Source organism: Alnus glutinosa, chromosome 7 (assembly GCF_958979055.1).
Source record: "Alnus glutinosa chromosome 7, dhAlnGlut1.1, whole genome shotgun sequence".
NCBI classification, from domain to species: Eukaryota; Viridiplantae; Streptophyta; class Magnoliopsida; order Fagales; family Betulaceae; genus Alnus; species Alnus glutinosa.
The window spans coordinates 24,002,648-24,136,775 of record NC_084892.1 but is presented as its reverse complement, the minus strand read 5'-3'; the positions used below and the strand labels follow the sequence as shown (position 1 = coordinate 24,136,775).

General features: G+C 36.1%; 9 protein-coding genes, 1 long non-coding RNA gene and 1 pseudogene across 17 annotated transcripts; 7 read left to right on the top strand and 4 right to left on the bottom strand.

Moving 5' to 3' along the window:
- Window positions 1-13,995: 13,995 nt before the first annotated feature.
- LOC133873351 (uncharacterized) lies at window positions 13,996-31,832 on the top strand. Its single transcript, XM_062311068.1, has 3 exons — window positions 13,996-14,550; window positions 29,818-29,985; window positions 30,092-31,832. The coding sequence occupies exons 1-3, from the start codon at window positions 13,996-13,998 to the stop codon at window positions 31,808-31,810; spliced, it is 2,442 nt and encodes an 813-aa protein (XP_062167052.1). The 3' UTR covers window positions 31,811-31,832.
- A 708-nt stretch (window positions 31,833-32,540) lies between these two features.
- On the bottom strand, window positions 32,541-33,498 carry LOC133873751 (dolichyl-diphosphooligosaccharide--protein glycosyltransferase subunit 4A). The gene is made up of 2 exons (XM_062311505.1): window positions 33,383-33,498; window positions 32,541-32,876 (listed from the first exon to the last, which is right to left on the bottom strand). Exon 2 carries the CDS (start codon window positions 32,874-32,876, stop codon window positions 32,763-32,765), a length of 114 nt encoding a protein of 37 aa, XP_062167489.1. The 5' UTR covers window positions 33,383-33,498; the 3' UTR covers window positions 32,541-32,762.
- Window positions 33,499-38,991: 5,493 nt separating this feature from the next.
- Window positions 38,992-42,337, top strand: LOC133874240 (uncharacterized). 2 transcript variants are annotated; one of them, XM_062312112.1, is made up of 6 exons: window positions 38,992-39,445; window positions 39,892-40,057; window positions 40,178-40,389; window positions 40,516-40,695; window positions 41,330-41,399; window positions 41,919-42,337. In XM_062312112.1, exons 1-5 carry the CDS (start codon window positions 39,266-39,268, stop codon window positions 41,396-41,398), a joined length of 807 nt encoding a protein of 268 aa, XP_062168096.1. In that variant the 5' UTR covers window positions 38,992-39,265; the 3' UTR covers window position 41,399; window positions 41,919-42,337. The 2 variants fall into 2 exon arrangements, with proteins under 2 accessions (XP_062168096.1, XP_062168097.1); XM_062312113.1 differs by having other exon boundaries at window positions 38,996-39,445; window positions 40,519-40,695.
- Window positions 42,338-44,565: 2,228 nt separating this feature from the next.
- On the bottom strand, window positions 44,566-51,611 carry LOC133872761 (organelle RRM domain-containing protein 2, mitochondrial-like). 3 transcript variants are annotated; one of them, XM_062310359.1, is made up of 5 exons: window positions 51,473-51,611; window positions 47,033-47,202; window positions 46,224-46,292; window positions 45,043-45,149; window positions 44,566-44,838 (listed from the first exon to the last, which is right to left on the bottom strand). In XM_062310359.1, the coding sequence occupies exons 2-5, from the start codon at window positions 47,178-47,180 to the stop codon at window positions 44,761-44,763; spliced, it is 402 nt and encodes a 133-aa protein (XP_062166343.1). In that variant the 5' UTR covers window positions 47,181-47,202; window positions 51,473-51,611; the 3' UTR covers window positions 44,566-44,760. The 3 variants fall into 3 exon arrangements, with proteins under 3 accessions (XP_062166343.1, XP_062166344.1, XP_062166345.1); XM_062310360.1 differs by lacking the exon at window positions 51,473-51,611 and having other exon boundaries at window positions 45,053-45,149; window positions 47,033-47,323; XM_062310361.1 differs by lacking the exons at window positions 46,224-46,292; window positions 51,473-51,611 and having other exon boundaries at window positions 47,033-47,324.
- Window positions 51,612-51,671: 60 nt separating this feature from the next.
- LOC133872760 (kinetochore-associated protein KNL-2 homolog) lies at window positions 51,672-58,211 on the top strand. Of its 5 annotated transcripts, XR_009901072.1 has the most exons (10): window positions 51,672-51,811; window positions 52,308-52,536; window positions 52,639-52,724; window positions 53,106-53,250; window positions 53,852-53,987; window positions 54,126-54,920; window positions 55,144-55,202; window positions 56,329-56,383; window positions 56,772-56,866; window positions 57,876-58,098. XR_009901072.1 is itself a non-coding variant. In XM_062310358.1 (9 exons), exons 2-9 carry the CDS (start codon window positions 52,462-52,464, stop codon window positions 58,022-58,024), a joined length of 1,500 nt encoding a protein of 499 aa, XP_062166342.1. In that variant the 5' UTR covers window positions 51,672-51,811; window positions 52,317-52,461; the 3' UTR covers window positions 58,025-58,211. The 5 variants fall into 5 exon arrangements, 2 of the variants coding, with proteins under 2 accessions (XP_062166342.1, XP_062166341.1); XR_009901074.1 differs by lacking the exon at window positions 56,772-56,866 and having other exon boundaries at window positions 54,126-54,915; window positions 57,876-57,958; XR_009901073.1 differs by lacking the exon at window positions 57,876-58,098 and having other exon boundaries at window positions 54,126-54,915; window positions 56,772-56,855.
- Window positions 58,212-58,579: 368 nt separating this feature from the next.
- LOC133874177 (uncharacterized) lies at window positions 58,580-59,672 on the bottom strand. The gene is made up of 2 exons (XR_009901217.1): window positions 59,509-59,672; window positions 58,580-59,362 (listed from the first exon to the last, which is right to left on the bottom strand). It is a non-coding gene; the product is annotated as an uncharacterized LOC133874177 (long non-coding RNA).
- A 5,129-nt stretch (window positions 59,673-64,801) lies between these two features.
- On the top strand, window positions 64,802-65,388 carry LOC133872763 (histone H4). The gene has a single exon (XM_062310362.1). It carries the CDS (start codon window positions 64,879-64,881, stop codon window positions 65,188-65,190), a length of 312 nt encoding a protein of 103 aa, XP_062166346.1. The 5' UTR covers window positions 64,802-64,878; the 3' UTR covers window positions 65,191-65,388.
- A 1,771-nt stretch (window positions 65,389-67,159) lies between these two features.
- Window positions 67,160-67,862, top strand: LOC133872764 (histone H4-like; annotated as a pseudogene).
- A 16,060-nt stretch (window positions 67,863-83,922) lies between these two features.
- On the top strand, window positions 83,923-90,557 carry LOC133873699 (cation/H(+) antiporter 20). The gene is made up of 4 exons (XM_062311442.1): window positions 83,923-84,232; window positions 84,351-85,373; window positions 87,986-88,903; window positions 89,893-90,557. The coding sequence occupies exons 1-4, from the start codon at window positions 84,053-84,055 to the stop codon at window positions 90,289-90,291; spliced, it is 2,520 nt and encodes an 839-aa protein (XP_062167426.1). The 5' UTR covers window positions 83,923-84,052; the 3' UTR covers window positions 90,292-90,557.
- A 4,787-nt stretch (window positions 90,558-95,344) lies between these two features.
- Window positions 95,345-100,063, top strand: LOC133873700 (probable ADP-ribosylation factor GTPase-activating protein AGD6). The gene is made up of 5 exons (XM_062311444.1): window positions 95,345-95,500; window positions 95,675-96,492; window positions 96,573-96,662; window positions 98,825-99,326; window positions 99,626-100,063. The coding sequence occupies exons 2-4, from the start codon at window positions 95,707-95,709 to the stop codon at window positions 99,323-99,325; spliced, it is 1,377 nt and encodes a 458-aa protein (XP_062167428.1). The 5' UTR covers window positions 95,345-95,500; window positions 95,675-95,706; the 3' UTR covers window position 99,326; window positions 99,626-100,063.
- A 7,214-nt stretch (window positions 100,064-107,277) lies between these two features.
- LOC133872747 (cation/H(+) antiporter 20-like) lies at window positions 107,278-115,454 on the bottom strand. Its single transcript, XM_062310338.1, has 4 exons — window positions 115,128-115,454; window positions 113,952-114,965; window positions 108,614-109,516; window positions 107,278-108,050 (listed from the first exon to the last, which is right to left on the bottom strand). The coding sequence occupies exons 1-4, from the start codon at window positions 115,329-115,331 to the stop codon at window positions 107,670-107,672; spliced, it is 2,502 nt and encodes an 833-aa protein (XP_062166322.1). The 5' UTR covers window positions 115,332-115,454; the 3' UTR covers window positions 107,278-107,669.
- Window positions 115,455-134,128: the final 18,674 nt, after the last annotated feature.

Below are 134,128 nucleotides of genomic sequence, written 5' to 3'. Positions count from 1 at the left end.
AATCAAACTTAACGGTAAAAAATGGTATATTCCATCCAAGTTAACGGGATTCCCTGACGGAAGGGGGCAAAGCAGTAAAGATGGTAGTTTGATGCTCTTTTTTTGTCGAAGTGGTAGTTCGTGGGGGCAAAATGACATAGGCCGGTAGTTCATGGGGGGAAAATGTAATTACTCCAAAAATAAACGATCAAAACATCAAATGACATAAAATACCATAAAGCTTAATCATGTCCAATGGTCAAAATCGTTAAACTAGTTAAAGCTAATTTCTCTTTTTAAAGCCCATGATCATTTCAATTTGGTAAAGATAATTAAAAACCGTATGAGAACAAAATTTCATAAAAAAATCCTTTGATCATAAAAATATTAATGACCAAATGGTCATAATTGATTTTTTTTCATTCTTAAAACTAAGTAATGAAAAATGGTAATAAACATATGAATCAATGGTTGAGGAAGAAAAAATTGTTTGTAACATTACAACACATATGACTTTCCCAATAATTAGAAGCTTAAAGTAGAATGACTCCAAAATCCAACAAAAAATCATCGATAATATAAATAAAAGCTTGTAAGATAATATTCACAAGGTAACTCCATAATTTAATCAGTAGTCCTCAATAACAAAAATCAGACCCTAAAATTTCTAAATAAGGGGCATAAGAGCCTAAAGATCCTCAATAATAAAGACATGATAAAAAATAAAATAAAAACCATTTATAAAAGGGGAGCATATAGAGTACACCTTATATAGTACAACAATTTTGGTTTAAATCAAACTCATGAATTATCATTACCTTTCAATCTCTCTCTCTTTCTCTCTCTCTCTCTCTCTCTCTCTCTCTCTCTCTCTCTCTCTCTCTCTCTCTCTCTCTCTCTCTCTCTCTCTCTCTCTCTCTCTATATATATATATATATATATATATATATTGTTTTTCAACGACAGAGAGCAGCAGTAATTCTATGTAAGTACCAAGTTCACCGAGAGCTTGCAAATGGAGGCGAACGAGGGTGGCCGATTGACTCTACTAAAATGCACAATATTAGAGGTGAAAACCCGGTTATGATTATTAGTTATTGACTAAAATCGGTAACGGTAACCGGGGTAGCCGGTTGGCCAAAATTGCCAACCAGCTTAGGTAACCGGGTATGTAATAACCGACGATTACCAGTTAATTGGTATCCGATTATCCGGATCAGGCACTGAAATTTTAAAAAATTGGGTTTTTGGGCATTTAATTCCTTCGTCATGACTGACCCAAGAAGACAACAGACCCTTATAGTCTTCTTCAAGGCCCTGTTTGAATTTGCAGAGTGCTTATCTTTCTTCCTCAATGCATCTGACTTCAGAATTACGCAAATTTAAAGCGAAACCAATTGTAGCTACGGTACATAGGAGGAGCCCAAATAGTGAAAAGGAATTGAAAATATGGAATTCTAGCTTGCTTTTCATTGAACATATCACACAATATATGTACTGTTTTACATGATCAACTATAAGGAAAATAAAATTACATTTAGTAAATAATAATTCATGTTAGGAAAGATTAGCTGTAATTGGAATGGCCTTTGAATGTGTGCGGAGCACGGCTGCATGCAAGGATTCTTGGAGAGACTGGCACGTGTAGACTTGCTGTATTGGACCTTGGGAAGTTGCCTTGGATGTTCTGCACGATTTTAGGAGTGTTGCCTTTTGTTTCACTCTTGATTGAGTGATATGCGTGAGAGGATGTTGTGCAAAAATCTCCAAGGTGTTGGCTTGATTTATTTCCTTCAATAGCCTTGTTGATGGCATGAGTTGTGGCTGTCTTGGCTTGATGTGTGGCTGCAGTAGGCTGTATGTTGTCATCCAAATTTGCAGTGTCTCCAACGGCTAGTAGCCGTTGCGGTTGGGCAGCAGAATTTGCAACAGATATAGTTGCCACAGCAACAGTATCACTAGGCTTAACATCCCCCTGTAAGGTGACAGGGGCAGGCAGCACTGTCAGCTTGGTTTGAAGAAATTGAAATTAGACAATGGACAGCCCTTTGGTAAAAATATCGGCGATTTGATCACCTGTAGAGATGAAGGAGATAGCAATGTCTCTGTTAAGAACCTTCCCACGCACAAAGTGGTAGTCCACCTCAATGTGCTTAGTACGGGCATGGTAGACTGGATTGGAGGCGAGTGCAAGGGAACTGATGTTATCACACCACACAATAGGATCTCGAGGTAAAGGTATGCGGAGCTCACAGAGGAGCATGTAGAGCCATAAAAGTTTTGTAGTAATGATGGCTAGTGTTCGGTATTCTGCCTCAGTGCTGGATCGAGACACAACCGGCTGCTTCTTGGCACTCCAAGAGATGAGACAATCGCCAAGGAAAACAACAAAGCCAAAGGTCGACCTGCGATCATCCGGGCTGCCAACCCAATCGGAATCACAGAAGGCATTAAGTTGCAAAGGGGTCTTTGAGTAAGTGAGACCACGATCAGTGGAACCTTTGAGAAATCGAAGCACTTGCTTAACTGCAGTCCAATGAGTAGAGGTAGGGTGATGAAGATGCTGGCATAACTAGTTCACAAAATAGGTAATATCCGAACGTGTAAAAGTGCAATACTGCAAGGCCCCAACTACACTGCGATATTCTGTACCATCAGGGAGAGCTTCACCATCATATCAAGAGCTTGGAGCTAAGGGCACATGGGGAAGAGGCAGGCTTAGCTTCAGCCATGTATGTGTGCAAGAGAAGGTCTGTCACATACTTGGACTGACACAAGTGAAGACCTGCAGGAGTGCGAGTAACCTGAATTCCAAGAAAGTAACTAAGGGGCCCGAGGTCCTTAACTGGGAATTCCTGCTGGAGTCGACTAATGAGTTCACAGGTGAGATGCAAATGAGTGTCGGTGACAATAATGTCGTCAACACCCAAGGTCCAAGAGAAAATTGGACAAATAGGCGTACCAAGCTTGAGGAGCTTGTTTCAGGCCATAGATGGCCTTGTTGAGCTTGCATACAAAGGTAGGATGATGAGAGGAAACAAAGCCACGCGGTTGTTCCATGTAGACTTCCTCATTGAGAGATCCATGGAGAAAGGCATTGGCCATGGATATGTTAAGTTGTCAGATTGGCCAGTCAAAGCACATAACCAGTGCTAGAATGAGCCTAATAGTTGCAGGCTTAATAACAGGACTAAAAGTCTCTGTGTAGTCCACCCCAGATTGTTGTTCAAAGTCCTTGGCCACCAACCGGGCTTTAAACCTATCAACGGATCCATCTGCATGCCTTTTGATCTTGTACACCCATTTGTTATGGATGACATGGCAGTGTGGAGGCCGGGGATAAAGAGCCCAGGTCCTATTGGATAGGAGAGCCTCAAATTCTACACTCATAGCAGCTTTCCATTAGGGATCAAGGGCTGCCTTGCTGTAGTTGGTGGGTTCAGACTCGAGAAGTACAGAGTGGAAGCTAAGGAGGGGGTATTTTGAGTGGAAGAGTTTGAAACCATGAAATTGTTTAGGATTGAGGGATCCTGTGTGCGATTGACTGGTCATAGTGGGTAAGGGAATGGCAGGTAAGGGATGGTCAGTAGGTGGGATAGGTGCAAAATCGAAGATGGGTTCTGAAGGCATAGAAGCTGGTGCATTAATTAAGGAAGGAAATGGGTCAGCAAGGAAGGCAGTTGGGAAGGGTGCAGTAGCATAGTGAGGTGGCATGATCCATGGCTGGGAAAGAGGTCTCATCAAAGACCACATGGCGAGAAAGATAGGCTTTGTTGGTGACAGGGTCGAGACACTTGTATTTTGCATATTGGTAGCCTAGAAAAATGCATGGCTTGGACCTACACTCAAGCTTATGGAGGCCATAGGGACGAAGTAGTGGGTAACACAAACAGCCAAAGACTCTAAGGCATTGGTAATCAGGTGATTTGTAGTATAGCTTCTCATAGGGAGAGACATTGTGAAGAGTGGCTGTAGGTAGTCTATTAATGGTGTAGACGGCAGTAAGGAATGAATCAACCCAATACTTGTTAGACAAATGGGCATGTGCTAAAAGGGTTAACCCGGTTTCTAGGATATGTCTCAGTTTATGTTCTGCAAGACCATTCTGTGGAGAGGAATAAGGGCATGATTTTCTAAATACAATACCATGGTGGAGAAGGAAGGCTTGAAATTGGTTTGACATATATTCCATCAGATTGCAACTGTTTAATTTTGGTGGAGAATTGATTCTCAACAAGGGCTTTGAATTTGACAAAAGCATCAAAGGTTTCAACCTTAGAGTAGAAAGGATAAAACCGAGAATATAGTGAGTAATCATCCACAAAGAGGGCATAGTATTTATAACCGCTCATTGATGGGACTAGAGAGGTCCATAAATCACTATAAATCAATTGTAGTGGGGATTCAGATATGTGAGTAGAATGATGAAATGGAAGTTTCTTAGATTTTCCCAATTGACAAGAAGAGCAAAGAGCATGTTTATTAAAATTCAAAGGAGAAACAAGTAGCTTATTTTTCTGCACTACCCGATTTACAACTTCAGAAGAGGGGTGTCCTAGTCTAAAGTGCCAAACTAAGGGTGTAGTTTTTATTCCAAACATTGTTGTAAAGGCCTTGCTACCTTTGTAGGACTTCTTGCCAAGCCGGATGGGGTACATGCCATTCTCACTCTTCCCTTCCAACAGGAGTGCTCGAGTCTGCAAATCAAATATGTAAAAATGAGTTGATGTTAAGAGGAAAAAAGTAGTCATTATTAGTACAGAAACATTGGATGGAAATGAGGTTGGTTGCTGCCTTAGGACAATGTAAGACATTTTTAAGAGAAAAGTTGGAATAAGGAGAGTGAAGAGTGGCAAAACCGGAGTTAGCTATAGCAAGGGTGGAGCAATTTCCGACTCCAATGGAGTCAGTGCCCTGAAAAGGTTGCTGAAGATGGAGGTTGTCCAGATCATTGGTAATGTGTGCATTTGTTGCACTGTCAGCATACCATTCCTGCTCTTCAAGTGCATTGGTGTTCTGAGCAACCAAGGCATGGAGTTGATGTGGTGGATGTTTGCCTTGGAAGGCATAGTCCATCCGGTGGTACCAGTCTAGTGCTCGATGACTAAGTTTGCCATAGATTTGGCAGGGAGTTCGGGGCCTTGAGTGGCTGAGAATCGACTATCTGCAGAAAACCTGATGTGTGAAGGATACTTGGAGGTGCAAGATGCTTGGGTGGTGCTAGATACCTGGGTGATGCAGAGTATCTAGCAAGAGGTGGTACTTCATTGTACCTCTAACTAGATGCTTGTGCTGTTGCCTTGGATCGGGAACCAGAGTTTCTAGAGGGAAACTTGGGGAAGGGTGGTCCACAATGCTTGGGAGAGAAAGGACAAGTGTTGGGTTTGTGATTAAAGAGAGCAAAGGTGGAGGTGTATACTGCCATGGATTGCTAATGGCTGATGAGAGTCTCATGATTTAGAAGTTCTTCTTGGAAGTCTTCTAGGCTCAGATTTTTGTCTCGGGTCATAATGGAAATAGAGGTGATGATACTGTTGAAGGTTGGATTTAATCCATTCATGAGGTAGGTGATTAAGTCTTCATTGGGAATGGGCTTGCCAACGGCAGTCAGTTGATCCGAGCACTCCTTTGCAGCCTGGATATAATCAGAGCAGGTGTTGAGACCTTGGTGAAGGCTCTATAGTTGTTTATTTAGATTGGAGATGCGAGATTTGGACTAATTGGCAAACTGGTTGGCCAAGGCTGACCATACCTGCCAGGAGGTATCAAGTCCATAAATGGTAGACGACACCTTTTTAGATAAGGTGATGATAATCCATCTTAATATAGTCTGGTCTTTTCTTTACCAGATAGTAAACTCTTGGTTGAGAGTTTGTTTGTTGCTGTCATCAGATAGAAACTTTGGTGGACAAGGTTCTAATCCATCGATGAAGCCCATGGAATCAGTGCTGCGTAGGATTTGAAGGAACTGGGTAAGCCAACTCAGGTAGTTGGGTCCTTCAAGCTTTTCATGAAAGATATGGTTAGGTGCTAACATGGTGGGTATGGTTGTGGGAATTGCAGTGGTGGGTATGGCGATAGTGGGGATAGCAGTGGAGGATGAGGCTGCCATGAAAGTGCGGATACTAAAAAGCGGGTTTGGGTGTTTGCCTACAATGGCTCTCATACCGTGAAAAGGAATTAAAAATATGGAATTCTAGCTTACTTTTCATTGAACATATTATATATATATATACTGTTTTACATGACCAACTATAAGGAAATTAAAATTAGATTTAGTACAAAATAATTCATGTTATGAAAGATTGGTTGTAATTAGAATGGCCTTTGAATGTGTGCGGTGCATGGCTGCATGCAAGGATTCTTGGAGAGATTGGCGCGTGTAGACTTGCTGTGTTGGACCTTGGGAAGTTGCCTTGGATGTTCTGCATGATTTTAAGAGTGTTGCCTTTTGTGTCACTCTTGATTGAATGATATGCGTGAGAGAATGTTGTGCGAGAATCTTCAAGGTGCTGGCTTGATTTATTTCCTTCAATAGCCTTGTTGATGGCATGAGTTGTGGCTGTCTTGGCTTGATGTGTGGCTACAATAAGTTGTATATTGTCATCCGAATTTGGAGTATCTCCAACGGCCAGTAGCCATTGGGTAGATGTGTGGTCTCCAACAGCTAGTAGTCGATGGGGTTGGGCAACAGAATTTGCAGCAGATACATCAGCTGTGGTAACTGTATCACTAGGCTTAACAAATAGAAGTGGGAATTCAACATAAGGGTGGTGCCTCTCATTATTTGTCCTTCTCGATCTTTGGGAGGGTGGTAGGGTACGTAAGAGGTGAATTAGCTGAAATATTGTTAGGTTTTGATGTCCCAAAGTGAACCACATGGATTCTATATATATTGATAATAAATAAAATAATCATAGTGGAGGACTTCTTGCATGTCTTCTTTCATATATATATATGAAAGAAGACCATTATAGTAGACCATTATAGTCTTCTTTAAGGCCTTGTTTGAATTTGATGAGTGATTGTCTTTATTCCTCAATGCATCTGACCTTAGAATTACGCAAATTCAAAGTGAAACCAATTGTAGTTGCGGTACATAGGAGGAGCCCAAATAGAAGCGAGAATTCAGCATAAGGGTGGCGCCTCTCATTATTTGACTTTCTCGATCTTTGGGAGGGTGGTGGGGTACGTAAGAGGTGAATTAGCTAAAGTACTATTGGTTTTGATGTCCCAAAGTGAACCACATGGATTCTATTTTTATTAGTAATAAATAAAATAATCGTAATGGAGGACTTCTAGCATGTCTTCTTTCATATATATATATATATATCATTTTGCTTCAAATTCTCCTTTGGCGCACTTTCTTTTATCTTTCAATAAAGGAAAACGGGATCTCCATTTCCTAGTGTCGTAGTGGAGGACTTCTTTTGTCAACGTCATGTCCGATAATAATCATCACCTTTTAAATATGTTCATAATAAGTGATGCACGCTAAACTTTATTTCATCCACGCAAACTCTACGCCAAGGATCAAATTTTATTTTTATTATTTTGAATATATATATACACACAAACTCGGTTATTGGTTATAATCGAGTATATATAATTGTTAAAATCGATAACCGTTCCGGTAGAGCCGGTTACCAGTTATTTCTAATCGGGTACCAAACCGGTTTGCCGGTTACCTGTTGGTACCCAATTATCGGTTACCAGATATAACCCCTACACAGTATGGTCTCTTTTCTCTTTTGTAATCTTACATTTAATAATATTATCATATACATTATTTTAGTATCTGAGAATATTATCTTATACATTATTTTGGGGTGTGGGAATATTCTCCCATCAATATTATCCTTACATCTGCTATTGATTCCTATTAATCTTTAATTAAATATTCTTAGAGCTTGTGACCATAAGAATGACATTGTAATTGGCAATACCGACGGCATCTTATATATAGCCTTGCTAACTTTTATGTATAATATAAATGGTCCAGACGGTTTTTTCTGGAAGGTTTGAAACCGTCCAGGACAATGGGTCGCTAATCCGGATTATGGACGATTTGGGTCAAACCGTCCGCAATTCCAAACGGTTTGAACCAGACTGTCTAGAATTTGTCTCTTTTTTTTCTTTAAAAAAAAAATTATAATAACTATTTTTTTTAATATAATTATTATTCTTATTTTTTATGTCCAGTGGTCAGATCGAGCTCCGTCTACAAGCGTAAATCAGCTCCGGAAATCCATCGGATAATTGGGTCTTCTTGGGTTCGACAGGTCACTACCGGTCTCCTTCGGGTTCCACTGGAAATCAACGATAGATCTAGTCATTGGGATTTAAAAAATCCTTCACAAATCAAAACCCCATCTTTCAAACCCAATAATTTTCACAAATCAAACCTAAAACAAACACAAAATGTAAATCAAACATAAGAATTTCACTTACCCAAAAAGAAAATCACAGATCCGTCTAGTGGTTTGGAAGAGAGTGGTGTCGAGTAGGCCGGAGGGGGGGAGAGAAAGAGAGAGGAAGAGAGAACCGGCCGGAAATCCACGTATTCTGACCGGATCTATCTCAATATCCGGCCGGGCGTGGGTTTCATCCGGATCCAGCAGGAGATATCCGACCTTCCGCTTTAGATCCTACCTCGATCAGCAATGTCACCGACTCCGTGTCCAGATCTTGACGTCGTCCCATTCCCGTCGCCCGTCTCAGTCGCCGGCCAGAGAGAGAAGAAGGAGAACGAGAGGGAGAGGGAGAGGGAGAGATGAGGTCGAGACTCTGAGAGAGAGATTTTTTTTTTGAAGGGAGATAGATCAATCTAGGTCCTTTTAAAAAGAAAATTGAAAAATAAATAAAATAAAAGACAGGCGATTTCATTAATTTACATATGGTTTTAGGAAAATCGTTCGGAAAATTTTCAGACGGTTTTAGGAAAACCATCTGGAAAAAAAATAAGGAAAAAAAACTAGACCTTTTTTTTTTTTTTTTTTTTTTTTAAACCGTCTGTAAATTTTTAGACGGTTTTAATAAAACCGTTTGTAAATTTACAGACAATTTAAATTAAACCGTCTTAATTTATTATTTTATGGACGGTTTTCAAAAAAAAATTCAGTAATTTTTTTTTCTAGACGGTTTTAAAAACCGTCAATAGATGACAGCTTTTTTTGTAGTGTAGAGATTATGGGTTATGCTGCAGATCTCTATGTGTAGTTTGCGAGAAGTCTGCAGGTGAAGACAAAAACTTCTATTGACCTTTGCTTGACGATCGCTCGAGCGAGCAGAAGACAAAAATTGCCAAAAATTTTAAAATATTTATGTTTTTTTTTAAAAAAAAAAAAATTATAAATTTTTTAAAGATTTAGGTATGGGTATTTTTGCAAATTTCGTTAAATTCTAACCAACACCTAAATCTTAGCATTTTTTTTCTTAAAAAAAACGAGGGGTATTTTGGGTACTCAATTAGGATTTAACAGCAAATAAGTGAGATGTTTAAAAATGTGGACACTCCAATTTGAGATGTTTGCTAGTTCAATACCCTTATTTCAAAACGGAGTATAATTTAATACCATTTTGTGAAGTTATCAATTTTTTTTTTTTTTTTTTAACATTTATGTAATTTTTTGGTTTCCATAATCATATATAAATGTGCAATTAGACTATATTACGTACCTTTTTTTTTTCTTTCTTCCTATTCAACTAGGAGAAAGAGGAAAATGAATTACAAAGATCTTTGTCATTATTGATCTTTAAAGAATAAATAAAAGAAGAAAAAGTAAAAAATGCGCGACCCATTTAACAACTAAGTTAGCAATTTTCAAAGCAGTCCATTTTGAGAGAAAATTAAGGAATTAGTCGTTGTTGATGGATATCGGAAACAATAGGAGCACACCCCCATCATTGAACAAATGACCTTTATTGATGGCCGGCCAAAACAGTGAGCAAGTCTCCCCAGCTGGATTTTTGGGGTAGCTCTAGCAAATGGCAAGACGAATGGCCAACAGACCTGCATGGACTTCTCCTACTAAAATTTCCATTGGAGGCAATCTTTTGGTACAAGCAACCAAAATATTACCAGTACAGCCACTAAGGGCGGCTACGACCAGCCAGAAAGAAGCCGCGCAGCAACATCAAAATTACCTTTGTAGCAACCAAATTGAGGGAAGAAGGGAAGAGGTGTTATTACCGTGCAAAATAATGATGAATAATATGAAATCAAAAAAAAAAATAGCAAGAAAAAATCAAGATACAGATTTACGTAGTTCGACAATATTATGTTTTCGTCCAGAGGAGTGCGACTATATTCAATAATGATTTAGGATTACATCATAACATATTTATAACAAAACCTTACTAAACTAATAGATATAAAAAACTTCAAAATACTCTGTATCTTGGCTTCGTTCTGCTTCGCCAACTGACCACTTTACTGGTACTCTCATATTATTTTCTATGCCCAAAAATAATATGAACCATTTGTCCCGGAGGAGGCATTACAAAAATTTATGTGATTTGCCACTTGCATTTCGCCACGTGTACGGACACTGTACACGTGGCGAACAGTTAGACACGTGTAAATGGTCACGTGTTCGGTGCGTGTTAGATCCGGGTGTAGCTAATTGTACAATTAGCCACGTGTACAGTAAAACACGTAGCCACAAAGTCACGTGTATAGTAAAACACGTGGCTAACAGTTAGCCACGTGTATTTATATACACGTGGCTGATAGAAATTTAATTTTTTTTAAAAAATTAATTAATTAATTTTTTTTTTGTTAATTTCTTTTTCATTTAATTAATTTTTTTCGTTAAATTCCTTTTTAATTTATTTTTTGTTTCTTGTTTCTTATTTTTGTTACATTCTTTTTTTAGTTGGACGTATGGACATGGCCGGCCGGAGTTTGGAGAGAGAGAGAGAGAGAGAGAGAGAGAGAGAGAGAGAGCGAGGGAGAGAGAGAGCGAGGGAGAGAGAACACATAGAGAGAGAGAGAGAGAGAGAGAGAGAAAGAGCGAGGGAGAGAGAGAGCGAGAGAACACTGAGCGAGAGAAAGAGCGAGGGAGAGAGAGAGAGAACACTGACGGAGGATGCATGCATGTCTTTCTAAACTAATAAACCAAGTATAATTTATATACATATATATATATATATTATGTATTTCAAAGTAATGGGCAGGTGGGTGCGCGGGAATTGTCCCACGCGCCTACCTGCACAAATTGGCCACGTTGCTTAAGGCAATGTAGCCAAATTCCTGATGGTATAATTTATATATATATATATATATATATATATATATATATATATATATATATATATATATATATATATATAATTTATAGTGTACAAATTTCAAAAACAGTTAGTCACGTGTATAAAATACACGTGGCCACTTGGACGCGTGTTTAAAGTACACGTGGCCACTTGGACGCGTGTATTAATACACATGGCCAAATGGCCACTTGTATTTTATACACGCGTCCATTTGGCCACGTGTATTTTATACACGTGGCCACTCAGACACGTGTAATAAATACACGTGGTCACTCGTTTTTTATGTAAAAATAGCCATTTGTCATGAAGACTCGTGGCAACAGTAACAACTACTGTAGACACGTGGCAAATTATAAGATTTTTTGTAGTGAGACGCGAATCGTATGGAAAAGGGCAAGAGTACTCCCTAGTCCCTCCAACAGCAGTACGTAGTACGTACTACATGCAATGTGCCCTTATCGTGACGAAAGAGCGTCAAGGGACATTGCGTCATTGCCTATTTCCCAATACGTGCCGACCAGGAGAGAAGAGGACAGGTTAGCATCTTTCGGGTATTTTAATTCCTTCACCTTTTAATGTTCCTCTAATCATTTCTGTTATCCAAGCATATGTGCCATTTGCATTTTGCAAAGAAAGAGGTTAGGACGGTTGGTTCCTCGTAAAGGTTCTTTGGAATTCCTAGCATCTAACATAATAATAGACCATGCATTCTTATTAATTCATTGATGATATATATTAGGATTATTCAAAATTTAATTATTATTTGATCGATCCTATCAACGGTGCTGATCATTTCCCTTTTAGTATCTTATACTCGCTTTAGCCCAACATTTTTGAAACGCGGAACCTATCTGCTTGAACCCCCCCCCCCCCCCCCCCCCCCCCCCCATATTAACCTATTGCTTCATTTGTACGTTGTCCTAGAATTTCCAAAGCAAAAGCATAAATGACTTTGAAGCTAAAACACTCAAAATTATGATGACTCATTATGTCATACCATGTACGTAATACTCTTGATGTCATATTAAGGAGACGAGTAATTCACATAAAGAATATGTGGTTTACAAGAGATGTTAATATATGGGTGTTAAGTCTCCCGTTACTTATTTACTAAGTAATATCAGACTTTATTCGGAATTCTTTTTTTTTTCTTTATTTTTTTTGGATTACTTTATTAATGATTCTAGTAAAGTTTCAAATTTATTAGTTCTTTTAAGGTGATAGCGCAGATGTGATTAATATTTTTTCCTGAGTCGTTTCACAACGATCAACTCTTTTTTAACATAAAAATCAAGAAAAAAAATAAAAATAGACACCCTATAAAAAATATTATTATCAAACGAATCTCAACACCGTCCCTTTTGAATGACTTTCAAGGCTTTGGTCCTATTTTTAGTCGTTGTTATTCCAAAATAGTAAAAAGTAAAAGTGATATCTAACCTTGTCGGCCTCCATTCTTTTGCCATAACGATGCTTTCATACCAGCTTTAATACGCAACGCAACGCATAACGGCTATTTCATTAAGCAAAAAATAATAATAATAATAATAATAACCTTATTAAGAATGGAATGTAAAAAAATGGTAGCCTTATTAACACTTGACTTTCTTTCATTCTCCATAGAAGTTATTTCTTTTTTATTTATTTATTAATATAATAGTCATTTCGCATACTAAATATAACCTAATTATTTGTTAAAGTATCGATAAATAATTTAATTTATTTTTTCCTGTTTGCTTAAGTTTTTAAGAAAAAAATAATGATTTAACATGGTATTAGAAACAAAGGTGTATTGAGTTTGAACCTTGACTCCGTTATTCATCCAATTTTAATTAAATATTACACGTGTTAAGCCTCACCTATTAAAAATTGAGTTTAAACTTAAAAATGAGAAAAGATGTTAAAATATAATTATATTTACCTATTTCTATTCGCCAAAAAAAAAAAACCATATAAAAAATATTATCATACGAATTGTCAGCACCATCAATTGTGAATGACTTTCAAGGCTTTGGTCCAATAATTTTACTGTTAGTTATTCTAATATACTAAAAAGTAAAAATGCTTTCTAACCTCCATTCTTTTACCATAATGATGCCTTCATACTAGCCTTATAATGTAATATCCAATCGCTAATTAATCCCACAACCCTGAAATCTGATACAATGAAAAACAATTGATACCCAGGGACGTACCACACTAAACCTTCTTAACATCGTTAATTAGTCCCTAATCAATGTTTGTGCACCTGGCATATAATGGCTACGATTAATACGCAACATATAATGACTATTCCATTAAAAAAAAAATTTTTATTAAGAATAGAATGTATAATAAAATAGCATTATTAACATTTTACTTTCTTTCATTCTTTATATAGAAGTTATTCTTTATTATTATTATTAATATAATAATCATTTCGTATGCCAAACATAACTTAATTATTTGTTAAAGTATGAATAAATAATTTAATTTACATTTTCCTATCAGTTTAATCTTTTACACTTATAAAAAATAAAAAAGCGTTAAAATTTGATTAAATTTACATATTCTTTAAAAAAAAAAAAATGTGTTGATTTAACATTATTCTCCAGGACGGAAGCTGGTTCTCTGCCATAAAAGACCATGCCAAGACGTCTTTTCTCTCCTTATAAATCCTTTTCCCAGCTCTTCGTTTGATGATTGCAACACAAAAAAAATACAAAAAAAACCCCATTAAACGGTTCCCTTTGTTGCCAATAAATGCAGAGAGTAACAACAAACACAAAGAACCCAACCCTTTTACTGTGGCGCGTGCGGCTAGGCTCGGCTTTAAGGACCTTTCTCGCCTGCTCCATAGTGGGCTGCACCACCCTCTACGGTCCGGCTACTCTCCGACGGTTACTACGATATCCAGCTTTCTCTTACTTAACAACTGTCCTGATCGTGTCGGACGCGACACTTGGGGAAACCCTAAGAGGTTTCTGGCGTGCTCTCTACGCTATAGCTGAGGTTATGATCCTCTCGGCGCTGAGCTTGTGGCTGGTCGGGCCTGCCCGGTTTGCGAACAGTAACAGCCTATCCGCGGCGGCTGCGGCTGTCAGTGCTTTTGTGGTGGCATTGCCGGAGTCGACAAGCTTGATGTCTAAAAGAATAGCGTTTGGGCAGATTGTGATCGTGTACGTGGGGTTAGTAAACCATGGTGCACAAACTGGAGTGATTGAGCACCTCATTCATGTGGCAGCAAGTACGGCCCTCGGAGCCTTGGCTTCTGTGCTAGCTATGTTATTTCCATACCCTCGGCTAGCCTACAGTGAGGTAACTAATTAATTAGTATTATGCCTTTTATTTTCTCTTGAGTATTGCTAATTAAGGATCCGTTTGTTGCACAATTCAAATGTACAATTCTTAAATAACTCTTGAGTTGTATAAGAGTTGTGCAAAAATGATTTTCCTGCTAATTAATTAAGCTACAATATAAGTTGGTTGGACAATTTTCGATACGGTAGTGAACTACACATTCTTTAATGTTCTTAATGCTCCTACGATCACTGCAAAACAACTAAAATTAAGAGGCATTTCTGAAGGTTTTACTCCGATGTCAAAATTAGCTTCTAAGAGAAAAGTATGTTTAATATATAAAATAATCGTTCTTTCTTTTATACTTGGAGTATGGGCCTATTTATAGACTGAATGATGAGAACTCTTACTGTGTTAGGGTTTTGCGTTCTTTAGCCTAGGAGCACCGTCAAAGTCTAGACTAGACTCAAAATCCTCTACCTTTCAAATCGAGATTTTTTCCTTAACAATCTCAAAACTAGATTTCTGGCAACAAATACAAGATTAGTTTTAATCCCGGATTTCTAGGAACTGGGTACGATCCCAAGATATTTGGATTGTTACTCCTACCTTAATTTAACTTGAAGTAGGATTCTAATCCGAATTTCCTAAGATGAGGTTGATACATGAGTCCTCGGGACATACTTTTCCGAAGCCTTGACTGACTAAGTTGACTCTCGGTCTCAGAATGTCTGCATATCCGGGACTCAATCAAGATATACCTCCTATCGCGTATTATCGGGAATAGCTTTTACATAGATGACTACTTGGTGTTTCTCTCTCGGGATAGGACTACCCAGGATTCCTACTGCCTCAATTTTACGGCTGCCAATTCTCCTTAGGCCGATACAGACCTAAAGGTCCATAATTCTTTAGATAGGCCGATCTTAGTGGAATTATTTCCAACATAAGTAATTCAAAAACACCAACTATGTCTGACTGGTTGAATAGTAGGGATCAATGTACAAGTAGTTGTGATTAGTGGTCATAGCCAGTTAGCAGTTATTGGCCATAACTGCTTACTGCAACCACTTAATACGGTTATTAAATTTTAAGAATCGCAACCGCTCCGCTTAGGCGATTAACAGTTTATAACCGGCCGTTGATAACCGTTTTTTATATGTGAACTTTTGGGCCGGTTTTTGGGCTTATTTAAAATAAATAAATAAAAAAAAAAATTTATCAAATTAGTAATCGAAAGAGTCATTGTCGGATTCAAATACCCATTTGGCCAATGATATTTCCATCAAACCCCCTTAATTCTTTACCTTAAAGATGAATTGTAGGACCTTGGAAAAAATTGAATTAGGAACCGAAATCTTTGATTTAGAGGCTTAAAGGTAGTAATTTGAACATTTTGCAAATTTTAAGATATTGATTAGAAATTGTAATATCAAGTATAATCTTTGCTTGCTATCAAAGAGAATAAAAATTTTAGAGCGGTTAGAGGTTATTAACCGCTTACTTCTATCCCTAAAACTTCTAATTGCTTCGCTCTAATTGATTAGCAATTATTTATAACTGCTTTAAAAAATAATTACGTAGTTAAGAAACAATTATAATTACTCCATTTGTACTTCCATTTGTACTAGCATATTGAATCGGATGAGAAAAGCCTACTTAATTGTGCTTGTACGGCTGTAGGCTTTTTAGGAAGGGAAAAGGGGCGGTGAGGAATGGGTCAACTGACAGAACAATTAATTAAACAAAAGGAGATAGCACTATGATCTTCATGCTTGTGCCACCTTCGATCAATTAGGCACTCACTTTATGTATACGCATTTCGACTGAGATCTCAAATTTTGATTAAAATCTATTATCTATCAAACTTTATTTTTTATTTTTTATTATAATATTTGTCAGATTTGTACTCCATAGAAGAAACAATTTTCATCTCTATCTTATTTTCAAACATTTTTATTTTCATTTTTTATCTCTCTCATTTTCTCACTCTTTCTCGATTTGTGGGGTAATTTTGAGAATAAAAAGAATAAAGGTAGAATAAAAATTATATTTAAATAGGATAGCGTGAGATTAAGAGAGTTTATTGTGTAATACTTTTGTAAAGTTGTAAATTAAACTAAAAAAAATATGAATCTTTTAACCAAAATTTAATTAAAGGAATAAAGAATTAATTCACTAGCTAGGGATGCTCAAGATAGAAATTCCAACCTTCGTACGTCTGCCACTCCGACCAATGAGGGAGAGAGTTTTCTTGAGTTGTTACATGAGTCTTTTAGGGGATCTGAACATCATGCGATTCTTGAATAATGGTTCAAAGCTAGATAAGCATCCGGCTGCTTGCATCAAGTGGAGGGTAATTAAACGGGAAATCTCAACTAATTCTAAATGGACGGCGTTAATTGAAACCACAAAGCGACGCCGTCCTTTTCTAACGGAACTAACGGAGAGAATTAACAAAGCGCGCGTTATGTGCTCTGCCAGTGGGCCCCACCCTCTCCACCAAAATCCCATCTCTCCCGCCAACTCTACCACGAATTGAACACCTTTTCCAGTACTGCAACCGTTTTAATGATACGTTCACTACGAGAAATTATCCCTACACTCATTTATTACAACAGTCTCACAATAAGCTGACGTGGTTAGTAATATTTTATTATTTTTTTATAAAAACAAAACAAAAAAAATAATAAAATATTACCAGCCACGTCAATTTGTTGTAGAACTGTTGTGAGAAATGAGTGTAGAGATCATTTCTCATCTACAAAAGCTTAGAAAAGAAAGAAAGGTCTAGTGAGCCAATAGGAAATACTTCTAATATTTAAGCCATTAAAAACTCAAAGAAATCTGATATATGAGAGACTTACCTCCTTGTTTATATTGATACCTCCCCTTCCGAGTGGGCGTGTAGTCCTCGTATAGTTTAGCCCAAGTGTCGTCCCCTGGCTTGATGGTATATTACGGATTTTTGGTGGTAGCTCACCGACTCTGATAGGGATGTCCCGATCACCTTCTCTTGTTGCAGGTCATCCATCATTTAATGCCAACTTGTTCCTCCAACAAGAAGATAAGGAAAACATTTAATGCCCAAATTGCTTCTTCCATGAAGGGAATACTTGAAGTGGAGAGGATCCGTTTCCTCCATGAAGGAGATGAGAAGAACATTTAATGCAATTGGGCCTTCCTAAAAGTACACAAACACAGTATCCCCTTCCTTTTTTCAGGTAATAGAACTCGCGTGTCATGTGCCTCACTGTCTCACTGTTGTACTGTTCGTTTGGTGCAGCCATTGAGATGGGTTGAGCCCGTGTAGGCTTGGACTAATCATCCTTCAGGACGAGCTTTCTAAAGAGGCCCAAGGACATAACTTGGGTCCATCATTTGTAATAAGCTATCCTCTACAATTTCATACAGTAAGTCCCATCCACATTCACTTAAAAAAAGCCCCAATAGATGGAGTGTCATACAAAACTCTCCAACTTTGAAAAACTTTATGCTACTCAATAGCATCTCACTCGTAACTTCCTAATTAGACATTATCTTTACAGGTATACCCCAATTACAACAAAAAGGCCAAGTTCTCATTATTCTTCTTGAATATCTCTTTCACCAAGACCTTGTTCTTACTTCCCATACAATGTTTTGAAGTATTTTTTTTTCCTCTGTTCTTGGCTGGTTCCAATGCTTTATGTCGTTCCTCTGCCTCCATATACTGTAGACTGCTACACTACAAACCAAATCACACACATTTGCTCTTAAGCTCTTCTTTTTCCACTCTCGTAACCCATTCTGTAGGTGGATCATTCCTTCCATACTGCACAACTAACAACTTGCTCATATCCCCATTTCAGTATCCTTTCTCCCATAGTTAAGCTGTTCTTCATAGCCGGCCACAAAACAAATGCTTGCTTAGGAATTGCAAGTGAAAACCAAATTAATTCCCACCAATTAACTTCTGGTTGCTTGGAATGAATTGCAGCCGTTCGTTTTTTTGTCGAAATCAACCCATTAGGCTTATCCCTTTCTCCAATTTTCCCCATTGGCAGATTGTTTTGGATGCTGACCAAGTCTTATGATCTAGATGGTTCCCAATCCCAATCTTTTCCTTTTAATACGCTCGATAACTTGGCATCTACCTTACTTCGAGCATCATACACTACCATATGCCCATATTATTCATATAGAATACCATCAGGGTGCCACCAATCCAGCCATAAATGAATGGTCTTGCCATCTCCCATCGCAAATTTAATAAACTTAATTCCTTGTAATATCTTGCAGTTTTAACTAAAATCTTCCTCCAGATCCTTGTTTAGTTCTGAGAAATTTTTACTTGCCAAAAGCATCTCCCCTTAGTAAATTCTCTTTCACCCAAGCCACTCAAAGAGATCCAGCTCTAGTGCACAGACTCCAAATGTGCCTCATGATAGCTGCCTCATTCCAATCTTCAACTCTTTTAAGCCCCAACCATCCTTCCTTTTTAGGTACACAAATCATTTCCCAAACCACTTTTGCTTTTGTTAAGTAATCTTCCCTTCCATATAAGAACCGATTGAACTTCTGTTTTATTAATCTAATCATTTTCTTTAATGAATATACTAGACCAATAAACTTGTATGCTATGAAGAACAAATGAGATCAGAAGCTGCAATCTACCGGCAAATTAAAGATTTCTTTGAAATCCAAAAATCTATCATTCCTATGATTCTATCCAAGGGCAGTGAACAATTTGCAGCAGACTACTTCTTCAAAATCAAAGGAACTCCTAGATTTAACTAGTGGCTTCCTTTCTTTCATTTTTAGACAATTAGTTAACTGCTTTTTCATCAACTGAGACACTCCTGAGCAGTAAAAGTTACTCCTGAGCAAACTCATAAAGCACTTTTTTAATGATTTGTACCAAAAAAAAAAAAAAAATTTACCGCACAGAATAACAACTAGAGTGTACAATCAGTTGTAGTTGCAATTATTTGGTCATAACCGTAACCACAACTAGAATATCCAATTATTCCCATTTCAATAACCGCAATCGCAACCGGTTAATCTCTTTGCCTTAATCCCATTCCCCCTTCAAAATATCCATTAAGAGTAGGCTTGGAAATTCGGGTAAACGAGTTAAATTCGGGTCAACCCGACTGACCCGATTTCATAAACAGGTATACACGAACCCGACCCAAATTAATAATCAGGTCTAAACCTGTAACCCGAACGCGACCCGCTTATTACTCGGGTTACCCGACACGAACCGTTTAGTTGCCCACCCCGACTCCCACAGGCCACGAGGTAGAGCAGCAGCAGGGCCGAAGAGCTCAGGCCTCCGGCTCCGATGACCAAAACCAAAACCAAAGTTTGCAAATCATGGTGCCCCTCTTTTCCGTGCTTTTTCTACTCTCTCGTCCTTTGCTGTTTGCCCCCTTCAGAACCCACCTCTACCTCTGCCACCGCGAACCACGCGTCCACCACCGCCGCATCGCCGCGAAACTTGGTGGCCTGAGACAGAGCCTCCTGACTCTACTTATACCCCACTCTTCGTCTCATTCTTGTGCTCACTCCCTACTCTCTTAAGACTTCCTCTGTGACCAACTCTTCACAATCATAGATTCTCAAGCGCCAACCAAAACTCTTGCAGATCAACCTCTTTCAATACACAAAACAGGTAAAAGCTTTAACCTTTTTCACCATCGGGTGAAAGCTCTCAGCTTTCAAAATTTTCATGCTTCTTTCGATTGTAATGCTTTTTTTGTTCTTTAACCAAAACTCTTGCAAATCAACCTCTTTTTGTACGAAAAACAAGTAAAAGCTCCGACGACCAGAACCAAAACCAAAGTCCGCACCAAGATCAGTCCCAACACCGAAAGGCTCAAGATCGGGAAAACCGAAAAAGCCCCAAAGAGAAGAATCTGACAATCTGGCTGGAGAAGGGAGAAAATCAAAGAAGGTCATCAACTCTTTACCTGTCTTACGAAGAAGGAGGCGTGCTTACTGCTTGTTGCATGTGAAGACGGTGAAGTGAAAAGAAGATGCGGCTAGGGTTTTGGACGATTGGTTGGACCCATGGGCGCGGCTTGGATGGTCACGGTAGGACCTAAAGTGACTTATATATATATATATATATATATTAATCGTGTTATAATCGTGTCTAGCCGGTTAACCCGCCAGACATGATTAGAAACGAGTCATAATCGGGTCAACCCGATTATAACCCGAAATTGATAATGTCAAACTCAAATTCTGTATTTTCGTGTCGTGTTCATGTCTGGTTCACCGGTCATGTCAAAAATTGCCAACTCTAATCAAGAATACTATTCAAAGACAAAAAAAATCTTGGTGTAATGATGCAATCTCGAACTCACCTTATTTAGGAGCCCCAAAACTTGTTAAGCGTTGAAGAATAAACTCCTAGTCCACTGAATCATATGCCTTCGTTGAATCAACTTTGATAGTACATCTAGCTTGACCTTCCCTTTTATGATAAGCTTTCACTACTTCTTGAGCCAGCAATACATTCTCATATACTTTTATTTGGTATAATTGCAGTTTGATTAGGACTTATAATCTCATCCAAACAAGGAAGATGCCGATTTGCTAAGATCTTGATAATAAACTTATGCACCACATTGCAACAAGATATAGGTCTAAAAGCATGTTTGGAACTGCATTGGGAGATATAGTTTTTGTCTATAGAAAAAGTCTAAAAGAGCTTTCGAGAAAAAACATCATTTTTAAGATTCCCCCAAACTGTAATTTTAAGCTTAAAAAGTAAAAAATTAAAAATTAAAAAAAAATTCCAGACGAACCCATTTTTGTTTGGCACAACTTTTTATGTACTAAAAACACTTTTTAATCTCCTTAGCGCAATCTCAAACATGCTCTAAACTCACCCATCGAAAAGGGATGTAGCTTTTTAGGTACAAGAGTAATTATTGTTGCATTTACCTATTTGAGAAGTCTACCTGATCTAAAAAATGATTTAATTACTGTAATGACATCCTCCCCAACAATTGGCCAAGCTTTTTGGAAAAAACCTGCAGAGAATCCATCTGGCCTTGGTGCATTGCTACTTTTCATTCCAAAGATAGGTCAATGTATTCATGTAGACACTCTTTTTCTTTGTTCATACATTCAGTATTTCCAAGAGTAGAGAGAACCTTACCTCTCTATGTGCTTGTTCAAACCAAGCTCTAGCTTGAACCACTTTCTGATTAATCCCTCCATACAGCTCTACAGTCTTAGGAAATTCTGAGTCTACATTCACTTCAACTAGAATTCTCGCATACCCCCAGTTTCATATTTTCTTCAGTCAAAAAAGTCTGCATATAATGGTTTTCCTATCCCACTTGCCACAAGACTCAAACAAGTCGGGTTCCAAAATTCCACCGGCAAATGAATCAATTTTATGCAAATCGGTATTGAAGATAAATTAAGGTTCAATAATTGCATCAGAATTACTGGCTTTTTAGCAATATGCCAAATATTTGCCTCTAACACTGCATCTCTAGTTTTCTCATCATTGAATCTGAATATGTACATTCCATTTTCCATTGAAGAAACTTCAACCCTTCCATACCGACTCCAAATACTTTCCACAGCTTTCTTTACCAGGAAAAAAAAGGAGAGGCTTATCCAGAAACTGTCCAACCAAACTCGGTATCCATCTCGCAATACCCCCTTCCACTGCTTCTACAGGAGGTTTAACTACTATTTTCCCATTGATCTTTCACTGGCTCAAAATATTGCAATTTCCCTTGCGTTTTCTCATCTTAAACAGTCCTCTCTAATCTTGATTAGTACTAGTATTATCTCCCTTCCCTTCTTGTATTCTCTAGTGACTAGTATTCTCCCCAGTTCCTCTCTCTCCTCCTTTTATCGATTTCCTGTATACTTCAGAAATTTTCACCATCTCTTCTTCTTTTTCCACATTTTCTTTACCCACTGCTTTATCATTTTCCCAAACTTCTTTAACATTCTGAACCCCCCATCCTTCTCTTTAATTCCCAAAGTACTTCCAGCTTCACATTCATCTATAAATTACATACTCTACGTATTTCATTCATCAAAGCTTCTCTACCACTATATCCCCTGCCTTCCACTCTCATCACCACTCTCCAATTCTTCTTCAAATTCACCATCTACTTATTCCATATCCTCCTCATCATCATTACCAGCAAAATCTTCCAACACAGATTCAGATATTACCTCATCATCTATCTTCAAGCTTTTACCCCTTCCTCGCCCCTTACCTGTTCTTCTAGACATCCTAGACAGTAGACAGCCAAATAACTGTACAAATAAAGTATCGGATATGACTTGGCTCACTACAAAAATGTATGCACTTTGACACGTGTACAGTGCTGTACACGTGTCAAACATTTAGACACGTGCACTTTGACACGCGTAAGACGCGTGTCAAATGTGCACGACATTAAGTGTACAAGTTGACACGTGTATTGAGATACACGTGTCAAATTTGACACGTGTATCTTAATACACGTGTCAAAGTGTTTTGACACGTGTATTAAGATACACGTGTCAAACCGTTTGACACGAGTATTTTAAATACTCGTGTCAAAACACTTTGACACGTGTATTAAGATACACGTGTCAAATTTGACACGTGTATCTCAATACACGTGTCAACTTGTTTTGACACGTGTATTTAGATACACGTGTCAAATTGGTTATATTTTTTTAAAAAAAATCCAAATCGAATTTTTCATTTAAATAAAATTTTAATTTAATTATTTAATTGTATTTTTAAATTAAATTAAAAATACGATTAATTAATTAAATTAAAATTTTAATTAAATAAAAAACCCAATTTGGATTTTTTTTCTTCAATTTAGTTTTGGTATTGGTTATTTAAAATTATTTGGTATAATAATTTTAATAGTTATTTCAAATTTTATTATTTTCGACCACAAATAACAAAATATTGATTTTACAGAAAAACTACACAAAATAATATTACACAAATCATAAGTTAATAACGTATTCGTTAACTAAGCAAATATTTACACATAAAAATTAATTACACAAAATATCTACAAATCTGAAGGGCGTCCCTGCGAATGAGGAGTAAATTTTTCCATCGACGGCCGTACAGTTACGAACGGCAAATGTCACAAACGCCCTACACCCGTCGTTATACGTTGTCGTACCCCTAGGTGCTGACATCCAAGACTTGTCCATATTCCTCTGTATAGGGTTAAGAGGACAAGACAAATCATACGTCAAACAAATAAACGTGTAAAAAAGTTGAGCATGTCACGCAACATGGGGTGTACGAATTTATTTCCCTTTTAAAGGGTTTATGGTTAGAGTTTAGGGTTTTAGTTTTTTTGTTAGAGTTTAGGGTTTAGGGTTTATGGTTTTTTAGGGTTTAGGGTTAGGGTTTGTAAGGGTTTAGGGTTTAGGGTTTAGGGTTAGGGTTTGTTAGGGTTTAGGAGGGTTTAGGTTTTTTTTTTTTTTTTAGGGTTTAGGGTTAGGGTTAGGGTATAAATTTAGAAAGTGTAAGATTTTTTTTTTTTAAAGGGTTTAGGGTTAGGGTTTGTTAGGGTTTATGGTTAGGCTTTTTTTTTTTTTAAAAAAAAAAAAGTGTAGGATTTTGTTTTTTTTCTTTTCTTTTCTTAAGGGTTTAGGGTTAGGGTTTGTAAGGGATTAGGGTTTAGGGTTAGGGTTTGTTAGGGTTTAGGAGGGTTTAGGTTTTTTTTTTTTTTTTAGGGTTTAGGGTTAGGGTTTGTTAGGGTTAGGGTTTAGGGTTAGGGTTAGGGTATAAATTTAGAAAGTGTAGGATTTTTTTTTTTTTAAAGGGTTTAGGGTTAGGGTTTGTTAGGGTTTAGGGTTAGGGTTTGTTAGGGTTAGGGTTTAGGGTTAGGGTTAGGTTATAAATTTAGAAAGTGTAGGAATTTTTTTTTTTTTAAAGGGTTTAGGGTTAGGGTTTGTTAGGGTTTAGGGTTAGGGTTTGTTAGGGTTAGGGTATAAATTTAGAAAGTGTAGGATTTTTTATTATTATTTAAAGGGTTTAGGGTTAGGGTTTGTTAGGGTTTATGGTTAGGCTTTTTTTAAAAAAAAAAAAAAAAGTGTAGGATTTTGTTTTTTTTTTTTTCTTTTCTTAAGGGTTTAGGGTTAGGGTTTGTAAGGGATTAGGGTTTAGGGTTAGGGTTTGTTAGGGTTTAGGAGGGTTTAGGTTATTTTTTTTTTTTTAGGGTTTAGGGTTAGGGTTTAGGGTTAGGGTTAGGGTATAAATTTAGAAAGTGTAGGAATTTTTTTTTTTTAAAGGGTTTAGGGTTAGGGTTTGTTAGGGTTTAGGGTTAGGGTTTGTTAGGGTTAGGGTTTAGGGTTAGGGTTAGGTTATAAATTTAGAAAGTGTAGGATTTTTTTTTTTTAAAAGGGTTTAGGGTTAGGGTTTGTTAGGGTTTAGGGTTAGGGTTTGTTAGGGTTAGGGTATAAATTTAGAAAGTGTAGGATTTTTTTTTATTATTTAAAGGGTTTAGGGTTAGGGTATAAATTTAGAAAGTGTAGGATTTTTTTTTTTTTTAAAGGGTTTAGGGTTAGGGTTTGTTAGGGTTTAGGGTTAGGGTTTGTTAGGGTTAGGGTTTAGGGTTAGGGTTAGGGTATAAATTTAGAAAGTGTAGGATTTTTTTTTTTAAAAGGGTTTAGGGTTAGGGTTTGTTAGGGTTTAGGGTTAGGGTTTGTTAGGGTTAGGGTTTAGGGTTAGGGTTAGGGTATAAATTTAGAAAGTGTAGGATTTTTTTTTATTTTTTAAAGGGTTTAGGGTTAGGGTATAAATTTAGAAAGTGTAGGATTTTTTTTTTTTTTTTAAAGGGTTTAGGGTTAGGGTTTGTTAGGGTTTAGGGTTAGGGTTTGTTAGGGTTAGGGTTTAGGGTTAGGGTTAGGGTATAAATTTAGAAAGTGTAGGATTTTTTTTTTTTAAAGGGTTTAGGGTTAGGGTTTAGGGTTAGGGTTTGTTAGGGTTAGGGTTAGGGTATAAATTTAGAAAGTGTAGGAATTTTTTTTTTTTTTAAAGGGTTTAGGGTTAGGGTTTGTTAGGGTTAGGGTATAAATTTAGAAAGTGTAGGATTTTTTTTTATTTTTTAAAGGGTTTAGGGTTAGGGTATAAATTTAGAAAGTGTAGGATTTTTTTTTTTTAAAGGGTTTAGGGTTAGGGTTTGTTAGGGTTTAGGGTATAAATTTAGAAAGTGTAGGATTTTTTTTTTTGTTAGGGTTTAGGATATAGGGTTCGTTATGGTTTAAGGTTAGGGTTTGGTTATAGAAAATGTAGGAATTTTTTTTTTTTTTAAAGGATCTAGGATTAGGGTTTAGGGTTTAGGGTTTTAGTTTCTTAGGGTTTAGGGTTTAAGGTTAGGATTTTTGTTTTTAGTGTTAGGAATTTTTTTTTTAGAAAGTGTAGGAAATTTTCTTTTTAAGGGTTTAAGGTTAGGATTTTTGTTTTTAGTGTTAGGGTTTCTTTTTTTAGAAAGTGTAGGATAATTTTTTTTTTTAGGGTTTAGGGTTTAGGGTTTAAGGATAGGACTTTTGTTTTTAGTGTTAGGGTTTCTTTTTTTAGAAAGTGTAGGATATTTTTTTTTAGGCTTTAGGGTTTAGGGTTTGTTAGGGTTTAGGGTTAGGGTTTTTAAGTGTAGGAATTTTTTTTTTAGGGTTTACGATTTAGGGTTTAGAGTTTAGGGTAAGGGTTTTTTTTAAGAACGTGTAGGATTCAAAGTTTATTTAAGGGTTTATTATTGTGTTGGTTTTATGGTTATGATTTGAAGATATAAAGTTTAGGGTTGGAGTTTAAGTATTTCTTAAAAAGTAGACGGTCAATTTTAATTTTTTTTCTTTTTTTATTCAAACCCATTTTATTTGTTGTTCCCATTTATTATTTTCAAAAGTGTCATCGTTGGTTTATAACGTTAAACTAATATCGGACATTGTTTGATTTTGTTTGACTAACAAAAAAACATTGTAATCCATAATAACACATTCAAAATATATATATATATATATATATATATATATATATATATATATATATATATATATATATATATAACCTCTCAAATAAAAAATTAGGACAGGAAAAATTAAAAACATAAAAAACACAACATGGCAAAAAAGAACATGGCTTTCAAAAAAATAAAAATACATATAACACTAAATGACACAAAAATACAAACGCCTACACAATTTCTAAATATCAAATGTGTACTAACACAAAAATACATGCAGCATTGTTAAAAAAAAAAACACAAACTATAGCAAAAATGAAATACCTACTCCAAGAAAACCCCCAAAAAAAAAAAAAAAAAATAGTAATTTAAGCTTACACTGATTCAGCAAAATTGAAAAAATAAAATATAACACAGTCCAAAAATTATTACAATTATCAATCAAGAACAAATGTCCAAATTATTACAATAAAAATTATTACAATATATATTCAATCAGTATTTCATTTACATGTTGAAAAAAAAAATGAAATACAAATTTAAGGGGAAATTACTCACTGTCGACGGTAGGTTGTGGATTTAGGGCTCCTTCTTTATATATATACCTGCATATTCGGATATACATTATGGAGAAAGGAAAAAAAAGTTAGCAAATGTATATATATATAACACTAAATTTATCTGCAATATATATTAAGAGCACCGGCGACTGAACAGAGAGAGAGAGAGAGAGAGCCACTGACCGGACCGGAGGAAAGGGAACCGACGGCCTAGCCAACCCCTGCCGGAGGGACGTCCCAGTAGAGAGAGAAAGAGAGAGAAAGAGAGAGAGAGAGAGAGAGAGAGAGAGAGAGAGAGAGAGAGAGAGCGAGAGAGCTAGAGGGAATCGGTGAGAGAGAGACAGTCGGTGAGAGGGAGACGTGACGACGCCGGAGCTCACCACACCGGCCGGCTAAGCTCGCCGGAGAGACAGAGAGAGAGAGAGAAGAAATGAGAGAGAGAGAGAGAGAGAGAGAGAGCGAGAGAGAAGAAATGGGTAGCTTCCTCTGGAAGCTACCCATTTCTTATATATAAATATAAGTATATAATTTATATAATATAATATATATTTATATTATTAATTAGTTTTACGTATATAATATATAATGTTTGGCCAGGTGGCGCGCGGGAGAATTCCCGCGCGGCATCCGGCCAAACAGTTGGAGACGTGTTTATAAATACACGTCTCCACATGCTATATATATTTAATATTTAATATATATATATATATATATATATATATATATATATATATATATATATATATATATATATATATATATATATATTATATCTATTTTATATAAACCCATGCAACCCTAAGTTCATGCAATGCATGTACTGCATGTACATGCACTGCATGAACTCATGTTAATTATTATTATTATTTTTTTTTGGGTCTACATATATGCTTCACAAAGTTGGTTTAATTATGCATATAGTACAATATGTCAATTTAGGGTTAGGGTTTACGTACTTATAAGTACACCATATATATATATATATATATATATAACTCATCATATAAACCCTAATCATAAGTGTATGTATTTTGTATAGCAAACAACCATAACCCTAACTGTATGTACTATATATAGCAAAAAACCCTAACCCTAAAATACACGTCCCCCATAGTAGAAATTGTATTTAATTTAAAAAGTAATAAATATATCTATATATATAATAAAAAATAATTATATAGAAATAAATATATTATTTAAAAAATAATAATTTAATGGTCCAAAAAATTAAACTATAACTCTAAGTGTATATACTATATATAGCTATAAACTATAACCTTAAGGGTACGTACTATACTAAAACCTAAAACCATAAAAAATAAAAACTAAAACCTAACCATAAAATTAAACTCTAACCCTAAGTGCTAGACTATATATAGCTATAAACTCTAATCATGAGGGTACGTACTATATCTAGTCATAAACCCTAACCCTAATCCTCTATCCAAAAGTATATAATATATATATACATATATATATATATATATATATATATATATATATATATATATAGCTATAAAACTAAACCCTAAGTAAATGTACTATAACTATAACTATAACTATATATATATATCGGAACAATCTAATTTTGAACTGCTCATGATTTAACATATATATATATATACTTAAAAGTGTACAATAATGACACGTGAAAAATATATTGACATTATTATTCATTAAACGTAAAATCAATAAAATTATAACACATAGCCCTAAGTGTATATATTATATATACCTATAAACCCTAAAACCCAAACCCTAAGTGTATATACTATATATATCGATAAACCATAATCCTAAGTATATATACTATATATAGGTATAAACCCTAGCCCTAAGTGTATATACTATATGCTATAAACCCTAACCCTAAGGGTATGTACTATATATAGCCATAAATTTACGAGGGACTAAACTATAAGTATTTAATTCATTATGTAGCGCAGAACTCTAAAAATAATTGCATTTACTATATATAGACATAAATAAAAAGGTTACTGTATATAGTTTCTAAACCGTTTACATGCATGCATATCTATATATATAGTATTAATTATAGGTTTTTTAACTTTGTTATGTTTAATTTTTTTTTTTTTTTGTTTCTAAACGTAGATGGTGTACAAAACTAAACCCTAATTTAAACTATTTAGTTTAATTATATATTTAGCATCAAATTTGTATAATTATGCATATAGTACAATATGTAAATTAGGTTAGGGTTTACGTGCTTAATAGTATACTATATATATATAAATAAGGAACCTAAAAAGTATAAATTCCAACCAACAAATTTACATATAGCATATAGTACAATATGTAAATTAGGTTAGGGTAATCTACACCGTATTTTTGGATTAGATTTGTATGATTAATAATGTAAGGAGTTTTTTTTATTTTTTATTTTTTTAAATAATTAATACAACACAGAATTTTTTTTTGTAATATATATTTGGCGAATTAATAAATTTTTGACACGTGTATTAATACACGTGTCCATTTGGACACGCATATGGAATACACGTGTCCAATTGGACGCGTGTCTATATACACGCGTCCAAAATGGACACGTGTATTCCATATGCGTGTCCAAATGGACACGTGTATGTCATACACGTGTCCATTTTGGACGGCTTCACAAATTGACACTTGTCTAAAATGACACGTGTCAATTTGGACGCGTGTCTACAGTAACGGGTACTGTAGACACGCGTCAAAATGAAGGTGTTTTTGTAGTGGCTTATTGTACATGGTAAATGATGAGGGTTCTATATTTACAGGTGAGGACAACATGCCAATTATACGCTGAAAATGCTTCGAAGAGGTTAAAATACTTAACGGATGCCTTCTTCGCCCCGGACAACTCAGCTGCACTTGACTTGGTCTCCCAAGCGAAGTCCCTTTCTGAAGCAGGAGCTAAGTTTCTTAAAAGTATACAAAAAAATATGGTAAGCTAATATAAGTATATAACAGATTAGCTGAGCTTTCCTAGCTTCTTTTCCGCTTAGGAGCTTTTGCTTGTTCAAATAGCTAAAGTCAATTCCTTCCTAACAGGACGGCATACTGTGGGAGAGACTAAGAGCCAATTGCATGGACCTGGGAGAAAAGTTGCAAAAAATGGAAATACTAATAAGAGGGATGGAAATGGCACTAACTTCTTGCCAGTCCTTCCCTGTTAGCATCGTAGGTGAAGAAGAGCTCAGAAATCTCTTGCAAAGTTTGACAGAACAAGTAGGAAAACTAGAGCAAGCCAAGTGCTCGGTGCCGTTTGGTGCGACAACAGCTACAGAAAGAACCGTAAATTTTTCAGAAAACTTCAATCGGAACATTTTGATAACCCCTGAAGTTCTGCCAGCTTCATTCTTCTTCTATTGCATGGAACTCTTAAATGACTTACTCGTTGCCCAAAATCCTAATTGCGCTGTGGAAATGGACTCTGAGAAGACCAACACTGAAGAATCGAGTCATTCGGAAAAACAAGCCAAGCGCATCTTCCAAAAGACCCGGATCCTTCTGAACTTAAGACCAACCTGCCAGAATTTGGTCTTTGCATTCAAGTGCTCAGTTTCTTTAGGTCTCGCCGTGCTTTTTGGTTTGATATATACCAAAGAAAATGGATACTGGGCGGGACTCACAATTGCCATTGCTTTTGTAACGGGACGACATGCGACATTTGCACTTGCCAACGCTCGAGCACAAGGGACAGCAATGGGATCAGTGTTCGGAATCCTCTGTTGCTTCATTTTTCAAAAATATGTGGCTTTTCGGTTTTTACCTCTTCTTCCTTGGATCATCTTTACCAGTTTCCTGATGCATAGCCGGATGTACGGTCAAGCCGGTGGGTTTTCAGCAGCTATAGGAGCATTGTTGATATTGGGTAGGGAAAATTATGGCCCTCCTAGCGAGTTTGCAATTGCTAGAATCACAGAGGCATCAATTGGGTTAGTTTGTTTCATAATGGTAGAAATACTTGTGCACCACATACGAGCAGCAACTCTGGCCAAAACCAGACTGTCAAGAAGCTTTGGGGCACTTCAAGGGTGCTTCGAAGACATGGTTCTTCGTGACAAACAGAATATGCGCTCTTCAATTTTTCCCGCACTGAGAGAAAAGCACAAGAAGCTAAGAGCCCAAGTCAATGAACTAGAGAAGCTGATCACAGAAGCAGAGTTGGAACCAAATTTCTGGTTCTTGTCTTTCCCGGGTGATTCTTACAAGAAGCTCCAAGGATCCTTATTAAAAATGGTGGATCTTTTACTCTTTGCAAGCTATACAACACAATTTCTCTCGCAAGTATCATCGAGAGCTGGAATTGCTTTGGAGGAGCTCCAGGAACACATTAGTAATGATTTAGAGCTTTTCAACAAAGAAGTTGGCTCTAAATTAAAATGCCTAGAAGAGGTTACTTCAATTAAGTCTCTTGAAGTACTTGAAAAAGAATTGCAGAAGAAAAACACATCACGTGACATTGAGTTGGGAAAATCAACAAATGCAAATGTGTTCAGGGTTGAAGAAGAGATTGAGAACATTGTAAGCTCCTTTCTCCAACATTCAAGGAAAGTGGCTGATAAAATTTATACCAGCGAAGGTCAGGACCAGCTCAAAAACAAAATGGTTCTTCGTCTATGTGGCCTAGGGTTCAGCATCAATACTCTGATGAAAGAAACAATGAAGACAGAGAAAGAAGTAAAAGAACTAGTCAAACGGGAGAATCCTTCAAGCCATATAAATCTGTATGAAATTTCCTGTAAAGTTAAGGCTCTGCATACATAACAGAGCACACATAACATATCTAGCACTAAAACCACCAAGAAACATTCAGAAGTATACTGCCTCATCATAAATCCAGCACCACCACTACCACAACCTAGTAACATTTAGGATTGAGGTTTGCTTATTACAATCACGCAACCACATGTAAGACAAGAAATATAGAAAACCCAAGCTATTGACCAACTGTTAGAAATGTCCTATCAGGGTGCATCTCCAGCATCCATAACAAATAACAGAATTCGAGAGTCCCATGTCAGGTCACACAAGGCATTTGTCTGGATTCAATCAAATCACAAACCATAAAATGCCAAATGCTCCTACATGTGCTCAAAGCCTCCTGTGACTTGGTGAGATTAAGGACTCAACTGCAAAAGCCTAATGCTTGTTGCAAGAACAAGGAAAACCCTGCTTCACTATTTGCAATTGGAAGACAGAAGAAATGGGACCTCAAATCTCCTAAAGCTAAGATTGCCAACACTAGAGAAGAAACAAGATAATTTTATGCGATGGTCATAAAAAAAAATAAAAATAAAAAAAAACTCTAAATTCCTTAATGAGAAGTCATTTTTCATCCCTACAGATATATATCAGGATTTCCTACACACATAACTGCCAGCTCCCCTACACCACCGTGCCACCACCAGCCAACAACCATGAGGTTGGACACAGGACCAGTATATCAAAAATCATAATTAATAGCATCACCAAAGCTAATGCAGTCACTGAAACGGGTACGCAAAGCAAGAATATATTACTGAACAGAGTGAGTTTTCATGAAAACAAAGCAGTAAAGTGACCGGGGGCTCTGTAGGAGAACCATACTATTGTATGTAAGATTCAAAAACGGGAATTCACGGTTGCAAAGCAACAATTTTGACTACATCAAGTTATAACCATTTATGGAAAGTCTACAAAAATAGCATGACATCTCTATCACAAACTGAGAAAAACTTTAGTTGCCTTCGTATTTCGGGTCAGCCATCACATAATGATACGCTATCACCAGTACAAAAATGAAGACGCCAAGAAAATTGGCAAAGAAGCCGAGGTCTTGATCGTCAATCATCTGTTAACATAGCATGAAAAAATAGGAACTGAGTACCATATCCCAAAACATCACAATATCATTTTTCATTCTTGTCAACTAGGAACTCCTAAAAGTAAACAAGATCAGTAAATAGAGGTCATATCAAGGGTAAACTCAAGCTCAAACTATATGTTATATAAGTACCGAAATCGCCACATGAATACTTTCTAGAAATTTTTAATTTCTCATCACAGAGAAACAAAATCTACGATCGTCCAAACAGAGATCAAGCCATCAAGGATTCAAGGAACATAATCCAAATGCAGCCGAAGTTGAACGGTGACTTCAACATTAAGATTCAAATTAAGTGTGTTTAATTTTACGGAAATGCAATCCAGAAGCGAAATTTTACTCCCAAAATTGATAAGCTAAAACCCTAATTTTTTTGTAGAATAAAATTACAAATGAGTGCGGGATCTAAAGCAACCCTAGAATCAAACAAATGAGAGTTCAGAAAGGGAAAAGGAGAAGGTTGAGAAGCTTACGATGTGGGATTGTTCGGCTCGATCTCGATCTCGATCTCGATCACGACCACGAAGTGAGAAGCTCTTCCAAATTGTCTCTCGAGGCTGTGGAAATCTGGCTGGAAACTGATAATATAGTCTACGGGGCTGTATAGTGGGCCGAGCTATTTATAGTCAGGCGTATTGGGCTGAAACCCGTCACAGGCAGGCAAAGTTGGGCCTGGACCCCTGTTGATAAGATATCCATTCACGATAGTAAGTGCATTTTAAAGTTCCTGCTCAAAAGGAAAACATTGAAAGGCAATCATTTACAAAAGAAAAATGTTAAATTTACAACACTAACACAACAATCACACAATAACCCCTCACATGAGATTGGACCCCACACACTATAGCTCACCCTCGTGTGAGAGGTTGTTGTGTAGTTGTTGTGATGGTGTTGTGTATGAATCAAATCCCATTTTTATTCTATAATTATTTCACGAGAAATTATCCCTACACTCATTTCTCACAACAGCCCCACAACAAGCTGACGTGGCTGGTAGTATTTTATTATTTTTTTACAAAAAGAAACAAAACAAAACAAAACAAAAAAAGTAATAAAATATTACCAGCTACATCAGCTTGTTGTGGGGTTGTTGTGAGAAATGAGTGTAGGGATCATTTCTCTTATTTCACAATGCTGACATGGTAATTCTAATCTTCTTCTTTTTTGACGTGGTAATTTTAATCAATCCTTGGATCACTTGTTGTTTATAATAATTCAAATATTGCTTGAAACTATCACATCAATATTGTAAAATAAAAAGTATAGTATGTAGAGAAATATCATCTCCATTTCATTTCCGGTTCGTGCAAATGAGAGGCAAAATTGTCCCAATTTTAAATTTGAGACAATTTTGTGCCACTTTTCACATTAACTGGATTCTCTCTATTTTATATTCATTTCATTTGAAATTGAAGTGATCATAATCCCACTGGTTGTCAACTTGCTACCATTACTCCTAAGAGATAATATGATAAAAATAAATAAATAAGTAGTAGTTAAAAATTTGAACCATTCATAAATCAATTTCCATACGGATCGAGGAGCTTGATCCTTTGCTTTTGTTCTATTTTAGGTTTTCAAGGAATACAAATAACTTCTGATTTTTTTATTATTATTATTTTATTTTTTTTCAGATTTGGCCAGCATCTCAAATAATTAGTGAATTACAACTCTTTAATTCTTTTTTATATTTGTTCCAAGACCACAAAACTGCTCTAAAATTAGCTTGGTTCTTAGACATAGAATCTATGTTGAATCATCATTTAGCAAAGCTACGAGGACTTGGGTCTCTTTTTTGGGCGGGGCGTCAAGTTGAATACATTTATCTTTACATGTTAACTAATTTCTAAATGTTGAAATAGATCTTAAAGAGATCCTACTTCGTCGTAAATTTATCTTGATTCGTGGTATTTCGGTTCAATTTTATCTAAGTTTTAGTTTGGAGTTAATCCTATTTTTTAAATAAAAATCTCTTACAATTTTAAAGAAAGTGTAAATTCTCAAATTATGTGAATTTAGACTATTTCTTATATAGAACGGTGTAAAAAATGCTACTTCTTAAAAATTTAACGTGTTACTAATGAGAATTAAATCTATTTTTATTAGGTTCTTGAGATTTATGTCACAAGAAAAGTTTTGAGCTAAAAATTGTATTTCAATTTATTAAAGAATAACCGTCTTTTTAAAAGTAAAAAATATATATATATAATTTGGAAGGATTTTTTTTTTTTTCAAGTCGATCAATGCAAAGAACGATCTAAATTCACGTAATCTTGAAAACTACTAATCCCTATCTTTTACTTGAGATTGGTCCTTGACTGGATTGTACTTTATATGTAATTGTAAGCTCCTTGCTCTTTAAAAAAAAAATAAATGTCTTCTTAAATATCTAGATAGATTCATGATCCAAAGATAGAAGCATGTTAGAAACAGTCGTGGTCTAAATAACTAACACAAACTAAGAATTTCTTGTATTTATAATGATTTGAGGTCGATCTCAATAACTTGAAAGATGAAGAGACTATATGCCTCGTAAAATAAGTGTTGTATAGTGTGTATTGTGTAAAAATCACGTCTCTAAAAGTAATAAATTGAGATTCTTATACAATAAAATTTACATAATTTTTAAACACCATCTTCTAGAGAGAGAAAGCTTCCGTTTTAGCATGCTTGCCGGGGGAGGGAGGCTCCCTGCCTTCCTCCTCCTGGTCTTTGGCCCTCCTAGCCTTTAGGAGGATTTTGTTCCTCCATGGCTCGTTCTATTGGAGGGTAGTTCTTCTCCCTGCCGTTAGGGCCGGGAGTTTTGTTTCCTCCCGGACTTGTTCCGGTGGAGGTTTTGTCCTCCTAACCCTTTTGGGTTGAGGAGTTTATGTTCTTGTTTTCTTTTTTCTGACCGAAAAGCCTACATCCAGTGTTGGTTTGGAGGATCGGCCGCTTCTTCTTCGTGTCTCCAGTGGATCTCTTGCCGTGCTCACGGTTTGCTTTCTGTGCTAGATCTGTTATTTTCTACTGGGTTCCTTATGACACGAGCTTTCCATCTGCATTCACTGTCGCCATCTGGTTCGGCCGACTCAAGCTGGTGGTCTTCCCGCTCGTTCTTCCCGGCGCGTGGTCTGCACGTTGAGAATGACTTATTTCTTTGGTAGGCGCGTGTGGGTCACGCCATTTATTTCAGGCCCTAGCTGGTAGTGGTTGGTCGTTGGCGGTGGTTGTTTGCTGTGTGGGGGTGCCTCGGGGGACGGCGCGTGTTTTGCACGCGCCATCTCTGTTTAGGCAGTGGTCCTTTTCTTTGACGCTTGCTGTGTTGGTTTTTTGGTGTTGTATATTCTCTTGTTGCTTTGTTTTCACAGTTTGTCTATGTAATGCACAAATTTTATTAGGCTATTTGGTGTTTGTGTAAGGAGAGGCTTTAAGGAGTGTCCTTGTAATTTTTATGTATTAGTTTAGACAGCTGCTTTTAAGTCAGACCTGGTTCTAACTTAGGATGTAGAGATTTCTCTGTACCTCTAGTCTATCTCTGTAATGCCTGATGGCTTTGTTTAGCTTTTAATGTAGCACATGCTGCATGTTAAAATAAAAAAAAAAAAAAAATTAAAAAAAAAAGAAAAAGAAATAGTATGAACATGTTAAAAAATCCAAATGCTTTTAAGAGTCTTGGGACGATATTCGATGGCGTGACTGGGATTGTAATATTCAACCACTACCTAAAGATACTAAAAGATATTGTAAATTAAAAGCCTGTTGTGAGTCGATTGTGACCGAGGAAAAAGACAACCAACAAAGCCGAAAACTTTGACCAAAATAATAAAAATTGGAGAAATGACGTGGTCACGTGATTACCTCGTGAGGAATGATATCCTTCAAATAAACAATATGGGAATCCCTTATTTTAAAACTTAAAAAATACTTTTTGGCTCTATAAAAATTCAAAATTGCTTGTTAAGAAATTTTTTAAAATGAATCCTTTTTTTAAAAAAACTACACTATGTTTCAACACAATCTTGCTCTCTTCAAAATTTCTTTTACATATAAAATGATACGATTGTTCTCATGGATTATCTTTCTTACTCCGAAAAGGACAAAAATTTCTTACAAAATCGGTTTGTAAGAAATTTAATACAAACAATATATAAGATTGACGTGTGTCACTTGACATGTGAAAAACACGTGTTTGAATAGCATTTGTTTCTCATAATTTTTTTTAATAGCATAAAACATGTGATTCTCACGTACTTAAAAGATACATGTCATTATTACATGTGGGTTGTAAAAAAATTCCTATAAATTGATTTGTAAGAAATTTTTGTTCCACCGAAAATTGAGAAATTGATGATAGCATCCATAGTATTTTGGCTTGCTATGGATCAACTAAGGAGGGGCTCTCGATTGGTAATTTTCAAAACCCGACAAAATTAATTTTATGAGCATCATTATGAGTACGAACAGAACTAAGATTTTTTATTCGGTGGAGTCTAAGTATAATGTGAGGCAAAAATTAATTTTGATAGATGTCAAACTTAATTTTTAAGCCTAAAAACACACACACATACACACAAATTTCCGTCCCTGATTATGAGCACATTTTATTTGCTTTTTTTTTTTTTTTTTTTAAGCAAAACGGGTTGAATATGGTTATCAAAAGTTAATACTCTCTATCTCAATGATTCTATCATAATTTTAGAACACTAAACAAGAATGTTGCGTTTAGTTCAGGGAATTTAATATTCTCTCGACATCCACATTGCTATAAATATATATATATATATATATATATATATATATATCGAACCATAATTTCACCCCAGCCCCCTCTCGAAAAGTACAGTGGTAAAAAACTGGCAGGTATAAATAAATTTATGGAAATAACTTTATAACTTTTAATGCACCAAAATCTTATGGAATTAAGTTTTTACTGCTAGACCAACCGCCTTGGGTGAGCTGTGTTATTTATTGGAACCATGTGCACATCACTCACACGTAAAACTTATTTGGAATTCAAGAATGGGGCAGATAAAATAAAGCTTTTTTTTTTTTTTTTTTTTATTATTATTTTTTAAGAGAGAAACAAAAAAGTGTAGTTGTTACTTTAAATAAGGATTTTCAGCAATTTTTTTTTTTTATTTTTTTATCTAAGTTGTTAGTAATATGAACTAACCTACTTAAATTGATAGCCGTACAACAAAATTTATTTAGACAGATAAATTATATATTGGCTTTCTTACAATTTTTAATGTACTATTCAAATTACTAACAATTTAAGACCAAATTACTAACATTAGAGCATCCTCAACTAGCTAAGGTTGTTGTTAAACATTTTATAGATCAGGTTTAGATGAAAATAAATTTCAAAATGTATATGTGAAATTGTTTTGTTAGAGCAATCTCCTCTATTTCTCTGATTAAGTTATAAAAATATTAAATCATTATTTTAAAAAAAAAAAAAAAAAAAAAAACCCTCTCTAAAACCCACTTTTAACTAAAATTTGAAGAAATTTTACAAAAACACTTCATATATCAAGCTCTCTATTCCCTTCTAAATTCAGGAACGGAATCAGTAATTCTTGTAAGCAGGAGCCATGAGCAAAAAAAATTTGTTGGTAGAAATCAATAGGCTAATTTTTTATTTATTTTTATCTAATTATTTTTTTTTCTTTTATGGAATTGAGGGAGGCCATGACTCCTACCGGCCCTCCTAGTTCTGTCCCTGTCTCAATTTTAGAGTTTGTCGCACACCAAACTAAATATGAAGAATAAAATTCATTCTTCATTCCAATTTTGTAGGTGTTTATATTTATTTATCTTCACACTCCCTCTCTCCTCATCCTGATATGAAGTGGTTGTTCAAAAATTAATTAAAAAATAATAATATTTAGTTAAAGTAATAAAATATTTAGATAATTTGTTTTGTGGTGCTTTGGAAAATAATTGGATATCCATTTCAAAAGGATCCTCGAATCCTGAGCACGGATTTCATGGGCAAGATGACATTACGGCACTCATCGCGCGGTCCCAGTCCCACGGTCCCACCGTCTCCATTTTGAAACTGTAGTCTGACACGCACTGAATCATCATACCATGCGGCAAAATCAACCGCTTTTCTCTTCCGCTGTGGTTCCTTTCTTGCATCTACCGTGACTGTAAACTTGGTTTGAAAAATCTCTCAAGATTCCAAACCCTCTCAAAGCAAACTCCACCATTTCTCTCAGCTTCTCACGCCTTCCCGATCGAACCCTAGGATTTTGGTGATTGTAGAACCCAACTCTCACACGCCAGAGATAATAGAAAGCCACATGGTCCGTGGTTCTCTAGTTTCAGATCATATTCCTTTTCTTTTTGGCGTGTGATTTTAGGTGGAGATGTCTGCGGGGCTTTGCGGCAAGCGGGTGGGGTTCGAGGAAATGTTCGGATCTTCGTCTCCGACGTCGTGCTCTGCGGCTAAGCGAGTCAGGAGGTCTGGTTCCGGATCGGATTTCGGATCCGGATCCGAGGACTCCGTCGCAGGTTTGCTCCAAATGTTCCCTGACTTGGATCCCGAGGTGCGTTTCGATGACGAACTGCACAGTACATACCATGTCATTTCTTCTCCTATAACCAAATTCCCTGCTGAAATGGGCATTTGAAAGAGTAGATTTTATCTAATGGTTGGTGTTTTGATTTGGGGTTTTCATAAGAATTGCAGTTAGTTAGTTCTATGATTAATTTCAATATGCTGAGTTTATTTCTTGCGTTTTTCTTTGCGGTTCTTTCCTCACGATCGGATGAAAGAAGCATATGTATTATCAATGGTTTTCTGGGTACTTGATTTTTGGTGTGCGCTAAATTATATTTTGTTGACAAATGCTGCTTATATTGGTACCACTTTTTATCCATTTCTTGTATTTTAGATATTTACAAACATACAAGTCATAGACATTTCTTTATTGGTCAAATCTCTTGACGTGTAGACTTTATGTTCTGATTGTCTTCTTGTTCTTTGTATTAGTTGGTGAAAACGGTTTGTACAAATCACAATAATAAGATTGACGATGCTATTGAGAGTCTACGAGCACTTGCCTTTACTGATGCTAGTACAAGGAATAAATCACAAAGCTTTGATTCAACATTTATTGATAATTGTGCTGATGTTCCTGGTCAAAGCACAGCCCCGTGTAAGTTGCTTGTTATGCTTCCCTTAATTAGTTCTTTTACCCTTTAGATGTTTAATGTCTCAAAATGTTCCTGCATTGGGCTTAGACCACTTTTCCTTCTTTTGGATCTTTATTAACCAGGCAGTCAAATGTCGGATCAGAAAGTTGAAGACGTGGAGGACATGAGATCAACTGCTGATTATGGAAATACGTCGGAGAGTTCCAAATGGGTGGATTTGTTTGTGCATGAAATGATGAATGCAAGAGACATTGATGATGCTGGGGGACGTGCTGCCAGGATCCTAGAGGCTTTTGAACAAAGTATAACTGCGCCCTCAATGGCATCAAAGGAGGTAATCAAGCATGCATCTTTGTAATTCATCTTTGTAACAACAGGAATACCAAAATGGGTATACCCCCCAAACCACCTGATGTCTCAGTTATGTATATTTACCTCCTTGCTATTGTCTCCATTGAAGCAGCTGGAACATGCTTCTCTAAAGGAGCATCTGCAGAGCTTGTTAAATGACAATCAGATTTTAAAGAGAGCGGTTGCCATCCAGCACGAACGCAATTTGGAGCATGAAGAGAGGACAAAAGGAGTGGAACAGCTAAAGCATGTGTTAAGCCAGTATCAAGAAAAAGTTCGAAGTTTAGAGGTGACATTCTTTTGCCTTGTCCTTTACACAACATTTTGTTGAGTCCATCTTGATCATTAGTCATATATATTAAATTGGAATATTTTTTGAGTCTAGACAGGAAAAGAACCTACATTTTTCTTTAGGTACCCACTTTACGTTTGTAATTTTATAACAGGCATATGCTTCTAACCTTGTATTTTAACTTTTAAGTAATTTCATAGCATGTAAGATCTTTTGCTTGGGGCCTTGTCTGAAGCATACACCTTTGCATACGCTCCCAAGTATGTTGATCTTAGTTGTTTCTCAATAAGATCTGAATTATTCATAAAAAAAAAAAAAAAAAAAAAAAATGTTAATCATAGTAGTCCAAAGGATATAATCAGAAGGTTCTCAAACAGGACCAATTGTTCAGTATTGTTTCCCTGTTGGCAACCTTGACAGGTTGGAAGAAATAGTGTATTGGAAGATATTAGTCATCATTTGTTTTGGCTTGAGACTAAACAATGTGTCATGAGGATAATATAGAATAACAATAGGATAGGAATATCGTGCCCCAGGACTTCCTTGTTGGTAAGTAGAACTCTAACATGTGGATTGACGTTTACACTTGGTGACTAAAAGAAGTGATTGTAAGTTTCTTGTTTTGATACAGCTGACCAACTACAGTTTGAAGCTCGATCTGCAGCGGGCACAAGGACACTTTCACCCCCACAGATATTAAGGTTCTCTGTGTTTCATTACTTAATGTACTGTTTCCCAATATGGAATTTATAACACAGAAGGTTAATTGACCATCTTAATATACACAGTATTGTACTGAGTTTAGCCATTACCCCAGTCCAAGCCAAGTTCACTTTGGCATTTTGTGTGGAAGTTCCATTATAGCCAATTGATGGTTCGATATAATATCAGCAAGTATTTTCCTTTTTTGAAATGGAGAAGTTCTTTACAATTTCCGTTAGAACTTTTAGTCCATAGTTCATCAAGTAATATTATTTAGTAGATTGTTATACAATTGAAATGACGTGCCAATCAAAATCAGCTCTTGATTTTATTTTTTTATTTTTTTAAAAATGTTGATTTGAAGGCTGATTGTTACCGTCACATCAAGTTGTATGATAATCGTATAATAGTCTACTAAATAACATTACTCTTGTTCATCTTCTTGTTGCTTGTTTAATGAAATTATTGGACAAATTGTAGTTTGAGAAACTTGATTTTGTTAACCCTGACTTCTGCAGTTGAAGAGGAGAGAGAGGAGGGGGGGACTCTTGTCTCTACAGTTATCAGTTAGGGGTGCACATGGGTCAGTTTTGGAGTGTATAACCGTCGCAGGCCATTCTTGGACAATTTTGGAAGTTGGCCCAAGCCGATCGCCGTTTTTTGGAAATGGCTATTTCTTGACTTCTGATTTCAAGTAGGGAGAGACAGAGAGAGCCCGACAAAAGAAAAGGTTGAGAGAGAGGGAGAGAGAGAGAGACAGAGTCAGAGATGGACCTGAAGGTGTATAAAGATTTTGCTAGAGATTTGATTTTTTAGGCGGATGATTTGATTTCTGATGGGAAAGGAATACGTTTTTGGAATTTTAAAGCTTGAGATTCAATTAAATAGCTCCTGTAATATTTTTGTTGAAAAGGTGAGTTTTCTGAGTATATGAGAACGACATGAGTTCTGGTAATTTTAAAAATCACGTCAATTTTAAAAGGACTCAAATAGATTATAGCATAGCATTACTATGAGGTTTCCTTTCAAAAGCAAGTTAGATATTTAAACAACAGGTCCAATATTTATTGCATTATCCAATCTTTCTCCACAAGGACCAATTTAGAGTTTTGACAAAAGCATTTCTCTTACTCTAAACCACAAGGACCGATTTAACATTCCCCCCCACCCCCCAAAAAAAAATTACATGAATAAAGCTCAAATCCAAACTGGTTCTTCCAAAAACTTAAAAATAAAATCTATATGGTGATTTGGCCCCAACATATAAAAGGGCTCTCTCATACTTATCAAAAAAAAAAAAAGGGGCTCTCTCATAACACAATTCTTGAAATTAAAAAATAAAAAATTGTCTTTTAAGCTCAAACTTCAAAGCGCTTGGGCTAGCGACTAAAAATTTTATAAGAAAAAAGCATATGATGGTCAAACTCTCTCGATATGTATACAAGGCGGATTTGATACATTTTGAGACATAAAATGAAAGATTCAAGTGAATCCTTATTTTTATTTTAAAATATTAATTAAATAATATTTATTTTAATATTAATATTATATTTTTATTTAAAAATGATTCTTCTAATTTTTTGAGATGCAAAAGGCTAAAAAAATCTCTACTCACAATGTAATTGAATTATTATTACTTTCGTTCTCTCTATTATTCTCAATAATAGAACGTTTAAAGTTGGAGAATGAGTTTTATTTAAAAATGTCTTTAATATTTTTTTATTTTTTTATTTAATACTATCAATTTTTTTAGACTTATTTCAAGAATTGAATGTGGGAGAATTAAGTTTTTAAGAGAGTTAAATGATATTCATGCCTTTTTAATTAATTATTACTACAATTAGGGGCCTTAATTAAATAAAATTGACTATAATCAAGCCTTTAAATATTTTTTTTCTTAAAACAAATCCTTATTAATATTCATTAATGGAGGCCTTAGGTAACCACCTAATTAACTCGAAGGTAGAGTCGGCCATGTATATAGACTAATATATTGAAAGGCCTCTCAAAACATAACACATTTTTCGTCATAAAAGAGGGTTTTGGAAGAGTATTAGTTTGTCATATATATTAAATTGAATTATGAAAATGTGACTCGTGGGCCTATAAAAGAGGGTTTTGGGAGAGCCCCCAGCACTCCCAATGACTTATGTATTTTTCAATCTAGAATAATTAATCAAAATTCATTTTATCTAGTTTAACTAATGAGTTTTAAAATGAACTATACATTCAATTATCTATTATTAACTCTGTTTTATTTTTTTATTATTTTCCATTAATTTTTTCATTATAGTATTTTTCTTTCACGTGGGTTCCGCTTGATACCTCCACTACTTTACACACTTTCCCTTAAATCTCCACTATAAAGGAAGAAAAAAAAAAGGAAGAACGTGGAGTAGTAGAGGGAAAAAAGAAAAAAAAAACAAAGCTGAAAAGGTGGAGATAAAGAATAAAAAAAAAATAGATAAGTTTGTAGAGTTGCACTATTTATAGAATTAAGAAAAATATATTCTAGAGTTGGAATACATAAGTCGATAAAGTCTCTTTTTAGTACTTTTGTTATCTATTCTATTTTAAAGTTGTAAATACATAATCTATTGGGAATGCTCTAATTTATCTTTAACCCTCAAACCTGTCTTTGCTTTTTGTAGCTCTTTTATGTTCCCTTTTATTGTCGTTTAATCCGTCTTTCCTATTGTCGTTGAATATTCATCATATTACCTTTGAGGGAAACTATGATCTGATTCAATTTATCTGCTCATCTTCTTAATACGAACACCTTGTGCTCCTCGGTAGGGGTGTTAGCAAGAGAGGACTTGCGAACAAAGACAAGAAGAAGAAAATAGACCATTAAAGGTTCAAATCCCCATAAAGTTTAAGGTTTAAATTTTATTGGATGCAAACAATTTTTCGAAGCCACGCTCGCGAGCGAAACCTAAGTCTTACCCGATTCATGTGAAGGATGACACTTTTCACAAGTCAGAGATTTGCCGGATACAGGTGAGTTATTTTAAGGAGCCAACAAAAACAAGGGATATAGGCAACATCAATTCCGCTGCTTCAACATTTAAATGGTACTTAAAACAAAAAGAAAATTAGAGTTAACATGGTTATGGGCGTTCCTGAAGCTCTAAATTTACTTAAATGGTACCAAAAAATAAAATCAGATCAAATAATGTGAAGTATTGTATAGTAATCCATATATACAGAGTAAGGACACAGAGGCACAGGAAAACCTTAATAGTAGGCCATCAAATCTCCTGAAAGCCAAACCAAGGCATTCACAAACAGTAAAAGCTGCTATCAAATGTTCACAATCCAATCAATTGGTTTTAACTGATCATCAGCTAGTAAGGTGGGTTAAGTTTCTGGAGATGCCGACTGTCCTGGAGTCCATGGTATAGCGTATTCAGCAAAAATTACCCACCCTTCAAGAATCTGCAACACCACACGCAGCAATAACATTAAGTAAGCTATTTCATAACAGCCTAGTTTATGCCAAAGTGGTCCAAAAAAATTACATGGCAAAACTTAGACATGGTTTCCATCATAAATCATTCAATACATGATGGCTCACACACTAGTATCATCTTAGCTTTTTATCAAGTACAAAAATTGACAGGAAATTCAAGGTAGATAGACCTCTCCATACATCCCTTTCACTCCTTTCTCTGAATCCTTTAAGGTGGCATAGGTCACAAATCCATAGCCCTTTGAGTATCCAGTAGCAGGGTCTCTCGCCACCCTGGCTGAAACATAGGCAAAAAAAAGTTATCAATGGCAGAACCGAATAATCTGTAGGCAGGGAACAGATCAGTGATCACAAAAAGTTCATTAACTAAACCAATGCATGATAATATTTCAATAATAACTCCTTACCACCATTTATCTATTCCAAATTTATGAATCATCCCGGAAATTTTTGTATTTGATTATATAGTGTATACCCACTATGTGATGCACACAACACAGTTAAAACATAAGATAATGACTTTAACAGTATATTTTTTTGATTGGTAAATTACACATGCACCAGGTGGACCTGGAACCTGCAACCACACCCTCACACCGTTCTTAGAGGGGAAGGGAGGGTCATTTGAACTATAAATCATTGGCATAAGATTATAAAACTGACAGTTATCTTTCTTAGGTGAAATTTTTCAACAACAATCATAAGTTTAATATTAAATAAGCTGAGTGGCAATCAACTGAACCCAATCTAACCTATCTCAAATATTTTGGGTTCACTGTTCCAGCTCCTGCATATCCAGGGCCACTTCATGGGACTCAATTATCCAGGCCCACTTGTCCTTTCCCATTTCCTTATAATGCCTTCATGCAGTTACATACTTGGAAATTTCTATGCTACATATTTGAAAATATTTGACAGACAGAAAGGAACTGTTCCAATGGTAGCATATGCCAAAATAATGAATGCACAAAGAAAGGTGAAATACTCTTCACCCATCCAAGAATAACATGACACTTAATAGTAATTTCAAAGAAATCCAATTTCTTGGTGTGTACCAATTATCAATCCTCCCTGACAAATTCAATCCTTAAATCACTTTCAATATGCCATAAACGGCCTATACTGATGAAAAAACAAGAAGTGCAAAATAATAATCGACCTCTAAAGCAAATGACAATTTGGGATTCAGTATCACCAAAATTGATTTCTTTTAGTTGTCTTTATTTGGGATTCAGTTTCCTACTGACAAAATGCAAATCTTGACAAATTGAACATCACAGGACCCCATAAACAGTTTAAGAATAAAGAAAAATAAAAAAGGCAAAACCAGTTAAAAAAAATATGGCTTTACCATGAACAACATCGCCAAATTGAGAGAAAGCTTCCTGAAGTTTCTCTGATGTTGTTCTCTTGTTAAGCCCTGTAAGCACAAATGTCGAATGATTCTATCAAGCCATAATCATGCATATATTACTCCAACAGCACAAAGGAAATTTCCTGCTAATACAAGTAGCTGCCAAGACACCGGCCACAGTTAGTGGCACTCCCAACAGTATAACTTGGTCGATCCCCCTTATAAACAATTGTAATAGAATAAGACAACCTCCTTCCAACCATCCATTGGCATCAAGCGGAAGGAATAATGAGAAATGCCTACGAATTTTAACTTAAAAGAAGATAGACACCAGGGAACCTATTCTTAATCCATCAATAACGTAACCGACTAACGATTGGAGCCTGCTAATCTTTTGATGGAGCATAGTTCAAGGAGAATCTTTCTGGGACTCTATATATTTATTCATTTATTTTGCCGCAATATACATATGATATTTATTATAAATCTATTTCTTTGCACCTAAATTATCTTTTCTGGGAAAAATATAAACCAATTCGCAATAATTTAAAAATCCCAAATTCAAGCTTACTTAATAAACCCATTGCTTTAGAAGATCCCAGATTCTAAATCAAAATCTGAAACAAAAGCTCCTCATGAGTCATGAAGAACATAACCCAGAAAATATATACCACCAAGAAATGAATAGAGCGCTCTCTAGGCTTGCTAAAAATCTCAAACAAAGAGATAAGACATTAACAATCAAAACCCAATCATGGTAAACGATAACTAATCGTAATTGCAATTCTTGGTGGCGCAAGTATTACCGTGGACAAATAGGGTCGTCGAAGGAGTGACAGCACGCTTATCATTAGCATTAGCATCAGAGGCCGAAGCAGAAGCAAAAGCAGAGGATTGAGAAGAGAATACTGAAGTGGATAGAAACCGCCTCACAAGTCCGGGCCTGAGCGCCATTTCTTGTCAGCTTTGTCCGATACTGTGGAGCAAACGAAGATGCTTTTGGGCGTGGCAGACAGCGAAATGAAAACGAACCAAAAACCCTAAACCCTCACTTCCATTTTTATTTTTGTATTAGTTTGCCCAGATGGTCCGTTTGTTTGTCAAATCCGAATATTATTTAAATTTACTGTGTGAATTAGATTTGATTTTATGAAATAAAATTTGAAAAAGTTTAATAAAATATAATTTATTTTTTAAAAAAATAAAATATTATTTCGAATATTATTCGAAATCCATCTATCTTTCATTTTTTAATGGCAAAAAATGTCAAATTCGTCCGGTTGATGAACTTAATTTACAAATTACACATTGTGGTATAAAAATTAATTAAGAGGTTCATATGGTAGGTGAAATTAACAAATTACTCTTTAAAGTCAATTTATGTCTAATAACTTAACAGAAACCGTTAGGTTGCCACATCAGCATCATCAAGCCCAATAAAAACGCGATCAGTGTCCCTCTCAATAAAAATTAATTAATATATTAAAAATTATTATTATTTTTTTTTTAAACAAAGGGGGGTTTAGGGGTGGCCACGCGGCCACCTCATAAGCCGGAGGTGGCTTGAAGCTCACCCCCAACTCTGGAGTGGCCCACGAGCCCCCTAGAGGTGGCATTGGGTGGCCTGCGAGCCACCCCTACCCAAAGGGGGTGGCAGACCCTCCAAACCCCTTATTTTATTTTTAAAAATATATATAATATTTTAAATTTTAAATATGTTATTGTATTTGTTTTAAGAGTGACACGTGTCACATTTTTATTGGACATTACGTGACAACATAATAATTTTCTGTTAAGTAGTAGATGAAAATTGACTTCAGAAAGTAATTTATCAATTTCACATACCACATAGATCTCTGATTTAGATTATTTAGTTTTTATACCACATACCACGTGAAGTGATTGGTAAATTAAGCTAATCATACTGACCATTCCCCCCCCCCCCCCCCCCCCTAGCGTTAATCATATCCTCTCATTGTTGGTCCGTGCGCACTAGAACAACAAAATTCCAAAGAAAAATGATATTTTATCATATAAAGACATAACTATTGACATAACTATTTACTTTTTATTTTTTTTATTTTGTTAAATAAAAAATACAAAAGCATACCACAACCCATTTACATGATTTTGGAATTTTTTGTTTATATATATATAAAATAAAAAATAAATAAAAAGAGTTAAAAAAAAAAAAAAAAAAAAAAGTAAAAAGAAGGTATAAAATCAAAGAAAATAACAAAATAAATAAATTGCAATATGTGAAACTAGTTCTTTAGGAACTATGTATGATTCTTCTCTATTATTGTGTGTTTTACTTACTACTCAATACTCTATTTTATATACATGAAATCATAATGAGAGGTTAAGCAATATGAAATGGTAGTACATGAATCAAAATGCTACATCAATGGATTTATATAAATATTATAGGAATTCTAAAAGATGATACGAAGGTGTAGAATTCTAAGAGCTGAAATTAAATGGTCATCCCACCAAATACATGAATGCATTCATATATATATATATATATAGGATGTGGTGTAAACAAAGAGTTTTGGGCTCTGGCGATTATTTCCTCTTACTACAGAAACCTTGTGGGAGCGTGTTAATGGAGGAGGGCGCTTCCCTCCTTCCCAGTTTCTTTGGTGTTAGGTCTGTATATAAATACTTGTTTCCTTTCTTCTTTTCCGGCGTCGACGGCTCCGTTGAGGTGAAGGGTTTGTTTTTTCTTGTGGTTTTCTTTCGATTATTGGGGTGTAATGGTGGAAGTTTTCTTATATTTCCTTGGGGCTTCTTTCTTGGATTTTCTGGTCTTTCGTGGTGCCCAATACTAAAATTGCTTTGGAAATTTTGCTATGCTGCTGATGGTCTAGATGCCCACACCGGAGACGATACTTGCTCAGGGTCTGTCCGTGGTTGCTTGTAGCGGAGGAGGCTTGGGTTCCTTTACTGGAACAGCGATCTTGGGCGCAAAAGGGGTTCGGCGGTTCTAGTGGTTTGGATTCACCGGTTATTTCGCCATAGGGGTGACGTGTGGTACTAAATCTGGACCAGCAGTGTTTTTGTTTGAGGGCAATTTTTGGGTGTGGATAAGGGGCGATTTTCATGGAAGGAATTCGAATTCTCCTGGAGTCTCATAATGTATATCCAATAGTTTCTTCGGCTGTGATTGATTGATGGCCTTTTTTTGGGTGCGGTTTAGGAGAGTTTTTCATGAAACGTTTCGAGAATTTGCTGGAGTCTCAGAAGGTATATCCAACCATTTGTGTAAAATGGAGAAGTGGGGGAAATGGCTCGGCCATTGCATCTATAGTTGTCTTCTTTTCTTTCTTTTTTTGTGTTTTGTTGTTGTTTCCCCTTAGAGTCTCCCAACCCCTAAGGTTACATGGAGTTTTAGTCCCCTCGGTGTTGATTCGGTGGGTTGGTTTGTTGGTGTGTGTTTTTTGGCAATTTGCTTTGTGTTAATTAACCTAGTCATTCGTTTTTGTCCAGAATGTATAATCGTCTCCTTGTTCAATAAGAGATTTATGTCACTGTAGAAGCATCATTCTGTCTGGCTAAGTCATGTTTGTAGCATTTTTGTCTGTAATTATCTGAGTCTTGCGGCTCAAGTGAGGTATACACTTGGTTGGTGGTGTCTTGTGTACACCTATACGATGGTTTGTTATGTTGAGTGCAACTTCTGTCCGGTCATGGCATAATACAAGTGTTTTTTGCCCACCAATCAGCATTTGACACATCAGCTAAATACAAAAAAATGAAATGAAGTTGATGTACTGGATCCCTCTCACAACTCTCAATTTTTCCCTTCTAAAAAAACATCCTCCCCACCGCTCAAATCACGATCAGTCCTAAAGAAAAACTCCTCCGGCGACTCCGGCCTTCTCGGTAGGTTGCAGGTTGCTCCTGAGATATGACATTGCTGGAGAGTATGGCGCAAGAGCTCTGCCGGTCGGATCGGCTCAATCCTAAAAGCCAGACCAGTCAAGTTGGCTGGGACCAAGTCGGGATCGAGAGGGACGAATCGTCCCCGTTAAAGACTTGAGGCTATTAGGCGCCGATGGAGCAATGGCCTGCATATTGTTTCCAAGGATTGGACTTTACCGGAATTAATTGAAAAGAAAAAAAATGGAAAAAGAAGAGACTCATGGCGTGGATCTCTTTTATGGTTTCAGAATGTTAATTCTTTTATTTTCTTCTATTTGAGTGTTTTCTCCATCTACCGTACCTTAGCCACAAAAAGGAGCATAGTTCTCTGTTTGTATGCCGAGAAGACACAGGAAAATGAAGGAAAACAAATCTTAAAAGCTAGACCAGGACGCATAGCAATATCCCGATCCTCACTTCTGGGGGTCCCAAAAAATCCTCATTTTTACCTTTAAAACAAAGAAAAACTTCCCTTTATACCAAATCATGAATAGAGGCGGCGTGGGTGAAGGAGAACCCGCGATCCGACATGGGGGGGCGACTCGCCTCGTAGAGATGGGCAAGGGAAGGCGAGTCGGCGACGTAGAGGGCTTTGAAGTTGAAGTCCTCGAAGACGAACTCGTCGATGGCACGTTGGACGGAGGGGAGGGAGAAGAGGGGCTCGGTCAATAATAGGGAGGACTGGGAGGGGCTGATGTGGAGGGAGGAGAAGAGGTGAGCCCAGATGTCTCGTTGGAGGTCGGGGTTGATAAGATAGCCGCGGGCCCGCGGTCGAGGGAGCGGCGGACGGCGGCGGAGGTGAAGTCGAAAGAGTCGTCGTGGGAGGAGGAAGTGGAAGGGGGGGCGAGCCATTTCTTGGAGGAGACGGGGCGGAGGAGGCCGTTGGGGAGGACGGCGGACGGGTCGTGCTTGCCGCCCAGGCCGGCCTTGATGAGGCCCCCTCCGTTGTCCAGGACCACCACCGGATGAGGCAATTGGGGTTGCTTTTTTCTTTCTTTTCCAGCCAAAACGTGCTTACCAAAAATAAATAAATAAATCAGAAATTAAATCCGGGTGTTTTGATTCTATTTTAGTTTCTTGCTCTAGGCTCACGTGTTCTTGCTCAAGCTTACGTGTCAACTATCCATTGGAAGGCAAAAAAGGCTACCTTTTTGCCATGACCTGATGGAAGTTATGCCCTTGTTGGGCATCCTTATGTATCCTTCTTTTGATTAATGAAAAAGGATGTAATGTAAACTAACTTATTTACAGCATCCACTCAGATTTAGACACATCAGTTTGATACACAAAATAGAATAAACGCAAAAACACTGGATTACCCGTATGGTTCCGGAAACTACCGATCCACGTCCACCTTCATCGGACTCTTCTGCCAAACGCCACCGCCGAAATCGACGGAAGGCCACCATACCGCCTCTTACGCATAAAGCCCTCCGATCGTGATTTCTCTGAGAAGCCACGCTCCCAAGAATTTTCTCGGCAACCAATCGGATCAAAGAGAGAGAGTGAAAATGGGTTTCAGTTGGAAGAAGAAATCAGGGGCAAAAGTTTGCTCAGTGACTCAGAGCTCGGTATAGGACATTCAGCATCTATTGACAGCGGGGACTAAGATCGTCGCTGTGGGAAGAAACTACGCCGCTCATGCCGCCGTCCCCAAGGTCTCCCCTCCTCTCTCTCTCTGTCTCTCTCTCAACATGTCTTTTTTTCTTTTTTCTTTTTTTTTTTAAGGGCTTTACCACAAAGGGAGCCCTTCCAGAAATTCTCGAAGGCCAAGGCCAAACCCAGGAATAGACGTGCCTCAGTTAGAACCTCTCTCAACATGTCTTAATCCTCTGTTTGATTCCCGAGAAACCGCAGGAAAAGAAGAACAAAAATAGGAAATTTGTAGGACTGAAAAGGAAACGGGGAGGGTTTCGACTTGTGGAAGCTCAGTAAAGGATGTTGTTGCTAGCTTGCAGAGTAATGGTGGCGAGTTGACTCAGTAAGGGACTTGGGTGGGGGAAGGAGTGAGCTTCCGCTTGCACGAAGAGTGGGGTTGAGATTTTGATGATGGAATAACTGTGATAACGAAAAGGATTTGGTGTTTTTCATATCTATTGTATTTTGTGTTTTTTTTTGACTTGTCAACCTCTAATTGGATGCTGAACAATATAGGCTTTACAGCCCATCCGGATAGGAGGTATTCTCTTGTGTAAATGGTTATGTCATGGGCGGCAACATTTCATATCTCAATTCCAAATTCTTCAAACACCATGGATAAAGGAAATTGAAATAGAAAACCGGTTGAGCTCACTCTCCCCAACAGTTAATGCCCATGGCTTCTACTTCTGGTTTCAACCAAACCGACACCAACGCTGGCTCATCCTCTTACTTCCAGAAAACAGTTGAGTGTTTTTCTCTACTTTCTCACAACAAAATCCTCCATTCATAATTTGCTACTTCTCTCTACCTTCTGACAAAATTTGTGCATTTTTTTTTTTACAAGGTGTGCTTGCACGATTGGTGGTTGATAAAAGCTGGAAAGGACTTCGAAGGGAAACGACTAGCCGTTGCGGGGTTTACATCCAGAGAGTAATCTCTCTCTCTCTCTCTCTCTCTCTCTTGGGGTTTAGGGTTTTGTTTTCAAGAATTTGTATCTTGGTTTGATAATTGCCCTGTTTTGGTTGTAGAAAATACATAGAAATTTTGAATTTTTTAAGTACATTTGAGAGTAGTGGAAACCTTTATTCTGGTAAGCCACTGTTGTATTTGGAGTGTATCAATTCAGAGGTCCTAAAAAAGAATCAAGTGTATATTTTTGTTTATCTTCCTCTATTATCTCTTCAAACAGGCAGTGTTTTTGCAAACTTTTATTGTATCGATTATACAGTAAGTGTTCATGAACGGAGAGAATGTGTGAGGGTTTTTACTTTTGGGGTTGATTTTAATTTTTTCATTTATTTTTGGGTTCAGACAACAAGCTATGCGAGTGTTTTCCTCGGCACCTATAGTCAATAGATACGATGTTTTTACGCTGGAGACAGCCGACGGGATATGTGTAGTGCTGAATGGGTTTGTTAACAAGCAGCGCACTAACGATAATGGGTTTCCCTCCACGGTACCGTGTTCTTTTCTGTTCTGTTCAATTTTTTTATTTTTTTTTCCCAAGGTATGGTTTGGAAAAATGACTATCTAGTTGGTTACTGTGGCATTAAGTATTTTTCGGATATATGCTAATATGCTATGATAGAGTTCTTTGTTGCATAGGTGTTTGTAGAGGTGTTAGCAACCGAAATGGTCTCAAAGAAATGGTTTTGGCAAAATTCTTGATATTATGGCCTAGTCTTTAAGAGAGAAATGCTGTTCTCTATGCTTCTTTCTTCTCATTTTAATATCTTAATGCAATGAAGAAATAAGCAATGATGAAGGGGTTTGTATATGATTTGTTTTTTCTGTTTCAAGCACAGAATAAAGTGAACTCTATGCAGACATTTTGTCTAGGTCCAAGATCATGAAACTGGCATTGACATAAAAGATCAAGTTGTAGCTCTGCTTGTCCATTTAACATTCTCTAAAAGTTAGGATTGCCATTGACTATAGACATGTCAATCCATTGTAAGGTTGCAAATGGCATTCCATTTGCTAAATTAACAAGCTTGCTCCTGTCATAAAGCTGACTCTGCCACTAATTGCAGCTTATATCCTTTCATTCTAAACAGATTTTTAGTCATTTCGTGTTTGGCTTTCCTCCTGACTGGGAAGAATGTGCTGCAAAGCTCTTGGAAGGAGATTCTTCCACTGATGTTCTTTCAGGAAGTACCTCTGATTTAGAGGAGTTTGCCACTCATCCAGAAAGTAATATATTCAATGCCAGTTTGTTTAGATCATATTTAGTTAGTAAATTGATCCATACCTGATAATTCTGTGAAATTCTTAAATTTGTCTGTTGAAACATTTTTTATCGTCTCTCCATCTGCTTGGAATATGCTGTAGTTGCAGGCGAGAAAACTGTTAGTCCATCTTCAGAACAAACTCCGAATAATCATGAACAGGTTACTCATGAAGATAAGCATGACATTGAAGCTCTAAAAGGTTGTTCTCATAATGCCAGATTGCGGAATTTGAAAGGCAACCTGAAGAATGACCCAGAATCTAGATGTTATGTGAAGCATAAAAACAAAAAGTTGAGTCCCAAATCAGAGACATTTGAAAACCCAGATGGAGCAAAAGCGAAGAGTTCATCAGGTACCTCCAATCAATCCAAGGGCCAAAAGATGGAAGGAAAGGGCCGAATGTTGGAAAAATTGTCAGTGAATGTACAAAGCAAACAGAAGGAAGAGAAATGGGCAGGCAATGGGTTGAAAGGCACAAGAAATAAGATAAATTCCGTTCTGTTGGTCTCTGATGATGTGAGCAATATTTTACAAAATAACAGCTCTGAATTTGAGGGCATTGATATCTCCAGTCTGCCTGCTGATGAAGTTCAAGAGCCATTGCATGAGAACATCATAAGAAAGAAAGGTGCTGAGCACGTCAAAGATGGTTCAGTGCAGAATTCTGCTGCCAAAAGCGTGCTAAACTGTGGAAACATTATGACTCAAGGTGGTATGCAGGCAAGGAACAATAATTCAGCTAGGTCTCCCATTGGGCGTGTTAATAAAAATCATACAAAGGACTTGAAGAATGCAGTAGATGAAGGAAAAAGCGATGCTAAAGAACAAAGCACGAGCAGAAAGAAAATATTTATTGTTTCTCCAGAATCTTTGAGTTTTGGACGATCTAGGTCAGGCAAGTCTGGCACTCAATATGCTTCTCCCTCCCTCCCTCCCTCCCTGTGGTACTAATTGAATTTATTTCACTGAGTCAAATCTTAGCATGAAGTCAACCTCATAAATCAAACACAAAATCATTTTTTTTTTTTTTGGAAATGGTTGAACTCCCCATAAATTGTTAAGCGTCATTTTTCCTAGGTTATGCTTTCTCCTGATTATTTGTTTTGCATATGTTGCAGGGAGAATACTTCTGCCGACCTTGCAATTCTGGCGCAATCAACTGCCAGTTTATGATGCGGTTTGTACCTTTTCTACCTTATGCGTGGTGGCTTAGTCTTGAATAGAACGTGATTGTACTCTTCTAACATAGTGTCATTGGTTGATATCTGGCAAATTTGCACATAGATTCTGTTGACAATATTGCAACCAGAATTCCGTGGTCAGAAGTTCAGAACTTCAAACTCAAAACATCAGAACTCCAATCACATAATTATATCCATGCTACCTAGTATTGTCAAAACAATTTTGTAGTGTGATGGTTGGTTGTTCATGGACTAGCTGTACCTATCAGTTGACTACACAATTTCTTCAGTCTTTCAACATTACCTTTGTTTTTTTGATAAGTTTTTTTTACTCCAAGGGGAGAGAAATGGTAGATTTGAACTAGTGACATCCGCTTCATGAGACTTGCTCGTCAACAGATTGAGCTATCCCTTGGGGTCCTTTCAACTTTACCTACGTTAAAGTAGTAATTAAATGATTAAATTCGTCCTTCCTTATCAACTTAAGGTTTTAAGATAAGTGGTGATTTAACCTAGTATCAAAACATTGGTAATCCTAAATCTGTAATTTACCTCTCATTAAAGCTAAAATATTCCATAACTTGTTGAAGGAAAGTTTGAATCCACCTGTAAGGGAGAGTAATAAATAGTAATTAAATCAAATTCTTAATATTTTGTATTTAAGAATTATGTGTTGTCTAACATTTTAGTGTTGGCAATCTACATATCATTCCGGCTTGGGACGAGCTGTGTAAAAGACAAGGTACTAAACATGTTAAGGCTGAGTTCTCTAATTAGATAGCATTACTTGATGTTTATATTTGTAAGCATAGTTGTTAATGTGCAGTATCATTTTGTCATATAAAAGTAACTAAGTAAGGAAACATGTGTTCACTCTCTTTCTAAATGCTTCCACTGTGTTGCTTTATCATGTCATTCGTTATGTCCTTATGGAAACTTTAATTCTTACCAATTATGAGAAAAAACTTATTTCAAATGAGCATGTCTTCCTTTTTCCAATTGTTTTTTTTTTTTTTTTTTTTGGGGGGGGGGGGGTGGAGGCGAGGGTGGTAGTAAATATATGTGCATTGAGATATGTTTGTGTGTGTTTCATTCTTTCTTATTATTTTTTTGTGTATTCAGGATCGTAAAATCACTGGAATTAAGGATGAGGTGGCTGTGATAGGAACATCAAGAGGTTTGTCGCCTATTTAACTACTAAACATCTTTTTTGGGGGGAGGGGGTTCAGATTGAAAATGATACCCATATATACATACATATTTGGCTCGAAAACGCTTAAACTCTTGTTGTTGTGGAGTTCATGAACTTCTGATCACACATGGTCACAAGTATCCATAATGTCTTGTCCCAACCATTTTAGTTTGGCCATATGCGTCCTGTCCTGAAATTTTCCTGTTAAAGCCCCATTTATACATATAGGTTCTAGTTTTGGCTTAATGAGTTACAACCATGTACAATATCGTATTCCTCTACCCTCTCGATAAGTTTATTCTGCCAGTTGCCATTTTCAGCTGTTTAAGCTGTATCTACCTGCAGCTGATGGTTTTGCCTCACTGTGTTTTAGGGAGTAGATCAGAACCACAGAAAAAGCAAAGGCTGTATAAGTGAATTTGACTGGAAGCTTTTGCATTTGCTATTGATTTAAGGGGAATTGAGAAGGTACGTGCCTGTTTAGCAACACCTTTTTTTTTCTTAAAAAAAAGAAAACTAGAAAACATAGGGGAAACACTTTTCCATTGAAGTGCACAGTGATACGGTGACAGTTAACACGGGTGTGTGGTGGCCGGATCACCCTCTAAGCCCCAAGGGGGTAGTTGGCCACACCCGCATCTGTCTTGGGGGTGGCCAGCCACCCCCTCAATCCTCTTTTTGTTTTTGTTCTTCAATACTCTAGCTTTATATATATATATATATATAAATGTTCGGGACAATTTCCCTAAAATTGTTGAAAATTGTTTTCAGTGATGCATCCAAACGCATTTTCAATTTTTCAATTTTTCTATACCAAAGAAGTTTTTCAACGAAAAAAACACAAAACTAGTTTCAGTTTTCAAAAGCAATAAACACTTTTTGAAAACAAAACATAGAGAATATATATATATATATATATATAAAATTAATTTTATTAGTAGAAAAACAATGGCCATAAACAACTAGTACTACGATCTGTGTGGGAATAAAAAAACGAAAATGGATAATTGTCAAAATTTGTGGTCGTTTTGGAAATCCGAGAATAATAGACCCGAGGGTGTATCTTTCTCACCTGTTCAAGGGAGACCAACTGAACATGCAAATAAATTCCGACAGCTTTTGGTGTTCACCAGGTTAATAAAGGGGAGAAATGCGTAACTGGGTAGAATATGTCTACGAAACGTGTTTCTTTGACATGGCATTGTTCCTTAGAAAACTCTACCTGGTGTAGGCATAGTACCGATTACCAAGTGTACATCTAGTAAAGATGTTTATGGTCGTTACCAGTATCATCATATAAATTGACATTCACAGACACATGTTTGTCATTATAGAATATAGGGAGAGGTTAGCATAAGTCACTGCCATTTTCAAAGAATTACGCGTATGGTTTAAAGCAGAACATGCAAGGAATAGTGCAGTTTATTTCAAATACTTGATTATCTTTGTTCTAAAACAGTTGTTTGATGATTAGCAGGTTTTGGAAATCAGTTCAAGTGGAGCAAGATGTATCGACGTAGGGGAGTGGACTTTCTTGGGTTTTTTGTTTTTCTAAATTTAACCCCTTTTTTTTGGTCAGATGATAGGAATTTGAAGCTCATGGCGTCTACTCCATTGCGGTTGTGATTTAGCCAAGACACCAATTGTTTGTTAATCTGTTGAATTCCTGGTTCATATATACAACAACACAGTCACGCTAATGAAGTAGGCTTTAAGATTGCAGGCACATTTTGGAGGATGATTTTTTGCTCGAAACTTATTACAAGCCATCATAGAGAAACTATTGTTGGAGTCAACTCATTTTACGTAGATATGTTGAAACTTGAAAGTGACCGTGCCTCTCCTGAAGTGTAATAGACAGCACCTTCCCTTGGGGGTGGCCGCGCGGCCTCCTCCGACCCTTGGGGGTGGCCGTGCAGCCTCCCCCGACCCTTGGGGTGCATCATTTTTTTTAATTTTATTTTTATTTTTTTTAAAAAAAATATTATTTATTTATTTTTTAATTAAATAATCAATATATAATAAATTATTATTTTACACAACTTTTCAAAATATCAATCATTATACACAACTTTTTAAACTTCCAATCATTTTTTACCATTAAAATATAATATTTTTCAATCTCAAAATTCAACATTCAAACACAATTTTTTACCTCGATATTTGTAAATAGAATTAGAATTCAATTAGAATTCTCAAAATTCAATACTCAAACGAACCATTATTTTTTGCTTTCCCTCGTATTTTAGGGCAATTGCTAAGATACATCGTTTTGTATTCCTTGGGTAACAGCGAGATTGAAAAGCAGAAGAAACAAAGTCATTGACTACCACATTAGAGCATCTTCAGCAGGTACTCTTATGAGCCATTTTGCTCTTCCAGCAAATTAGCCAAAGTAAAATTTGTGTTATAGTGAATAGCCACATTTGAAAGTTAACTGTAGTACACTGAGTCAATAAAATATTGATTCTTAGCTTTTCTCTCCCTTGCCTCTCATCTTCACCTTCACAACCCATACATCGATATGCGCTATCCTATAAATATTCGCAGCAACTCATTAGATTCAGTATTGGCCCTCCTGTGGAAGACTTGCCTCTCCGTCTTCGCTGCATCTGGTCATCTGGTGTCACTGACGCCATTTGCCGTTCCAACAACATCTTTGATTTCAGATTGCATCTCACTCTCAATCATATCAACGGCGTCAAGTCCTCCAACATCATTGTCGACCCCAAGCACAGCCTCTGGTTTTGCCGATTCACTCCCACCAGCAACACCACTTCCTTCTCGCTCCTAATCTTCTTCCAAAGCGGCAGCATCACACTCCTGTCACCCTCCTTTGTTGGTTTCAGTGGCCCAGACAGATTGGCTTGGAAGGTGTTCTTGTCGAGTGGGCTAACCGCGACCACGAGGCAGCCAACGTGGGCAATCCAAATGTGATTGATCTGTCGGGTTCGGAGTATCAAGCTATTGCCAAAATTGATATAGAGAGAGTGAAGAAAAATAAAAAAAAAAATAATTGAAAATAATATTTAAATAAAATATAGAGTATAATAGAGAATCTGTTGGAGTATGTATAGAAAAAATAATAGCTAAATTAAAAATTTGCATACCAATTGTAGTTGGGAGATTTAAATAAGCCATCAAACAAAGAGTTTCATATCTTGATTTGGGGGGGGATCTTAATAATAGATATACTTTTATGTTTTTATGCTTTTTAGATGAAGTGCAATTTAATGGTTTAAATTACTTGACCATGTAAAAGATGTGATCATTGAATTTTAGCTGTCCAAATCAAGTGATTGTTGTGACCAAAAAAAAAAAAAAAAGAAGTTCAAATTAATTATTGTTCATTTATTTTAGAGTAAGATATCTATTCACGAAAAGACACATGTTCAAGAAAATGCATATTTTTTCACAATAAGACACCTCTTCATGAAAATGAAAAGGCCTATGTTCATCGGGAAAAGATACACATTCATCACGAAAAAAAAAAAAAAAAAAAAACCTATTCACGAAGGATGCAGCTTGTGTGTTGTAATAAAAGTATTTAACGGCTTAGATGTAACAAAAGAAATTTGTTTTTTCAACCCTTCTCTCTCTCTTTGATCGTGTTCTTGCGTTTGCAGATCAAAACCAGCATAGTATTTAGGAACCCATAACAACTTCCAAGGCAATGGATGGAGATGTGTTTCATAAATTCAAAACGATATTTGTTCCGTGACTAAAAGCGAAAATTGCCTTTGATTAATGGCAGTTTTTTTAATTTCTTAGTCTTTTCAACATCTTCAATTTGTTCATCCCTTGGTACCCCGCGAAGATACATTACATTTTTACATCCGCAGATCATGAAAAGGCAAGCAAGTCAAAAGCTCTTAGAAAATAAATAGGATATATTCTAGTATTTAATATTGCTTTTTTAAACTCACCTGCTCGTTATAGGTGAAGGGCAAGGAAGGCCTCAATGATTCAAAGAGCCAAATACATAAATCAGCGTGGTGCTTAGCTTCAATAGGTGGGGATGTGGATTTTGTCAAGGAATTGCTAGACAGAAACGCTCGTCTACTGCATTGCATCTTCTATTTGTTGATTCAAACTAAATAGAACTGAAAGACACAACATACGATTAGAAAAAAAAGTTTTCTTTTATTACATCTAGGCTGTTAAATAATTTTACTGCATATGAGCCGTTAAATATTTTTATAGCAAGTGTGTTGTAGTCAGAGACAGAGCTAGAAGCTTTTATGAGCAGGAGCTAGGGGCCAAAAAAAAGTTTGTTAGTAAGGGTTAATAAGCTAATTTTTTTTTTTATTTTATAATTTTCTTTTTAGAATTAAAGGAAGGTCATGGCTTATACAACCCTAAACCTATTTCTAGTTGTGTTATAATATAATATAAATGTAAAAATAGTTTTGAATGTTTTTATATTAAATGAAAAACTTGTTAATATTTTTGTTTTGAAAAGATAAAATAAAGAGAGCGGAAAAAAGTTTTATCAAACAAACTTACGGTTACCATATTTGATGATTCATGTGAAATTAGGGTTGTAATCATTAATCGAGCTGAGCCGAGCTTTAAGATTTTAAGACTGACTCGTTTATGAGTCGAGTTTAAACTCAAGCCAAGCTAAAATGTGTGTTTAAGATCGGCTCGTTTAAAACTCGGGCGAGCTTGAACTTGTTGAGAATGTCATTTGAACTGAGCCGGCTACTCAACAAAGTCGGCTCAACTAGAGCTCGAGGTAGGTTATTAAATTTTTTAATGTGTGATCAAAAAGATAGAAGTTTAAGCCGGTGTTTGTGAACAACCTCTATACATTTATTAATAATATAAATATATAATATGTAACTACTAACTATATAAGACATTATAAAATATAGTGCATAACTATAATATATAAGTAATAAATTAACAATATGTTATTATATATAACTAGAGAATATAAACTATAGTATATGTATAATGTGAGCAAGTAGTAAGTCTAATATATTATATGTAACTTAAGTAGCTATAATATAAGTGTAATATATAACTATTATTAACCATTTGTGATGTGATATATATATATATATATTAATTATTAATAGCTTAATATGTTAGTCTAACATACTAAACATTATTATTAAATGATTATAATTAATATGTAATATTATATTTACTTAGCTCGTATATTGAATGATTATTTAGTATATATATATATATATATAAATAGCATATAGACTATAGTTAACTACATATATATAATATACATACTACATAGAAATATCAAGTAACATATATAGTTAATTATATTTACTTAGTATATGTTAATTAACTAGATAATATGTTAGTTTATGAACTAACTAGTTAATATGTTAACTAATACACACATATAAATATTAAGTAACATATATAACATATATTTCCTAATTACTAATATACATGCTTAAAGTTATATAACTCATTTTTAGTAGTGTATATATATATACACACACACAAGAAATATAAACGAGCTAACGAATTAGGCAAGCGATCTGGTCTAGCTTTAAATGATCTAAGCTTGCAAGCTCCTATCGACTTTTATCGAACGAGTCGGGTATGTATCACTTACTAATCTAGTGGGTTTCTAAAGTTTCGAGCTCGAGTTCAAATTGGGCTAAACCAAGCGGGTATTGAGCGGATTATCGAACGGACTGGTTTATTTACAACCCTATGTGAAACAAACATCATTAAGCCAAAAATAATTATTTATTAATGCATTTTAGGGAATGCTTTGTTTTTGTGTTTTAGTTATTTACTAATATACATGCTTAAAGTTATATAACTCATTTTTAGTAATATATATATATACACACACACAAAAGATATGAACAAGCTAACGAGTTGGACGAGCGATCCAGTCGAACTTTAAACGATCTAAGCTCCTATCAAATTTTATCGAGCGAGTCGAGTATGTATCACTTACTAATTGAGTGGGTTTTTACAGTATCGAGCACGAGTTCAAATCGGGCTAAACCAAGTGAGTATCGAACAGATTGTCAAACGGACTGGTTTATTTACAGCCCTATGTGAAACAAACATCATTAAGCCAAAAATAATTATTTATTAATGCATTTTAGTGAATACTTTGTTTTTAGTTTGAAAAAGTGTTATAATGTGACATAAATATATAAGTTATTTTGTATTTTAAAGAGTGTATTGTGTTTTAGTTATTTACTAATATACATGCTTAAAGTTATATAACTCAGTTTTAGTAATATATTTGTTGGTACAATTTCCGGTATGGTGACGTGTCGCCTAAAGATTCGCTGCTGGTTTCTACCGAATACCTCAACCCTGCAAAAAGAACAAATAACTCGTCGGGGGTGCCGACCACGCTGCCGACCACGCCCACTCCGATGCCTAAGTCAGTCTAAATCAGTTTTCTGCAGAGTATTCTGAATCTTAATCTCAAGAGCTTAGAGAATTCGTGATCTCATACCTGGTGTGACGGTCTTTATTTATAGGCCGGACCTTCTTGACACCTAGTTGGATTAGGAGTTTGAGTCCTAGCCTGGTTGAACTTTAACCATATCTTCAAGGAATTCGAGTAGGAGTGTGAAGTCCGTAGTTGATCGCGTTTGTACTTCTTTAAACTTGATTCCGTGTCAATAACCATTTTATCCCATAAATCATGGATCTGTAGTTTATCCCTGATCTTCTGGGATTCTATCCTTATCGCACTCTAAGACGAGTGTGGCGCATAGCACCTTTTAGAAGACTGTAGCACATTTCAGCCAACCTCCGAGGTGATGATATCCGAGATGTGTTCGCTCCGACCTGGAGATCTCGGGATATATCCGTACCATAACGGGGTTGTGTAAGTCCGAGATGTTTATACTTCGAGATGTTGACACATCCAATAGATATCACCCCGAGGAGATATCACACCGACTCGATATCATACCGAGGCGTTATTACTTCGAGACACAAATATCCGAGATATGCTCGCTCCATTCAGACTAGGAGATCTCGGGATGTTCCATATACCGTAACCTGGAGTGTTAAGACCGAGATGTCGTTATTCCTCCGAGACATATTTATACCTAGGCAATCTTTTCTTTGTTGGCCGAAATAAATGTCCGAGGCATAGCTCCGAGATGTTTCTGAATCCACGTGTCTCTAGGGTTAATTTTATCCCTAACAATATTAAATATATATACACACACACAAGAGATATGAACGAGTTAATGAGTTGGACGAGCGATCCGGTCGAACTTTAAATGATCTAAGCTCGCAAGTTCCTATCTAGTTTTATCGAGCGAGTCGAGTATGTATCAATTACTAATCGAGTGAGTTTCTACAGTATCGAACTCGAATTCAAATCAGGCTAAACCAAGCGGGTATCGAGCGGATTGTCGAACAAACTGGTTTATTTACAGTCCTATGTGAAACAAACATCATTAAGCCAAAAATAATTATTTATTAATGCATTTTAGTGAATGCTTGGTTTTTAGTTTGAAAAAGTGTTATAATGTGACATAAATATAGAAATTGTTTTGTATTTTAAAGAGTGTTTTGTGTTTTAGTTATTTGTTTTAGGGTGTGTTTGTAATTGCGATTTCATAAATAATAAGTTCAATTTTAAATCAAATTGCAGAATAATAAAATTTTATGCGTTTTCAAATCGCAGGTAAGATGATGTTTTTTTTGAAAACATAGAATTTTAAAGTCTAATTTACAATTTTAAAAGCTAAACAACGATTATGTTAAACGTGTAATTGCATTTTTAAAAATTATTTTTTCAAATCACATATTTTAAATTACACTTTTTGAAATTTCAAACTCAAACGGACCCTTAATATTTTAAATTGCACTTTTTTAAATTGTGTAATAATTGGGTTCCGGTTGTACATGAACTAGGCCCTATTTTCGAAACTATTTGAAACTAATTTGGTGCGCTCTAATTTCCGAGTAAATTCCTTTGAATTTTCATTTGTCCCGCCACATCGGCGATAAAAAAAAAAAAAAAAAATCCGCATGAGTCACACACCGGGAAATCTCATCCCTCGATTCCAACGCCACGGATCGACTCCCTCAGCCGTCGATAACACCTTAATCTAACGGTCTACAGTTCCGCTCTTCCGTTTGAAACTTGAAAGTCGAGAAACACAAAAACCAACCAAATCCCCGCACAAGCACTCATTAAAGACGCTCGAGGCTCCACATCAGCGATTCGAGAGAAAACACAATCCGCAAAAAAACCCTCTGACAACACTCAACCGTAGATTGAAACACTGTCGACGGCTTTAACACATCTAAAGAAAATGACGCGGATTGCCATTTTCAGCCGTCGATAACCCATTAAGCGAACGGTTAAAAATCCACCCGCGTCCATCTCGTACAGAAAACACAGACCTTTACCAGCTATATAAACCCACCAGCCCCTCGGAACCCCACATCGCATATTCACCAACCCATAGAAAATCCCCAATTCAGAACCCTAGATCTCTCTGTGTGTGAAAATGTCGGGTCGTGGAAAGGGAGGCAAGGGGTTGGGTAAGGGAGGAGCAAAGAGGCACAGGAAGGTGCTCAGGGACAACATCCAGGGCATCACGAAGCCTGCGATTCGGCGTCTGGCGAGAAGAGGTGGTGTCAAGAGGATCAGCGGCCTCATCTATGAGGAGACACGTGGCGTCCTGAAGATCTTCCTCGAGAACGTTATCCGTGACGCCGTCACGTACACGGAGCACGCCCGGAGGAAGACCGTCACCGCCATGGATGTCGTTTATGCTCTCAAGAGGCAGGGAAGGACATTGTACGGCTTCGGTGGCTGAGTTGGGTTTTTTTTATTTTTGTTGGGTTTTCTGAGACTTGTAAATCGGCTTGATTGGTCCTGTGGTAGTGGGTCTTAGGGTCTGTTCTAGTTTCGTGTTCTAGGTTACTCAATATGGTTTGTAATTGCATATCTGTTTGCAATGGAAATTAGCTGTTTCTTATATCTTTAAGAAACTATTAATTGAATTTTCCGTGTGGTATTGGTGTTGTTTCTTTCATAACAATCGGATCCCTTTTGAATGCTTCTAATGTTGGCAGAAATTGGTTTAAAACTAATCAGTTTGTAGATGAAGTTGCTTATGCGAGGGCTTTCCGCTTATCCTTTACTTTTTTTGATAGAGGAAACGAATCTTTCTGGGAAATGCACAAAACAAGATACTTTATTGTTGGAAAGGGGAGTTGAGGGGGGGGGGGGGGGGGGGGGGGTTCGAAATGAGACTGGGTTGCGCTTTTCCTGTTTGATGAATTTTGCTTCAAGGAAAGTATTGGGGAATTGTAGCTCCAATCGGTACCGGGAAAATCGTTTGATTCGTTTTGCTCTGAAAATTGAGCTGTGGAAGAACTTGGTTTGGGTTTGCATTTGGAACAGGGAGAGATGTTTGGCGGTCAGAAATGGATCACGTTTTCTCTTGAAGAGGTGATTTATTTTCGTATTAACCCTCTCGTGGCAAGGTATGGAACAGAAGAGGTGGAGTGGCAATGCATGAATGGGTTTCAAATGGGTTATGGACTTCAGTCCTGGGTAGACAAAAACAACATGGGCCACCTGTGAACGCCCTCTCCTGGCTCTCATGGTTATAGGCAAGATTCAAGCTGAGAAGTGAGTAAGGGAAAATTACAAAATTGGACCGTGTTCTTGCATTGATTTACAATAAGCTCTTTAGATTTTAAAAAAGTTGACTTCGAAAATGAAAAATCGCTTCTCATCCTGAACCTTGGTTTGAATTTTTTACAGAAATTGTTAGTGCCATGGCAATACCAATAATAATGTGATGTGTCTTTCTTTTTTTAAAAAAAAGACAAATATAAAAAAGGAAAAATTACAATTTAGCCCCTAAAATTATCACTCGTTTTGTGTTTAGCCCCACAAATTGTTAACACAATCTGTTAAAATTTTTATCAGAATTTGACACCAGGAATTAATTTGTAATTATTGCTAACCACAATGACCTCTCATAAACTTTTTAAATCATAGAGAGTGAAAATAATTATAACATATCACAATGATCAATAATACAATTATCCTTTATTTTAATACATTAAAATTCAAAACAAAAAAACAAGGGGTGACTACCACTGCCTTCTCTTTTTTCTTTCTTTCTTTATTTTTTATTTTTTATTTTTTAAATAAGTATATTTATTTATTTTTAATAAATTTATATTTATTTATTAAGATAAACACGTGTCGCCATCTTATTGGCGATACGTGGTGCTGACGTGGCATTTGACATCATCTGTTAAATCATAGGGAGTGAAAAATAATTATGACATATCACAGGGACCAATGGTACAATTATCTCTTATTTTAATACAAACCAAGCCACTACTTTGTGTTGGACAATTTTGGCCTCAAACACATTTCTGACCAACTTTTAGCGTAGAAAATTGGGCATCATTTAGGGCTTTTTCTCAACTTCAAACCATAATTGATGGGCCCTTTTTGGGTTGGGTTACAGTTTATGGGCCGGATTAATTTAGCTCTTGTCTTGACTCGGGGGTTCGTGTCTATTATCGCCACATCAGCAATCCGATGAAAATCATAATCCGCCAATCCACACTTTTGAGAGTGTTGAACCGTCGACTTAAACCCAATCGACGGTTCATACCCAACAGATCTCAAATCCCACGGATCGCCAGTTTGAGCCGTCGATAATACCCTAATCCAACGGTCCTAAAGACGAAGCACAAATCTCAGGGCTTGTTTGGTAAATCATCCACAAAACAGTTCCTATATAACGAAGCTCACTCTCCCTCTCGTCGGCAACCAAATCCGAATTTCAAAAACCCTAGGGTAGCTTGCCGAGTTTCTTTCAGCTCCTGATTCGTGCGTGAAAATGTCGGGTCGTGGAAAGGGAGGCAAGGGCTTGGGCAAAGGAGGAGCGAAGAGGCACAGGAAGGTGCTTCGGGACAACATCCAGGGCATCACGAAGCCTGCGATTCGGCGTCAAGAGGATCAGCGGCCTCATCTACGAGGAGACACGTGGCGTCCTAAAGATCTTCCTCGAGAACGTCATTCGTGACGCCGTCACGTACACGGAGCACGCCCGGAGGAAGACCGTCACCGCCATGGACGTCGTTTATGCCCTCAAGAGGCAGGGGAGAACATTGTACGGATTCGGTGGTTGAACCGGTCTTTGTTTTGATTGTGCTAGGTCTTCACTCTTCACTGTTGCGAATTCTACTAATCGTGGGTTTGAATTTTAATTCGGCAAATATAGGCGAACTTGTTTGATTTTTCGTGTTCCAATTCTCAAAATTTGCCATTAACTTGTATATTACAAAGATTAAATCGATTTTGAAGGCAAGAACCAAGGGTTGAAGTGTTAAATAGATATACATGTTCGTCCAACAACACCTATTCGGTGCTAGCTAGATCCTTGTTTGATTTTGCTTTTGTTCAGTGGTGGTTCTAATGGCTAATGTTAAGATTGAGGAATTTTATGGTTTGGCATTCATGAGTTTGAGGGTTGAAGCTGGTGCCATTCGATCATCGTTCCTTTCCCAATTAAGGGTCTCAATGGCAGCAGAAATCCACCTAGAAAGGGGAGCTTTGGTAAATTGGTAGGATATGTCCTCCGCTTAGATAAATGCATTATCATATATTTATTATTATTATTATTATTTTAATATATTCATACAAGATGAAAGATAGATTCGAACTAGTGATTTTCGTTTAAAAAAATGTGATCATCAGCTGATTAAACTACCTTTGGAGAATTTTTATACATTATTCACATTGCCCTATTACTATTATCTTATAAATATTACAGTAAAATTTATTTATTTATATATATATATATATTTAAAACTTTATTGAACTATATACTTCAATAATAATAACCAGAGCTTAAATACTGTAAGATAATTACACTCATTCGTAACTTGTATACATTATTTGATCCATACGTTCAACTTACTGAATAGAACATTTTTGGAATTATTAAATAGGAGTCATTAAACATCGAGACAGTAGAACGAGTCATCAGACATTTGAATTGCAATCCTTTTGGTGGATTTTAAGGGTGCGTGGGATTGAGATTTCGTAAATTAAAAGTGCGATTTTAATTTAAATTATCGAAAATAAATTGTTTGGAAATTGTGTTTTAAAAAAATTATAATTTGAAAACGCAAAAAATTTGTTTTTTTAAATTGCAGGTAAGGAGATGCTTTGTTGAAAACACTTAATTTTAAAGACTAAACATTGATTTTAAAGGTTAAATTTTGATATATTTTTATTAGCTCATGTATAGTAAGTGGATTATAAAAACATTTATGAATATTAAGTTTTATATTAATTTTTTATTAAGAAAAACTAAACTTCATACGTAATTCTAAAAATTTCTTAAATTAATTAATCATTTTGAATTGATAGCACATAATCATCCACACGTTGCTAAGAAAACTTATTCTCCCGTTTTCCTGATTTGTCTTTCTTCACCATTGCATCACACACACGAGGCTGCCAAAAGGCTCAAAGTTTTCATCAGAAAATTAAAGGAGGGCATTCATGTTCACAGACGTTAAAGACTATCCAACCACGTGCATCATAACATGAAGCTGGGAGTGAACGTGCTCAGTCTCAACTCGTCGTCTTGTCACGTGTTTCACATATATCTATGTTGCTTTACAACTTTTGACCTTTCTAACATGGCTAATGCACGGGAGAAGTATTCTTTCTAAAATTCATTAAGAAAAAAAAAAGTACTTTTTTATGGTACACTTGTAATTATATACTCGTTGCCTTGTCACGTGTTTCACATATTCCTATGTCGCTTTACAACTTTTGACCCTAATGCTTAAGAGAAGCATTTTTTTTTCGAAATTCATTAAAAAAAAAAAAAGTAATTTTTTATGAGTGTGTCATGAAAAAACACTTTTTTTTTTTTTTTTTTGAATGAATTTCGAAAATGTATATTTCTCCGTAACGCTGCTCTTGTAACGTTACAAATATGTTGAAGTTTGTGTACGTACATAACATAAACCAAAAATCTATTATAATTAATAACACATTAAACTCACAAGTTAATCACTACTTAATTTATATTTCTTCTTTCAATTTTTTTTTGTCCTTTCTGAAAATTTAACTTACAAGTATTACTTATCCGAATTGATAGTAATTTGAGTAGGAAAAGTAAAAGAGATCTTATAAGGCTTACCTGTTCAAATAAATTTTGACAAATTGTCAACAATTTAGACAAATAATTACTGTGAATTTTAATACATACTTGCACTCATATGAGCAAAGAGTGGCTTAGGTTGTGACCAGAGTGGTGGGTGTGGTGTATAGATCAAGATCGTCTATAATTATTTGTTCGAATTTTTTCAGATTCGGATAAGTGATTGTGAGAGACTACTTATGAAAACTATCTGATCGGACAAGTGGTTGGACAGTTCAAAATTTTTTATATTTTCAGGTGAGTCCTATAAATAGTATCTCATAATTACCTACCAAATATTCTTAAATTCAAACGAATAATTGTAGGCGATCTTAATCCGTAGTTTAGAGCTTATGGAAGAGTGCAAGATAGTGTTTGGACCGTTGGTAAATAAATGGAGTAAAAGATAAGAAATGTGTTGTTCATATAAATAAATGTATTTTCAGAAAAGCGAACGGTGTCGTGGTGAAGTTGATTATCACGTCAGTCTAACACGCTGAAGGTTTCCAGTTCAAGTCCGGGCGACGCCAAGATTGATCTTTCTCACTCTCTCATTTGTTTCTGAAGCACCACTGAAGAGCACAATTTTTAGAAGCGATTGAATAGAAATTAGGATTGGGATGCACTTTTTTAAGGAACATGATTTTACCGTGAGAGTGCTAATGAGAGTTTTTTTTTTTTTTTTTTTTTTTTTTTTTTTTTTTTTTTTTTTTTTTTTTACACAAGAGGGGAAGGGGGATTTGAACTAATGACCTCTGCTACATGAGGCGTGGTCCCCAACCAATTGAACTATCTCTTGGGAGAGTGCTAATGAGAGTTGGACGTATGTCTACTTAACAAAGTTTTCATACAATATAACAAGTTTACAGCCTCCTAACTTCATTTTAATCATTTTCTTAATATTTAAATAGATGGGGACTTAAAACCTTTTTTTGGGAAACTACCATTCATTTGTCAATGTACCTTCCAAACTACCGATTATGTTAATGTTCCTCCTCAAACTACCAAAAAATGTCAATATCCCCTATTAAGACCAGCAAAAGGACAAAATTGACCATAAATTTTTTTGAATAAAACAAAAATGTCCTTATAAATTCAAAAAAACAAAAATTAAAACAAAAAAATTAAAAAAATATAAAATTATTTTTTTAAAAAAAAATAAATTATTTTTTTTTAAAAAAAAGAAAAACAAATTAAAAAAAAATGAACGTTTTGTTTGTTTGTTGTTTTTTTCCTTCTTTTTTTTTTTTTTTAATTTTTTTTTAAAAAAAGCAAACAAAAAAATAACTGAAAATTATAAGACCATTTTTTTTTAAAAAAAAAACAAACGAAAAAGAAAAAACAAAAACCTGTTTTTTATTAAATTAAAAAAATGAAAAAGAACAATTTTTTTTTTAAAAAAAAAAAGAAGAAAAAAATAACTGAAAATTATTTTTTTTAAAAAAATAAACAAATGAAAAAAAAAAGTTTTTTTTTTTGAAATAAATTTTTGTTATTTTATATTTTTTTTAATAATTTTTTTTAGTTTTTATTTTATTTTAATAATTTTATGAAGGGTATTTTTGTCATTAGTGGGACATTGACATTTTTTGGTAGTTTGAGGAGATTAGAAAGGTTTATTGTAAAACACCAAAAAACAATTATCCATACTCTTGTGAAATAATAATAAAAAAAAAATCAAACAATATAAAGAGATTGTAATATTTGAAACTAGTTCTTTAAGAATTATTTATGATTGTTCTATATTATTGTATATTATACATCGGTAGGAACTCTCGATAATTTGCACAAAATTAAAGAGAGTTAATAGATAATAAACTCCTTTAATTTCGGATAAGAAAGACCACAAATGAATACACTTAGGGTTGAACCTTGTACACATTCTAGAACCCATCTTATACTTTGAGCTACGTAATTGAGAATAAAAACTACCCATGCACTAAATAACTACTCATGAATAACTGGATCACACCACTAGTCCACTACCCATGTCTAGATGGTCTTTCACATGGCCAGGAACTGCAGCTGTCAAACTACCCACGTCTAGAGTGCTCCACGTTTCCATGATCTTTACTAGTGTCATCAACCTCCACGATGGGTTAGCTTGGTGTGGACGTGAAGTCCTACGCGGGACTTTATCCGTACTATTTAATAATCATTTTTATAAACATAGAATCATAATAAAAAATTATAGAATAAAAATTAAAAGATTAATGTTATAAAAAATTCTAAAAGGTGGAATATATGCATACAATTATACATGTATGTATGTATGTATATAATTAAATTATGTTTGAATTTTTTTGCCTAAACTTTTTTCAGTTTCTCGGTGCTTTATGGCGGCTGGAATATGTGGATGTTATTATTATTATTATTATTATTTAAGCGATTGGCAAATGAAATTGATTGATGACAATTAACGTACCTATATTATTATTATTATTATTTTTAAACATATGCTTCTTTTTTCGAGCTTGATTTTGACATAGATCAGTAAGGGAAATGTTTAAAATACTCATGGTGCATAATAAGTGTACTATCACAAGACACAATAGAGTAGGTCTTACTGTACCATGAGCACATGTATCATTTTCCAATCAATAATAGCCGCAACATCCCATGCCTAAGAGTGCGATTTAACCTATTTCTTTCGAGTAAAGATACTCTTCATGATAAATTTTTATTCCAGCTTTATATTGGCTAATATTGTTGAAAATTATTTTATAAAAATTAAAGTTTATTTTGAGTACATACACATGTGCTAATTTTGTGCGGGTCTTTGCGCGCACGTGTGCCACTTAGTCACTTTAGACGCACTTAGCAATAATATTTACTTGTGTATTTATTGTTTATTTGTGTATTTTTCTAATGTGTACAACTGTTTTTCTAACAGTAATATTTATAGTTTCTAACTACTTTTTCAACAGATAGAAACTGTAAAGCATTCCTAGTACCCTCATCAAAATAGCTAAAAATCATTTTTCTTTATTCTGGTGAGCCACAATTTTAAAATTTTTCCAGCACCCTCACCATTTTAATTATTTACTATCATTATTATATTTAAATAATATTTTTTAATATTTCTTTATTCTTTCTCTATTTAATCTTTTTAATCTTTTTACAAAGAATCCTTCATGTCCATAAAATAAGGACATTATCGTGCGTGAGAGATGGGAGATGGGAGAAGAAAATAAGAGAAAAAAGGAAAAAAGTGTGTTGATCATGTGAGAGAGAAAGGTGAAACAAAATTGGTGAGTGAGTTTGTGAGAATTGGTGAGTAATTTCCAACAAATGTAATGTATTTTAAGTGACTTACGTACTAGGTTCTCATATCAATTACTCGGAAAAATAATAAAAAATAATTAAAAAAAAAATCAGTTAAAACACACCATATTAATGGATATGAAAATTTAGTATGAATAGTACGTAGTATTATTCATCTCTCCGTCACTTGGCCACTTGGTGAAATTATTTATCCCTGTCACTCTCGCGTGTTAGATTAAAGATAATTTTTATTTTTTCCTTCAGTTTTCTCTACTTAATTATTTCCGTCAATCAATCTTTTGTCAAGAAATGATAAACAGTCAATCCAAATTTCTCTCAATAATCCAAAGCTATGGTTATTTTCTAACAATGACCTCTTTGAATCTGGTGGTACATGGAATTGGAATTAAATTACGTACCCAAATCCTCCAAAAAAAGAAATATATATATAGAATTGGAATTAAATTATCCTGATCACACTGCTTAGTCATGGATAGAATTGAAAATTTAAAACGTCTTGAGTTTAAACCTTAATTTTCACGTGATTTATTTCTTATTTTAATTAAAATAGTCTATAAAGAATTTATATATATATATATTTTTATCAATTTATATTGGTAATTTAACATAAAATTAGAAGGTCTCGTCCTTAGGTCGGTCGTTCATGTGCTTTTAATGACCGCTTTTTAATAACGAAAGAAAAGAAAAAGAAAGCCAAGGCATTTAATTAATTATGGTAACGTTGAGGAGTAATGCATCGTTTATCAATTAATCAAAAAATTTGCATTTTTGTTAGCCAGCACTTTACCGCCCACCTATAATAATAATCTTATTTAACTCTTCTTTACACACTTCTGGAAGCCTGTAAAGTTGAAAAGACCATGCCTATTTTATAAGGGTAAATTTAAATTAATTATTGTGATTGGCTTAAATTACAAATCATTTTTTTGTAGTACAAAAAATAATTCAAAAGTTTTTAGGATAGGTCAAAATAACAATTTAGTTATCGCAGTCAAATTCTTTCAAAACACATGACGAATTCTGTTAGTGTGTCACGTTGGCACCAATAAAATGATGAAACATGTAATTCTTTTATGTATATATATATATATATATATATATAAATTAATTATTATTAATTTTTTTTTTAAAAAAAAATGGGATGACTTGCGGGTCACTCCCAAAGATAGTTGGGTGGTAGCCATGCCACCCCCAAGAGTGGCCGGAGGTAAAACACGACCACCCCAAGGACTAGGGGTAGCGTGTGAGCCACCTTGAGCCACCCCCCTCCTACAAGGGTTGGTTGCCCTTTTCACCCGTTTCTTTTTTCTTTTTCTTTTTTTTTTTAAAAAAATAATTTTAATTTTTTAAGTATGTAGTTTTATATATATATATATATATATTAAAAGAATGACACGTGTCATTTATTAAGTGATTTTTACACCTATTTTACATAGATTGATGTGGGCATGTGGTATGTTTTTGAAGTGACTGATATGAGACGTCACTTAAAACATGCTATGTCAACTAATATAAAATATATGTAAAGAGTAGCATTACTCAATTTACTCATCAATGTTTAGACTCTGTCAAAGTGTAGAGTGGAAGTGTGCATCAGACTGAGCTGGATTAATGGACTCAGTATAATTCCACTTAAAAACTGTCAATTTGCATTTTGTACGTGACTTTTGACATCTTTTAGCACTACGTGCAGCTAATTGATGGCTGGTTATTTAGATAAAGATCGCTTTAGGGTTCTTTATGTTAAATCCAAATTCTGGTCCATGACACGAATGGCTATTGTTTACTTTGGACACCCTTTTGCAGGAGTCATGTGATTGTTCGTCGACAAAGAAGAAAGTTTGTGGGTAGATCGGGAGACCTTATTGGATATGGCACTTTACACTACATTATTGCATCGACCTGTACTGGAAGTTGCATTTTGTGGTGGACATGTACTCCATCTAAACTTATCATCTCACTGTTCAAGCACACAGAACCAAGATTACGATAGTTAATGTTGCAATTTCCAAACCTTATACATAGAAACAGAGCCAAAAGTTTTTATGAGTGGAGGGGCTAATGGCCAAAATTTTTTTTTCGTAGGGGTCAATAAGCTAAATTTTTTGTAATGGACCTGTACTCCATCAAAACTCATCATCTCACTGTTCAAGCACACAGAAACAAGATTAAGATCGTTAATTTTGCAATTTCCAAACCTTATACATAAAAACAGAGCTAAAAGCTCTTATGGGTGTAGGGGCTAATGGTAAAAAAAAAAAATGGGTAGGGACCAATAAGCTAAATTTTTATTTTTTACCTTACATTTTTTAAATTTTTTTTTCTTACCTTATAATTTTTTTTTTTAGGAAATTGGGTGGGCAGGGGCCACCCCGGCCTCGTCCTTGTTTACACATTAAGAAAATAGGAGGGTTGAATAATTTTGAGCTTTTTGCGAATAGTTTTGAGCTTTTTGTGAGTGTTTGCGAGAAAAGTTGTTTACGTTTTTTTTTTTTGAATATAAAGGAAAAAGAAAAAGGATAAGTAGTTGTCAAATAGACCCGATCACTTTTAACTTCTAAAATAAGCAATTGAATGAACCACCATTTACTATATAGTGCTAGTTTTAAAGCTGATAATTTTTTACACGATTTGTAAATTTAATATGAACTTAATTCGAAATTACAGGATTATGGTTGATGAGTTTGACCTATTTAATTAAATGGGTCAAGTTAGGGTTGACCTATATAACTTTATACTTATGCTTCGAAACGACTCGAACTCGCTATATGACATAATGACCGACAATTTTTGACATGATCTGCTTACTTGACATGAATCCAATACAAAATTATGAGATTATAATTGAAAAGTTTAATCCGTTTAATTAAATAAATCGAATTAAAGTTGACAAACATAATTTTATACACATGCTTTGATACGCGAATACAAATTGTTACTTTAATAAAATTTTGTTGATTTAATATTAATTAAATAATTAAATTTATTATTTTAGTCAATTTAAATTTATTATTTAACATGACACCAAAACAGGAATTTCGAATTCAATTAATTTATTGTTTTCTATCACCAACTATTAAAATAAAGAATAGTTAATGAGAAAAAGAAAGTAAAAGAAAAGACCAATGGTAAATAAAACTTTTACCTAAGGTAATTTTTTTTATTATTTGTTGTTTACGCATGAATCGGCATGATCCACGGCCGACGTAGTGAATCTGAAAAGATCACGATTGATTGATTGACTTATCCTTTCCCACGTACAAAACTACTGCCCCTCGTCCTCCAACTCCCAGGCACAGGGAGCCCCGAACATGTGACATGTCTGTGGTCGGCGCCGCTTGGGTTGACCAGCAATTTGGCTGATTTTGCTTTCACAGCGAAGAGGTCACGTGTTACCTGTGGAATGGTCGGTATTGGTGAACCGGAGATGGCCGCCCTTCTTTTAATTTTTTTATTTTATTTATAATATAATATATATTTAAATTTATATATTTGGTCAAAATAATTAAGCTCGACCCGCTTGACCTTTGGCTTTATTATAACAAAAATCATTTTATACCAAAATTTTAAACAACTCAAATTTGTCATTAAAAAAAAGAAAAAAAAAAAGCATAAACAATAATCTTCAAAACCAACTTACAAGAGTTTTTAACGTTGTACTAATATCAAATTTTCAACCATTTTTTTTATATTTAAAGAACAAAAAAATACTGCACAATAGATTTTCTTATATTTTTTTTATATCAATTAAATATTATTTTTTTACTCTTATTTTATTCTTGTTCTCTTTTTCCTATTTTTTCTCTCTTCCCTATATCAATTAATTATACTTCTTTTATATTAAAATAATACTTAGGGAATGAATAGTAGACACGTATACATTGGGAATCACTATTCATTTCCAACCCCTCATCTAAATATAGGGCATCTGTTGTGAGAGATTTTTTGATATTTTTTATGAAATTTTTTCTAAATATGAGGAAGGGAACCAATATAGGGTAACTGTTATACTAGTGCTCTAAGGACAGCAACCTAAAAGTAGAAACAACACGTTTGAGGTAGAATGTCGTGTTTGATTTGGTTTATTTTTTATTTTTATTTTTTTATACTAAATGAATAGTAATTTTTTTTTTTTTATATTAATTTAATCTTTAATCTTAATTTATTATTCATGCTTTGACTTTCTATTTCAATTTATTTTTCATTCATAATTTAATAATTTTTAATAAAAATTTCTGACAATGCCCCTGTCACTAAAGCTGAAATGACTTTGACCAGCTTCTTGGCAGGATAACCGTGAAGATTTAGACGTACGTTTTAGCAAGCAAATTAAGAAGATATCCTCACAGTTTTGTTCACGCAAGTGGTGAGATATATATATATATCTATCACATTTAATTGGGCAGATATGAATGGAAACTTGGACTTTGGTGAGACAAATAATTAACGTGGTGATAATTAAAGGGAGACGTCTAGGAACCAAGCGACGAGTACAATAACCAATTGCATGCGATCACTTCGCTTAATATTCAATGCATTACGTACGTACTTATATGTATCGTGAGGAACTTTGATGAGGAATGCTAGATTACATGAAAAATATTAAAGAAATTAAAGTCGTTGCACGAAATATTCAATCCTCGAAGTCCTCTTTTTCGGCAATGAAAGATAATGGTTGAATCATTATCCGTTGGGAGATTGGGCCAGTTGCCCGATTTAAGCTCAATTGTAATTAAATGAATTGGTCGAGTGAAGTCCGCCAGCGATCAGAGCCCACTAATAACGTCTGCTAGCTAGGAGCTCGAGTGTTAGTCGGAACATCCATTTCTCTTGCTCATTAGAGCTTACTGACGATTGGGGATCGGATCCAGATGTTTGCCACGATCCACATCAAAAGTACCCTTCAACCTGGATCACAAGGATCCGTCGAAAGTTGATTGGACCCGCATTAAAAATGAGATCTTTTGACTATCTCCTTCGTCTGGCGATTCCAGAGTACGACTACAGTGCACATGGTGATCTATAGTGTCTAGACGTGACCAACGTCCTTTCAATTCCTCAAATCGAGGAACGAAAGCACCATAGCTTATTGACATGTAATGCCTAGCCTTGCTAACACCCTCTTCTAGCCTGAAGGCATGGGGTGTAGGGATTAGTCATCGTGGCTACGATCAACATATGACTCTTATAAAAACGACACTCATCCAAGGTATGGGGATTTTGGCCAATTTTCTCTTAAGTCTAAAAACTCTTTATTTTGGTTCTAGCCATCTTTTACCTTCGAATCACATTTGACATAGGCATCAGAGCTGTCTCTTGCCGGCATATCCCAACAAACTATTTGGTCTAATTTCTTTCTCTTTTTTCAAGAATCAACCCATGTGTGGTCGTGTTTGAAACAACCACAACCAACCAAAAACAATCCGAACTAACGTATACATAGCGGAAGCAATAGACGTAAACAAAAAGCTGTGTTCTTAAAGCACAAAATTCAACAAACACGTTGAAGGGGAAAACTGAATTCTTATTAATAAAAAAGCAAAACAAAATCTTTTCTTCTAATACAAATAGTCCAAACTTATAGTAAAGCTCTAACAGCTACAAAAATAAAATAAAATATCCTAAGACTGGAAATAAACGCAAATAAGCATAATATGGAAATTAAATACTTGGTGCCAAAGGATAATATTATGGAAAATATAATAACTATAATATTACTTGACACAAAGTAAATATAAATATGGGATTCCTCTAAAAGAGGAATTATGAGATTTGTCAATAATCTCTTATTTCCTTCTTGGTCTTTAACTTGTTGGCAGTTGACAAATCAAGAGATCTCCTAGCTACGTCAATACGACAATCTTTATTATTCGGCAATCTTCTAGTTATATTAGTCAAGATACTCCGGCCGTCTCGATCTCGGGATATTTTAGCCGACTTGGCTTCGGAATACTCTTGGGATACTTTAGTCGTCTCGGCCTCCGAATACTCTAGGGATACCCTTGTCGTCTCGGCCTCAAAATACTCTCGAGATACCCTTACCGTCTTGGCCTCGTGATATATACTTTTGTCGCCTTGGCCTCGGAATTCTTTATTTGTCTCGGCCTCGGGTGGTTGTCTTGTCTCAGCTTCCCACCCTGCATCGACCCCGCTAGAAGCCCTTTCCTTTTGTATTTCTAGTGCCAGATGGTAACTGTCCTCATGTCCACTTGGTGTCGCCGATATAGTATGTCCCACTTAAAATACTTTACTCGTCAGAACCTAATGCTCGGTACCAACCATAAAATCACTTTATCCCGGTTTACTAATGATCTTTTGGTAAAGCTCCCTGCTCGATAGTAAGATTGTTCTTAAATAAGCTCATTTAACAATAATTCCAATGTCAAATTAGACCTTCTCGATAATAACAATCTCTAAGAAATAAGATGAAAATCTTGTCCTACATCACTAACATTATCGAAAGAGGAAAATAAAAGATTGTTGAATTTTATGTTTTTAGAAATTGGTTATAATTTTTAATTAACTTATTCGTAAAAGATAAGAAAAAGCATATTGTAAAGGGAAATGCTAATGTATAACTCCTTTGTACAATTTGAGCATAACCTACTCACAATGAGGTGGAGCTCATACACATGGGCTCCAACTCATTATGAGCGAGTGTTGTGTCTAAGTTGGGTTGTACCCTAATCATCTCCCTATTGTAAAAGCATGGTGTCGGTGTTTGCTTTGGCCAACTGTCCCTAGCTCTTTAATTATTGGTGGAAATCAAGGAGAACATAATAACTATGATATTACTTGATACAAAATAAATATAAATATGAGATTCCTCTAATTATCGATAGAAATAAGGAGAATATAATAACTATAATATTACTTGATACAAAATAAATATAAATATGAGATTTCTCTAATTATTGGTGGAAATCAAGGAGATGTCAATACTCTCAAACCTACTCCCAATCAATCAAGGCCTTTCAAATCAGGTCCTAGTCAACTGTCACCTAACGAAGCTACTCCATAGCATTTCGAAGATTTATTTTTCTATTCAATCAAGGCCCTGCAAATTTGTCCCCTGTCAACTCTCATTTAAGGAAGCTATCACGTAGCATCTCAAAGATTTATTATTTTCCTTGTATGGTTATTTTGAATTTTGAATATGATAGATTTGTATTATAAATAGATTTGTATTTTAAGCACATATTTTAAGCATTACCTTTGAATTTTAAGCCTCCATTATTTTCAGCATCACCTTAGTTCTTTAACTAATATAACATCTCTAGGTTATACCTTATATTTTGAAGTCAAACTAATGATAAGCCTCAATATACCTGAAAGTTTTTTTTAACGGAAGATATGGCATTTTATTGATCAAAGATTACGAGCATAAAACATTTATATTGTAAAGTATAAAATTCTGTAAAATTATAGTCACATGTTATGAGGTTACAAAGTCATAGATACAAACAAAATTTTGATAATAAAGTACTATCTATGACTTTCATTTTCTGCTAACTTATGTACAAAAATAGTTAAAGAGCAGATCTGCTCCGGGCAAATAAGATCTAAGACAAGGGTAGCCAAATATTCTAGAAAAATTTATTTAAACCGATCGTGAGAGATAACTCTTCACATCGAACTATTTAGGCCATGAAATATAATCTCTCGCACCTGACTAACCTTCATCCCATAGATCGCCCATAAGTGTAGATCCAAAGAGAAGAAAACTCTTATTCAAATAAAAAACACAACCAGCAAACAGTAGAAAAGGTCATGGAGGAGATGAACGACACAATTCGGATGAATGGATGCATAGCGGAGATGTCACAATTGCTGATTTGGTTGGAGAACACCTACAAAATAAAAGAAAAAATTAGAATGGGAGTAGGAGGGTAGGAGCGGGGAGTAAAAAGAGAAATGAACTCTCAGATCTGTTTTTTGATGGTGAAGTTTTAGTGTTTTCGTCGCGTAATAATTCTATAAGTTAAAAATGAGAGGCAAAATGATCGTTGAGTCCCCAATGTGTTTTATATATATAGAGAGAGTAATGCTAGATGGATGACAAATGTGTTATATAAATGTATATATATTTTGAGTAGAGAAATGATCTTTTTACATATTTTATATATTTTTAATACATTTATTTTAAAATTAACTATTAAATATTTTATATATGTACGTTCTACAGATTTTATAATTAGAGTTTTTTTTTTTTTTTTTTTAAATATGCACACGAGATGTGCAAAAGATGTATATGTATCATGTCTCTTTTGAGTAATGTTATAAGGAGGACTCTTGTTCTTCTTATGTCCACACAAATGTCATGTGTATTTTAAAATTATCATTAAATTTGAGATAATCATTATTAAATTTTGATATAATAATAATTTTAAAAATCACATAACATTTAGAAGGATATAAAAAGGACAAGAATCATCTTTTTAACCTTACTCGTATATTTTCCCACAACTCTTGAGTCAATGTAGGGACTTCAAGTTTTTTCTTGTATATTTATGAACAATTTGAGGATTATAAAAAAGTAACTACTATTTTTTTTTTCTTATTTTTAGCTGCCTTTTTTCCCTTGGCTTTTCTTTTATGTAATCGTCATCTACCTTTTTAAAGTTATCTTTGGATTTCTTGTCTCATCTTTCAAAGGGTTAGAAAAAAGTGATTATAGTGAACTATATATATAATTGTAGTGCGGTCTCGTTTAAGGTTGTGAAAAGACAAGAACCTATTTAATTGTCTTATTAGATAAAACGAGAAATTGAAATCGTTTTCATAAAATAATAAAATAAAATAAAATAAAATAAAAAGAAAACTTACATATATGATAGTTTGCATTTGTTTTTTCCCTGAAAATTAAGACAAAGTAATTTAAAAAACATGATTTTAATATTGTTTAAAAATATAGGAGAAACTTTACTTAACCTTTTGAATTTTCATTGCTTTAGCAATCACGTCATAAAGTTCAAAAACTCTCAATTTAGTGTATTTAACTTCAAAAAAATTTCAATGTCACCCATTCGTTATAATTTTCTGTTAAATTCTAATAGATAATGTCAAAATACTTAAATTATTCCTATTTAAAAATAAAAGAAAAAAAAAATTACTGCCCAGCTGACCCACGGACAAGCCATATATGGGTTCCATGTTTTTTTTTTTTTTCAAAATTTTAATTATTTAAAAATTAAATGATTTTTAAATACATGAATATAAAAGATATTTCACCTATACTCTTAATCCAAAAATCTAATGGTAGGAGTGACATTGCAAAGAGATAAATAAGAGTGCCAATTAAAGAGATAAATCAAGATGATCAAGAGAATTGGAATGCTAGATAACACTGCATTATTAGATAACATGCACCACAGTCTCAGCCATACCAAAACTTGATAGTTTGAATTCAAATTACATCAGAGATAGAATTGCAGCTGCTGATCCGAGATTATAGCTTAGCAGAATATCCGTTGGATTATTATAAGGGTAAATGTATATTAAATTCTTGAGTAAACGTGCAATTTAAAAATGGTCCCTCATTTTTTAATTTTAAACATTTACTCATTAACTTTTTCGCGTTTTTTATATCTCTAATAGTTTGCATAGTGTTCATATTGCATGGGGCAAAACCTGTCAAGTTCCCATTCATAAGGTACCAAGCTTTCCAGATTCGATGGTAAAGTTTTATCTGATCCCACTGAGTACATGCATGTAGTTGGGGCTGTGCAGTATTGCACACTTACTATCGCCTAGAGATTGCATTTTCAGTGAATCAGTAATGTAAGCATAAGCACACGACTACTCATTGGATGGCCTTCTAAACAAGTTCTGTAGTATCTAAAGGGTCCTATTGAGCATGGTTTGTTTTTATTCTAAAGGACCTATTGTGACTCTGATCGGGCAGGCTGCCCTGACAACAGACAACCCATTTTAGGCTTTTCAGTACTTTTGGGTAAAAAAAAGTCTAGTTTCTCGGAGCGCTAAGAATTAGACTGTAGTTTCCAAGAAAAGCACTAAAGCATAGTATCACTTTATTGCGTGCCAAATGGGCTTGTTTGACAAAAATGTATACAGAAAAGAATAAAGTAGTGAGTTGTTAGTTTTGAAATTAATAAAAAGTAATGATGTGATATAAAATAAAAAAAATTTGTATAAAAAAGTGAAAAAGTTTTATATTGTAGTAAATTTTTTTATTTGAATAGTAATAAAAGATTATTGATGTGATATAAAAAGTGAGAATATTTTGATGTTGATTAGTAGTGAAAAATTTTTTTAAAAAAAAAAAAAAAGGTACATGAAGAATTGTTGTTTTGTATTGTTCTATATTGTTGCTTGACAAATAAGCCCTTGCTGCGTAGCTTTACTGGTTGTGAATGTTATTCAAAGAAATTCAATTTCCTAGACTCTTCCTTCCAATGGAATTATTTGGTGTGATCTGTCACTTAAATTTATTTGTATGACTAATCAACTTGCTGATCATGCATGTGTTTACTAATTAAGGGTCTCTCTCATCCGTTCATTTTTCTGAGTTGAAATCTAAGTTGATGGTGATTCCGGGGGGACTGTTAAAGTACATGGCAATTAAAGACAGTGTTAACTGAAGTTTCTACAGCCCGTGCAGATAATTGAGGATGCTTGTGACTCTTGAGCTATATACTTGATGCTTTTTGTTCTTTTCTACAGCTTTTCTGTTTTTACTTTTACGTGTTTCTTTTTCTCCCTTTTTTACTTTCTCGGGAAAGACCCTCAGATTATTATTTTTTAGGTGGCCGAAATTTACCCACAGCGTCTTTCATCTCTAGCTTTTGAAGTGATTTATCTTTTTTTAGCCGTTCAAAAATTAACCTCAGGCCAATCCAACGACCCTAACTAAAACCCGGTTGAATTTCAACCGAAGAAGAGCCGATCCCTTATGGTGAGGGACAATTTCGTACTCCTGTTCCTCTCCACCGGAGAGAATCCTGGTCCATGCTCTTTTAGTTGAAGCAAATTCCGCATCAAATTACGTTTTTGGGCAACCGTACCCCGAGCACGTGATCTCTCTCTATAAATTGCTTAACTAGCTAGCTCCTCTGCATATTCCACCCATCTATCTACACTACCATATCCCTACAGCTTTTTCCTTCGATCGAAGAAACAGAGAGAAAACTCTATACTCTCTAGCTAGCTAGCAATTAAGCTAGCTTTATTAGTAACAAACATGGCGGTCAATATAACCTCCATCAAAACCTCATCAAATGGAGCCTGGCAAGGCGATAATCCCCTAGACTTTGCCTTCCCTCTCCTAATTGTTCAAACCACCTTAATCCTTGTCGTCAGCCGCCTCCTCGCCTTTCTCTTCAAACCCCTCCGCCAACCAAAAGTCATTGCTGAGATAGTAGTATGTCTCTCTCTCTCTCTTTTTTTTTTTTTTGTAGGTTTATTGAAACAGGTCGGGTAAAGTTAGGCTTTTCACACACACATGTATATGTTCTTGACAATCTAAGTATGTGTTTCAGGGTGGAATTCTGCTCGGACCGTCGACTTTGGGAAGAAACAAACACTACTTGCATCGAATATTTCCGTCATGGAGCACTCCGATACTTGAATCCGTGGCCAATATCGGTCTCCTTTTCTTTCTGTTTCTCGTAGGCCTAGAGCTCGACCTAAGCTCGATTCGTCGAAGTGGCAGAAGAGCCTTTGGAATAGCAGCCGCTGGAATCTCCCTCCCTTTCGTATGCGGCATCGGCGTCGCATTCGTCCTCCGGAAAACCGTCGACGGAGCCGACAAAGTCGGTTACGGCCAATTCCTCGTCTTCATGGGAGTCGCGCTGTCCATCACCGCCTTCCCTGTCCTCGCGCGTATTCTAGCAGAGCTCAAACTGCTAACCACCCAATTGGGAGAGACAGCCATGGCCGCCGCTGCGTTCAACGACCTTGCTGCATGGATCCTGTTGGCTCTAGCCGTGGCACTTGCCGGTAACGGTGCCGGCGGGAGCCACAAGAGCCCCTTGATAGCAATCTGGGTCCTCCTCTCCGGTGTCGCATTCGTTGCTTTCATGCTGATCGCCATCGGACCCGCGATGAAATGGGTCGCCCGCCGGTGCTCTCCTCAGCACGACGTCGTCGATGAAGCGTATATCTGTTTGACTTTGGCCGGGGTACTGGTTTCCGGGTTTATCACTGACCTGATTGGAATCCATTCTATTTTCGGAGCGTTCGTATTCGGATTAACAATCCCCAAAGGAGAATTCGCCGACAGATTGATAGAAAGGATCGAGGACTTCGTTACGGGCCTGCTTCTTCCTCTATACTTCGCGTCAAGCGGGTTGAAGACCGACGTGGCCAAAATCCAGGGTGCAAGGGCTTGGGGTCTACTCGGGATGGTTATTTTCACAGCTTGCGCGGGTAAAATTCTGGGTACTTTTGTGGTGGCGATGATGTTTATGATCCCGCTGAAGGAATCGCTGACGCTGGGTGTGCTGATGAATACCAAAGGGTTGGTGGAGCTCATTGTTCTCAACATTGGCCGGGAGAAGAAGGTTCGTTCCTTTCTTAAACATATTTTTACTACTTTCATTAACATAATTTATAGTATGTTAATTTATTGATTAAATATCATATCTGTCGGTCCCTTATTAACCAATAGTTTAATCTCACGCGGAAATCATTTATTTTTATTAGCTTTAAGTTGTTAAGATAAATTAATAATCCCACCTCATGTGTTTCATTTTCAAAGGGGCGACAATCGATCAGCGCTCTCATGAGTTGCATTTTCAACATCAAAAATTATTTTTTTTATTAACTTAAAAACTTTTAGCATAAGTCGACTGTCCACACCTCATCATAAGTTCCATTTTCGCAACGATTGGATAACTCATGGGAACTCATGCCAATGATTAGGGGCAGACCTATTTAGGTCCTTCAAGTCCCAGATTTTTTTTTTTAAAAGAAAAAAACTAAAAACTAAAAATAATAATTAAAATTTTACCTCTAATTATTTTTTTATTTTTTATTTTTTAATTTAACCCAAATTTGTCAATGCTGAGTCCGGCTATATATGATATGCATCTGAAACACATGCTAATTAAAGAACACCAAAGAACGAAATTTATGTATGAATTTGGTTTGAAAGTCAAAATTCTCCTCCTCGAAATTTCCTCGCCTTTGCCTTCTCCTCTCAGTCTCTGGTTTGTTAGTCAACATTTAGAAAGAGGACGATTTTGTCATCTTTTCCTCTTGCCCTTGGGTAATTGACCGAGTTTGGTTAGCACACTGTTTGGTCACCAAAATGGTTGCAAATACAATGATTTCTAATACAATTTCTCATAACTTTTGAACCGCGTCTGGTTTCCAATTTCCATACTCAGCAAACCACGACTTTTATTCATCCAAGGATAATATTTAATAAGAACAATGAAATGTGCAAATGAAAATTATTAAAATAAAAAAAAAAAAAAAACGTAATTTATATAAACCAGAATGGACGAGTGCAATAATTCTTTATTCTTCTTAGAGATTAGAGAAATATTAGAGCTGTTTTTAGTGTTTTCTTTATTATTTTTATTAAAAATATAAAATGTCATGTCAATATAGAATTTTTTTTTTTATATATATATAATGCGGTGTAAATGCAACGAGATGACACTTGTACAGTTCATAAGGTTACGTGTAAAAAAAAAAAACCGTCCATCACTGTGAAAAAACGTTTGAGACATCATCAATGATTCAATACGACAACACATCTTTTGCTAAATGCTGACGCTTTTTTATTTTTGTGTCAAAAGACTAAAGTGATGAGAAATCATTAATCTGTCTCTCAAATTTGTCCCACACATTTTGTGGTGCGGACCCACACAAGCAATTGTGACATGAAATTTCCTGTTTAATTACCTTCTCTTCTTTACTATAAAGGACTGTCCCGCTTTCTCGAAACATATTGAACGATCCATTTCCTTTTCTGACGATGGATCAGAAAAATTTGCTTTATTATCAGACTTGGACGTTTATTCACTTCTTAATATTGTATGGCACCAGTTTTTCTTAATGGTAATGATTTTCCTAATCCTACCAAATCAGATTTGTAATTTTTAAAATTATTATTTAATCAAAATTTAATAATAATACTTTTATAAATATTAGTTGCTTTCTGATACTGACGGCGCACCACGAAGTTATAAAAAATAATTTTATAAAAAAAACAAAAGTTATAAAAAAACAAAAACTTGTTTCTCTTTTTTTTTTTTTTTTTTTTTTTTAAGTAATTTTTTTATTTTTTATTTTTATAATTTCCAGTTAATTTTTTGTTTTTTTTTTTATATTTTTTTTAAATCTTTTCTTTCCTTTTTTTTTTTTTTTTTTTTTTTTTTCCGAATTTATAATGATATTTTTGTCTTATTGAAGAAAATATATGGTCATTTTTGTCTTTTTGTTAGTCTTAAGGGAATATTGACATTTTTTGATAGTTCGAGATGAATATGTGTACTTTTTATTATTATTATTATTATTATTATTATTATTTAAGGTAATCATTTTGAAGCATTCATGATGAACTCTCTACTTCTAACTTTTTTCTCAAATTTTAACAAAGCTTATAAAATAGATCATTTAAAAAACGCTCTACTCAATATTAAATTTAAGTCTCGTCAGTAAATGCAAAGAGTTGAAAGTTAAAATTTTTTCTCTTTCATACTTTTTTCTTCTTTTCTTTTAACTAAAGTAAATTTTTAGTACAAGAGTTTAAAATTTCATTTCATCAATAAAATAGAATATTTAGATAAAGTAGAGAAATATTTATAGAGTTTGATATTTAGTGATTTTGAAAAGTAGCTAGCTAAATCAAATAAAGTAAATTTTTAGAATTAAATTTAAAGAAAATTTAAAAAGTCCAATGTGAATACTCAAAAGTATATTATAGTTCTTTCTTGAGAAATGCATGCTTCTTTGCATTTTAAGGTCTATCTTAATCACATACATTTTCAATGAGTTAGTATATATGTTCCATATATTCATCATTGAACCCCAAAAATGTAAAGAAACATTTATCTTCTTTAATTCATATGTGTTGAGATAATAGAATTATAACTATTTAATTCAAAAATAAGAGTAATTGAGTAAATGCGTTGATTCTGGCTCTCTAACGTATTGAAAGCAGGTGCTCAACGATGAAATATTTGCCATTCTAGTTCTCATGGCGCTCTTTACCACCTTCATCACAACTCCGACAGTCATGGCCATCTACAAACCAGCTCGTGGCATCTCCACCCGCACTCACCGGAAGCTGCGTGACTTGACCTCCTCCCCCAACTCCATGGACGAGCTCCGCGTTCTCGCCTGCGTCCATGGCCCTGGAAACGTACCCTCCCTCATTAGCCTCATCGAGTCCACCCGGAGCTCCAACAAGTCCCTTATGAAGCTCTTCGTCATGCATCTCGTGGAGCTCACTGAACGATCTTCTGCCATTATCATGGTCCAACGTGCTCGGAGGAATGGCTTTCCCTTCTTCAATCGCATTCGCCGCGGCGACTGGCAAGACCGAGTAGCTGGGGCATTCCATGCCTACAACCAACTGGGCCGAGTTAGTGTCCGGCCCACAACGGCAATCTCTGCGTTGTCTACCATGCATCAGGACATTTGCCACGTGGCAGAGGATAAGAGGGTGACCATGATCATCTTGCCCTTCCACAAACAGTGGACAGGGGAGGACAACAAGACGGAGGAGAATGTGGGCCATGGCTGGAGAGGAGTGAATCAGAGGGTGCTAAAGAATGCACCGTGCTCAGTGGCTGTGCTTGTGGACCGTGGATTTGGCACTGAGGCCCAGAATCCAGGGCCCACTACCTCTGTGGCCCAACGGGTTTGCATAATCTTCTTTGGTGGGCCTGACGATCGGGAGGCCTTGGAGTTGGGCGGGAGGATGGCGGAGCATCCAGCAGTTAAAGTTGTCGTTATAAGGTTCGTTGAGAAGGAAGGAAAGGAGAGTAGCGGCGTGATGTTGCGGCTCGCACCAAGCGAGGTTAGCGAGCAGAATTATAGCTTCTCCACCGCTAAAATGAACCGTGAGACAGAAAAGGTAAGCTCTTTCCTCTTCAATTATTGTTATTATTTTATACAAAACAAGTTTAATTTCTTTTTTTATGAAATTTTAATTCTTTTACTTCAAATTCCTACAATTTTAGTTGAAGTCAATATATAGAATATTTAACTAAAATAAAGTAAAGTGTGAAATTAGGGTTTGAACCATTTATTTCAAAGGTTTAGGCTAAAAAAATAAATAAATTTAATCATTTAATTATTAATTTGACAGTATTAATTTATTAATCATGAATTATTAGAGACCCAGAAAAAAAAATAGTTATGAATTATTAGAGCACTCACAATGAGCTATAATAATTTGGCTTGAATAGAATTTAATGCATTAAGTGCTATTGGCAGTTAACTTTATTAATAAAAAATACTATTTATTTAAAGTAGATAAATATTTAAAGAGTTTATTGTTTAATAATTTTAAAAAGTAACTAGCTAAATCAATTACAATAAATTTTTAACGTTGAATTTATAAATATTTTAAATAGCTCATTGCGAATGCTCTTAGAGGGATGCCATGCATGTTAGTTGGATTAAAATCCTCTTATGATTATATGATTCATATTTTAATTGTTTAGTATTTACCATTAGAAATAATATATAATACACCCTCATCCTTATCATCCTTTGAATTTTTTTTTTTATTTTTAAATAAAGACTAATCTAAAGGCTAATGAGAGCTATAAGAGCAAAATGAGATGAGAGTGCAGTATATGGAAAATTCAGAATTTGAATTGGAGAGGAAACAATTCCTAGAAAGGAGGGGTAGAATTGTCTAAAAAAAAACATGAATGAACAATTATACCCCTCATTTTAAAGATCCGGCTCCAGTTCATTTGAACCGGAGATGATCATGTTCTGTATATAGAACTACTCATTTACCATTGCATGAGAGATATAATGCATTGAACACCAAATATAATAAATCAAAATGTGTGGTATATATGCGCTAAAATCATTTGTATGTATATTCAGGAGCTAGATGAGACTGCCATTGGTGAGTTTAGGAGCAAGTATGATGGTGTGGCAGAGTATTCAGAAAAGGTCGCAGGCAACATTGTGGAGGGGGTGTTAGCAGTAGGGCGGAGCGGGGAGTACCAGCTTATAGTTGTAGGGAAGGGTCGGTTCCCATCAACAATGGTAGCTGGATTAGCAGAACGGGAAGCGGAGCACGCAGAGTTGGGGCCTGTCGGAGACATGTTGACGTCGTCAGGCCATGGCATTCTGTCTTCGGTGCTTGTTATTCAACAGCATGATCTTGCCCATGTACAGGAGGCTCCCTTGTCAAAGGTAGTGCACGCCGGGGACGAGAGGTACACAGCCGATGATGAATCCTCGACAAGTGTAAGAGATGCTTCAAACGATTATGTGTGATCAAAACGATTCCTGTATGTTAGAATATATTCCGAAAATATACTTCTCGCATTTATCGTACGTGTCTAATTTACCATATTTGATTTATTTCGTACATTAATTTCTTGTTTTATATTTTCTAGTTTGTGTCGATTTATATTTCTTTGTATAAGTCGATTTAGTTTTATTTGTATAGGTTGACTTATTCAACTATAAATGGCATCTCTTGTACACAATTTAAGACACAGAAATATAGTATTCTATTCAAAATTTTCTTGTTATTTTAACATGGTATCAAAGTTAAGTTTTTGTGTTTAGTATACTAAGAAGGTCCACAACGCCCTCACGCGCCAAACTGTTTTTTTTTTTGGGTAGAGCACCCGCTCCACGCGCTGCCCCAGCCACCATGTGCCACTTCAGTCAGTGCTTTCCCGCCATGAATACCATATTTGGGATCAGAGACGGATGATCTACTCGTTGGTTGAGACTACGTGCCCAGAAGACCTCTCATGAGCCATCCTGGATTTTCTGTGTTCGTTTCATGCGTTCCACGCATTGCCACACGCCGCCAACTTCCGCCAGTTTCAAACACAAAAACCGGATTCTTGAATAGAGTCTGCCAATCTACTCCATGCCATCAAGAACATGCCGCCACCTACCGCCACGCGCCCCACGCACCGCCTTCTGTTTGTTTTCCACTTGAGCTCACAATTTTTTCTTTGTCTGCCACACCTGATTATTAACTTTTAAATCAAGCCTATACCTCTTCTCCTACACCCTATTGCACTCAATTTTCCCTTTCAGACTAGGGTCACATAATCTATCCTACACCCTACTACACCAGATTTTAGCCCAAGAAAAAAAAAAACAAAAAAACAAAAAAGGCTTTACCTCTTAGAGCACTAGTAGCAGTTACCCTATATTGGTTCCCTTCCCTATATTTAGGGAAAATTTCATAAAAAATATCAAAAAACCTCCCACAACAGATGCCTTATATTTAGATGAGGGGGTTGGGAATGAATAGTGATTCCCAATGTATACATGTCTACTATTCATTCCCTATGTATTATTTTAATATAAAAGAAGTATAATTAATTGATATAGGGAAGAGAGAAAAAGTAGGAAAGAGAGAAAAAGAATAAAATAAGAGTAAAAAAATAATATTTAATTGATATAGGGAAATGTAAGGGAATCTATTGTGGGGTATTTTTTTATAGGGAAGTAAAAAGTAGTTTTGTTCCCTAAACATAGGGAAAATGGTTGGGAATCTGCTGCTAGTGCTCTTACTACCACTCTTCCCAACACCAAAGATATTACCCAACTTATTCAAATAATTTTTGACGGCTCAAATTAGCCTCTTTGGGATCGGTCTATGAGTAGGTGGCTTAAAGGACATTGCCTTTGGGAGTATAGGCCCCGTTTAATAACCCCCTCTCCTTCCTCTTCCCCTTATTTTTACCTTTCCTAAAAAAATCAACTCAAAACATTCTTAACATTTTTTTACTTTTTATATCACATCAACAATTTTTTATTATTATTTAAATAAAAAAATTCACTACAATACAAAATTTTTCTATTTTTCCATATAAATTCTTTCTACTTTATATCACATCAATCACTTTTTACTCTCACTAAAAAAAAAACATTCTCCCACAAGGGGAGGGGAGGGGAGGGGAGGGAATTACTAAACATTCTCCCATGTCTTTGGTGAAGAACTTAAGCCTATTGTCAAAGAAGAAGAATCTAGTATACTTTTTCTAGTCGCCTCCGAACATGGCGAAGTACACAAGACAAGATTATTTCTTGGTTTGCTAACACTTGTGTAGCCTCCATTAGTCTGACTTTTGGCAATCTTGACAATGCCAAGGAAGTTTGTGACATGTTAGCCCAACGTTACAACACTTTCAATCTTGCTCAGAGCTTTCAAATTGTAATTAAGCGCAATCACAAGCGCAAAAAATCAGGTCAGAATATTGTTGACTTTTATTCCTAAATAATTTATCTTTAGAATCAATTGTCTCTCTATGAGCCAGAATGGATCAATCGAACCGATGCATCTCGATACCTCGTTTTTCGCGATAGAATGTACATTGTCCAGTTTCTTATGGCAATTTGGAATGAGTTTGAGCATATTCGAGCGCCTCTTCTTCATCGCTCATCGCTGTCATCTTTAGAAAGTGCTCTTAGTGAACTAATTTCAGAAGAGATCCAATTCTCCACTATGAAGTTGCACAACACCTCTGAGATAGTCATGACCACACTGCTTTATGCAATACACATGCTCCTGGTTCCATTCCTACCTACACTTCCTCGTCTCATCGACTTGTACAGTGCACCTACCGTCAGCGATTTGGTCACAAGTACAATGAGTGTGGAACAAGGAATTATCGGCTTTAGAGGCAATAAAGCTAATTCAAGCAATTGATTGCTCAATTGAGAAAACTAGGCATGAGGAGACCATTTTAGACCATAGAGAGCCTTCTTCAAGAGACACACATCCTCCTTGAGTTTTTAAGAATGCACAAACCTAAGGGGTTGAGCCATGTGCAAAGTCTCGAAGAGAAATTCATGCAAAAACGCATTACTCACATCAATTTGCCTAATTGGCTATCCATAGGAAACAACAAGTGATAATATGGCTTATGGGTTAGTAAATGACCAAACAATTCGTTAAGACAAATTGAGTCAATCTGAGTAGTGATTGACGTTATAAGAGCATCATAGTCAAAGACTCAAAATTGCTAAATATTATCATACTTTACCTATTCTTTTAAGAAAATAAAAACAAAGTAATTATGAAGAAAGTTAATTTCAAACAAATAGATATGCAGTAGACATCCTTGATCATAAAACAAAAGTTGAGCTATCAAAACTTTAAATGTTGCAAAAAATGCGTCTCCTTGACCTTTCGTCAAACACCCTAAACTCAAAAAGCGAATTGGCAGGCGAAAAAGAAAAAGAAAAAAGAACAATTAGTTTTAGTTATGGGTACAGGGTGTATATCAATGCAAGGGCGAAAACGAACAAAATATACATCGAATGAAAAATATGAAAGCAATGAAAAGAAAAGTGTGTGATATAAACAAGGTGTGAGGGACAATAGTGAAAGTGAAGTTACTGGAAGCTGGAGAAGGAATAGCTGTGATGAGTTTCTGCTTGTTTCGACTACAGAATGAACCCAAATTTTGGAGCAAGTTCAAGTTGGAAGTTGGCATTCTACAGAGGTTCTGAATCATCATGACGTGCCCCATTGCTACGGCTACAAATTAAGAAGCAATGGTTGAGCAGTTAATAAAACATACCAAATCATCTCAATTGGGAAGAAAAAGTACAAATTTTTATTTTCTTTTTTGAAAACTTCACTTAACCTTGATATTCCATCACTTTTACAATTGTATCATCAAACTTTAAAAAGCGGTAATGTCGGGTTACTGTGCCTTTTTTTTTTTTTAGGAAAGATTAATTTTTCAATAATCAAGAGAATGGTACATAACAAGCCACCATAGAGATGTACATAAGACACCACTATAAAGGTGTATACCCAACCTTAGCCAACAAGACGACTCAAACCATTACAGACAGAATGTTACAAATAAAACTTAGCCAACTAGAATGATGCCTCTGCGTTAACATAAAACTTTCATTAAATAAGGAGTTGGTCACACATTTTGGGCAAAAAGCAATAACTAAATTAATAAACACAAAGTAAACTCCCATACAAACACACATAGGCACAAGAAAACCCAATACAAAAACTGCATTCCGGGAGAACCACTGCCAAAAGCGGCTCATGTGGCACACGCGCCATCGCCAAAAGACCCCCAACAGCAGCCGTTTGCGCTGATCACATTGGAAAGTGACGGTGAACAAGCCTGGAGGGCGTGTGTCCAATAGAAGAAGACGAAAAAATGCAGATTTGGCCTTCAAGAAAACTGACGTTTGAAAACTCGGCCAAGATCTCCGCCGTCGGCACGCACGGGATTGCCAGTTCCCATAGACATATTCTCCAGTGAGTTTACCTGCCAAAACAAACTAAAAAACAAAAAAAAAAAAAAAAACCTCCACAATCCAAAAGGATTAGGAAGACTAAAACCACCAACGGATCTAGTTCATGGGGATGGGAGAAAGGAATCGAGGAAACGGAGGGAGAAGGGGAGGGGGAGGGGGGAAGGAAGCGGGGAAGAGGGAGGGGGGGACTAGGGTTTCAGTGAGGGGTTTCCTACCTCCACACCAGCCCGCAGTATTTTAGTGGATTCGTTGTTCCGAATTACCGTACTTGGAAACTTTTTAATGTCACTCTTACCGTTATAATTTAGGATTAAATCAAACAGCAAATAAGTAAAATCTCTTACACACTTGTTAAATTTATTAAATTACAAAATTAACCTAATTAAATAATTAAAATATTATTATTATTATTATTATAAAGCTGGGCCGTGGAGTATTTTTTTTTTTTTTAATATTTTTAATTTTTATAAGTAATAAGTCAACATTACACATCTTTGCGGGTTGTCCAAGATAAGCATTTTTTTTTTCTTAAAAAAAAGAAAAATTTGAAAACATGCACAAACAATTTAAAAGTGAATTTAACACAAAAAGAAAAAAAGAAAAAAAAATCTCAAATATGAAACCCACCAAAAAAAACAGCTCTCATCATCATATTAAAACATTTTTGACATATAATCTTTTTTGTATAACTTTTAAATTCTTTTATATCAACAAGGTTATAAATTTAAAGAGAGAAACGTAAGAATATTTTAAAAATCATAAATAATATCTACAGAATCCTTATGAATAAATCAAACAAAAGAGTACTCTTTATACTTCCAAAAATTTTGTCCATTCTAAACTATTTCCAAACATGAATTTAATTACATTCTCGTGAGCTCAGATTCTCAAATAATATTTCTAAAAATATAAATGCTAATCAGAGTCGGCCATGATTTCTCAACCAGTAAAAGTGTCGTTGGGATCCAGACCTGTCAATTAGGAGTAAGAGCTGACACAGAACGCATGTGTCGCACTTACCGATAAAAAAAAAAAAAAGAAAAAGAAAAAAGAAATTACAGAAATCGTAATTTCCAATTCCAACCCAAAAAAAGACAGATTTGACTGATCGAGTAATTGTACAACACCACCAGCACCAGCCCCTAAAACGCTTTCACGAAATTGACGGTGTCGGTGATCCCCCGTTTCTCTCCCACGAGGCAATAGAAACAAAAGATAACCGGTAATGCCCAAGCCTCCCTCCCTCTCTATCTCTCTCTCTAGCTATATATCTAATATGGCTATGTAGCCCAAAGCTACCTAATTTTTTTGCGAAATTGTCCTTTCGTTTCAACTAATTTTCTGATTTCTGGTATATATATATATATTTCTAATTTTTCCGATCCTTTTTGTTAAGAATCCGGTTGAGAAGGGTCGGATCGGACCGGAATGGCGGCATCGAGGCGGCTCCGGGAACTACAATCGCAGTCGGGGAACAAGATCTGCGTGGACTGTGCCCAAAAGAATCCGCAGTGGGCGTCGGTGTCCTACGGCGTCTTCATGTGCTTAGAGTGCTCCGGGAAGCACCGCGGCCTCGGTGTCCACATCTCCTTCGTCCGATCCGTGACAATGGACTCGTGGTCCGAGATCCAGATCAAAAAGATGGAGGCCGGCGGGAACGAGCGGCTCAACGCGTTCCTCGCCCAGTATGGCATCCCCAAGGAGACCGATATCGTCACCAAGTATAACACCAAAGCCGCCAGTATCTTTAGGGACCGAATCCAAGCCCTAGCCGAGGGCCGACCCTGGCGGGAACCTCCGGTCGTCAAGGAGAGCCTCGGGGTTGGGAAGTCCAAGCCCCCGTTGGCGCAGGGCAGGAACGGTAATTACGGGAACACCGGAGGCTGGGATAGTTGGGACGCCGACGACGGGTCCAGATCGTCTTCCGCCAGTGATTTGAGGCGGAACCAGTCGACCGGAGACGTTAGAGGTGCCCCCGGCGTGGGAGGCGCGCCGGTGAGGTCGAAGTCGACGGAGGACATTTACACGCGGTCGCAGTTGGAGGCCTCGGCCGCGAACAAGGAGAGCTTCTTCGCAAGGAAGATGGTCGAGAACGAGTCCCGCCCCGATGGGCTTCCGCCCTCGCAAGGCGGCAAGTATGTCGGCTTTGGATCCTCTTCCGGGCCTCCACCGAGGAACGATTCACAAGGAGATATGTTTTCCGTTGTTTCTCAGGTCACAATTTGATGGTTTTCCATTATATTTCTATGTGAATGTGATTTTAGTGTATAACAAATTTGATCTGATTCGTGTAGGGGCTCGGTAAGCTATCTTTGGCTGCTGCGTCTGCAGCACAGTCGGCGGCGAATGTTGTCCAAGCTGGCACAAAAGACATCACTTCTAAGGTATGTGGAATTAACTAAATCTGTTTGGAGAGATATTCATTTAGCAACAAGTTGATTACTTTGTTTGTTTGAGGCCATGCCCTTTGGTTTGTGACGTCTAATTTTGTTATTGTCTAGAACAAGTCTGTGTCGTTGGAGTAAATAATAGCTTAATTTAAAAAGAAATACGATTGGCACAAAGGGTTATGCCCTCTCTTTTCCTAATGATCTAAAAATGGCCATCTATGTGGAGCTGCAGCATCGGTGGAGATATAGTTTATAACTCATGCTTTGCCGGTGATATGGCCCAATTTATAGTTTACTGTATCTCGAACAAACTAATAATTGCAGCAATGTCTTCTCTAATCACACAAATGTTTCAAATAGGTCCCTTTGAACGTGTTGTACAATGTAATGGAGGTTGATGGAAGTTCCCAATTTGCATTTTATCTAGCAGTTTTGATATTGATTATTGGGAAGGATCATGTTAATTAGGGGTTCATGGTAAATTATGGTGAAACGGAGTGAGTAAAGAGAAGGCTAGAGGGAGAAGGAGGGATCTGAGTGAGGTGATCCAGAGAACAGAGTTTGATTATCGTTGATGACCTAAAAAATTGGGAAGTTTTACAGAAATCACACTGCATATTGGTAATGAATCATAATTGTAAACTGTGAGAGTGCTGTATAACTCACAGTTGAAACTTCTTGTATGCAGAACTTTTCTCTTATAGTAACAAGCTTGTAAGTAGGGAACAATCGTCTCTCAGTGTTAAGAATCATAAGTTCCGCTCTATAAACAATAGCATGTCTTTAACAGGTGAAGAATATAAACTTCCAATAAGATTTGTTTGAATTTCAGTGACCTCATCTTGACATACTGCGTCTCTGTTAAATTTCACATTCAATGATATGATATTGTTTCTTTACAAAACATTTCTTACAGATGGACAAATTTATTTGACTTGATTAATCTAAAAGCTAGTATTCTTAGTTTTGGGCCTCTGAGTTGGAAGAGGTATTCATTTAGTGTTTGGCCCAGAGAAGACCTGAGAAATTTGTGGCAAACAATTGCTTGTAGTGGTGTTGTATGTTAGACTCTTACCGTGATGGTTGCCATGCTTGGCAACACCAGATGTCCCAGGACTTGAGATTGCCTAATCAATCCTTATTTGGCCAGTCTTTCATCAGATTAATGAGAGAAGGTCTTTGGGAGGGCATAAGGGACTGTGAGTAGAACAGTAAGAGTTGTTAATGGATTGAGCAGAAGTGGGTGACTGAGAATAATGAAAGCTGATTTGGATGACATTGACTGAGAGATGCAGGTACCTGGAGTTAGTTGTTACTAACATCGGTAATTGAACAGCTCTAAAGTTGTTGCAGAACAGAGGCGGTTAGGGGACTACCTAAAGGTTACCAAGAGGGAATGGCAAATAATGCTGGATTGACAATCATATTAATTTATTTGTCTCGGGTTGAACTGTTGGTGACTGTGGTAGCTCTTTGGCTGTTTACTGGAAATTATGGTCTTGCTTTTATGTGGTGTTGGGTGTTATGTAGTATGCGGGAATAGTGCGAGGCTTGGATTTGATTTGGTGACCTATGGGGTGATTTAGTCTAGAGGGTCAATAGACTTGGGTATTAGCCATGGTGATTGAGATCAGTTTCTGGTGTGAGCCTATAACGCATTTTTGGGGTTAACAAGTTACAAGCTGTTGATAGACAAATCCTATGAGAAACATATTTTGGTGTCTGCTAGTGTTGGCTCCGTTTCTTTTGAACATACTTATTTATCATTTATTTAATATATTTTGAACTTGCACATTTATCTAATCAGGCCATGATAACAAGAAGGTAAAAAGGAAATCATGTCGGCATATAAGTAATTGGCTTTTTCTTACAATGATTCGTGAAGGTATAATCTAGAGTATGAAAAAAAATTGGAAGTTCCCTTTTATTTATTAGTATATCTTAGCTCTTGCTATTGCATTCAAGGTAAAGTTTTTCAGCTTTGGGTTTAGCACGGTGTAAATTCACTTATTTGCTTAAAATTAGCAGATTTTGTTTGCACAGCATTTGCTCTTGTTGTTATAGTTCCTATATTCCCCACCCTCCAGTAGAGATCTTAAGGATAACCAATATAAGAAATCAAACAAACAAGGTGCTTGATTAAACATTTGTCACAGGTGAAGGAAGGTGGTTATGATCACAAGGTAAATGAGACTGTCACTGTTGTCACTGCTAAGACATCAGAGATTGGGCAGAAGACATGGGGGATCATGAAGGGGGTTATGGCAATCGCTTCACAGAAAGTTGAAGAGTACACTAAAGAAGGCATTAACTGGAAGACTGATGGCTGGCAACGGAATGATAGTGAGAGAAATGGATTTTATCAAGAGTTTAAACAGGAGAACCAAGGATGGAATTCTTCTTCTGGAGGAGCGCAGTCGTCATCAACTGGGTATAATTCTTACAATTCGAGTTCTTGGGATGATTGGGACAGCAAAGACAATAGGAAGGAAGAACCGACAAAGGGAGCTGCACCCCATAACAGTGACGGTTGGGCTGGCTGGGATGATGCCAAAGATGATGGATATGAAAACTTCTACCAGAGTGCCTCAGATAAAAAGGCTGTTGGTCACAATGGGAAATCAGATTCAACATGGACTGGTGGAGGCTTCCTCTAAGGTTAGTAGATGATGAAAAACTTCTCTCTCTCTCTCTCTCTCTCTCTCTTTTCATTTTGCATTTAAAAAGCTTTCGATGACTTGTTCGAGAGGGGTTGTCTTTAAAAGTAGTTTATATATTTACAACTATCAACATGGGAGGCAAATAAGATAGTTTTGTTTGATTAGGAGAAGCATGTGTTTGTGGCTATCGAATTCAAAGTTGGTTATGATTTGTGACTGACTATTTATTATACAGTTTCCTTACTTTTATCATCTTTTGTGCTTCATTTGAAATTATACAAACTCTTGTGTTGCCAGGCGAATCATTTCATGATTTTACTGAAATCCTGGTTTACACATAAAACGGTGGACAAAAATTATAGTAGCATTAAAGCTTTGGCGATTTTTGAGAAAGATGAATATGAAAATTAGAATGCAGCTGACAAGAATGTTGTTGGTTGCTATTGGACCAGATCCCTTGTGGATGGTTGTTACCTTTTCAAGGTTAGCATATTTTCAGCAAGTCACTTCCTTTTTATTTTATGTTTAAAATGTTCTAAAAGTTCTAATGTAATTTCTGGGGAACGTCTTGTGTGTTTGAGAATAGTTTATATATCTGTACAACTCTTATCAGGGAAGGGCAATTGCCCAATCAGAAGAGGACTTCTGTGGATGTGTGAGGACTGTTATTTGTGACTTATGAATTCAAAATTGCTTTTGATTTTTAATGACTAGTTCTCTCAATATTTTTTGATTTGTATCCTTTATATTTCAATTCTCTGCAACAAGAAGTCATTTTGCATTGTAAAGTTTTTTTAGAAAATCATAATTATCTGTTGTGTGGCAATGTTTCAAATCTAAAAGAAATAGTGGTCTACCTTTATCCGTAGACACTTTTTTTTGCTTGTTCCCTAATTGATGGTAGTTAAATATCATAGAAAAGAAATAAACAAATCCCTGGAGAAGACAGTATTGGATACCATCTTTGTGCCCCCTTAGTGCTCGAGCCCTCAAGGTTTTCACCACCGAGAAATTATGTAAAAATGAAATTACAGCCACTTGGGTAGCTACGGATATGGTGGGGTGGTGTAAAAGTTCACCTCTCATATTTGCTTCGCACATGGACATGGTAAAAAGGGGATCAGGATTCCCTCGAATTCTCCGCCTGAATTTGAGAGAATTCGGACAAGTGATTGTGAAAAAGTACTTATAGGACTTACCTGACCCAATAAATGTCTTTCATGAATTTATATTCCTATTTTTCATGCGATGTCATTCTTGCCATGTTAGCATTACTTAAAAATGAAAAATTGAAATATAAATTTTGTTTTAAAAAATTTTTGGCCTAGGGAGATCATTCCTGCCACCCACAGGCGGAAATTTCACCCCTAGTGGGAGGTCAAGAACCCACTTGCAACCCTGGGTGGGGGTGGGAGGGGGGTCCTCCCTCACGAGTGGGTCGCTGGGTAGGATCCCCACCCACGGCCATGGGTTCTCTGCCACCCATTGGGGGTGGGATCTCTCCAGCCAGTGGGTGGCGAAAATGATTGCCTTCTGTCATTTTTTTTTTTTTGTTATTCTTAAAAAAATAAAGTAATACTGACTATGCATAGGAGACGTGGCAAACGCCGAAAGACTTTGACATGCCATGTTAAATTTTTAGACGAAATATAGGTTAAAGGACTAAAATAAAAAATGGGAAAAAAAATTTAGGCAAAATATAGGCTAAAGGACTAAAACAAGAAATGGCAAAAATTTTTTTTGGCGAAAGGACTAAAACAAGAATGGGAAATTTTTTTAGGCAAAACATAGGCGAAAGGACTAAAACAAGAAATGGGATAACTGTAGGTATCACTTTTAAGCAACTTTTTTTTTTTTTTTTTCTAATTTTTTTTTTCAGTAGTAGGTCAAACTGTCTAGCAGTGTTGCCATGTAACAGCGGAATTTAGTTACAAAATTGGTTCTTTATTATTGAGGCAGACTCCTAGGGCACGTTTGGTATGCAGAATAACCACTAAAATGGAATGACTATTATTATGAAATAGAAATTCTTTTGTTTGGTTGCTCACCATGCTTGGGAATAACTGTCAATTACGAATAGAGAAAAAAAAGAAAGAAATGAAAAATACAATTTAGCCTCCTCAAATTACTAACCATTATCCGGATAGTTCTTCGAACTATTAAAGCTTGGACTCTGGCCCCCCAAATTACTAACCTTTGAAAAAGACCATTTTTGACGGAATATCTCTATAATACTTTTTTTTTTTTTTTTTTTAAAATTGTTTTGATTTGTTTTAAAATGACACGTGGCAGGGATATTATGGGCATATTTCGTAAAAAATTGGCATTTTTCAAAGGTTTTTGTAATTTTGGGGGTGCTAGAGTTCAAGCCTTGATAGTTTGGAGAGCTATACAAAAAATGATTGATAGTTTGGAGAGCTTAATTGTATTTTTTTTGAAAAAAAAAATATGAAAAAAATAAAATAAAATTCTTTGGTGGCTGACCACCCTGGCAGAAACACATGCTTAAATCGTGGCCAAATCTTCCGTTAAGTTATAGTGTGGACTTAAGTGAAACAGAATTCACGTTTATTAACTACCTCAGCTTTGCTAGCTGAGTAGCTGATGATGAAGGATGCAAAGTTGGTGAGGTTTTTATGCTAGTAGACTTCCAGCCATTGTAGCAAAGATGTATACATGGAAGACTTCCTCTCTTTCAAGACTAATGTTTCTTGCATAATTTTAACAATTTTTTTTTTTTAAGATCAACTATTAAATATTTAGGGTTTACATGTAGAAAAACAAATCCAATGGTTGATCATAAAAAAAAAAAAGAAAAAAAAAAAAAAGAAAAAAAAAAGAAAAAAAAAAGTAGTTAGAGTTGTGTAAAAGTTGTGAAAGAAATATTACTCATCTCTCAATGCTCATTACTTTTGCCAAGGTGGCTTGTCACAAAGATTTTTTTTTTTTTTTTTTTAAATTATTATTTTATATATATCTTAGGTATTTTAGTAATTTTGATACAATTTCAATTAAAAAATATGCGTTATCATCAAATTAATGAATATGAATAACTATTTTATTTCAACTTCTTTCATTCCCGTAATAACTATTAATTGTTCATTTTTATAATAGAATAGTCATTCTGCGTACCAAACTTGTTTAATTTTATTTTTCCTTTCATTCGACTTTGAAGTTTGAATTAGTTTAGGGAGGATCTGAACTTTTTTTTACAAGAATTAACTACATACTGAGCAAGTCCAAAGTCCTTCAAATCACACATCCGGCTCGAAGCATCAATTGTTGTCACTTCCTTGTCCAGGACCATATTCGAAGTAGTAGTCTCGTTTGCATTTGAAACCAACTTCAATATTAAAAAAAAAAAAAAAAAAATGATAGACCACATTTTTCATACATAAATACACCATAATATGGAAGTTGCCAATCCATCACATATATCATTCATAATAGATACACCAACAATGTAAACAACATTGAAATTAAAATGAAAAGTTGGTCTTATCTCATAGACATACAAGCATGTGAGACAAACACCAACAAAATCACAGTTGGTACTTGGTTGGTGCACACCAAACAGTTTTTTCAAATGATCACTTGAGAGTTTATTAGAAGAATTTTTGGTCTTAATCAACTCCTTCTCAAGAGTTTTGACCTTATTCATCGGCAAGATGTTTTCCACTTGCAAAAGCATCAGAGATCTCACATGATTTTCTTAACTCAGAAAGCAAGCGCTCTTGCTCACTATCAATCTCTTTCAGTTTTGTAGAAACTCTTTTGTCCATCGTTGATAACCAAGACAAATTCTCAAAAAAATTGATATTGGATCGGGAACTGCAAAACATCAACCTCTTTAGATTCATCCTTACTTAGATAACTCTATAGAGTCAGAGTCACAAGACTTTGAGAGATTATTCATAGAACACCAGGAACCAAAGTGAGATTAGAATGGTTGATTCTATGATTGTAGCGATCAAGAATCACACTCACGAAATTAATCTAAACAAAATGTACCTTGTTCTGACCAATTGAAAAGCCCCTTTTAAGTGATATATATATCAAACTCAATACAATGATATATATATATATATATATATATACTACAGTGGAATAAATATTCAAATCAACAAGGATAATCAAACATAGTCAACAAATATCAACTACGCTTTATGTTGGCGAAGAGGAAACCCTTTGACACTCAAAGGTAAAAGCTTCTGCAAGGTAGCCAAAACTAGAAAATTACTATAAAAAGAATGATACACATACAAAGACACTTACAATCCATTTGTAATGCTAAGCCCTTTTGTGCGCAGATGAGCTCCTCACTCGTCTCTCTGGCTTTTTAACGGGCTTCAATTCTTTACTGTCCTATCTTTTTCGGATTCCCTCATTGACATGCCGGTAAACTCAGTTGATGAACAATGTTGCAGCAGCAACATGGTTTGATTTCTACTCTAAGAGACTTCACTTCATGAAAATGATCTATTGGCAAACTGCCCAAGCACCTCGTGTATCAACACAATGATATTGGTGGTTGGTACCAAAAGCCTCTCTCAACTCCTCTTGATGTTCTTGAAAATTGTGTAACATAGAGCTATCTCAATAATGAGTAAAACAACCTTTAAAAAGAAAAATCGAAATAAGTTCTCTATGGCGGCATCTGAATGTGTATTGAGCATGTCTGGACATCATGGAATACAACAGGGAACATGCATTCTTAGATCTCCACCATGTCCGGACATCAATATCCATGTCCAGACATGAGCTTCAGTTATGAACTCAATCCCTAGTCTAGGCATGTCTGGACATGTGCGAGCATAACAAAGAATATGTACTCTTGGAGCTCCATCATGTCCGATCATGTATCCTCAATGTTCGGACATCTAATTTCTTAGATCCGAAGTTGAGCTTTAACAAAATATAATTTGGTTGGGTTTCAGACTCGCTGTCCTAAAATAAAATCACTCAACTGTTATAAATATTTTTTTTTGTCTCTCAAGTTTCCTTAGAAGCTGGTTAGGAGCTAAGTTTGATGGGATTATCTTATTAGTACTCCCAATTTTCATCAAGAGCCGTTACAACCAACTTCCTAACAGCATTCCCATTCGCCTTTCACTTTCGAGATCTCCCTTAGGAGTAGTGAGATGCTAGTTGTCTGTCTAGGTTAGGCTTTTCCACTAATTTGGTTGTATTTTTTTTTTTTCTTTTTTATTTTTGTTGATGTAATGTTTGTTGTTTGTAGTTCGGTTTCTTTCTGTTGTATTTACAAAAATAAATAAATAAATAAATAAAATAAAAAAATGGAGAGGAACCATTTTATGCTTAAGATTTTATTTTACAAGTTTAACGATGTATACGATGTCACATTGGATCAATATATTGTCCATGTAAAACACGTTAGTGAAGAATAAAGATTATGTTGTCTGCAAAACGAGCGAAACAAGTGTTTTCGTATGAATCCTTGATTTGAAGTTTTGCATGTATATGAGGGTATAAATAATAAGGAAAATGTTTGGGGACATGAGGTATTATAGTTTTTACTACAATTTTCGTACAATTGATATGGTAGTTCATAATTGGTGAAATAATTAAAAATGTATGATTGACAAGTCAACTGCTAATTAATTAAATTAAAAAGTCAAATTATTTACTTAAACATTTTACCAATTATAAATTGCCACATGGATTTGTAAAAAAACTTATAAATTTATAATAAAAGATATAGCATATGTTGCAGAATTCTAAGAGTTCGTAAAAAAATTAAAGCTTGTAGTTTCTCTAGAAGTACTGAAAGAATAAAGTTGAAGTTATTTTGTTCTAGTCCAGATTCCCGAATTGTTAGTAATATTAAAAGAGAAATGTTAGAGCATCTTCTGGTGTTCTCCTAGTGTTCTCATGAAATGGCATAGATGTAATTAAAAAATTACATTTATGTCATTTTGGATGACATAGTTGCAATTTTTTAATTAAAAAATATTACATCTATGCCATTCCAGTAGAACACCAGGAGAACACAAGAAGATGCTCTAGCATTCCTCATTTAAAATGATGTTTAACTCTCAAATCTCATGGCAAGGATACTTACTGTCCGACCATTTTGGGAGGAGATGCGAATATGGATAGAATTTCAAAAGGTAATGAAAACCCAGCCCGGCCTATTACAATTTAGGTTAAGAACGATTGCCACCTACGTCTCACGATAAAGTTGTTAAATTACTATTTATTTCAATAGTTTAAGTTGATATATATAAAACGATGTATTTAATCATTTATTTTATATTTTAATACTTGCCTTTCAATCTGTGTGTGCTCAAATTTCTTCTTAATTAATGATGAAATACTTAATTGAAATGAGAGGTACTGAATGACGGAGTCAATGGTCGAATTCAATAACTTTGCCTCTGATACCATGTTAAAGTAAAGGTTTCAGATAATTAAATACCCAAAACTTGACAAAATACTCGGGTTTGACAGTTTTTAAAGTTTAGTATCATTCCATTAAAATGCATGGTAGTTTAATACTATTTTGTAAAGTTTTCCTTAAATTTAATCATTTATTTTATATTCTAATAAAAGTAAGTGATCGAGGAAATGGTGAGTCCGACACGCACCACTGAGGAAGCAAAGTGGATGAGTAAAAAATTCGTAAGATTCAAAATTATGGGGGGATATATAATATATAAGAGATGATAGTGGCCATTTGCAGATATATACCCTCCCATTGTCAATTGTCAATTGTCACACAGCATATATAATATGCAGCCAAACTTGAAGCTGAAACTGATGTGAACAAATAGCACCCCGTGCTTAATTCTCCACTAACCACCCTATTGATTTGCTGATGTTTTTCCTGTTATGGTTAGCTGGTTGAGGTGGTCGGCCGGTCACCCGTAAATGTCTCTGGTGGCAGATCTTGTAGGCTATCAAGGTTGGATTGGTAATTTTGTTTTCTGTTGTTGATTGAATTGAAATGGCTAGAGGTTCGGGAAGCTAGGGGAATAGTACGTAAGGGGTTTGAATCAATTGCTTGTTGGGATTAGCAATGATTCAGATGGATGTGCTGAAGGAGATAGATCATGTAGTGGTGGGATGGTGGAGGCAGTGGAAGTGTTAAATCAGAAATTTAATTAATATTTTAACAGAAAATAGTAGAAAGGAAAATAATGTAGAAAGGGATATTGTTGTGAGGCGTTGTACTGATGAAAGGGAAGGAAGCAATTGATAATGGAAAGTTTGAGGAATGGGGCTGTGGGATTGTGGGATTGTGGGGTGTGTGGGATCCCACCCCGGCGTGGGTTCCCCGCCACCCATCGGGGGTGGGATCTCCCCAGTCAGTAGGTGGTAGCCAAGGGTGATCGCCCCATGCTAATTTTTTAAAATTTCTTGAGTGAGACATGTAGCAGATGTCGAATGGTTTTGACGTGATGAGCTGTTAAAGTTTTGGTCTGAATATATATATAGTCGTACGGAGCCGACAAGGACAAAAAAAAATAAAAAAACCACGAGTATCACTTCTTATAATTATTTTGAAAATAGAGGTAACTATTTGATAAAAGTGCAAATCACATTAATAACCAATAATGGATTTAACCCTTGTTCTTCTCTTTTTTTCCTGATTGAAGCAATTTTTTTTTTTTTGGTTTCAATATAGTAGGTCAAACTGTGCACCAGAGTTGCCATGTAACCAGGAAATTAGTAACTAAATTCGTTCTTTATTATTGAGGCAGACTATTAATTTTATTTTTCCTTCCGTTGGAGTCTGAATTAGTTCAGGGAAGATCTTGATGGGATCCAAAGGATTCTTATAAAGAGAAATTAAATAAATAGGAGAAAAAGATAAATAAGAGATCAAATTGCGAGGATCGGGCCTCCAATGTTTGCTTCAAGCAAAGATAGTTTTTTTTCATGCCCTTGCCATATGGCATCTACATCTTTGTATGAAGAAAAACAAGTTGGATTAAGTTTACTATTAAACAATTAATGAAAAACATTATATCTTACAGAAATTAAACAATCAAAGCATAAGAACTCAACAAAAGAAAAGGTTCAAGACATAGAGACTAAACAAACATAGGGACTCAATAAAGAAGGTTCGAAGGAACGAGAATCCTATCAGACCTGGACTTTTTGACAAGACCTAGATCAAGTACATACTGATCAAGCGGTCCAAACTCCTTCAGATCGATACTCAACAAAAGAAAAGGTTCAAGACATAGGGACTAAACAAACATAGGGACTCAACAAAGAATGTTCGAAGGAACGAGAATCCTGTCAAACCTGGACTTTTTGACAAGACCTAAATCAAGTACATACTGATCAAGCGGTCCAAACTCCTTCAGATCGATCACACATCCGGCTCGTTGTCCGTGCTCGGAGCATCAATTGTTGTCACTTCCATGTCCTGGACCATCTCCGAAGCAGTATTCTTGTTTGCATTTGGACCTAGTATTTGCTGTTGTTGTATCACCAGCACCGAAGGCAATATGCTGCAGCCCGACGATGCAAAAATGTCTCCGGCAGGTCCCAACTCAACATCCGCGATCTGGTCGGCGGGTAGCTCTGTCCTATGTTTTGATACGATCTGTCTCTTTCCCACGATTACCAACTCGTACTCCCTACTCTGCCCTATTTTTAGCACTCCCTCTTTGATGTCGCCCAAGACCTTTTCTTCGTACTTCACTGATTGATTCCTCCTCCTTATGGTCATTGCAATCTCATCCAGCTCCTGGCCATAGCCATTAATAATTTAATGTTCCCAATAAAATTTACCTTTTCTGGTCTGAAGATATCATGTTTAATTAATTATTACTTATACTAAAAAGCTTAAGTAAATACAAATACGTGAATTTAATCATTTATCTTATTTCAAAAGCTAAGTAGATAAAAAGAAATGAATTTGATCATTTATTTTAAAAAAATATTAGAGTTTCTTTTAGAGTTCATCTTGAATAACATAAATATAATACAAAATTTACATCTATGTCATTCTGAATAACATGGATGTAATTTTTTAATTTTTTTTATGTCATTTATATTCTTTCAGATGAACATTAAAAAAATACTAAAACTAGTTAATAATCCTCTTCACGTGTGGATTTAAATTTTAGCTCTAATATCAATTAAATCACAACTTATTTTAAAAAGTTAAACAAATAAAAAGTAGTAAATTTAACCATTTATTTTATATTCAACTATGTATATATATACTTTGAAACATAATAGAAAAAATTTTACTTATCACCGAGATGTCTCACAACTGAGAGATAATTACGAGGAATAAGAGGCTACCTTGTCTCTGATCTTGTCGTTCATCGGGACGGTTGAGCAGCCATAGCGCTTCTCCATACTCTCCTCCTCCTCCTCGTCCTCAGCTTTTTCCAGGAACCTCAGAATGGTCAGCTTTACTGCTGGATTTTCTGCCATCCTTCCTCCCAACTCCAGTGCCTCGTGATCGTCAGGTCCACCGAAAAGCACAATACAAACTGTTTTAGCTATGGCGGTGCTCGGCCCTGCCTCCTCAGACCTGCCGCTAAATCTACGGTCGACGAGCACCGCCACCGAGCACGGTGCAGTCTGTAGCACCCTCTGATTGACCACTCTCCAACCGTGGTTTACATTCTCCGTAGCTTCCTCGCTCTGATCATCTCCGTTACTCCACTGTTTGTGGAAAGGCAAAATGATCATTGCCACTCTTTTTTCTTGCGCTATGTGGCAGATGTCGTCTTGCATCGTGGCCAACGACGAGATAGCCGTTGAGTGGCGGATGTTGACGCGGCTTTCTTGGCCGTAGGCCTCAAATGCATCGGCGATTGGGTCTTGTCGGCCGGCACCTTGGTGGAAGCGATTTATGAAGGGAAAGCCGTTCTTTCGAGTGCGTCGAGCCATCATGATCGAGGATGTGCGATCAGTCAGCTCAACAAGATGCATGACGTAGAGTTTTAGTGATGGGGATCTTTTAGGGCTACGAATCGAATCGACGAGGCTGATGAGCGACGGTACATTCTCGGTTGTGTGGACACATGCAAGGATACGAAGCTCATCTTGTGAGTTTTCTGCGAGAGGCAATCGGCGATTAGCTTGAGAACCAATGGCACGCGAAGGTTTGTATATGGCCATCACTGTCGGAGTTGTCATGAAGGTAGTAAATAGTGCCATGAGGACTAATACAGCAAACATCTCGTCGTTAATAACCTGCAGGGCAATTACAATTTACAAAGATTTAACAAACACATGTACATACACCAAAATTTTAAACTAAAGAACAGGAAAATAATAATGATAAAAAAAAAAACCATAGTTTCTGTTAAATCGCCCTTATATCTTAAAAGTTTAAGCGGATAGGAAGAGATAAATGTACTCATTTAATTAATACTTCAACACTCTTCCTCACATATGCGTTCAAACTCCGATCTCTTTTAATAGATAATGTCCGACATGTGAAATATTTAATTAAAATGAGAGGTAAATGAACGAGACAAGGTTCAAAATCATGACCTCTACTTTGATACCATGTTAAATCATCATTTATTCCATACGCTTAATTAAACTAATAAAAAAGTATAAATTTAACCATTTAATCAATTCTTCAACGGTTTCAAAAATGTAACTATCTATTACTATAACCTATTGCTATTAAGATTTTAATAATTAATGATAGTTTATTGAGAATAATTAAGTAAACTAAGATATTTGGAATGTAGGCATAGGCTAGAAGTATGATGGGATGGGGATTCATTAGGCTGCAAAGCTGAGTTGCCCTGATCAACTTATATTAGGGTGTGAAGTTTATCTATTCGAGGCAGGTGAGCTTCGTAATACTTCCAATCATAGGCTAGAAGCCTAGAAGTAAAATGAGATTATTAAGATACTTGAAATTAAACCGTGGAGACCACTTACACTGGACAACTTAGGGTGCGGGGTTCACCTCCTACTCGAGGCTAATGGGCCCTGCAGCACTCTTCTTTTAGATTGTTTGAATTTTAGTAAAATTTAAGGTTCATCTAATAAAATGAGTTATGAATGTGTGTTTCTCATGACTAATATATTTCTCATAGATCGATGGATGACATCTTAATTAGAAGACTGAAGTAGGATTGTTAATTAGTAATATTAAGGGAAAATTAATACACATACTTCTTTAAACTATCACCCAATTATTAATGTACCCCTCAAACTACCAATTGTGTCAATGTCTTCCCTAAACTACCAAACATTAATGTCAATGTCTCCTAATGATAAAATACTATTCATAAAATTATATAAATTCTTAAATTAATATAAAAACAAAAAAAAAATGCAAAAATGAGAGAAAAAATAAAAATAAAAACCGAGGTTTTTTCACTTTTTTCATTATTTTTTTTTAGATTGGGTGTTGTATAATTTTCAGTTTTCTCATCTTATTTATTTTTTTTTTTTCAATCTTTCAAAAAAAAAAATGTTTTAGTTTTAGTTTTAGTTTTTTTTTTTTTTTTCCCGAATTGATAAGAATATATTTATCTTATTGAAACTTTTTTAAAATTATTTTTATCTTTTTGTTAGTTTTAGTAGGACATTGATATTTTTTAATAATTTATGAAGGACATTAGAGTAATTCTACTCGTCCACATTTAATGGACTAGTAATGAATGAGTAAAATTAATTATTCAAAACATTGACACAATTGATCATTTAAATAACATATTAATAATAGAAAAGTAGTTTGAAGGGGTATCTACACTTTCCTTTAATATTTAAATGATGTTTAACTCTCAAATCTTATGGCCTGGATAATGTCCATTTTCGGAGGAGATGCGACAGCATATATATATATATAAAAGAGTATGAAGATGAATATGGATAGAATTTCAAAAAGTAATGAAAACCCACTCGGCGTCTCACGACAAAAGCCAGATGAGAAAATGGCGCGCAGCAGGCACTGAGGAAGCAAGGTGGAGGAGTTAAAAATTTGAAGGTTCCATCACCATTATGGGTGGATAAGACGGGAGCTTTTTATAATATATATAATATATGAAAAGGATATTATGCATGCATAAAGGCTCCAAAGAACACTAGCTATATAAAGAAAAATACAATTCACCACTGAGCATCTCCAACTCTTAGCTAAAGTAGATAGTAGAAATAATAAAATCTTCTTCTATCAGATTATGCAATCCAACGCCAGAATAGCTCCATCGTCCATTTGTGAACAGTATCACACCACATGTGGGTTGATACTGTTCACAGATGTATTTTATATTTTATTATTTTTTCTTACTTTTTCTCACTTTCTCGAAGCTTCTTGTTCTTTCTTTGCGTGCGTTTTCTTGCTTGTTCTTCGACGTTCTCTCTCTCAGTCGGTCATGCTTGGAGGATGGGTATGGTGGCGACCGAGAAGAGGACCACCAACGTCTAATCGCTCGGCGTCAACGAAGCCTCGCTTCCCTAACCCAGTCCCCTCGACGGCGACGATAAAGGCCTAACAAGAGAAGAAACCCGTGGCCAACACCACCAACGCGGCACGTCGCTGCCCTCGCAAGCCCCTCCCGCACAAGCTTGAGTAGAACCCGTGGGTCACCGTGTTCATCTTCGCCAAGAACTTTGTCCTCCTTGTGGTCCTCGTCAGCCTGATCCAATTGATCCGTAGACTCACTGTGAAACCCAGCGACGCCGTTTCAGATTGGGATTTGGGAGGATGGGTACGGGTTGCCAATTTTTTGGAAGTTTTTGAGTTGGGGCGTATGGGTTTGGATTGCCGATCTTTCGAAAGTTTTTGGGTTTGGGTTGCCGATCTTCTGGAGGTTTTAGGTGGTCTGGTGCGGTGGTTATGGTTGCCGGTTGTCTGGTTCGGTGGTTATGGTTGCCGGTTGTCTAGTGCGATGGTGGTGCGGTGGTGATGCCGTGATGTGTGTAGTCTGTGTGGTGTGTCTATGTGATAATTCTGGTTGATTTTGGTTGGTTGATAATAGTGTGGTGAGTTACCGTGGGTTGATTTTGATCTTGAAAGTGCAAGTCGTTTGGTTGATGAAATGCTTGTGAGATGATTTCGGGTCTGTGGAGAGGAGTGGACATGAGGATTTAACAAATTTTTTTTAAAAATAAAAAATAAAAAAATAAAATTAAATGATTATTTTAATAAAATAGATATAAATTTAAATAATCTGTTGGGGGATAGTTTTAAAGGTAATTATGTAAACAAGCAAAAAGTGAGTTTGGTTATAGAAAATAGATTGAAATTTACATAAGCTGCTGGGATGGTCTAATACATACATAAAGGCAAAGATCAAAGATTTGTTTTATATTCTTGATTTGGAGTACTTGCAGAACAAGTATATATTACGTACGTCCTGGGGGGCTAAAAAAAGTAATAATTGTTACTGGTTAAGTAATAAACTAGCCATTTAGAAAGAAAAAAAAAAGAAAGAAAAGAAAAGTAATAACTAGCTGATCATAGGGCCACCGCTGAATTAATTAATTAAATTCAGACAGTAAGCTAATTATTTTGTAATAGAATACGGTCATGGGCATTTTTCTCACACATCTAAACATGAGAGCTATTATATATGAATATATCTTTTGTTCATCTTTTTCACAAATTTATGATTAAATCTGTAAAATTTATGTGTGGGTTTCACAAATTTAATTATAAATTTGCCTCATTTCTTATACGAAAATGAACAAAAGATGAATAAAATATAAAAACCAAACATTTCTCCACCAACATTGTGGTTGAGGTATATATATAACTGATCGTACGTCAAAATTTTTCCTAGTACACTATTGGGATAATTTTGGATTAATTTGAACAATAGTTATATATATATATATATATACACGAAAGATATGATCCTTAATTAGGGTTATTTATTTAGAAAATAAATTATTAAAAGAACTGTTTGTGTATAACAATCTATATATATATATATATCTCCTGGCTAGTAATCAGGAGATGAACATTAAATACAACCTTTAATTTATACAGAATTTTGTCTTTTTCTTCTTCTTCTTTTTTGTTACAAGTATGACAGTGACTAATTTGCCTGATTGTCCGGTGACATCAAATCAATGTAACAAAAAGGCCTTGTAAAAGAACTTCTAGATGACAGGTACTTTTCGTGATGTTAGATATATCATTCAATAATTTTCAATTTGATTAACATTTTCTCAAGTCACTACTCGATGTGTTTGTCATATATTTATCATGATGTATATATCCAATCTAAAACGCATTTGTTTAGTATATTTTTAACTGATAAAAAATAAAAATTCTGATACTTTTTAAATGAATTTAATAATGGAAGTCATATAATCAAGTAATAGGTTTGGACAAATAAATAAATAAATAAATAAATGCTTTAGCTAGCATTGCATAAGTAAATTTTAAGAGGGGTGTTATAGGAATAATACCCACTACCATTCACGTAGTACTTATCATGATGCATACTAAAATGTGATTTGTTACATAGCACTAGCCTTATTTAGAAACATATGTGACAGTCCACATAATAGTTATCATGTCAATTGATCACTAAAATGTGGACTACCAAGTCACAATTATTTTCATAAATATAAACTTTCACCTGAATTTTTAGTACAAATTTTTATTGCTCCAAACATTTTCCAAATTTAAAGAAGGAAGAACAGTACTAACCTTCTTCTCCTTGCCAATATTGAGAACAATAAGCTCGACCAACCCTTTAGTATTCATCAGAACGGCCAGCGCCAAAGACTCCCTCACCGGAATCATGCAGAGCACCGCCACCACAAACGTCCCCAAAATCTTCCCCGCGCACGCCGTCGATATCACAAGCACCAACAGACCCCACGCTTCCGCCCCTCGAATTTTAGCCACATCGGTCTTCAGCCCACTGGACGCAAAGTAGAGCGGAAGAAGCAAACCGGAAACGAAATACTCGATCCTTTTTGTCACTCTCGCGGCAAATTCACCACCTTTTGGAATCGTCAACCCGAAAACAAACGCTCCGAAGATTGCATGTATCCCTATAAAGTCAGTCATAAACCCGGATATCATTACCCCGGCTAAGATCAAGCAAACGCGGGCTTCGCCAGGAAATTCGTCCCCCGGCGAACACTGGCGCGCAACCCTCTTCATCACGGGCCTGACGAGAAGCAGCATGAAAGCGACGAAGGCAACGCCGGAGATGAGAATCCAAACGGACACTAAAGGACTCTTGTGGCCTCCGCCAGCGAGGGCCACTGCCGGGGCCAGCAAAACCCATGCAGCGACGTCGTTGAAGGCCGCGGCGGCCATAGCGGTCTCGCCTACTTGGGTCGTTAGGAGTTTGAGTTCTGCGAGAATGCGTGCGAGGACGGGAAACGCGGTTATGGATAGAGCTACGCCTATGAACATGAGGAGCTGGGCGTAGCCGACTCCTTCCTCGTCATGGACAGCTTTGCGGAGGAGGAATGTGACTCCGGCGCTGAAGAGGAATGGGAGGGAGATTCCGGCAAGCGCTATGGTGAAAGCCGGTTTGCCGCTGCGTCGAATGGAGCTCAGGTCGAGTTCGAGACCCACAAGGAATAGAAAGAAGAGAAGGCCGATACTTGCCACTGATTCGAGTATTGGAGTGCTCCATGCAGGGAAAACTAGGTGCAAGAATTGCTTGTTCCGTCCAAGTCCGGAGGGTCCGAGCAAAATCCCACCCTGAAGATTTATATAATTATTCATGAACTTAAAAACTATGGAACATAAATTAATAAAAAAAAAAATAATAATAAAAAATAAAAAAAAGAAGAAGAAGGGAACAGAATTAACCATTTTAAGGAATTACGGTACGTAGAAGGAAGGGCATGCACTGAAACTTACCATTATCTCGGCAATGACTTTCGGTTGGCGGAGAGGTTTGAGGAGGAAGGCGAGGGAGCGGCTGACAAAGAGGACTAAAGTGGTTTGAATGATTAACAACGGGAAGGCGTAGTTTAGTGGATTATCACCTTGCCAGGCTCCGTCCGATGAAGTTTTGATGGTGGTCGTGTTCGACTGCATGGTTGTGATCGAGTTGATGATCATCAACAAGCTTTCCAATATTTGTTGAGGGGAAGTTCATTTGAGATATCAAGGGTTTTATAGATCCGTTTCAGGAGTTTTCCACAGGATTAATTCATGATTTCCAAACGGGGAAAAGTGGAGGCTGTGGAGCCATGAGTGCACTTGCACGCTTTTGGTGGACCAAATGATAATTACATGATTATATGTCCTTTTTTTTTTTTCTTTTTTTTTTATTTTTCCATCGGTCTTCTAAGTTGGATGGAATTTCCTTTATGCGAATTCTCACTTTTGATTTAGGATAGAATATTTAATAGGAAACTTGAGAATTGTGCAAGTAGGAGAGTAATCTACAAATTAAAACGAATTTTATTTTATTTTTATTACAAGTATAGGGCTAGTGGATAAGTAATTCCTTTTATTTTATTAAGAGTGATCTACAAATAATTTTTGTTTTATTGTTAAAGTATTAGTTAAATGATGAAATTTACCACTTTTCTATAATCTTAAACTTTTGAGATAATTAATCATTTAATATGATATTAGAATTAAGGTTCTTACTTCAAAACTTGACTCTACACTGCCTTATGAGCACCCTATCAAGTCAATGAGCACATCAACCTATATACGCCAGTAATGCCCCGCTTTTTACACACACACAAAAAAAAAAAAAAAAAAAAAAAAAAGAAATTGTAAGTGAAAATTTTGATTTTCACGTGACATTACGACATTATCAGAGTTAAATATTGGCAGCGGAATAAATTTTTTCTTTACAATGACACATCAGAGCTGATCAAATAACCTTAATATATAAAATAATAACATTTCATTCTGATACAATAATTACATTCAAAAATGATAACATATGTGCCACAAACGACACTAATAATACAAAACCATATATTATTCTAATACAAACTAAAAATCTCGTCCTTATATATAAACTAGCAACTGTTCCCTTCATCCCTGCCAAAATTCGCATGTGATTGTGGTTAACACCATAATCTCATGCTATGGTCGAGTGAGTCAACAGTCCTCAACCACATAGTGACACATTGATTTATTTAACAATATACAATGCATCCAAATGATGACAATTATATCCACATACAATCATGCTTAACTCTTTACTATTCAAAGCCATATTTCTACTTATCATATTATTAGTGCCATATGTTACTACTAAATACTGAGCAATACCTCCTTTACTGGAGCCATGCCTCCATTGCTCGAGCCATAACCCCATTATCGGAACTATACTTTCAATGCCAAGGCCATAACTCTACTTACTTACCTTATCTCACTAGGGATGTAAACGAAGCAAAGCTACCCGTGAGCTCGCTCGGTCTCGGCTCGATAAAGCTCGGCTCGTACGCGACTCGGTTATTAAATGAGCTACTCGTGGACACGAAACTATACTCGATTATTAAACGATACATACCCGTATAAACCCGGCTCACTCGTTTAAAGCTCGCGAACATACTCGTATAAGGGCTTGGCTCGCTTATTAGCCCGACTCGTATATATTTATTAATATACATATTTATTAATAAATATTTGCATATTTATTGATAAAAATAACTTATTTAGTATATCACTTATTATTGTTATACAATATATAATTATTAGTTATATCTATAAATATCTATATAATATATAATTTAATTATAAAAGATAATTAATATGATTATATCTTATATGATCTAAGAGACTAAGACTTTAAGTCTAATAATTAAATATCTAATGATTGTTGAATTAACAATAAATTGTTAGTCATATGATTTAATAAAAATCTTGATACTTAGTCGTATTATTCAAATAATTATATCATATACAATGACAATGTAATTGATATAATCCCAAATCAATTAATTAGCATTAAAATCAACAATGTGTTTCTTATAATCACAAATTAAGTATAATTATTAGAATTCATATCATTAGATTATATATATAGGTAGAGAAATCATAGCTCTTTTTATAAAATCATTCAGAAAAGGTTTGCTCTGCAAGTACATATGATCATATGTATTATCACTAGAATTTATATGAAATGCTTATGATTTAACAATTTATATGATATAGCACATTATATCTTTATTATATAATATAATAATGATATCAATAATACTTATTTTCTATCATCGTATAATTAAGTGTGATTCAAGTTCTAACAATGTACTATGATCTAACAACAATAGCTAGGTGATATGATCTAACAATTCATTTGATTAAATTTAAGTATGATCTAACAATTTATATGATATTAAATCTTATGTCATATGACACAATCGCACAATGTATAATGTAATAATGATATTAACAATACTTATTTTGTGTTATTGTATAATTAAGTGTAATCCAAAAACAATGTACTATAATCTAACAATTCATTTTATTAAATTGAAGTATGATCTAACAATTTATATGATATTAAATCTCATATCATATGATACAATGTATAATTTAATAATCATATGATCACGACATTCTTACAAATTTTATTTCATATTTAACAAATGAATCACAAAGTCAAAATTATTTACTATACAACAACACTACCAATAGTAAAAACATCAAATTGAGGACATTTTCCTTTCAAGCCTTCAAAACTTTAACTATTATATATGCACCTTCTTTTATCATTTTTTTTTAATATATTCCACGATATTGATAGTATATTAATTAGCATTATATTCTGTTTAAGGGAGCCATTAGAAAGACGTTTCAGAAATTAAGAATTTTAATTCTAGATGCATGAAACTAATTTGAGTACCAATTAATTATATATAGAAGAAATGATGATGTGCATAAATGATAAATGTTAGATTTAAATCCGAATTTTTAAATCTGTGATTATGTGAATCATCCAAATTATATATATAAAAGATATCGACATTTCAGAAAATATGTGTCTGGAATCATTTCAGTAATAGATTGGTTTTACTTTTAAATAACTTGTACTGAGTTGTGCATTTCTTTAACGCTTGTTTGTGTGTTCGATTTTTTTTTTTTTTTGTATTATATTTTATATATATATATATATATATATATATATATATATATATATATATATATATATATATATATATATATATATATATATATTGTATTATATTTTATATTCTACTACGTGAATACCGAGAAAAAACTAATTTGTAAAAAGATGTTTGAATGATTTAGATTTTTTAAATTATATTTGAAATATATGTTTGTGAGTTAGTTCTTTTTAAATTATGTTTGAAATATATAGATCTTTTTAAAAATTAGTTATTTTTCTTCCTTTTTTTAATTTCTGTTTTTATTTTTTATTTTTAGTTTTTTCTTTATTTCTTCTTTAAATTTTTGTTTTTTAATTTTTTAATTTTTTAGTTTCTATTTTTAATCTTTGAGTTTTAGTTTGGTTTTTGCCACTTCTCACGCATGGCAGATAACTAGATAAGTGCAATTACCTCTTTGACGCATCGGGTGAAGCAAAGAAAAAAAATATGGTGTAGGCATGCTTTGATAAGCTCAGTCAATGATATTAATTTTTTCTATAAGAAACCGTTGGATAAGAGAGGTTTTCATCCAATGGTTTTCTTTTGCCACTCTCACCTTAACATTTTGTAAGCATAACACACATAGCCAAGGCCTAGGAAAACGAGAAAAGCACTGCATGTTCGGTGAATTGTGCGTGTGGGAAACTTGTATCTGTACACTTCGATCTAACGGTCCAGATGGGAAAATGACGCATAAACGGTTCTTAGTACAAAATGTTTACAAAACTAGTGTAAATATTTCACACAGAGGAAATGTAACTACTCTGACACATTGAAATTCACCTTTCTCGAGCCTTCCACCAATGCCCCATCATTTCTCATTTTCTCAAACTTCTAAAAGTTTCCATTAATTTAATCTTTTATTTGCTCTCATCTTCTTCCTTTCAAGTTTCAACGTCATTCATCTTCTTCATTAGTCATTTTATTTTCTTTCATCTCCTTCCTTCTAAGTTTTTTTTTTTTTTTTTTTTTCATCTTCTTCGTTAGTCTTTTATTTTCTTTTATCTTCTTTTATCTTCTTTCATCTTCTACGTTTTCTATTTTCTTCTTCCACTTTTCTATTTTCACATTTTCTCTGAACTTCTTCCTTTCAAGCTTCAATACCCCTCTCTCTCTCTCTCTCTCTCTCTCTCTCTATTACGTACTCTTGGACGAAGGTCAGATTCAGCGAACGGAAGGGCATACGGAGGAGGCCGTCGTATACTCACGAGCAGGGCGAGCCGAGTGCCCGATAAGACACTCGGCTCGTTCAAAAAGCGAGCTTGAGCTCGAGCCTGGACATGATTTTGCACTTGCCGAGCCGAGCCGAGCTCCATTATCAAAACCCGTCACGAGCTCGAGCCGAGCTCGAGCTTGTGAAAATTCTGAATGAGCCGAGCTTGGGCAACCACTACTCGCCCGAGCTCGGCTCGTATACATGCCTATATCTCACTATTAATTCTTCAACCTTTGGTTTATTCGTTGATCTTATCAGTGTATTGATGTATTGGTATTTAAACTTTCATTTATCCGTTGGTCTTCTCAATTCACTGACGCCTTGGTACTTAAACCTCTAATCTTTTTATTAATAGACTCATATCATAACACAATATATTCATGCAAACATCATATACATAACTTCAACTAAAATATGTTAAACACATTAAATGTCAAACATCACGCATAAAATTAGATAAAACAACAATCACTACATTGATAAAGACTAAACCACACACATCATCCTTAGTGAGCAAGAAATGCTCACATTAATTCTTCTAGCTTTAGGAAAACGTTTACAGATATAATCACTCCAATATATACATATATAATACAAGCAAATAGTGAATTAGTATAATTCACAAAAATGCATTTTAATCATATTTTAATTTCTGACATTTAATCCTTAATATAATTTCCTATTTAAATATTATCTTGACATATATAATTTGTCCAATTATATTTAATTACTAATCTTTTATGCAGATCTTATCACGGTATTTATTGAGGCCATTAAATATAATATTTCTTTTTACCACTTTTGATCTCTAATTAATATAATGTCGTTTGAACATTATAACGGCATATAAAATGGATTAATTATAATATCACATATTTCATGCGGGCATTATAATAACATTTATAAATAATAATCAAAATATCCATTTTATATAAAAATAGATAAAATAGTTAAAACTCATGATTTTTACAATAGAGTTTTGCAACCTAAAATAACTTAATCTTAACTTAAATAATATTAAGACAAGTATTGTTTCAGTTATTTTAACTGAATAGTGAGATACTAAAATTAAATTTTAGCTAACATATGGCTTATTTTATATCAAATAAATTTCATAACTTCGTTAATATAATTAACGGATTTATACTTTAAAAACATGTGGATTTAGAATAACTACATAATTAATTGTTTTTTTGAAATTGGGTAGAATAACGTCATTAGTATTAATAATGCCCACAAATACTTTAAATATTTGGGCACTGTAACGGCGCTTTCTAAAATATTTACTTTTTAATCAAGCATCACAACGGCGTGATTTATTACTTAAATACGCTACTTGAAATACCTTGTTTAAAAAAAAATAATAACATAAAACACAAAAACATTAGAATACTTTTAAACTCATAAAATCATAAATATTTAAAATACTAATAACTTTTAAAATCATAAAATAAATAAACAAAGCTAAATAAAAAACTTATCAAAACTAAAGTGATCTATTTTGTAAAGGTACAAAAGGTTTTTTTTTCTTTATTTTTTTATTTCCTTTTTTTAATCTCTTCTTTCTTATCTTATCCTTTTGCATCCTTATTGTATTCTTTCTTATCTTTTCACCCAAAACATGTACACAATACTTGGTTCTTTTGGCTTTTTCCGTTTGTTTTCTTTCTTTTCTCTGTTCTTTGTCCTTTTCTTTCTTTTACTGTTTGTCTTGTTCTTTCTTCCTGTTTCCTTTATCTTTTCTTTCTTTTTCCTTTGTTTATTTTCTCTTTTCTGTTACACCACTCACACACGGAACATAGTGCGGAGAGAGAGAGAGACTTTGAGAGGATCCTTTCCCTGACCTTTGTTGACCGATACAAGTGATGAGGAGAGGAAGGACTTTGCTGTTGTAACAAACCTAGACCTCCAAAAGTCCTTGAAGGGACCTTTTTTAAACATTAAGCTTGAGATTAATTTTTTAATTTTTATTTATTTAACAAAACATTAGTGTAAATAGGAGTACAAAATCAAATCGGGTCAAATCTCCATAGAACCGTAAATACTAATATTACTTAAGCTAGAAAATACAAGACTGTAAATACTAATATTACCTAAACTAGAAAAATACAAGAAAATCTCCCTACTTGTCTAATACGGCAGTTGGAATATACTTTCCTTATTGAAATGTGAAATAAACTCTAATAGGCTAAAAATAAACTATAATAGGCTATTACTCTTTTAAGACCCCCCTTCTTGTAACAGCTTGCTAGAATGAAAGAACAGAGGAAGCATGGATATTTTCTGCACTAAGAGAGGGGGAAACAGAGAGATTTTGCTGCTGGGTTTTCTTTGGGTTATTAGTCGTGAAATAGAGGAGTTTTGAGAAGAAAAAGAGCTGGTTTGATTTCTCTTTTGTTCTTGATTTTGCTACTGATCTAAAGGGAAAGAAAGATGGAAAGTTGCAGAAAATAAAGGAAACACAGAGAGTTTATAGGGAGAAGAAGATAATGCCTGAAATGAAAGGAGGGGTGCCTACTATTTATAGTAAATTGAATGTCTTGGATCTCTTTAGGTGAGTTTGATCAAATGCCTGGGACTCCTCTTGTGCAGCAAGTTGGGATGAAAGGGGGGTTGCATGATGTGGTGAGGTAGTTGATGCACAAGGTCTTCCATGGAAGCTTCTCAAAATATCTTCGACTAGTATCTAAGTTTCTAACTAAACTGAACCAATTTGTTTGTCTTGTTTTAGTTGAAGGTGGGATGGGCTGGAGTGTGAAAATTGGCTTATATGTGAGGGCTGGGTCCACGGGCTGGGCTGTGAACATGTGGGCTGAGTCTCACATTGGTTGGCCTGGATTTTTAAGAAATAGAAATAGGCCCATAAATATTATATATGAATCATCCTATATAAGGGCAGTATGTCTTACGGGTATTTTCGTGCCCTTAACGAAATTCAAAAATTATGAAATTTGGAAAATAGCTAGAGGACTTCGAGAATAACGTTCTGAATTTTGAATCGACCAAAACAGAGTTTTTTTAACCTTGTTTCCATCGTTCCAAAATTTAAGATCCGTTTAAACTTTTATTAAATTAAAACTATAAAATCTTTTTAATCCATTTATTTTCATAAATATTCATATCCTTATTATTATGTCTTAAATTATATTTTAAGATATTTTATTCAATATCTTAAAATACGGGGTATTGCATCCCTCCTCCCGTAATAAAATTTCGTCTTCGAAATTCATAAATGTTATATCGTATAAAGTTTACATTAATGGAAGATTTAGATTTATAAATCTTAAGTATAGTGACACAGATTTTAAATCTAACATTTAATTATTAATCATTGGTTATCCTAGCCTTGATCATTACGAGAGAGAAACGACATAAGAAAATAATGCATATTTTCTTTTTATTATTTGTCTCAATAGAGGTCTTTTATCTTATTTTCCTATTGTTGAAATTCCATCTACTATTTGTAGAAAGAAACTTATCATAGACGAAAACTCCGACTATGATAAGCGGTTGTTCTTATTCTTTCAAAAATGGTGTTAGAAAATAATATTTTATATAATACCATGATTTTTATATAGTACCATTATTTATTGCATGAGTCGATCTACCGACTACGGCGAGTATACATACTGACCTTTATTCGATATATACTGCTAGATCCATGTACTCTTCTTCTTCCATATCACTAGGGATAGCTGAATATACTTGCGCTTGGGTAGAGTGTGGTGGTTGAGATCCGCTTTTTTGCGCAATGTTTGTAGGGCAATTCCTCTGAAAATGACCTAACTTACCGCACTTGAATCAAGTCGGGCTAGTCGTCTTACTTTTCCCCACATGAATTCTCCTGCGCTTGTTACAAGTGGTGTTGATGATATTTTTGGGCCGGTGACGTGGCATGATCAGAGACGTCCTTTCTTCCTCGTGCTGGCCTGCAAAACAGGAAAGACCCGCTGGGGGTTGGCCGGCGGAGCCTCCTCCGACGATCAAGTCAGTCCAGTATTTATGTGAAGAGGGGAGACAGAGAGATCTCAGAGAATAATGAAAATTACCCCTTAATAATTTTTATACCCTTATGTGCCATATGTCTCTTTTACCCCTGTCAAGCGCAGGGCTCCATGTAGACGTTTTATATCTTCTCTGACTTGATTTGACTAGCCTAATAAATACAAAAGGCTGCTCATGACCAAGGCTCAAGATCCAAAGACCAAACCGGAGTATGAAGTCCGGGATTCCATTATAAAGGCAAATCTGGCCCCACATTGATAGGGGACAAATATTCTCTAACAATTACCCCCCAATTCTCCTATCTTTGGCATAAAGGTACGGAGAATTTACCTAATGAAATCTCTGTCATTTGACTGGCTCATCGACCATTCCTCATCCAACTTGCATAATGCCCTTCTTTGATCCCATGAAAACTTGAGCGTTTCTTTGACTGCCGTTCCACGCGGCTCCAAGCCATTTATGGCCAGCAATCAAGAATTTATTTCCATCATAAATTTGCCTTTAGTTAGGCTCACCTAACACCCCATAAATCATGCGTGCATCGATTGTCATTATTCTCCTATTTATTCGCCACTTCCTTTGCTAGAAGGTCATTGGTCTCCAGATTGCTCATTTGAATAGATTTTCCTCTCTTCTCATTCCTGTTCTAGAGATCAGATCCCTTCCTTTCATCCTATTTGAACTCTTCAAGTTTTCTCACAATGTTCTTCATCCCCGGTGCGGTCTTTACGACCAAGCATATTCACAAATCCATCAAAGATGGCCCTGGAGCATTCGCTCTTCACGGTAGTTCTATTGAATGTGTGATCTCCGGCTTTAGACAGACAATGGTGTGTGTCTTCTGGCTTCACACCAACCTGTTCCTGTCCAGCCTACAGGAACTGTGCAGCACCCAAATTTTTCCCCAACGGCTCGTGGGAGCCCAGCTGTTCAAGCCGCACTTGGAATTTGCACGGACGATCCCTTCAAGGTTTCCAGGCAATTCCTCTTTGCAGTGTCAGGATTATTTGCAATCAAATGACTACCATGCATAGTATTCCTTCGGGGTTGTCTGTTCTCTTCGTCTTCATGTACGTGTGCCCTCTGAGTAAATCTAATAAAATCTTCTTCTTTGACGAAAGTTACGCCCTTACGACGTGAATTCCAAATTAATCTCTAATAATTTCCTCGGATTACCACCGAAATGGATGTCTCATAAATCGTAAAATTACGCCCGCACAACGTCATGCCAAGCATTAGCATTATGCTTCCCCGGACAATGATTCCGATGGCATTTTAACATATCCACCGTTCCCAATAGTCGGAAACCTTTCGTCGGACCATTAATTTCTTTTGGTGGATGGATGCCCGTTAACCGGCACGCCTGAAGTTCGGGGACTGCTAGAGGCACAGTTTCCCTTTCCATTTCTTCAAAGAAGATGTAATCACCCCAATTTCCCTATTCGACTTCTGGGTCGTTAGACTGAAAATTTCTCGTCCTTGATATAACCCCAAGCATAGATAGCTCCCGATGACGGACGAGCTGCCATAATTAATTCTGTCTTTAATATCAGCAAATTAACTAGTGTCATCTCCTGCTCTCGTCACCCCCCTGTCCTCTACCGAGAGGGGTGGTCCTTTGTCCAAAATTGGACTTTTCTCATCACCCCCTGGTCCTCTACCGAGAGGGGAGATCTTTTGTCCAAAATTTGACATTTCTCATCACCCCCCTGGTCCTCTACCAGGAGGGGAGATCCTTTGTCCGAGATCGGACTTTTCTCGTTACCCCCCTGTCCTCTACCGAGAGGGGTGGTCCATTGTCCAAAATTGGACTTTTCTCATCACTCCCTGGTCCTCTACCGAGAGGGGAGATCTTTAGTCCAAAATTGGACATTTCTCATCACCCCCCTGGTCCTCTACCAGGAGGGGAGATCCTTTGTCCGAGATCGGACTTTTCTCGTCACCCCCCTGTCCTCTACCGAGAGGGGTGGTCCATTGTCCGAGATCGGACTTTTCTCGTCACCCCCATGTCCTCTACCGAGAGGGGTGGTCTTTTGTCCAAAATTGGACTTTTCTCGTCATCCCCCTGTCCTCTACCAGGAGGGAAGATCCTTTGTCCGATATCGGACATTTCTCATCACCCCCTTGTCCTCTACCGAGAGGGGTGGTCCATTGTCCGAGATCGGACTTTTCTCATCACTCCCCTGTCCTCTACCGAGAGGGGTGGTCCATTGTCCAAAATTGGACTTTTCTCATCACCCCCTTGTCCTCTACCGAGAGGGGAGATCTTTTGTCCAAAATTGGACATTTCTCATCACCCCCCTGGTCCTCTACCAGGAGGGGAGATCCTTTGTCCGAGATCGGACCCCCCTGTCCTCTACCGAGAGGGGTGGTCCTTTGTCCGAGATTGGACATTTCTCATCACCCCCTGGTCCTCTACCGAGAGGGGAGATCTTTTGTCCAAAATTGGACATTTCTCATCACCCCCCTAGTCCTCTACCAGGAGGGGAGATCCTTTGTCCGAAATCGAACTTTTCTCGTCACCCCCCTGTCCTCTACCGAGAGGGGTGGTCCATTGTCCGAGATTGGACTTTTCTCGTCACCCCCTTGTCCTCTACCGAGAGGGGTGGTCCTTTGTCCAAAATTGGACTTTTCTCGTCATCCCCCTGTCCTCTACCAGGAGGGAAGATCCTTTGTCCGATATCGGACTTTTCTCGTCACCCCCCTGTCCTCTACCGAAAGGGGTGGTCCATTGTCCGAGATCGGACTTTTCTTGTCACCCCCCTGTCCTCTACCGAGAGGGGTGGTCCATTGTCCAAAATTGGACATTTCTCATCACCCTCCTGGTCCTCTACCAGGAGGAGAGATCTTTTGTCCGAGATCGGATTTTTCTCGTTACCCCCCTGTCCTCTACCGAGAGGGGTGGTCCTTTGTCCAAAATTGGGCTTTTCTCATCACCCCCTGGTCCTCTACCGAGAGGGGAGATCTTTTGTCCAAAATTGGACATTTCTCATCACCCCCCTGTCCTCTACCGAGAGGGGTGGTCCTTTGTCCAAAATTGGACTTTTCTCGTCACCCCCCTGTCCTCTACCGAGAGGGGTGGTCCTTTGTCCAAAATCGGACATTTTTACGAGGTTATTACTCCTCTCCCGATTTTTTAACGAGGTTATTACTCCTCTCCCGATTTTTTAACGAGGTTATTACTCCTCTTCTGATTTTTTAATGAGGTTATTACTCCTCTTCCTTTAATCTAATCCGGAAGTTATCGAAAATGTCATCAGAAATGTTAACGGGATTTTACATATCAAATATTTGACAACCAATCTTCCAAGTCACCCCCTGTCCGAAACCAGGAGGGGTGCCAAGTCCGAGTTCGGACATTCTCCCGTTAGTCCCCTATTAAGGGCGGGCTCCTGATTTTTTAACGAGGTTATTACTCCTCTCCTTTCCACCCCCCCTGTCCAACACCAGGAGGGGGCCAAGTCCGAGGTCGGACATTCTCCCGTTAGTCCCCTATTAAGGGCGGGCTCCTGATTTTTTAACGAGGTTATTACTCCTCCCCTTTCCACCCCCCTGTCCAACACCAGGAGGGGGCCAAGTCCGAGGTCGGACATTCTCCCATTAGTCCCTTATTAAGGGCGGGCTCCTGATTTTTTAACGAGGTTCTTACTCCTCTCCTTTCCACCCCCCCTGTCCAACACCAGGAGGGGGCCAAGTCCGAGGTCGGACATTCTCCCGTTAGTCCCTTATTAAGGGCGGGCTCCTGATTTTTTAACGAGGTTCTTACTCCTCTCCTTTCCACCCCCCCTGTCCAACACCAAGAGGGGGCCAAGTCCGAGGTCGGACATTCTCCCGTTAGTCCCCTATTAAGGGCGGGCTCCTGATTTTTTAACGAGGTTATTACTCCTCCCCTTTCCACCCCCCTGTCCAACACCAGGAGGGGGCCAAGTCCGAGGTCGGACATTCTCCCGTTAGTCCCCTATTAAGGGCGGGCTCCTGATTTTTTAACGAGGTTCTTACTCCTCTCATCCTTTGTTTTTTAACGAGGTCACGTCCTCGTATTCACACAATGCTCTCGGAATGTAACTTCAAGAGCTTTCCTTCTCTCTCTATCCGTTTGCGTAATAAAAACAAAAGCTCCTGCAAATGGGCTATAGAAAGAGATTAATAAATCCAAAGGGGGAGATTATCAAGATGGGATCAATTCCCGTCTCTGTATTATGAGCTCCAATATTTGTTAAGAGTCAGCAAATATCTATGCCACCAATGTTTGATTTCCAAATTTTAGTCCCTTATTAAGGGCGAACTCCTGATTTTTTAACGAGGTTCTTACTCCTCTCCTTTCCACCCCCCCTGTCCAACACCAGGAGGGGGCCAAGTCCGAGGTCGGACATTCTCCCGTTAGTCCCCTATTAAGGGCGGGCTCCTGATTTTTTAACGAGGTTATTACTCCTCCCCTTTCCACCCCCCTGTCCAACACCAGGAGGGGGCCAAGTCCGAAGTCAGACATTCTCCCGTTAGTCCCCTATTAAGGGCGGGCTCCTGATTTTTTAACGAGGTTCTTACTCCTCTCATTCTTTGTTTTTTAACGAGGTCACGTCCTCGTATTCACACAATGCTCTCGGAATGTAACTTCAAGAGCTTTCCTTCTCTCTCTATCCGTTTGCGTAATAAAAACAAAAGCTCCTGCAAAGGGGCTATAGAAAGAGATTAATAAATCCAAAGGGGGAGATTATCAAGATGGGATCAATTCCCGTCTCTGTATTATGAGCTCCAATATTTGTTAAGAGTCAGCAAATATCTATGCCACCAATGTTTGATTTCCAAATTTTAGTCCCTTATTAAGGGCGAACTCCTGATTTTTTAACGAGGTTCTTACTCCTCTCCTTTCCACCCCCCTGTCCAACACCAGGAGGGGGCCAAGTCCGAGGTCGGACATTCTCCCGTTAGTCCCCTATTAAGGGCGGGCTCCTGATTTTTTAACGAGGTTATTACTCCTCCCCTTTCCACCCCCCTGTCCAACACCAGGAGGGGGCCAAGTCCGAAGTCAGACATTCTCCCGTTAGTCCCCTATTAAGGGCGGGCTCCTGATTTTTTAACGAGGTTCTTACTCCTCTCATTCTTTGTTTTTTAACGAGGTCACGTCCTCGTATTCACACAATGCTCTCGGAATGTAACTTCAAGAGCTTTCCTTCTCTCTCTATCCGTTTGCGTAATAAAAACAAAAGCTCCTGCAAAGGGGCTATAGAAAGAGATTAATAAATCCAAAGGGGGAGATTATCAAGATGGGATCAATTCCCGTCTCTGTATTATGAGCTCCAATATTTGTTAAGAGTCAGCAAATATCTATGCCACCAATGTTTGATTTCCAAATTTTAATAAAATGAAATAAAAATTGAAAAGGGAACTTATCTCAACCCTTCCGGTTTTTGAAGAGCGTGCATAGTCTCCCATCCACTTGGATCTTTAAGCCTGAACTTCGAAAGGTTGCCATCTCGCTATAGAAAGTGTCCGGGATGACATGCGACCTCATAATTATGCCTGTTCTTCAAAGGAAGTGCACAGCAACTAGAACTTCCGAACCCTTCCTTAATAATTTCGGTTAGTGAAATGCGACTTTATGACCCCTCTGCCACCCTTTTTTTTTTTTTTTTTTGGGCTTTCCTGAAGCTCCAGTACCGATAACTATTTTGTTGGGGGACAGAAGTCCAAGCTTCAGGCGTGTCTCCCATGGAATGCGCCAAATTGAGTCAACCTCTTCGAGCTTGAAGACCTTTCCGGATAACACTGAGGAACGGGACCTAGGCTCTCCAACTCTTGTTCTTTATTCTTGTCAAAGTCCTCGAGATTCCACCTTTCCAACCACCCTCTTTCCTTCAGTAGCTCTTGAAATATTCCATATGGATAGGTGTGATGAGATTTCTGTCCGGCTGTAGCATAGATAGTGTCTGGAATAAATTTCCGAAGTCTATCTCTGACTTAACTAACTAGAGAAGTTGTTCCCTGAGACCGAGAGCTGCTTCAAAGCAGACTATCCGGACAGATGGCTATGGCTGAGCGGCGGCAAGAGTAATCAACCAATTTCACAGAAAAGCACTACCTCATTTTTTCAGCGCCAAATAACAGGAAACTTGTTTAAAATTTTAGAAGTGACACGGTGGCACCCAGACAGAGTGCAAAATCTGTTGTGCCACCTCGGCGCTTGCGCCTTGAGTTATAGTTATTAATTTGCCTCTGCCTGCCTGCAAACCAACAATGAGTCTTCCAAAATCTACCATTCAAATAGTGATTCAGATACCTGCACTCGTGGATTCCAAGCTCATACCTACAATAATCCTTTCTCCTGCCTAGACCTCATTTCCCGATATTCCTCGTTTATTATGAAGGTGAACTTCCGGACCCACACTCAGACAAAGATGGTTTCTACAGTAGAGTCCCTTTGATCCGTGGCTGCTCAACAATCCAGCTGACCGGATATCGGTCTCTTATCAACAAGCAAATCCCGCTACTGCAGCACACGAAGTTGTGAGGTGCCTCTGCAGTCCGGGGGCAGAGACCGCATGTTCCTCCTCTTTTAAGGAAACAAACTCTCATTATGCACCAAATGTTGAACCCCCAAAGGACCCCGGCAGTTTCAGTTCGGTACTGGGCTTCTTGAGGAGCTTATGCGATCTGCTGTAAACGCAAGTTTCCCGTGTTTGCCTAGGTAGAACTGTGTCAGACCCAATATAATCTTGGCGTCATGCAACCTGATACAAGTCCTGAAAATGTTGTAATAACTGAGGCCCTTGGATTCCGGAAATAATCTCGGAAGGGATCCCGGATATGACCTCGGACATGACCTCGTAAGTGTTTCCAGAGGCAACCTCGGACGTGATCTTAGAAAAAATTCCAGAATTGATCTCGAATATAATCTCGGCTATCAACAGTGTGCTACAATGAAACCATCTTAGCATGATGCGATACGTATTGTCTAATCCACATGGCCCCTAAATTGAATCACGTGACGACGTCGGACATCCTTTGACAAGCCCGAAGCTACGTTCAGGACCAGTCTAGCCTTGACTTCTGCTAATGAGCACGTGCTTCACTGGAGCCTTAAGTTGAGGTTGGATCTAGGCTAAATACTTCAAGGAGCCTATAGGCTTAACCAGTGTTGTTCGTAAGACATTATCACTCTTATAGCTAAAGGGTAAAACGGGGATGTGACCATCTGCTGGTGGGGCCAAGCAGATGTCCGAGCACGTTCAGCTCCCACATGGGGAAGTCGATGAGCATGATGTACGCTCCGCATTCTGCATGCATTGTATTCATGCTTGATCCACTCAATGACCTCCCCAGCTGCAGGGAGGAGAGTGTATAGCCTTGGCTAATTCCTTTTGGGTACTCAACCCCAAGCCTTTAACAGCCTTGGAGCACACCGAACGAAATTTCCTTCTCACACTGTGAAGAACATTTCGGAATAATGTAGGGAGACGGGCCTTGTATCTGCTTTCCACGGGACCCAAAAATCCTTCTCTCCCACTTCACTGAGGGGGTCGTCATTTTCACTCGCGTGAGTATGGACACAGACTTGATCAGTCTTGACATGAGACAACTAGAAAATTCATGCACAGGTCCTCTTGGGCCGTAGAGAACGCACAAAAGCGTTAACTTTCCAAAGGAACCTTCTGAGTCCATAAGGAGTTGAGTATAAGCTCCTTCTTCTTCTGAAATGGACTGTCAAGATCATGAAAGAGGAGCAGAAAACTCATCTTGGCCGCACACAGGGATGGTTGTCAACAACATGCCACGATGTCGGACATCTTTCGTTAAGCTCGGAACTCCTTTCGGAACCTTCCCAGCTTTTATTTCTGCTAATAAGCATGTGCCTCACCATTCACAAGGTAAAACCAACCGTTCAAACATTAGAGCCCGAGGTCATGTCTGTCCAAACATTGATAAGTGAGTCAATGAAATCAAATGAAAGTGAGGGTAATATGGAAATTTCACTCTCATTACTTTCTAGAAATAATCAATGATGTTGTCAGGATAACATTAACTTCACACAAAAACCTATGAAGCAAGACCCATTTTTCTTTTATAACTTTTCTTTGGCTTAAGACGTGGCCATCTCTTATCCAACCATCCTCTTGCTTTTAGAAAAAGCCAAGGAACTCAAAAATTAGACATTAAACGCCCCTTTTCTTCTCACACATGCCAAACCAAGCATCAGCTAGTTGTACTGTACTCAGTGCACAGCTCAAGCAAATCAAAAGAGTTTTTCACCTTTCCTTGCTTCTCTTATCAAAGTTCGTTAAAACCTCGTTATGCGAGAGCATATATAAACAACCAAATCAAGCCATAACAGAGATAAAAGACTTGTTCAATGCGCCTAAAAAGATATCTATCGACTCAGTACCAGAATCCCAGACTCACAAATGTATGCCTATGCGCTTGGCGGAGGCCAGCTTTGCTCCTGGCACGGATCTTCATAAAATCTCCACACATGAGCGTAAACCTGCTGCTCTTGAGTTCAAATCTGTCATGCACAAGCTCAGATTTGTTTCACTCTCCCTCTCTTGATGAAGGAGGCCTCTTACCACCAGTCACCGATCTGAGTTTCTGTTTTTGGTAGGAGCGAAGACGTCGTTCCCACAGACGGCGCCAATTGTTGATGATATTTTTGGGCCGGTGACGTGGCATGATCAGAGACGTCATTTCTTCCTCGTGCTGGCCTGCAAAACAGGAAAGACCCGCCGGGGTTGGCCGGCGGAGCCTCCTCCGACGATCAAGTCAGTCCAGTATTTATGTGAAAAGGGGAGACAGAGAGATCTCAGAGAATAATGAAAATTACCCCTTAATAATTTTTATACCCCTATGTGCCATATGTCTTTTTTACCCCTGTCAAGTGCAGGGCTCCATGTAGACGTTTTATATCTTCTCTGACTTGATTTGACTGGCCTAATAAATACTAAAGGCTGCTCATGACCAAGGCTCAAGATCCAAAGACCAAACCGGAGTCTGAAGTCCGGGATTCCATTATAAAGGCAAATCTGGCCCCACATTGATAGGGGACAAATATTCTCTAACAAGTGGGTTTTTGGTATGCTAAAGTTGGGGAGGAATTCCGTTTCTTAATTGTTTGGGAACTACTACCTATAGCAATTCTTTTATGCGAGGGTGATACCTGACGGATCGCTCGTATCTTTCGTTCGTTGATGGCCATAGACTCGTAGATTTTCTTCTCGGCATGAGTTGCCATATCTACCAGATTGAAATAGTTCTGAATCTCTTGGCTCACATCTTTTCCTTTGAATGGAGGATTGAGGCTATCCTCGAAATGCTTCACCCGTGTTTCTTCATATGGGGTCCTTAATCCAGGGTTCCTGGCTTTCTGCTAGCACGTGCATCTAGGCGCCTCATGTAGTGGTTGAGCCTCAACTACTTGTGATTCTTGCATTTCTTTGAACGTCTGAAAGTATTGATTAGCTATACCGCACATTGAGTGGCTTACCTGTTCGAATTGTACGACGAGTTGAGAGATTTGTGCTACCACTTCGGCGAACTGCCTAGAATTGTCAGCCATGAGTTGGGATAGGAAACGATTCATCCTATTAGACGGTGGAGATGGAGATGAGATCCTTTCATTACCATCTTCATGGTGATGTTTGTCTTGGTTCTTACGATTGTGATAACGCGGCATCTTTATGTGTCACGATATTTTGTTAAACAAATAAAATTAACACGATTTATTTGGACCTAATAAAATCACATGGATATTTCTTATCCGAATTATTAACCGAAAGAAGATTTTCAAGTGCTATCTACATTATTAAACCTATTGAAAAATGTTCATTCAGACTTTTCTAAATGATAATCTTATCATCACTTTAATAATTTAAAGAAATTAACAAACACAATCATTAACAAATCACAACACTAAGCACATAACTTAAAGTAGCGTTATCTGCTAAGTGTACATACACATGCATAGCACACATACTCAAAAGTTTTTCATAAAGAAATTTCTTTGTATCAAAACCTTTTGAAAACATATAATAATACATGAATGAGTAGCCTCATTCCGGAATAAGAGTTTAACTCTATCTATTCATTAGGAGAAATAAGAGTTTAACTCCATCTTATTTAATGGATTGTTTTACACGAATGGGTATTTCCATCCTGAAACAAGAGTTTTACTCCTCGCATTCAAAAGAGGAACAAAATTTTTACTCCTTGCGTTCAAAGGAAAAATAAGAGTTTCCTCCCTCTTATTTAATGGAGTGTCTCAGTTGCTATTAAAGACAAATATAAAACAAAAATGTCTCTATAATATAGATATATCATTTTCATAAAACTTTTGTTTTAACAACGTTTTCATAACATCCAAACCTCATTTCATCGCTTCAAAATATTATTTCACAATTAAAGTAACAATGTTTAAAAGATATACTCAATATGCTTGAAACATTTTCTTGGGTCCAAAACCAAAACAGTTTCTATTGCAAACCCTTTATTTAGCATGCAATCATGCATATATATATATATATATAATCTGCCGATCAAATCTATGAGCTACTAACTTGTAAATCATATCA

Excerpts from the sequence above, each read along its gene's own strand:
- LOC133872747 (XM_062310338.1), bottom strand. The coding sequence starts at position 115,331 with ATGATCATCAACTCGATCACAACCATGCAGTCGAACACGACCACCATC. Across the intron at positions 114,966-115,127 it reads AAGTCATTGCCGAGATAATG|GGTGGGATTTTGCTCGGACC; the intron begins GTAAGTTTCAGT and ends ATAAATCTTCAG. Across the intron at positions 108,051-108,613 it reads ACGACAAGATCAGAGACAAG|GAGCTGGATGAGATTGCAAT; the intron begins GTAGCCTCTTAT and ends GGCTATGGCCAG.
- LOC133873699 (XM_062311442.1), top strand. The coding sequence starts at position 84,053 with ATGGCGGTCAATATAACCTCCATCAAAACCTCATCAAATGGAGCCTGG. Across the intron at positions 84,233-84,350 it reads AAGTCATTGCTGAGATAGTA|GGTGGAATTCTGCTCGGACC; the intron begins GTATGTCTCTCT and ends TATGTGTTTCAG. Across the intron at positions 85,374-87,985 it reads ACATTGGCCGGGAGAAGAAG|GTGCTCAACGATGAAATATT; the intron begins GTTCGTTCCTTT and ends TATTGAAAGCAG.
- LOC133873351 (XM_062311068.1), top strand. The coding sequence starts at position 13,996 with ATGCAGAGAGTAACAACAAACACAAAGAACCCAACCCTTTTACTGTGG. Across the intron at positions 14,551-29,817 it reads CTCGGCTAGCCTACAGTGAG|GTGAGGACAACATGCCAATT; the intron begins GTAACTAATTAA and ends CTATATTTACAG. Across the intron at positions 29,986-30,091 it reads AAAGTATACAAAAAAATATG|GACGGCATACTGTGGGAGAG; the intron begins GTAAGCTAATAT and ends CCTTCCTAACAG.
- LOC133872763 (XM_062310362.1), top strand. The coding sequence starts at position 64,879 with ATGTCGGGTCGTGGAAAGGGAGGCAAGGGGTTGGGTAAGGGAGGAGCA.
- LOC133872761 (XM_062310359.1), bottom strand. The coding sequence starts at position 47,180 with ATGGCGCTCAGGCCCGGACTTGTGAGGCGGTTTCTATCCACTTCAGTA. Across the intron at positions 46,293-47,032 it reads GACGACCCTATTTGTCCACG|GGCTTAACAAGAGAACAACA; the intron begins GTAATACTTGCG and ends TTGTGCTTACAG. Across the intron at positions 44,839-45,042 it reads TGAAAGGGATGTATGGAGAG|ATTCTTGAAGGGTGGGTAAT; the intron begins GTCTATCTACCT and ends GTGGTGTTGCAG.
- LOC133874240 (XM_062312112.1), top strand. The coding sequence starts at position 39,266 with ATGTCTGCGGGGCTTTGCGGCAAGCGGGTGGGGTTCGAGGAAATGTTC. Across the intron at positions 39,446-39,891 it reads TCCCTGACTTGGATCCCGAG|TTGGTGAAAACGGTTTGTAC; the intron begins GTGCGTTTCGAT and ends TCTTTGTATTAG. Across the intron at positions 40,390-40,515 it reads CCTCAATGGCATCAAAGGAG|CAGCTGGAACATGCTTCTCT; the intron begins GTAATCAAGCAT and ends TCTCCATTGAAG.
- LOC133873700 (XM_062311444.1), top strand. The coding sequence starts at position 95,707 with ATGGCGGCATCGAGGCGGCTCCGGGAACTACAATCGCAGTCGGGGAAC. Across the intron at positions 96,493-96,572 it reads TGTTTTCCGTTGTTTCTCAG|GGGCTCGGTAAGCTATCTTT; the intron begins GTCACAATTTGA and ends TGATTCGTGTAG. Across the intron at positions 96,663-98,824 it reads CAAAAGACATCACTTCTAAG|GTGAAGGAAGGTGGTTATGA; the intron begins GTATGTGGAATT and ends CATTTGTCACAG.
- LOC133873751 (XM_062311505.1), bottom strand. The coding sequence starts at position 32,876 with ATGATTGACGATCAAGACCTCGGCTTCTTTGCCAATTTTCTTGGCGTC.
- LOC133872760 (XM_062310358.1), top strand. The coding sequence starts at position 52,462 with ATGCCCATGGCTTCTACTTCTGGTTTCAACCAAACCGACACCAACGCT. Across the intron at positions 53,251-53,851 it reads ATAATGGGTTTCCCTCCACG|ATTTTTAGTCATTTCGTGTT; the intron begins GTACCGTGTTCT and ends CATTCTAAACAG. Across the intron at positions 56,384-57,875 it reads TGTGATAGGAACATCAAGAG|GTTTTGGAAATCAGTTCAAG; the intron begins GTTTGTCGCCTA and ends GATGATTAGCAG.